The sequence below is a fragment of the Danio rerio genome, chromosome 6, assembly GCF_049306965.1.
Source record: "Danio rerio strain Tuebingen ecotype United States chromosome 6, GRCz12tu, whole genome shotgun sequence".
NCBI classification, from domain to species: Eukaryota; Metazoa; Chordata; class Actinopteri; order Cypriniformes; family Danionidae; genus Danio; species Danio rerio.
This window is the reverse complement of record NC_133181.1, coordinates 45150625-45294803: the sequence shown is the minus strand read 5'-3', so window position 1 is coordinate 45294803 and position 144179 is coordinate 45150625. Positions and strand designations below refer to the sequence as shown.

At 36.4% G+C, this 144179-nt stretch overlaps 3 protein-coding genes and 6 long non-coding RNA genes across 25 annotated transcripts; 2 read left to right on the top strand and 7 right to left on the bottom strand.

Annotated features, from left to right (window-relative positions):
* Nucleotides 1–53548: 53548 nt before the first annotated feature.
* On the bottom strand, nt 53549–77659 carry rbm6 (RNA binding motif protein 6). Of its 4 annotated transcripts, none has more exons than XM_005166119.5 (23): nt 77282–77659; nt 76543–76647; nt 69996–71553; nt 69582–69671; nt 69406–69475; nt 68255–68328; nt 64446–64517; nt 64050–64341; nt 63809–63966; nt 63630–63730; nt 62966–63029; nt 62623–62698; nt 62473–62537; nt 62246–62369; nt 61572–61669; nt 61152–61448; nt 60908–61051; nt 58199–58267; nt 57767–58003; nt 54547–54621; nt 54314–54390; nt 54176–54227; nt 53549–54088 (listed from the first exon to the last, which is right to left on the bottom strand). In XM_005166119.5, exons 1-23 carry the CDS (start codon nt 77635–77637, stop codon nt 53996–53998), a joined length of 4347 nt encoding a protein of 1448 aa, XP_005166176.2. In that variant the 5' UTR covers nt 77638–77659; the 3' UTR covers nt 53549–53995. The 4 variants fall into 4 exon arrangements, with proteins under 4 accessions (XP_005166176.2, XP_068078142.1, XP_073810529.1 ...); XM_068222041.1 differs by having other exon boundaries at nt 76819–77316; XM_073954428.1 differs by lacking the exon at nt 68255–68328 and having other exon boundaries at nt 76819–77316.
* Nucleotides 77660–78901: 1242 nt separating this feature from the next.
* LOC110438685 (uncharacterized) lies at nt 78902–87522 on the bottom strand. Of its 2 annotated transcripts, none has more exons than XR_012408163.1 (5): nt 87101–87522; nt 86564–86619; nt 85947–86059; nt 85592–85822; nt 78902–79104 (listed from the first exon to the last, which is right to left on the bottom strand). It is a non-coding gene; the product is annotated as an uncharacterized lncRNA (long non-coding RNA). The 2 variants fall into 2 exon arrangements; XR_012408162.1 differs by having other exon boundaries at nt 85592–85717.
* Nucleotides 87523–88307: 785 nt separating this feature from the next.
* LOC137496005 (uncharacterized) lies at nt 88308–89179 on the bottom strand. The gene is made up of 2 exons (XR_011016064.1): nt 89142–89179; nt 88308–88471 (listed from the first exon to the last, which is right to left on the bottom strand). It is a non-coding gene; the product is annotated as an uncharacterized lncRNA (long non-coding RNA).
* Nucleotides 89180–90860: 1681 nt separating this feature from the next.
* On the bottom strand, nt 90861–98078 carry LOC103911265 (uncharacterized). Of its 3 annotated transcripts, none has more exons than XR_012408159.1 (6): nt 97719–98078; nt 94489–94593; nt 93815–93865; nt 93559–93609; nt 93242–93471; nt 90861–91413 (listed from the first exon to the last, which is right to left on the bottom strand). XR_012408159.1 is itself a non-coding variant. In XM_073954449.1 (6 exons), the coding sequence occupies exons 1-6, from the start codon at nt 97737–97739 to the stop codon at nt 91403–91405; spliced, it is 498 nt and encodes a 165-aa protein (XP_073810550.1). In that variant the 5' UTR covers nt 97740–98078; the 3' UTR covers nt 90861–91402. The 3 variants fall into 3 exon arrangements, 1 of the variants encoding a protein (XP_073810550.1); XR_012408160.1 differs by having other exon boundaries at nt 93273–93471; XM_073954449.1 differs by having other exon boundaries at nt 93559–93638.
* A 673-nt stretch (nt 98079–98751) lies between these two features.
* Nucleotides 98752–99623, bottom strand: LOC137496004 (uncharacterized). Its single transcript, XR_011016063.1, has 2 exons — nt 99586–99623; nt 98752–98915 (listed from the first exon to the last, which is right to left on the bottom strand). It is a non-coding gene; the product is annotated as an uncharacterized lncRNA (long non-coding RNA).
* A 1756-nt stretch (nt 99624–101379) lies between these two features.
* LOC110438684 (uncharacterized) lies at nt 101380–108454 on the bottom strand. Of its 2 annotated transcripts, none has more exons than XM_073954447.1 (6): nt 108167–108454; nt 105016–105120; nt 104248–104392; nt 104076–104136; nt 103759–103988; nt 101380–101932 (listed from the first exon to the last, which is right to left on the bottom strand). In XM_073954447.1, the coding sequence occupies exons 1-6, from the start codon at nt 108227–108229 to the stop codon at nt 101922–101924; spliced, it is 615 nt and encodes a 204-aa protein (XP_073810548.1). In that variant the 5' UTR covers nt 108230–108454; the 3' UTR covers nt 101380–101921. The 2 variants fall into 2 exon arrangements, with proteins under 2 accessions (XP_073810548.1, XP_073810549.1); XM_073954448.1 differs by having other exon boundaries at nt 104335–104392.
* Nucleotides 108455–110188: 1734 nt separating this feature from the next.
* Nucleotides 110189–116609, top strand: LOC103911264 (uncharacterized). Of its 10 annotated transcripts, none has more exons than XR_012408142.1 (11): nt 110189–110272; nt 110678–110768; nt 111433–111482; nt 111880–112177; nt 112414–112544; nt 112677–112717; nt 112847–112938; nt 113035–113165; nt 114421–114492; nt 114990–115077; nt 116419–116609. It is a non-coding gene; the product is annotated as an uncharacterized lncRNA (long non-coding RNA). The 10 variants fall into 10 exon arrangements; XR_012408143.1 differs by having other exon boundaries at nt 112674–112717; XR_011016059.2 differs by having other exon boundaries at nt 112071–112177; nt 112677–112938.
* Nucleotides 116610–132555: 15946 nt separating this feature from the next.
* Nucleotides 132556–135975, top strand: LOC141386337 (uncharacterized). Its single transcript, XR_012408136.1, has 2 exons — nt 132556–132687; nt 132943–135975. It is a non-coding gene; the product is annotated as an uncharacterized lncRNA (long non-coding RNA).
* A 4966-nt stretch (nt 135976–140941) lies between these two features.
* Nucleotides 140942–141813, bottom strand: LOC137496002 (uncharacterized). Its single transcript, XR_011016058.1, has 2 exons — nt 141776–141813; nt 140942–141105 (listed from the first exon to the last, which is right to left on the bottom strand). It is a non-coding gene; the product is annotated as an uncharacterized lncRNA (long non-coding RNA).
* Between the last annotated feature and the right edge of the window lie 2366 nt (nt 141814–144179).

Sequence of the window (144179 nt, the reverse complement as noted above, 5' to 3'; positions counted from 1 at the left end):
CTACCTCAAGAGGATGTTTACATCCATTTGTCATTCAACACTGCAACAACAAGCTTATTCAGTGGTTGCTAATCAAGGGAAAGCATTCCCACTCTAAAAGGTTAATGATGTTATTTACTATCATAGGTTCCTCGGATAATTCTGACCCAGGAGTATACAGTAGATGTTTGGAGGATGCTATAGTTAACATTAATGCTGCCATAGAGCTTGAGACATATAGTAATTAAACTGATCATTTAGGCCACATTATCTCTCATACATGCATGTTTTCCCGTCACGTGGACCAGAACCACATGGAGGGAACTTTCTCACACACTTGAATGGAGTCATCTCTTGATTAGCGACCAATGAATTGAGATGATTGTTCTGTATATACTTCATTTATTCACTAAAATCCATCTCTGTCTAGCATATCCATGACAGATTCTTTCAGTAAATGCTGCAACCCATGTGCCTCCCTTGTTCCCAATTCATCCATCCGTTCATTGACAAAACTTTTTCCGGTTGGCAACAAGTCATTTCTCTTCATTTCCCTACTAAACAGAACATCACTCCTAGGCTACTGACTGACAAATGAGGACAAAACCTGGAACTGTTCCACCTGCTGTCTGCTCCAGGCCCCCGTGAGCCCTTAAACTCCATGGTGGCATTTCGGGGTGGACCTAAGACAGACTCCTGAGGGGTGCCTTTGATTCACAGAAATGCCTCTTTTTGTTTCTGGAGAGAAAAGAGCAGGAAAACCTCTGCAATTTCTCACCGAGTCTGAGGAAGAGGAAGAAAAAGAGGAGGGAAGATCAGCTCGGTTGGTGTTAAGCCTCTCTTTTTGTTTGTCTAGGGGTGGGTGTTGTTTTGAGGAGGTGATTTTAACCCTCCAAACACTCCCTCCTCCTGAAGGACTCCCTGGAAACCAAAGACCTTCTGTCCTGTATCATCTCCATTCATTTAGCATCCAGTCAAGTGGTTGAATTATTTATAAAGGCGCCAATGCCTTTTAATGGCTGCTTGGAAGTAGTTTGTTGACACTTCATGGCTAAGGGAGGGAAAAACAGACAATAACTCACTGTTCTGTCATTAGTGGACAAAGAAGGTGAGGGTTGAGAAGATATACAATGCCACACTTAGAGATAGTTCACCAAAAATATAAATTCAGTCTTTATTTACTTATCTTGTAGTTTGATTACCATTCTTTCTTTCACTTGACCTACAAAAAGATCAATTTAATAAAATGCCGTGCTCATGTTTGTCCATTTCATGACAGAGAATACCAGCATTTTACATTTCTGCTTTTATCGATTTCTCCAAGCTCAAATCTGCCCCACTCTTGTCAGCCTAACACATACTGTCAAGTTCAGGATTTTCATTTATAACACATTACATTTTGGCATGTCCTCTACTAAATCTGATCGTAAACCTCCAGAAAATAAGAAATAAATAACACATTCTTTGAAACTTGTATCTTTAAAAGAAAAGAAAAGCTTGGTCTCCATTTACTATATGAACGTAAACATTATTTTTTTTGTACTTTTTAGGTACTAAAAAGAAAGAAAACACATTTGTGATTAAAACAACATGACAGTGAATAAATGATAATTTTTTCGTCTCTTTTAAAGGAATGCAAAAACTGTCATTATTTTACTTGCAATCTATTCACTTAATAAAGTGAGATGGGGGAGGGGGGGTCAATATACTATAAGAGCAATAATACAAAAAGATACACTTACCGGACATTTTATTAGGTACACCTATCCAACTGCTTGTTAATGCAAATCTCTAATCAGCCAATCACATTGCAGCAACTCTGGCCAAAATGCACTTAGGCATGTAGACATGGTTGAGACATTAGAGCATCAGAAGGGGAAAGAAAGATGATTTAAGTGACTTTAAACGTGGCATGGTTGTTGGTGCCAGACGGGCTGGTCTGAGTATTTCAGAAACTGATGATCTACATGGATTTTCATGAACAGCCATCTATAGAGTTTACAGCGAATGGTCAGAATAAGACAAAATATCCTGTGAGCTGCAGTTCTGTGGGTGCAAATGCCTTGTTGATGCCAGAGGTCTAAGAAAAATGGCCAGACGGTTCGAGCTGAAAGGCAACAGTAACTCAAATAACCACTTGTTACAACCAAGGTATGCAGAAGAGCATCTCTGAACGCAAAACACGTCCAACCTTAAGGCGGATGGACTACAGCAGCAGAAAACCACACCGGGTGCCACTCCTGTCAGCTAAGAACAGGAAACTGAGGCTACAATTCACACAAGTTAACCAAAATTGGACAATAGGAGATTGGAAAAACGTTGCCTAGTCTGATGAGTCTTTATTTCTGCTGCGGCATTCATATGGTAGGGTCAGAATTTAGCGTCAACAACATGAAAGCATGAATCCATCCTATCTTTTATCAACGGTTCAGGCTGGTGGCGGTGGTGTAATGAAGTGGGAGATATTTTATCGGTACACTGGGGCCATTTGTACCAATTGAGCATTGTGTCAACGCCACAGCCTGCCTGCATGTCCATTCCTTTATGACCACAGTGTACCCATCTACTGATGGCTACTTCCAGCAGGATAACACACCATTTTATAAAGTAAAAATCGTCTCAGAATGGTTTCTTGAACATGACAATGAGCTCACTGTACTCAAATGGCCTCCACAGTCACCAGAACTCAATCCAATAGAGCACTTTTGGGATGTGGTGGAGTGGGAGATTCACATCATGGATGTGCAGCCGACAAATCTGCAGCAACTGCATGATGCTATCATGTCAATATGGTCCAAAATCTACGAATCTTTCCAGTACCTTGTTAAATCTATGCCATGAAGGATTAAGACAGTTCTGACGGCAATTAGGGGTCCAACCCAGTATTGGAACAGGTATAACTGAAATACAATTACAATATTTAAACATCAAGTTATTAATTAACTTACAAGAAACAAAGACCTGTTAAAGTACTCCCTTGGATACATACAGTATTCCCAGTTGGGAATCAGTGGAGTACTTGCAGAAACGAACAACTTTGTAACCTGCAGGCCAACAACAACTAAAAACCAGCCTCACAGCTGCCCTCTACCATTTTGAGCAAACAATGCAAAAACACATGACTTCCTGAAGCTCCAGGGTTTTTAACAGGAGAACAAAGTATCCAAACACAGAAGAGCCACCACAGCTGGAGATCCAGCAAACACATCGGGGAGGAAGAAAAAGGCCAAAAGAGAGAAACCACTTGAATGACGCCCCATGGGGAACACATTCTTGTTTCTACCTCAAAATTTTCTTTAACATGACAGAGCAGAGGTGATGCTGGATACTTTGGGAAGGTCATAATATTTTGCAACACTGATAGGCAGATTCGCAAGGGAATGGGAAGAGAAGTAAAAGAGAAGCCAGATGTTTTCTCTGTCACAATCACTTTAGCATTCTTTTTCGAATATAAGAGAATGAGTCCCAGCCTTGTTTTGGATAAGATTATCTTGTGTTTTGTGCAGATGTGTTGTAAATAATTTGCAAATGCATGTCTATCACATGCTTTGGCCAAAATCTCTTGATTTTGTTTGCAGAATATGGACTGAGCTTAGACAATCATCCACTCAATATACCGAAATTTGGCTTGCAAACAATGCTTTCAGGACTTGCAGATGTACAACAGCTAGACAAAAAATACATATATTTACAAAATATAAATCTGTGACTATTTATTCTTTGTAAAGTAGACGATATAAAAAAAATACAATTTAAAAGTCTTGAGTTTTTTTATGCTTTTGAGAGAAAATTATTCAGTTCAGGTTATTTGAACATCAGTTTTTACCTTAAAAATATTTTATTTTTGGTATCATACAGTATAATGTTTAAGAAATCATTCTAATATGCTGATTTCTTATTTGGCTGTGTTGAAATTTCTTTCGGATTTACTAAATCTAAACTTGGAATGATAGTGCACGTATCAGATTGCTGACTTTAGACACTTCCAGTCGTTATTGTTACATTCAGACACCTTAAACCCTCCAAGACTGGGTCTTAAAGCATACTGTAATGTGAGATATTTTCAAGTTCGTGACTTAGTAAATCTAAATAAGCTGTGGAATCTGTGAGCACACTGGTAGCCACAAGCCAAAGGAACATGATCTGGACTGAATCACGGAGAGTTTGACAGACAACAGACACCTTTTTTCAATACAATGGGCATTGTGCACCTCTCGATGGCTGCAAGCTGTTACGACTGACTTTTGCGAACCCCCTCGGTGTGTATTTGTGTGCTAGCCAGCATTTACCTCACACAGCAACATGCATTACTCCTGGCATGGCCTTCAGAGAATCACTGCAACCCACAGAACCATCTGGATTCTTCTACAAAAAAACTAGAGGATAAAGAAGGTACAGCTTGTGTCTGGGTCAGACTTTTAATACCTTTATTTCCTTCATATTCCACCTCTATGACAACCTGGCATGAGACAAACGATTCAATTCATGATTTCTTCCAGATCCGATACATCATTCTTAAAAAGCACAATGGCTACACCAGCAAAACTGATTCTGCGTACACGTACACACACACACACACACACACGAAACTAAATTATATTTTAAATATAAAATCTATAAAAATAAAATCTTTAAAAGGCTTCCAAATACTAAAAGTAAAAGATTATTCATTAAAACCAACCAACCAAACAGACTAAAACAGCAGCTAACATCTAAAAAACAAACAAACAAACAAACAAACGAGTCACTGTGTTGTAAACAAACTAAATTTTATGTTGTTGCAGTTGTCTAATTTATCTTTTGGACAATTTTTTCTATTTGAATTGTGTTGCAGTCAAGCTCATTTTTCTGGTGAATAAATGGTTAAAACACTGTTTTGCCTTTATGACTGATTATTTGAATAGCTGTTCAAAATGTATAATTTTATGAATTGTATGTAACTTTTCACAATATTTATGTACAATTGCATAATAAATATTATAAGCTCAAGAAATACAGAAAATCTACCGTAAAATTACAGCAGAAAAATATATTTTATGTATGTGATATATTGATGTTTGCATTTTTGTATTTGAAATAATGGGGACTCCGTAGTATGGATGTATGTTGAGATGGTTCTGGCAGTTTTGGCGAAAACAGAAAAGTTGCTTAATACGGGCGCTCCGACTCAAGTGTATCTTTTGCAGTCAGATATACCACTGTAAAAGTTGGCGACGAGGATAAATTGATGCTCGGATGATGGCACTCATTGGAAATACAGGTGAATTTGCTCCGAAAGCAGAATCTTGGTCAGCCTACATTGAACGGCTGGAACAGTTCTTAGTGGCGAATGAGATAAGCCAGGACAAGCAGGTTGCAACACTCTTGAGCGTTATGGGGGCAACAACCTATGGTTTACTGAGGAACTTGGTACAACCAAAAAAGCCAAAGGATAAGTCGGACAAAGAAATTGTCGACACTTTGAAGAGTCATTTTGAACCGAAGCCGTTACTGATTGCCGAAAGATTCCGTTTTAATCATTGCAATCAAAGAGCTGATGAAACAGTTACGGAATATGCAGCCGAGCTGAAACAGTGTGCTGTGAGTTGTGAGTTCGGGGCAACGCTGGACAAAGCATTGCACGATCGATTCGTGAGTGGGATCCGCAACAAAGCCTGCCAGCGACGGCTGTTGTCAGAATATAATCTGACTTTTGCACGAGCGTTCAAAACCGCATTGAGCATGGAGACAGCTGAGAAAGACACCCAGCAGTTAAGAGGTCATGACTCGCACTCAAGTGTTGTACATAAGGTGGAAGTGCGTCTTTTCAGTCAATGAGTGAAGAACTGCTATAGAAGTCATGGGAAAAATCTTAGCTCTCAGGTATGTCATTTTAAAAATGCAAACATCAATATATCACAATGAATTATGACAAATTTCTGTAATTCAACATCTATTATTATTATTATTTTTTAGTTAGGGTTCCAGAAAAAAAATTTAACGAAATTACAAAAATTCTGTAATTTTTCTATTACAGTAAATTTCTGTAATTTAATTCTGTAATAATTTAATTATTTTACGGTCAATTTCTGTAATAACTTGAAATAACAACATTTTTTACAGTGTATATAAGTTTAAAAGTAACTAATTACTTGAATAATTTTGTCATCGCATAATTTTTTACTCTTACTTGAGTAGCTTTTAATATTGTTCCTCAAGTAGAAATTTCCTCAAGTACTCGTACTTTTACTCAGTTATACATTTTGGAAACTCTCTCTGGAAATGGTTTGCATAATAACTCCCACCTCTGAAAATGGTTTGCATAATATTTGACAAAAAATTAAAAAAGGTTTATTAAAGAAGCACCATATAAAGAATGACTATATGCCCATCAGTGAAACCTTTCACATTGTTTTTTCACTTTTTTGCATGGCCACAAGGTAAAAATTGTAGTTATTTATGTTTATTCATTGTAACTGTTGGAGCAATACATTGTCATTTCAATAAGTAAGAAGATGGCAAATAATTTCCATTTTAATTCCGGACTAATCTTCATTCATGGGAAAATATTAAGCCAAGCCTGGAGAATGAATTCCTGGAAAGCAGAGTCAAAATACTGCACAGTGCTGTCAGTTTAATTTAGCTCTATGAATATGTTTTTTTGCTAAATTATTTATGAATGTTTCTGATACTAGTGTTAAGATATTAGTTTTTTTAACCATCAAACCTCTGAGCTAATATTATTCGAGTTGCATATGAATACGCAATGTGCGGTGGCTAGATGTAAGGTCAGGATTGAGATTGACAGAAAGACTATCGCCTCTAGACTGGGGGTGGTGATGGAGACGTGGCTAATATTTGAACAGTTTGATTAAGATTCTGCTCTATTTCATTCTGATATCTCTCCCCCTACCAAACTCACTACAGCAGATAATTGACTCTTTAATAGGAAAGAAAATCAGCCAGGAAAGGTGACTGCATTTAAGGGTGGATATACCAAATAAGAAAGGGACCACCAATCATTCATTAAAACAAAACAATTCTCCTCTGCATTGGTGTGCACTGCTCTGCATATAAAACACAGAATGAAATAATTTTAATTGATTCTCATGGACATTTTTTTTACTAAAGTGTCTGATCTTGCCAAACAGAACAGCCCTTTTAGACTTTCTGACTCAACCAACACAGACTCATTGGAAATATGTGCTTCAGCCTACATTTTCGTGAAGCCTCAAAAACTTACTTAAACACAAGTTTGGCTGCAGGTTCTAGGTAAAATGCACACTAGAAGGCAGTATGACACCAACAACTTTCATTCTTTATTACACAAATGATATTTACAGCATCAAATAATCAAAACAAAGGATTATTTTCATGCAGTTCTTTGCACAACCTTTCACAAATACCACACAACTACTTAAAAATGATTTGTAACTGAATATATGTGTTATTATTCACATTCACACATTTATCTCAACTTTCCTGCCGTCAGTTAGCATGGTGGCTTGTTTTGTACGATAATTTAAATGCAGAATGTTTTCTTTGAGTTTGATGACTACAAAACAGGTAAAAGCGATATAAATTCATGGTAAAACTGTTTGGTCGTAATGCTTTTTTTTCTTATGTTTGCATTGAAACACTTTAGGTTTAGGTCAGTCAATTGCAAGGTGACCTGTCAGACAATCCCCACCTTCTCATAAACGTATACAAAAAGGATGTGTAAAAAACAAAATGCAGCCTAGATAACCTGTTTCAGATTCACAATAATGTACCGTGCTTCAAATAAATTTGTCATCAGAAAATTGCAACAGAATATAACATTAAGCAAAATATAGCATTTACATTTGCAAAAATGTAGCCTAAGGCACGCATTTCCAATTTCCAATTTAAATCCCTACAGGCAAATATCTTTTTTCTGGTTCTTTATGTCAGTGTTTCTTAACCACGTTCCTGGAGGACCACCAACACTGCATGTTTTGGATGTTTCTCTTGTCTGTTACACCAATTTAAGTTTTTTCAGTCTCTGCTAATGAGCTGATGATCTGAATCGACTGGTTAAGGAGACATGCGCTGGGTTCCAATTCACATACTTACACTACGCTCTAAAATTATGTACTTTTTTCGTAAAGGAAAAGTATATTCTTTTGAGTGTGCAACAGAAAAGCAGTGGCGGATTTAGGTATTGGCATAATGGCCGATCGCCCAAGGTGGCATCTTGCTGGGGTTTCACGATGAGACAGTGTAAAAAAAAAAAAACATCCCTTAGTAGGCATAAAAGCATAGAGATCCGATTGACTTTTTGCAAGTGTATTAATTTAGAGAGGCAATTCCATAATGAAGACGTTAGGGGGCATTCACATTTGACACTTTGCACGCACAAGTTTGTTATTTTTCTTTGTGCAACCGAAACAACGCTGGTGAAAGCAAACAGACGCATACACGCAGAATACTATTCCCTCACGTCTCACGCTCACGGCTCCTGTGTGAATCCCAGTTGTTTGCATGCATGCCGATAAAATACATGCTCAAAAACAGAGTAACAGCCTTTTATGTAGAGGTGTCGTCACGCAGCGAGTTATGCAAGTGTAATATGATGATGATGTTACTTTCATTAAGTATGGCTATGAAGCAGAAAGGAGGAATAAAGAGTCAGGGAGGTAAGACTTCATAAAACTATTTATCGGCCATGAGTCGGGTCAAAGATAACAGATAATTCTATAAAACATATTTATTTTTGTATTCTATAGAATTGTCAAAATTAATAACAGATTTCTTAAGTGATCTTAGCATATCACTCCAATTAGTTTCATTGTTTTCCAGTAACATTTACGATTGATTTCTGTTATTTATTTGGAATAACAATTGTATAATAATAATAATAATAATAATTAATATAAATGGGCAGCCTGGTGGCGCAGTGGGTAGCGCTGTGGCCTCACAGCAAGAAGTTTGCTGGTTCGAGCCTCGGCTGTGTCATTTGGCATTACTGTTTGGAGTTTGCATGTTTTCCCCGTGTTAGCGTGAGTTTCCTCCAGGTGCTCCGGTTTCCCCCACAGTCCAAAGACATGTAGCATAGGTGAATTGAATGAACTAAATTGGCCGTGATGTATGTGTGTGAATGCGAGTGTATGAGTGTTTCCTAGTGATGGGTTGCCGCTGGAAGGGCATCTGCTGTGTAAAAAATGTGCTGGATAAGTTGGTGGTTCATTCTGCTGTGGTGACCCCTGATTAATGGAGGGATTAAGCCGAAAACAAAATGAATGAATAAATATAAATAAATTTATATATTGTAGCGAGCCCACAAATGCCACGTCGCCCTGGTCGCAGATCCACCCCAGCTGGATCATCATTTACACTGGATCGCTCACAGCTGGACCTAATCAGAAGGAGAGACATAAAAGCCAAGCCCACGCCAGAGGAAGATGAGCTTCATTCACCCGATGACTCCCTGCGTTGATGCTTGTCTCTCTGTCTCTCCACAGCAGACTCCAGCTCGTGACGATCCCACATCCCGACTACTCACTGTCCTTCACCTACTTCCCGGAGCACCAGAGCACCTCACCACGAAGAAGAGCACCGTTTTCACAACCTTCACTTTGTAAATAAAGCACCCTCCGGGGACTTGTCTGTAAACTTATCCAACTGTGTCGCTGTTTTCCCTCTGCCTCGCTACAATATGTATTTTTTTTAAAAATGGGGTGGTTTGCCCAGAGGTGGCCATTTAAACTAGAACCACCACTGCAGAAAAGTATGCAAGCTTTGGGACATGCTACTTCCTCATACCCTGACTATCATCCACATTTCTTTCCTATTTAATTTCCTACCTAATGGAAAACCAGCAGCAGGATAATCTGCCATTCAGGACTCTTTCATGCAGAGAAATCTCCTCCGGTCTTTGGATAATTATGCATTCTGACATTGATGTCCAAACATATCCTGATAAAGGTTAAAATTGTTGTTGCAGATAAAATATATCAGAGAGAATGCAACTTAAAAATAAAGTGGGCTAGATATTAATTATAGTCATTCAAACAGCTTTACCAAAGCATCTCTACTTGATGGTTGCTCTCGCCATGTTTGTAGTTTATTTAAAGCTAGTGGTCCTCCAGGAACGTGGTTGAGAAACACTGCTTTATGTCATCCCGCTATATTAATGGTTAAAACTAAATGTCAACAAAGGTAAAAAGTTGAAGAAAGAGATCAGAGATGTTTATCTAATTTACTTTAGGTCAGCCTCTTTAACCATGATATAATTGACAGCAATTAATTGCTCTGTCTCTTGCAACCCACAAACTAATACAGTATCTAAAAATGGCAAACAATGCATTGCTTTAATGAAGACCTCAGTCAGATGATTCCCTCAGCATCAGACCTCATTTCAGCGAACAGTCTTCATAGAGCGTGTGCTTCACACAGCAGGAAAACCAGCAATGACTTTTCTGTTTCTGCCTCAGGCTACAAATTGCACAGACATAACAAGAGTCCCATCGTGACAGCCTTTCACACAAAGACATCTGTATTCCACATGCACTTTCAACATGGCCTTTTTTCGTCTTTCTATTTTGGGAGGTAATAATGACCAGGACAAACCTTAAAAGAAGAAAGATGTCAGGGATAGTCCTGTTAGCATGCTTAGACAGGTGTAATCAGTTTTGTTATGAGTTCAAACTGCATCTACAATCATTCTTGTGATTTATATGATTAATCTTTGGCCCTTAATGTTTTTATTTTAAACAGATTCATTACTGTAAATGGATTAAACCATACATTATTCAATAAAATACATTAATGATCAGCAGATCAAAAATTACATTACATATTTAAGGTTTAGAATGCAAATCCGATTAGAACCCCTTGTTTGTTAAACAATTAATTCTCCCAAATAAAATACATAAATCATATAAGCATTAGGATATTATTCAAGTCAAAGTCAAAGTTAGCTATATGGTCAGTTCAACCACATGTACAAGACAGTGTAATGTGAAGTTGAGGTGCGAGGGAGGTGCTAATTCAAAGCAGGTCTATTAGGGCCTCGTTTACACTAATGCGTTTTAGTTTGAAAAAGCATAAGTTTTACTACGGTTATGCCATCCGTCCACACTACGCCGGAGTTTTTGGGTGCTAAAAACAGAACGTTTTAGAAACGCTGGAGAGGCCATTTTCATTCTGAAACGCTGCTGCTCCGTCTCAGTGTGGATGGGGAAAAACGGAGACATCTCAAAACGGAGGCGTGGCTGCTGAGATTTGCTACCTGATTGGGGATTTTTTTGTTTCATTGCGTATCCTTCCCTTATTCGTCAAGCCCCTATCACATGACTATAACACATAGCTTTAACACTACCGGAAGACAGCAGACCAGCCTTCACTGTAAACAACAACATGGACAGAAAGGGGAGAGTTGTTTGCACTGTTGTCTGTTTTAGGCGCCATTGTGCAGTTAATCATTTGTTACGTTTAGTAACAACTCGACCTCGTCGTCTGTCCACATAAATACCTCTCTTGCTTTCATTGCCATCGCGTTTATTGTTCAACCGGCGTTTGTTGACTAACAATAACCAAATGCAGAGCGAGACACATGCTTCCTTATACCAGAACGTGCATGCCCAGAGAGTGCTTATAGTCACGTGATATACGTTTTTGGTGGCGTAGTGTGGAGGGAGATATGTTCAGAAACGCTAGGTGAAACTCTAGTGTGGACGCGGATCGTTTTTGATCTAAAACGCCGTTTTGTAACGCACTACTGTAAACAGGGCCTAAGAATGGTCAGGCAAGCAACGGTCACAATTAGGAGCTAATTAGATGCATGCAGGCAAATCCAGAGTCGTAGTCAAATACACAGGCTATTGGTCAGTACAGACAGGCAGCAGGCAACAAACAGCAAACAAGGTGAGGGTCAAAACATGGCAACGCAAGGCAAGACAAAACACACTGTAATGTTCACAAAGACAGTATAATAAGACTGTGCTGTTAATATAGTCCTGTAATCAGTCCATGAGCAGCTACCAGCTGTGAGTGTGTGTAATTTACTGAAGAAGGAACAGGTGCATGTAAGCAGTGCATGACTGGAACATGTAGTCCATATACCAGTGGATTTGTAGTCCTTCAGCGATCTGCATGTTTACCAGTGATCTACACGAATTAGATCACTGGTGATTGTGACACAGACACTCGAAATTGCATGACTCTCAGACCCTAGGTGCCTAACATTTAACATTATCACAAAAAACATAACTTTAAAAATAAATAACAATAAAAACAATCACACATATTGTCAAAATAACCAGCGATCGTTCTCCAGAGATCGCTGGTTCTCACACAATAACCATGGACTACACTTCCGCCTTTTCCTGGACTACATATTCATACATGCACTCCGGTCACACTCACACATGCTTCCTCATCTAGACTGATTGCTCGCACCACCTGAGGATTGTCAGAGACTGATTACACACCCTACTTAAGCCACACACTCTCCCATCCAGTTTGCCGAGTCTTGTTTGCTATCAGTGACATTACAACGCGTTTACCTTGTCTTGTTTCCTCGTGTTTCTATGTAGCTTTGTATTCCCGTTCTTCCTGCCTGCCACCTGCCTTTTGACCTATTGCCTGTATATTAACTACGATTCTGGACTGCCTGCACATACCCGTTTACACCTGTGTTGACCATTGCTTGCCTGACAAAGAATAAACCTGCATTTGGATCTTACCCCAGTTGTTTGTGTCATCTCCCCGTGGTTACACATATAATATAATCTAATCTAAAATATAAATACTGAAATTAATACGATTATTAGACGGTTATTACAATTATTAGAAATGTATTAATACAATTACTAAAATAAACATAAAAACTGAATAAATATATATTTACACATTTACATAAGGGAACAAAGAGTCAATAATGGGCTTAAAAGGGTCTGCAAAAATCCCATCCCATCCGCCATCCCATCTGAGATGTGGATGAAAATGAAGAGTGAGAATGATGTGGATGGTTTCGAGTGTCAACTCAAATGTAATGTAACCCTTTGTTTGTTTGTCAAAAGCGAACTGAAATGAAATGTTTTGATTAAATTGTGTAAATGAATCCAACTTTGTTTAAATATGCATACTGTCACCCAACAATGCAGAGAATTTGGTGAGCAAATAAAGTTAAAGGCAGATTCTGCTTGACTAGTGTATTTAGCATTGGATTCCACAGTGTGTGATTGTTTGGATTTTTAATGCAATAAATTATCATTACTGTCAAAACTATACTGCATTAGATAATACAATTTAAAGTAATGTTTTCTATTTATTTTGAAATATTATTAAATACATTTTTAAATTACTCATGGCAACTTCATACAAAACAATTTAAACACTAGTTTCAGTCAGTACCCTCAACAGACCAATTATGGTTAAACGAATTACATTAATTACTACCATGTCCTTTGCTGCCTCCAACGTGTAACTCATTTCTCACAAACAACACCTATTCTGATGAATAAAAGTGTGCTAATATAAGCTTCTGGATCTAGATGGCCTAACAAGAAGCAGCAGTTCAAGAGGCCACAGTACTAATCAGATCAGTGTCAACATTCATTTTAGGACAAATTCATATTTAAAATCAATTTAGCATTACAAACCCTTGTGAACATTCCCAGTCATTTGTTTTTCAAAGGAAACTAGGCTCCACACCGAGAGCAGGTTTTCTGTGTGTTTGTCTGTGTGTGTTTGTTACAGCCTTCTGTCAAGTCTCGGAGTCTTGTACTGCCCAGTAGTTGACCTTGGGTGGTGACGGAGTGGGTGGAATACATTAAAAGCCCTATCGCATCTGTCAATGAGAACACTAATGAGCCGCCAACAGACGGACGGACAGACAGAGCGTCTGTGCACACACACACACACAGCACGCATACACACACCTGTGAGTAATGAGGCATTAATGCAAAACGCAATCACTTCCAACTGTCTGTCAGGGGGGGAAAAAAGAAGAAACTGTCTGGCGGGGATGTCAGCAAGCTCTACTGTTCTTGCACAAGAGGAGGATGAGGATATTTTAGTTCATCCAATTCACCTATATCACATTTCTTTTTGACTGAATGAGGAGACCGGAGGACCTGGAGCACCCAGCTAGGAGCTAACCACTGAGCCACCCTAAGCCCAACTTCAAATGGCCTCCACAGATTTTCAGATATCAAACAGAGCACCTTGGACATGGAAAAACTGGAGATTTACACTATGCATGAGAAAATTCAACTAATCTGCAGCAAACGGGTGATGCTTTTAGATGATATCATCCAAAACCTTTAATTTCATGCATGTTGTTGGATCTATGCCACAAAGAATTAAATCAGTTCAAAATTAAAAACGTTCCATGGCCTTAAATTTAATTGGTTGCATCTGCCAAACCATCGAAAAAACCTGAATTTGACAGCACTTGGCCCTCTTAAAATTTTCTATTCAGTATTTGTGTACATTTATTAAAAAAGTGTGCTTCTTCCCCTAACATCAAATGTAGCTATAGTCACTGGCAGACTCCATCTTTAAAGTTGTTTAAGAACAATATATACACGTCTCAAATAAAACTTGCTTTATGGCTATAAACGTAAACAAAATGTATCCTTTTATTTGGCCAAAATGAAGCAGCAAATGTATAATTCCCTTTGAAGTAGCTGTCACACTCATGCACATACTGAATAAACAAAGAGCAGAACAGAAACAGAGGTGCATGAGTGTGTGAATATTTAACGTCTCACCTCGTGATGGTCTGGATTAATGTTGTTCTTGGCGCGATTCCATATACTGTATGAAGAAACCCTATACTGTGTACTTTACATTTTCCTATGCTGTCAAATGTCTACATAGAAGCTTAAAAGAATGTGTTCTGTTCAAGATGCTTTCAATAAAAGCAGAGATATATTTGGTATGGTATCACTTGAGACATTTTGAGTCCCACAGTGTAAAAGGACACTATTCTGATACTTTATAATATTTACATACTGAAGTCGGCTATCAAACAAGTATCCCGATGACAGTACAGACCCTGCCTGTAACCTACATCACTCTTCTGAAACAAAGGGAATGAATTCAAGCGCATTCCAGCATCATGAAGGATGATAACGGTAATTAGTACCCTCAACGGCATTCATGTGAAACAATGACAGTTGACACATAAATTGCTGTAAAGTGCAGAGCAATTTGTGGCGCCCATGTCAGAACACACTTATTCATGCAGATTACAGCTGATACGATTCATATTCAGAAGGGGCATTAATAATTTTTTTTTTTGATGTGTGAAAAATATAACATTACAACAAAAAGCATACATAATGTGTTTGTGTTTGTTTGTGTCTCTGTGTATATAGCATTACACAATATTTTTGTAAGCATTATTTATCCTTATAATATTATTATTAGTATTGAATATAAATTATTTAATTTAAAAAAAGTTAATTTGTTTTTTATTTTATAAACTACTGGAATAAAAAAAATTGTCTTATTAAAATGTGATGAAGACTATTATCATTTAGAGCATTTATTTGCCAAAAATAATAAAAGGACAATATAAAAAAAGTTGTGTTGTCAGACCATGCTGAAAACATGTCTGTCTGTCTGTCTGTCTGTCTATCTATCTATCAGAAAATAAGAATTGAACACATCACTATTTTTCTTAGAAATCATATTTTTAAAGGTGCTGCTGTATTGAAATTTTGACTGGATGTTGATAAGAACCAAATTATCCTTATATGCAAAAAAAAACCTAAATCTAATTAGTTTACAAATTTAGCTATATATAATAAAATAAAATGACACAAAAAAGAGTATTGAACACATGTAGAAAGGAAGGTGTAGAAAAGCAGTAAGAGCCCAGACAGCAGCTGAAACATGTCAGAAATTCTTCAGCAACCCTCTGCCCTTCGTCAGTGTAAAAATGATTATCAGATGCTTCAGTCCAACATTTACATTATCAAGATGATAAAGATGAAACCAGAGTGAACATTTCAGCAAGACAATGATCTTAAACACAGCAACGGAAGCTCTCAAATGTATTTAGAGAAAGAAAATCAAGCTGTAGAATGGACTAGCCAATCACCTGACTTGAATGTGATAACATGGCTGTCCCCAAACAAAACCTTCACAAATGCATTGACAAAACATTAAAATATAATTGTGATGAAAAAATAAAAACTAAATTCAACCTCCACACTAAACTTTAATGTCATTCGCCCTTAACAGAACCCCACAGTTGGAAAAATTATTTATCATTAAAACAATTAAAAGAAAAACATATTCTTTCTATATATCGCCTCGGTGATCATGACCGAGAAATAGAAAAGGGCAGACATAAAAAAATCTTGGACTCTTAAAGAACAGATAATGTGTAAACAGTGTGACAAATCAAAGAGGATGAGACACACTTGCTCATGTTCAACCTCAAATACACAACTAGAGAAATATGTTTACCCCAATTTAAAACATTGATTAATTCTTGTTTTATTATTATTATTATTATTAAAATGACTTTACCATGCACTCGGAGAGGATGAGTTGATGTCTAAACTACAGTTGAAGTCAGATTTATTGACCCCCCTGTTTATTTTTCCCCAATTTCTGTTCAGCGAAGAGAAGATTTTTTTCAACACATTTCTAAACATAATAGTTTTATTGACTCATCTCTAATAATTGATTTATTTTATCTTTGCCATGATGACAGTAAATAATATTTAGATTCTAGATATTTTTATACAGATCAAGACACTTCTATACAGTTTAAAGTTACATTTAAAGGCTTAACTAGGTTAATTAGGTTAACTAGGCAGGTTTAGGCATGTTATTGTAGACTGATGGTTTGTTCTGTAGATTATTAAAAAGTTTAGCTTAAAGAGGCTAATAATTTTGACCCCAAAATGGTTTTCACAAATTTAAAAACTACTTTTATTTTTGTTACACATATTTTGTACGCATACACACATATATATATGTACACCCTACACACCCTGAGAAATGGTTAATGTAAATTCATGCATCTTATTTAAAAATATATATACTTTTATTATTATTATTATTATAATTATTATTATTATTACTATATTATTATTGTAACTGTTATAATTATTAAATTATATATTTTTACTTTCTTATTTGTCATTTCTTATTTGCTGTATTTTTATTAATATAATGATGCTAATATATTACATATCTTATACATAATGTGATATCAAAATAAGTAAAAACTGTGGCAATAGTGTATAAAGCAAGATTTATTCTGGAAATTAAATTAATGTATGTATTATATAACATTTATGTTGCGAAAGATTAGGCAGGCAGGCAGGCAGGCAGGCAGGCAGGCAGGCAGGCAGGCAGGCAGGCAGGCAGATAGATAGATAGATAGATAGATAGATAGATAGATAGATAGATAGATAGATAGATAGATAGATAGATAGATAGATAGATAGATAGATAGATAGATAGATAGATAGATAGATAGATAGATAGATAGATAGATAGATAGATAGATAGATAGATAGATAGATAGATAGATAGATAGATAGATAGATAGATAGATGAAATGCATACAAACGGTTTTTAAAGAAAGACAAGGGGGGATATAATATGAGAAAAGAACAAAATTTTAGGAGGTTGAAAATAAGGACAACTTTACAAAAATGTTGTATTTCTGTCTGTGGTGTGAAATGTTGGAACAGCCTAGAACATACTCTCAAACAGTGTCAGGATATTAATCAATGTAAAAAGTTGCATAAATATATATTATTAAAGGAATATAATCATGAATAGAGGTGATTGAAAAAGAATAACATGAGAAAGGTATGATGAAATTTCAATTATTGCCTGATGCAATACAATGTATTATGTTGAATGTCTACGTTATAAAATGTAAATGTACAAAGAAATCAAACATATAATATGTCAAAGACGGCAAAAAAAAAATATGTCTCATCTAAAGCTCACATGTCTCATGTATAAAGAAGAGATAAGTAAAAGAAGAAATAAGTTTATGTAATAGACGAATGATGTGTGGTAATGTGGGAAAATATTAACTTGTGCTTCATCCCGCTCCATTTCATCAATGTTAAAATGTATTTTTTGAATATATGAATATTTTTTTATATTGAATATTTTTAAATATTTTTATTAATGATTTTTCTGTTCAAAATAAATTAAATCAAACCATATTTAAAATACTTTGGCAATACTATACTATGATGTCATGCCATGAGACCCACAATACCATCAAGGTTTTTACACTCTGTTGATGTCTGTGAAAAACTCACACCTGAGCAATTCATGTGACTTCATTCTCCACATGAGAGGTGTCTTTAAGCTGCATCACCAAAAAAGCCTTTTATATAAAGTATTAAAAGTAGTTCGGTCCTTTTCCTTGAGTCATTTCATTGTTATTACACAGAACTCATTTTTGTTTGTATTGTTTGGGTTTTTACCCAAATGTGGTTCAACTCCACATCAACAGCTCCTTTAAAAATATTATTCTCAGGAAGAAAACATGTTCAGCACTTATTTTCCCCACAGTACATATGTCCATTATAATACTGATGATACTAAAACTATTATTAATAATCACAACAACACTACTACTAATAGAAATGCCTATTAGAACAATGAATTATTCAATATTTTTCAATTAGCTTTATTAAACTAGTAATCCATTCATATTTTAAATCTTACAATGCAATGTTGGATATGACAAAACAGCACCTGCTGCAAGCATGGATTACATGATGAAGATGTCTGCGATGTCTAGAAATTATGTAGATGCCTGTATGCACCGGCACACAGCTTTGTGCTGCTCCTGCTAATGCCAGATCAGATTTCTGTGGAGAGATTTATACCAGGGCAGCTGGACAGTCTCGCAACCTGTGCTCAGAAAAACAGTAGGTGAGAAACGCTTGTGTAACAAAATCCCAACAACCAAATCAATCCATCAAGCTCAGAGAACTGCGGATAATTATCCATGAACAAGTGGGTCGACATTAGGGAAGGTTTATCCGATCCGCCAACAATCCACACACAGCAAACCTGATACAGGATACTTCCATCCCCATCATCACGAACTGAGCTTCTGTTTTCTGCAAATAGCTGACCGCTTATTTAGTTTTCGTTGTCATAGCACTAGCAACTAGTTCCCAAATGTCAAGGAAAAAGTCAGTGTATAGTAGGAAGAAGGGTGGCATACAAGCAAGCAATTATTTCTTTATCCTATAATTAAAGGTCGGCAAGACATTTCCGTAAACAAGATGTTATTAGTAACTGATATTTCAGACACAATTTGGCTAGCTCTTTTGTTTATATTAGCTCTGCCACTGCATGTAATTGTATAAAACTGTTCAATAAACAAGTTATCAACTTACAATTTAGACACATCCATAACAATATCTGTCTATTTTTGTTGCAAAAATAGTTCTATTTAAAAGTCACCAGGAAATGTTCTATAATAATGTGTTGTTGCTGAATTGAGCAAATGTGTTTAATGGGTTTTCAGTTTAGCTTTAAATTGGTATATTGAACCAAAAATCATGCAAGTTATCTGGGAAAGAATTCCAAAGAGCAGAACTACTGAAGGCTTCGTGACCCATGGTGGTTAAACGAGTAGTGAGTGTGTGGGGGAGACCCAGTAAAGAAGACTGAAGCATACGAGGAAAAGGTGTAAGGTTGAATGAGATCTGAGAGATAACACAGGCAGATTGTGGAGAGTTTTAAATGTGATAAAGAGAATCTTAAATTTAATGGGAAGCCAATGAAGCTGTTGGAAAATTGGGGTAATATGTTGTGTGATTAGAGTCCATGTTATAACACAAGAAGCAGAATTCTGAATCAACTGTTCTGAGTTAAAGTGTTAAAACCTGGACATTTCAAAGGGTCCTTCAAAACATTTTTGTACAAAAACTAAAATCTGCAAGTAATGGACACTTTGTCTCCCTGATTTATTGTGTGCATTTACAGTAATTTGTAACACAGTTTTGTAACATATTTTGGTCTCCTAAATCCTTCAACCCCTCTCACACCACCATGCAGGGATGAGAGTACAGGGATGAGCCCTTCATAATGAAATATTTTATTAGTTCCTGAATGAATCAGTGATTTTGAACACATTATTTGAGGAAATGATTCAAATGAATAATTCAGGTGACTTGACTATTCTGAATTTCAATTCAGAGGCTGCATTTTTTTGAAGAATGTGAACTTTGGAAGTGTTTCCATTAGGGATGTAACGATTCACCTGACTCACGATTCACGATATTAATGTCACGATTCACAATTTAGTCATGATTTTTCAACAAAAATGAATGAGACAAATATAAGGTAAACAAGAGCCTTTTCATTTTTTTCTCAAATGCTACACTTTTTTATTTTTTTTACAAAATAAAATCTTTTCTGCAATAACAAAGTGGAATTTTAAAACAAAATCCAATTAAAAAAGTGAACAATACAAAGACTAATATAAACTAAAACAGCTAAATTACAAATTCAAAAACAAGTAAAAAATAAACAATACAAATTAAAGAAGGCTCTTTAAAAAAAAAAAAACTGAAACAAACTTTTCAAAATAAACTAAAACTGTGACTGCTGGGATTTGATGTTTTTTTTTTTTAAGAAATAGCAACATTCATTCAAATAAAATCGAAAATGAAAACTGAAATAAAAAAGGTGTCAATTAAATTTACATTTTAATTTGAATTGTGGTATTATTATAGTGTAACAAGCTTTGTAAAAATTGTGTTTGCATTTTAGTTTTCAGTTTGGCTTTTCATTTTAATATTGACAGTCTTGATGCAGAAATGCAGTGAAAATGAAATGTTAAAAATCTGCAACTTCCTTTTAATTATTAATTTGGCAGGGACGATGTGTCGTCACAGTGAAATTGAAAATTAAATCATTTCATTTCATTTTCAATTTTGGCAGATATTTTGTGAACAGTGTTTTATCATGAAATTATTAATCTGGTTTTCATATTAATTGACAATGTTTTGTTTGATTTATTTAAAATCGACAGAAATTACCGATGATATAAACCATCACATATTTGAATCAATTCAGTCACTGTTAATAGTTACATCCCTAGTTTCCACAGAAGACTATAAAAGGTTAATAAATGGGATAGTTTAACCTAGAAGACTGATGTTAATATGCAGAATATATTTTACTGGAATTTTCATAAAGTGCTATTAAACTAATCTGTCTGAAAAAATAACAGGGTTCATAACTTTTCTAAATATGGTCAATGTATGTACAAATTAAGGAGTATAAAATAAATATAATTGGCATCTTATTGAATTACAGGCAGAACAGCAGTATAAGCAGTAATAAGGCTTTTTTTTCTAGAGGTAAAAAAACACTTGTCAGTAGCACGCAATGAATATTGAGATATTTTGAGTGAGAAAGGATTCATCAGTTGAGTCCTTTATTAGCTGTGAAATGAAGGATCCATTCGACACAGTCTTTATCATGCTGTTCCATACAGTAAATGGGCATTTGAGTTAAGATGCAGCTAAAGCCAACTGTTAAAGCCACCTGGCAGCATAATGACTTGAACATTCCTACAGGCCTATTACAAATCATTGATATGTGACATTCACATTATAAAAATAATGCTGTGGTCGATTTAACATGTCGATCCACTGTACTGCTGCAGTCAGAAAGTGACATATAGCTCAAGACAGTGTGTGGGACTGATCTGATGGAAAGGTCGATGCAAGTAGTTTGTGGGGCTGACATGCAATACGGTGTGAATTTTAACCCTAAAGCCACTTTTAATACCACAGCATCAATTACATGTCGGACCAGAGGCACCATACTTGACACTGAGAACAGATCTCCAGTGTGAAAGTCAAACGTGTGGCAGTCAGTCAGGCTGGCCTCCAGAGGCCACTTACTCTCACTGTTTGACGACAATGCCCAGTTCAGGTTTCCAGCACTCACTGGGAGGTCAGAGCCTGAGCAGGAAAAGTGGGGTCATTACCCTCTTTTGACCCCAACGACACCTCCCTTCCCTGATCCATCACGCTGATGACACACACACTCCCATTCCCACAGTCCAGAACACACACACACACACACCACACAGATGAACGGAGAGCGATTGACCTCGTCTGATTTATTGTCTCCTGTATATTCGCACAGGTCCAGGTGTGGTCAGCACAACTTGGTGATTCAATCAGATAAACCGCACAATCAGAAGCATTCAAACAGTGTGAAAGCTTCATTGAGAGATTGTGAATGCTGGGTTGTTTGTAACAGAAGCCACCTGAAGAACAGGCTTGTCACTAGTAAGTATAATGCACTAATGAAGATAAATACATAAAGAAGGCAAATGAGATGTGCACAAAATTGCTGAAACATTAAACATTTATCATACTAAACTCAAATTATTTAATTACAAGTCAGCAGATTCTGAAACTGACACAAATGGAGAGGTAAGAGTTCAGGGGCTGGTTGCACCAGCAGTGCATATATTAAAACGTAGCCTAGTTGTGACTTAAACGGACATCACAGTAAGTTACAACTTACACACCACAAAATATCTTTGTGTTGAACCACTAAATTAAATGTTATGCTGTTTCAAAAAAACATATACGGCAGTCTCCCCCCATGTATAATAGTAGAAAAGAGATGACCGCGAGATTAGTTTAAATCAAGGAGCTTGCGATGATAATGAAGAATGATCTCCCTCTCACAGCCTTATTTTCCTCCCAAAATCCCAAATTTTTGAGAAAGAAGAGTTTAAATTTGTTTCAATGAGTTTTTGAGTTCCTCTTATCCATCAATTTAAATGAGAATTTCTTCATGAGCGAGTTATTTTCTCTGCTCTTTTCTCTTTCATGTGTAAGATATGTAAAAAAAAATAAATAAATTAAGTTTAACATTTTGATAACTTTAAGAGCATTTTGTGCATTTTGTGTGTTATAGTAACTGACTGTAATGTACTATAAAAATGTAATTTGTCAATTCATTTTCATAGGACAGTTCAACACTGAAAAGCATGCTGGGTTGTTTTAACCCAACTCAGTGTATAATATGTATGATAAAAACCAACTGCTGGGTTATTTTTTTAAGTAAAATTTATAGCATCAAATTTAACTTAGTGTATGGGTTTGTCCATATTTTGCCCAATTTGGGTTTAAATAACCCAACATTGTACTGTGGCAAGCCAGATTCAATCTGCCCAGTTGGTGGAATGAACTCCTTAACTGCATCAGAACGGCAGAGTCACTTGCTGTTTTCAAGAAACGACTAAAAACTCAACTATTTAGTCTCCACTTCACTTCCTAATTTCTCACATTACTAATGATTTCCTTCTTAGACTTTACACACCTGAAACTTGCCAACAGCACTTATTCATTGTTGCTCTTATAGTTGTGTAACTTGCTTCCTTGTCCTCATTTGTAAGTCGCTTTGGATAAAAGCATCTGCTAAATGACTAAATGTAAATGTAAACATTTCTTAGAGTGAACCTAGTTAAATACTGTGTATTGGTTGGTCAAACCAACAGAGTAAAAATATTCAACATGTATCTTAACTATTTATATTATAGGGTCTTACGATTTATCTTGTTGTATGCAACTAGGCCTGTTATTCTTAAGAATATTTATAGTCATTTTACCAAATTAATAATTAGGCATTGGAATCAGAATGTGAGATCATATATCCTAGACAAATAAATAAAAATAAATGTTAACAAAAAGGTAAAAAAATAAAAACAACAGAGGCCTGATCTATTTTCAGTTGTCAGACACTCACATGAAAACATACCATAGTGTTTTCTTAACTATACCTACACCTCTAATAGAGATAGAGATTGTGAACAACCAGCACAAATGTTGCTAGAATAGTTTTTTATGTATTGAGATATATATTCCATCACCAAAATGATTGAGGATATGTCCATGTGTTTTGTGATATGTCAATATATTGAATATTATGACGGGCCTATTTGCAACATGCTAAGAACAAAAGACAAAAAGTCAACAAAAGTCTTCAATATATTTATATATATTTAATTTGCTGTCTTTATGTTGGTTATTCATTAAAACAAGATGAATGTTAAAAATTTATTGTATTAAGAACCAGATTTATTAACAGCTTGCACCAGTGCAAACTGTCTGTTTGGCATTAAAACAGTACTGTCGGGTTTCACTAAACACACGCAGTGAAGAATAGAGCTTAATGGTGTCTTCAATGTTACTTATGGTGTCTTAAATGTAACTTAACAGAGATCACTGACATTCATTAGGCGAAGTATTAATTAATATAATATAATTTAGCAATAATTTTTTTTAACAAGTGTTTTTTATTAGTTTTACATTTTTCAACAATTCCCAAGCAACACAACAACAATAAAAATAAACAAACAATTGAATAAATAAATACATAAAACAAATACACAAAATAAGCATGCTAATACAAAGAAAATAATGTTAAAAATAATAATAAAATTAAAAAAATGAAAAAAGTTAGGGCATGTAAACATATAAAATGTTTCAATGAAAATACAAAGATGCAGTTAATAGGGGTAGTGAGCATATTAAGCATTACGCTGCTGCTTGGAATCCCCATTATATTGGTTCAGGTGATAAAGAATGCCATATATTGTAAAACTTATTAAGATTATCAATAACTCCATAATGAGCTCTTTCCATGTGAAATATTTGAGTGAGATAAGTTAACCATGTCTTAAATTGAGGATAGGAATCTGATTTCCAGAGTTTTAGAATGACACTCTTAGCAATAATCTATAAATTTATGGTGCTTTGCATGGACACATAACCCAGCAGAGAATGAGGGTACAGAAATATAGCAATCTCTGGGTCAGGTGTAAAGGTAAAACCACATATCAGAAAACCATTTAAATATGTCGCACAAGAAATCAAGGTTTTGGACAAATCTAAAAGAGGTGGGTCAGGGAGCCTTCAGCAGATTTACAATTGGTCACATGTAAGATAGTAGGAAAAATTCTGTGTAATTTAAATTTCGAATAGTGCAGTCTGTGCATTACTTTTTAACAAGATTTTTGAGCATTTGCATTTGAGCAGCAACAAAGCTATCAGTTTACTCACCTTTTAAAGAATTATTCTTTTATCAGTGTCATTATTTGTGTCTTTTCTGGATGCTGCAACCATAATAGCAAAGATAACAATAGTACCCTGGAAAACGTTCAAAATTAATTTCTCTCTCCATGTTTTTTAAATACCTATCCTTTGTGACAGTTATGGGTAAGCACATAACACATTTATTAGAGCGTGCTTTCAGTGCATGACACTCTCAGCAAGAAATCAGCATAGAAACAAGCGAAATGCTTTGTGCACATGCTCAGCACGACATCTGTAAGTCACTTTAAACAGAACAAACTGATCTCCAACATCAATTATATGACTCTCCAATAAATTACAAATAATTTAGACTCGCTTCTATTTGGGCTGTTTGACCTTTCGGGTACAAACAGTCATCAAACATAATTAGGAGAGAGGAAATGAGATATTTACTGTTCGTCAAGGTTGCCTGTCATTACACAAAACTAACAGGTCATAATGTGAGAAGTGTCATTCACTTGGTTGTTTACCTAATGAGATGAGATGAGAGCGAGACTCATGGATGAATTATGAACACGGCTGCAGGAAGATTACACTGTCGTATGTTCCAATGTAGATTTCACCTATCTATCCATCCTGAATTTGAAAAGACAAATGCATTTATCATTGGTTCATTATTGCTTATATTGTTGCTATAGCAACAGTACACCGGAAATACACAGAAAAACAATTCACCATTCCTTTCATTCTTTGCAAATAAGCCTTTTGTGTACAAAAGAAAGGGAGCATTAGTTTCCAGTTGTAAAAAAAAAAAAAAAAAAGTTCTCTATTCTTCCTCAAAGCCCAGGGGCTGTTATTTCTGCAGTCATCATGCGCAATTCCTTTCAGGTGAAATAATTCGCTCCAATTAAAAGTCTTATGTCTGTCTTGTGGTTTACAATATGTCCTTTCAGTAAGGCTTTCTCCAAAGTTGGCAGAGATTACAAAAAGTATGTTCCAAGCTTAAAGAAAGTCTTAGCAAGGGCGTTGTTTCGCGTGGCTTTAATTGCTGTTATCAAGCCCCATTTACAATGATTAATAGTGTGATTCTTATAAAAAACTGTCAGGTTTTTTTTGCATAGTAACAGCCGAGATAAACTGTAGATGGATGACGTGAAAGATAAGGTACATGAAAAGAATATGATAACCAAAAACCCTGGTTTATTAGAGTTGAAAATAGATCAAAAGTCTTGTATAAACTACAAAGGAACCAGCTACCTGTTTCTTTCCAGCAAACAAAATGATTACACATGTTAGATGGAGTTTCTTTCTTCTCCAACTTCTTTTCAGCTGAGCGTATGTTCTTTAACCACATTTCTGCGCTACTTGGCATTTCCATCGAACATTTTTTAAATGTAATAGGATATCCCATAATTTGTATCAAAAAGGTTGATGGAAACAGCTAGTGCCACATTCATCCGTTTTTCGAGAAAATTAAAAACACCTTTAGCGCCACTAGCTGAATATTTTACTTTTAAACTAGATTCAGCAGTTCCAGCGTGAACTATTTCTCTCTATATAATATTAAGCCTGTATGCTGATCTGCAGAGGAATATTACTTTGTTAAAACGTTACAAGCTCAGATTTGGCTGACCAATTAGAAGAAAATGGGCATTTCAGCACCACCTACATGTAGATAATACATTTTAAAGTCGTTTAACCGTGTTCCGACCCTAAGCCAAAAAAAACCCAAAATTGAGCCAAAATCTGATTTTGTGGGGCTTTTCGTGAGCAAATGATCAAATATAAAATATTTATAGATTTTATTTAAAAGTTGGTTATAAATGTGACTTGTGCATTACGGATGCAAAAAAAATTAAATAAAAAATGAAATCATTCGAAAATGATGAGAAAGACATTGAGTATTTTTACAGTACTGTAAAATCGAAGACTACACAAACAACATAGAAAGGGTTTCGTTACCATTTTTTTTCCATGACAAGGTTGATGGTATTGCAAAACCCAAAATATATATATAAAAAAGCAACATATACAGTGCTCTGCATACCCGAGTACAACACATTTTGAAAAAAAAAAAAATTTCATTTCTCAGTGAATATAATCAATGTATTTTGGTGCATATAAACAAAACAGATTTATTAAACAGATATATGCATTAAAATAATAGTTTGGTCACTAAACATATTTCGAAATTAAAAGATAACACAAATTCAAGCAAAATATTGCAAAAAAAATTACAGCCTATTAATAAGCCTATAATATAAAGTATTTCTTCTTCTCTTAAATTTTTCCTCTTTTTTTAAATTTGCTTTTAATTTGTCCTCTTTTTTTTAAATTTGCATTTATTAACTTTCTATAAAATATAAATTTGGGTGTACTAGTTTTTGGACTGTTATTGTCCATTATTGGGTTAGATAATCTCCCAATTTGGCTTTAGTACTGACAAATCTAATGTATATGCACAATTTAAAAATTGCATAGCTTCTTATTAAACATATACAATTTAAAAGAGATTTGTGAGGGGTGTGCTTATATAGGCTGAGCACTGTACTTTAAATTTTTTTTTCCAAAAATGTCATCAGAGGCATGTATTTTCATGAATCCAGGTTGAAAGAAATGTGTGTGTTTTCCAAAAAGACACCCCATAGTCTCTTCTCTCATGGCCAAGAGATCTCATTGACCTCTTACGAACTCTGGGACATTGACCTAATGCATGAGTGGCAACCGTTGCATTCCTTTCAATGGCAGCAAAGAGAAACTCCTCCAAATTTAGCAGGACATCTCAGCATTATACCACATTTTTCTTCCAAATTGGAGAGCATATGGAGCGTATATGCTTTGCTTTTGGCCAAGGTGGACCCACAATACATCTCAAAGCGCAACCTGACACCAAACTTACATAAACAATGGACTGACTGCATGTTAAATGCATTTGAGAGCAGAGTCCATTAAGAAAAAGTACAAACAGATCATGCAGGGATAAGAGAGTTACCAGAACCGTAAAGTAAAGGAATCAAGCGCTATTAAGATCTAAGATGACCAAAATAACAAATTATCTCCTACCCAGAAAAGCGTCCTTGTGTGTCTAGATCGCTTACACGGGAAACTCCATCCTAGAATAGTCTGAATGTTTAGCCCTCAGGCTGTGCAGTATTTTATAAATATAAAAGCAAGTGTGGCTATGAAGTCTAATGACGGTAAACACGGTGGTCTCTATAGGGGTCTTTCAATGCTGTCATCTGAAATGGAGGGTAATGGTTACTGTACACCGCTCTAATGGCATGCATAAGGGTCTGCATTCTTATGCTAAAATTGCAAGCTGGCCTTTCCACCCCACGAGAGAAGCTGAGATGCTATAATAGGCTTTTAACGGCCTCTCACTATGACAACAATTAAGAACATAAGAAATGTGAGATGAGAGAACATGCGTGTACTTTGAGACAGTAAATAGGCTTTAACTTTAGATCTCGCAGCAGTATGTGGCGATCGGCAATTATTAATTTATTTATACATTGCATGACACCTTGCATAGCCTGTCAACCACCACTTTCATGTTTCAGAATTTATAGCACTATCATATGCTTGGTGGAGGATTTTGGGGGAGGATATTGAACACGTCACAATTTTTCTCAGAAAACATGTTTCTAAAAGTGCTGTTGACTTGAAATTTTCACTGGATGTTAGTAACAACCAAAGAAATGCATATATGCAAAGAAAACGAAACAAGACTAATTTGTTTACAAATAAAGTGATGTGTGATAAAATGAAATGACATGGCAGTGACGGTTACCCGGGTAAACCACCCCATACAGATGCCCTTCCAGCCACAACCCAGTAGTGGCCAATATACCACCTAATATTATTATTAATATACAATTATTATTCTAAATAAATAGCAGATATCAATCCTAAATGTAACTGGAAAACAATGTAAAGAAAGACACAACTAAATTGATATGCAAAGATCACTAAAGAAATCTTTTGCATGAATATTTAAGACAATTCTGTAGGATACAAAAAAAATATATATATGGAATTATCTGTTGTCTTTGACCCAACTCATGACCAAGAAAGTCTTACCTCCCTGGCTCATTATCCCTCCTTTCTGCTTCATAGCCATGCTTAGTCAAAATAAGATCATCATCATATAAACTTTAGTTTTGTCGACTTGTGAAACTCGATGCGTGCTGATACGTCGGAATAATAGTTACACCAGTTTCACCACATAGACACACAGATTTTTTTGGCGTGACTGTAACCACTGGGATTCACATCGGGAGCAGAGCAGCGCGTAAGGCAGAGCAGCGCGTAAGGTGAGCGGGAATAATTTTCTGCGTTTATGCGTCAGTTTGATTTCCCCAGCGTTGTTTCGGTTGCACATAGAGAGTAACAAGCTTGCGCATGCAAAAGACGCTATGTGAATGGCCTCTAACATCTTTATTCTTGGATTAACACTCTAAATCAATATATTTGTATAAAGTAAAAGGTATCTCAAAGATTTTACTGGGGCTTGTTTTTTTCTCCCCGTGCCCATGTCTAAATCTGCCGCTGACGCAAGAAAAAAGTATTGAACACATGAAGAAAGGGAAGTGCAGAAAGGCAGTGAAAGCCCAGACAGGAGCTAAAATCTTTGTAGTTCTTCAGCCACTTTTTGACGTTCGTCACTATAAACTATTATCAGCTGCTTCAATACAACATCTACATTATCAGGATGATGAAGATGAAACCAGAGTGGACATTTCAGCAAGACAATGACCCAAAACACAGCCAAGGAAACTCTCAAATGGTTTCAGAGAAAGAAAAATCAAACTGTGAAATGGCCCAGCCAATAATTTAAATCCAGTAGAAAAAACAAAATAAAGCTCAGATTTGATGGACAAGACCCACAGAACCATCAAGATTTTTACACTATGTTGATGTCTTTGTGGAAAAAAAAAAACTCACACCTGAGCAATTCAAGTGACTTCATTCTCCATATGACATGCATCTACAAGCTGCTGTCACCAAAAAAATATTTTCTATAAAGTATTAAATACATTTCAATAGTTCAGAACTTTCTCTTTGTTTCATTTCATTGTTTTGTTTTATTTTTATGTTTGTATTATTTAGGTTTTTATGATAAATTGGCTCAATTTCATGTCTACAGCTGCTTAACAAATGGAAAAAAAAAGTGTTAAATAATCATTTCCCCCCATGTACTGCAATTCCAATGCTATCTCATGCCAACTTGTAACTTTTCAATTTAGTGGCTTGTACATTTGAATTGTACGATCTCACCTGTACATTTTTTACAATTTGCTCATCTCCCAATGATGGTTGGGTTTAGGGGTGAGATTTGGTGCAACGTCTCCTTTTAAAAGCTATACATTTTCATACAACTGAATTCATCCAAATTAGCCACTGAACTGACAAACTGTAAAATAGTCACATTTTCTTGTGTGATCAGGCTAAGTAAACCATTTATGATATATTGAATGTTTTTAAACTAGTGATTTAATTTAAGCAATCTGACACACTTTTTTGCCTTAAAGAGACTGCGGGAGGCTGTGCTGAACTCTTTTAATGTCAGTGCACATAAAGAAAGCTGACATTTGAACTTTTAATCCCAGTCAATATTGCAAACTTTTGGCCAGGGCTGTAATTCATTGCACCTTCAGAGCTGTTTGAGAAATACTAACATATTTGTACAAAGATGAAAGTAAAACTTGAAAATACAGAAGGTTGAAGAAGTTTTATTGATGCTAACGTGTAATAAAAATAACGCTCTGAGCATTTGATCTCTTTATGAATACAACTTTGGGGAAAATCTGTTTAACAGTTATTTAATCATTTATTAATTGGGTTGAAATTAATTTGTCATTTTCATTTATTTTAAAATGTAAAGAGAGTAAAGAGTAAAGAGAGGACTGACATTATGTAAATATCCTAATACAAATACTGAATTTTAAAACACCTCTATCTTATTGATATTACACTTATTTATTACCATATGATTATATTTGATGGTTATTTATACATTTTAGGAATTTTAAGATAGAGAAAACATCAGTGCAATATTTATTTTAATACCTTATATTGGCTTTTTATGTCATAAGCTTAATTGATATATTATTTAATGATATGTAAGAGGTTTAAAATGCTTAGTCAGTATGTTTATAATGTACCTAAATGTCCATAAGTCCACTTTTAAAGTCAATAAAATAATATTGTACAATAAAGCAAAACTGTTTTCTCTCAAATCCACAAGAGCCCTCATATTCATGCCCAAGAATTGTTTTAAAGGTAAACCTATTAATGCCGATCGTTTGCTTTTCATTTCTAGAAAAGGGAAGGTTTTCCTGGAACAAAGTATTATGTGGACTGAGAAAGGAAAATAATGTTCAAGCTTGAGGCGTTCTGTTAGAAAGGTTAGAATAACTATCATGTTCACACCAGCAGAAAAATATTCAATGCGTTAAAGAAATAAAACACAACGCTTACAATACTGAAGCTAAAACCATTTTCCTACATGCATGGAGTAATAATATACATTTTGTTTAATGTTAAAAATGTCAAATCCTAGGAAAACTTAACACTAAACTTCACAAAAGCACTTTTGCCAGTACAACAGATTCCATTTCTGATAAAATACCCACATGGCCCCCTATTTAACACTACTTTAATAAACAGCATGTGTGATAATGTTAATCCAGAAAATCCTTTAGATTTGCACTTTCTTTTTAAAATAAAGAAATGAATGAAAATCCTGGCTATGGGGTAACACTTACGCATACAAGTCTGTGTTTAAAATACTCAGTGCTTTAAAAGTAGAGCCACAAGAAAATCCACTCATACTGGTGTTTGCAGCTGAAACTACACAATTCTTCCTTTTTATTTAAATTTTTTTTGAGGAGGGTCAACTTCATTGTTTAATGTTCAATCCACTTAAATTGGTAAATACTAATAAGTTAAATTACTTCTTCATGTTGTCCCACCACAAATCGATTGTGTCGGATCAAACCCAGCATTTTATACTAACATAAAAATACACTATAAAAAATCCTGGGTTGCACAGAATTGATTTGTGTTAGGACAACATGAAGGGATTGAGTTATCTTATTAGTTTTTACAAATTGAAGTGGATTGAACATTAAACAATTAGATTGTACAAATAAAATCCTCAAGAACCGTGTTATTTCGGCTCATTTTAATTAAGCAGTTTGAACAAACAACAAGTGTCATTTTTTGAGTGTATTCAAATATATTAAATCATTTGCAATTACACAGAAGAAATCATTCAATGAGTCAAAGACAAAATGGAATTCCATAAAATTAAATAATATAATATAAAAATATAAATTAGCCTAATTGTCATTTAAACCTTTATACTTTACAATCTATCCTGCAAACCACAAGGTTTTACCCCCTGATGTCAGCAACAAGCAAAAAAAGTGTAAAAAAAAAAAATGGTAAGAAAGTTAAAATATTTCTAAGTAAAATAAATATAGCATGATTACATACAGTTGAAGTCAGAATTATTAAACCCCTGTTTGTTTGTTTTTTTTTTCCAGTTTCTGTTATTCAGAGAGAAGATTTTATTCAACGTTACTAAACATAATAGTTTTAATAATTCATTTCTAAAAACTGATTTATTTTATCTTTGCCATGATGACAGTAAATGAGATATTTTTCAAGACTTCTATACAGCTTAAAGTGACGTTTTAAGACTTAACTAGGTTAATTAGGTTAACAAGGCAGGTTAGGGTAATTAGGCAAGTTATTGTATATTGATATACAATATTGATATAGCTTTAAGGGGCTAATAATTTTGACCTTAAAATGGTTCATAAAAGAATAAAGACTGCTTGTATTCTAGCCAAAATAAAACAAATAAGACTTGATCCTGAATATTTAGACATACTGTGAAAATTTCCTTGTACTGTTAAAAATAATTTGGGAAATATTTAAAAAAGAAAAAAAATTCAAAGGGGGTTAATATTTCTGACTTCAGCTGTATATTAGTAGTATTAATAAGTACAAGTAACAAATGCATTACTATATGTTAAGCCAAATTTCGATGGTTTGCTAAATGACATGTCAGTTGTTATTCTGAATTATGTTTTAAACCTGTTAATAGTGATTATTCAATATATATTTACATAATAATTATTATCATTATCCTAAATCAATGCAATATGCAGCTTTACAATCTAAAAAAAATAATACAAGAAAGAAAAACAATGCAGCTAAATTATTATGGTTTATTATGTTGAAGGACATGACGAGGTTTCAGTGATTATTCTGACTTATGTGGTACACCTATTAATGGTGATTGTTTATTCATTCATTTTCTTTTCGGCTTAGTCCCTTTATTTATCAGAGGGTCACTACAGTGGAATGAACCGCCAACTTATTAAGCATAGGTTTTTACGCAGTGGATGCCTTTCTAGCCACAATACAGGACTGGGAAACACCCATACACACTCTTTTACAGACACACCACTTTTCAAATGTCTACTTTACTCATATTTTGAGTTATATTTACAACAAATACTTTAACTCTACTTGCACTACATTTTTAGGCAAGTAATGGTACTTTTACTTGAATATGATTTTTAGTACTCTTTCCACCGCTGCATGCGGTACAGGTGAATTGGGTAAGCTAAATTGACTATAGTGTATGTGTGAGAGTGAGTGTGTGTATGGGTATTTCCCAGTGATAGTTCGCAGCTGGAAGGGCATCCGCTTCGTAAAAACATATGCTGGATAAGTTGGTGGTTCATTCCACTGTGGCAACCCCAGATTAATAAAGGGGCTAAGCAGAAAAGAAAAAGAATGAATGAATGAATGAATGTTAAGCCAAATTATAATGCTGAGGGACAAGACATGAGATTTCAGTGATTATTCTGAATTATGTTGTAAACCTATTAATGGTGATTGTTCAAGATTTATTTAAATAATTATTATTATTATACCAAATTAAAGCATCTGCAAATATGCAACTCTACAATCTAAAAATGTCAGGTTGTTTTAACCCAAATAAAATGTAGACAAACCTAACAATTGGGATAAAAATCTGAGTTTAAAAAAAACTTATGTAAAAGTCTACATTATATTACATTTTTTCTGCTTTTTAAACCTCAAAAAATAGTCCCTGTTAACATTCCTTGATTTTTTGCTTCGGGAAAAAATTGGACAACTGAAAATTAATTTTCGTTGTAATCAACATCATGCCACACTTTAAATCTGAGACAGCATTAAGTTAAACATTGTTTAATTCCTTTAACCTCCCTGATCCTCACAGAACCAGATATCCATAGTACTTCTGTATGTTAAGGCAATGTAGCACATTTCCTTTCAAACTGACCACAAGGGACTGAATGTTTAAGCAGTCTATGTTCAAGCACGCTGTGGTCTGATTTCTGATATGTAAAGTTTAGGCAATGGTCTGAAGCTAATTACAGGACGTTGCTTTAGTGTAGGGGGTGAGTGTTGTAAAGCCTTTTCAACACTACCTTGATTTGCTGCACATTTAGGGGCCCGGTGTGGTTAGGTATTACCTTTAAACGCAACAGTGGGGGCCCCCCAAAGTCCCAGCCATCATTCAGTCTCACATACACACATTCACGTGCGCGCATACACACATTGATGGGCCTTTGCCATTAGTCAGTCGTCACACCGCCGAATTACAAAACGATTGAGCAGCTGTTTGGGGCTGTGGAAGAAATGCTACCATCTGGGCTTAACCTCCAGGGCATTACCACCTCTTTCCTCCCACAGAGTCCAGAACATATACAAACCAGTACCTATTATGGGAAGACTTCCATCTAACAGCTTTTCTTGATGTTTTAACATTTCCTGAAAAACTTTGAGCGACGCAAAACTCTGTGATGCCAAGATTTTAAGGTGTTCTGATTGTTTTGTTAACATGTTGCTATGCTGTTGCTAGGAGCTGGCTGAATTGTACATCAGTGCCAACATGGACTAAGCCAAGAACAAATCTAAGCAACATTGCAGTAGATCCAACCCAGAGCACATTACATGAAAGTTCATTTGCAGAGAGGAAAAATAGGCTTTGTGCATGGCGTAATGTGTTTAATGCACACTCATTCATTCATTCATACACTTTTCTTTGACTTTATCCCTTATTTATCAGGGGTTGCCACAGCAGAATGAAACGCCAATTATCCCAGGATATTTTTTTACGCAGCGGATACCCTTCTAGCCAAAACCCAGTACTGCGAAACACCCATACACACTCGCATTCATACACACTCATACACTATGGCCAGTTAAGTTCATTCAATCGACCTATAGCACATGTCTTTGGACTGTGGTAGAAACCACCCAGAGGAAACATGAGCAGAACTCCACACAGAAATGCCAACTGACACAGCAGGGTCTCAAACCAGCAACCTTCTTGCTGTCAGGCAGCAGTGCTAACCTCCGAGTTACCATGCCGCCCTTTAATGCACATGTAAAAATATAAAATCAATTTCTGCATCATTTTACGAGTAAAAAAAAGAAGTGTATTGTCAGATGTGTAACATGAGTTTTCTTTTAAACCAAGCAGCTTGCTTTTGGTCATTTCTGACAATTTAATCAACCAACAAATTCTGCTTTGGGAAATCTCCCAACAGTTTAAATTATCAAAGGGTCATCCTGTTACACATCCTATTTTTGTGAAACGTACTATTTTAGTGTCCGCATCAAATTAAATTTACAAAATAAGTTTTATATGCATAAATGCATTGTTAGATATATTGTACATATCATGTAGAATATTGTTAGATTTCTTACAAGAAGCTGTGATAAACACATTATATTGGCTTTATTATCATAGATGCTTTGTCGTTCAGTGTAATAGACTGTGGCGAGGGGGCGTGGCCGAGAGCCGTGGGAACGGGGTGAGGCCACCGCGTGAGTGGATACACGTGCGGTGCGCACCTGCCTCGGATCCCACGGAAGGAGCTCTGGACCATAAAAGGAGGACCGATGGCAGAGGAAGCCGAGAGAGGACCGGGCCCGGGCATGTTATTTTACTTTTGCTTTCAGTTTGACGGCAGTCTCCGCGAGGAGCTGCCGTCCGTTTGTTTTGATTTTAAATGGCAGTCTCCGTGAGGAGCTGCCGTCATTATTATCAATAAATCATTTTAAAGCTCCGTCGGTTCTCCGCCTCCTTCTTCCCGGCGGCCAAAGAGCCGTAAACTTCATTACAGTGGTGCCGAAGCCCGGGAGAAGGAGGGACGCGTTGTCCAGATGCCCTCGCCGCTGAGAGAGGGGGCGAGTGTTCGGGAGTTAACCCGAGTGGGGGAGAAACCCGTTCGTCTGCCCAGAGTGCCGGGGCGGCCTGAGGCTGGCGAGGAAAGGATCTGCCTGCTGCCGTCTCCCAGCATGGGGAGGAGCAGGGGACGCGGGGCTCACCACCGGAAGGGAAAGAGCTGAAGGGAGCCATCCCACAGAACCCGGGGGAGTCGCCGCGATCCGCCATGATGCCAGAGCCTGCATCCGTCCACCGAAGCGGGAGCGGAGCAGGAGACCAGAAATGCCGCCAGCCAGCCAGGAGAACCGCCGCCGGACGCCAGAAGACGGACGGGTGGATAGATTCCTCCACAGGGCTCCCAGCACGTCGTCGCATCTCTCAGCTGGTGGAGGACCGAGTGGCAGCGTGTCTGGAGAACCGAACCCCAATTTTTTTTTTTTTTCCTCTCTCCCCTTTCTCGGTCTACTCTGTCTTTCCTCCTTTTTTTTCCATCTCCTTTTCTCTCGGCCCGTCTCAGGTCTCGCGGGTGCTGTGGCGCCAAACCCCCCCCCCCGGAGTATGCACAGCCACGGGGTGCCCCCGGCCTGTGATGGGAGATGAGGGTATGTGGCGAGGGGGCGTGGCCGAGAGCCGTGGGAACGGGGTGAGGCCACCGCGTGAGTGGATACACGTGCGGTGCGCACCTGCCTCGGATCCCACGGAAGGAGCTCTGGACCATAAAAGGAGGACCGATGGCAGAGGAAGCCGAGAGAGGACCGGGCCCGGGCATGTTATTTTACTTTTGCTTTCAGTTTGACGGCAGTCTCCGCGAGGAGCTGCCGTCCGTTTGTTTTGATTTTAAATGGCAGTCTCCGTGAGGAGCTGCCGTCATTATTATCAATAAATCATTTTAAAGCTCCGTCGGTTCTCCGCCTCCTTCTTCCCGGCGGCCAAAGAGCCGTAAACTTCATTACATAGACATTCTCTGTTACACCACAGACTAATTCATTACCTTAAATTACAGTATCACTCATTTAAGCATTTTGTCGCAAATAGCTGAGCATGTTTAGAATCACAAAATATGTTAAAGATACATTTTAAAACCTAATATTTTTGTTAAGACTTTTTTATTCTAATACATTTTAATCTGTACGTAATTAATTTATTTATACATTTTTGATACCCATGAACTAAATGGAGTTTTAGGCACCACTAAAAATTAGACAAATCTGAAACAGAAATAAAGCACACATACTAAAAGTAAGAAGTAAGTAATGTGGAAAAATGTTTTGAGATTTAATAGAGATTTAATTTTTGAGAGTTAATAGTGAACTTTTCTTTATTAAGATCAAAAGAGAACATTGAGAGGATTCACCACTCAAAACACCCATCTTGATGATCTCATTTGTGTTGGGAAATAGAAAATATTCATAAATCTAGCAGCAAGCAGTCATTTTTGAGTCCAGGTAAATCAGAAGTGAAGTGTCAGGCCTTGCAGGAAGGTTCAGGACAGTATAATGAAATGCCTATTATTTTTTAAAGTTCAACGTCTGCTTCTAATGCCAAAACTGCATTGATACAAACTAATAATCTCTCAATGTGTAAGCTTTCCCTTCTTGGAAAACTAACACCATAAAAGAGCTAAAGATAAAAAGTAGTTGGCTGGTCTCTGAAAACTTCAAACTGGGTCAGCACAACATTTCGAAATCTTCAAATAAAGCAAATGTCTGTATCATGATAAACATACTATAATCGTTTGCAATAAAATGAGCAATTTTATACAAACGAGAGGTTGTGAGCCTGCCACTATAGGACACTCACTAAAATAGCAGTGTACTCAAGCTGTTTATGGTCCCAAAAGGGCTCATCTGATGCAAAGATGCCCAAATAGGGCCCGAGGGCCAAAGTTGGCCCATGGTAACCTTTGATTTAGTCTGCCAACCAATCAGAGGAAAGATGGGGAGAATCCCTCAAACAGAGTTCATTGTTTCCAATTTTACATAACCTTTTGTTTGTTTGTTTAATTGTTGAGCTTCACAAAAAGCAAAACTTAAATGTTTAAATAAAAGGTAAATTAATCAGATTTTTAAAGTGTCATGAAACTCTAAAACATATTTTTAGATGTTGACTATATATATATATATATATATATATATATATATATATATATATTTTTTTTTTTTTTTTTTTTTTTTTTTTTTTTTTTTTGATACAATTAAAGAATCTTTTTCTATGTTTTTAATATTATTAAATTAGGAATTTACCATGGCAACTTTAATGCAATACAGTTTGGTATATTTAGCCGGCCCATCACCCTCAATCAAGTTTAAATTTTGACCCTTCATAAAAAAATGTTGGGCACCTTTGCCATTGAGGGTTAAAATGTTTTACAACTTGACAAAAGATCACTTTTAGAAGGAAACATGTGGGTTTCATCAGATTGTAAACATTTGTCTAATAAATACAGATTTTCCTTAACTTTTACCGAGATTTGTCCAGTGCTTTGCTAATGGCTCGACATTGCAAATATACAAAAGAAAATGAATCGACACCATAAGAGCATTATTTGATGCCCAAATATTGAGCCAAATGGACCAGAACATAAATTAAACATCCAACGAAGTACCCTTTCATTTCGCCAATATGTCTCTGTAGGCCAGCAGGACAGACATCTCTACCCGTGGTAAATGACAGAATGACAGATTACCATGAGCAAACAGATAGAGGGGGGAGAACAAAACAGCAAAAAATCCATACATCTCTCATAATGTTTTCGCAGAGCCCTTTCACCCATACTCATCCCTGTATGACACAATGACAGACTGCAGACCTTCATTCTCTCCTTTCCTCCCCTTCATTTTTGCCTCTCGCTCCTCCCTGTAAAAACTAGAGGGATGGTGCCATTAATCTCCTGTCAGAGAAGATTACACTTGATTCCAAAAGGCTAAACAAGGTTAAAGACATGCTTCACTTGCTGAAAGGCTGATGTTAACAGCCGGAGCGCACAAAGAAAGTTACTTAGGTTTGTTAGCATTTATGAGTCTTGAACTGTGGGACGACACTGAGACAAATGTGAATACCGACACTGGCTGTCTTTATGACAAAGGACTTGAGAATGGATGTGGAAATAAAGGTGGCATGCGGTTAGAAAAAGGACAGACGTGTCAATGGTAAAAATGATTTGCTCATCGCGGTATCATTTAGCAAACAAATTACTGAACCATAACCGTCTCGTTTGCACCTTGTCTGACAGTGACGAATGGAGTCGGTGAGAATCATTAATAAACTCACAAACGAGATTCACAAACATCTGAGGTAAAAAATGTATTAGGATATTCCAAATAAGCAGTTCTACATTACACTGTGCTGTATTTATGCCTAAATGAAGTTGATGGTTGCGGTAAATGGACCGCGAGAACAAAGCTAGGGCAATAACTGCAAATATTCCGATTTATGAGGGAGTCAGAAACTATTAAAAGTCTTCTTGATGGCTGCAATAAAGCCAGCTGATGACAACTGGAAAAAGACAATAAATATGCTTGTAAGTTATGCAGCAGAGGCAAAAAAACGTTTGCCAATTGGCCAAATATCTTGATTCATTTCTTCATCAAAAACAGAGAAGATGATTAAGTCCTCGGTATTTGAAGGTCTTCCAACTGTTGAAGCAAATGGTTTTGTGAAAGGATTTAAATTACAAGCTTCTTTCAGATCAAAGGTCAGGAAAAAAAGAGAGAGAGAGAGATGTGAAATGTTGCAGATACTGGTCTACGTTGCTCTCACTTAGGCAAGGCAAGGCAAGGCAAGTTTATTTATATAGCACATTTCATACACAATGGCAATTCAAAGTGCTTTACATAAACAATAATAAAAGAAACAAGTAAAATAAAAATAAAAACAAATAATAAAAATGCGTAAAAACAAAACAAAACATAAAAACAGGTAAAATGTGATATAAAAGAATGAAGAGAAAAACATGATAGTGCAATCTGTCGGACGCAGCACAGTGCTCATTCAGTAAAGGCACAGCTAAATAGGTGTGTTTTCAGTCTTGATTTGAATGTGCCTAATGTTGGAGCACATCTGATCATTTCTGGAAGCTGATTCCAGCAGCGAGGGGCATAGTGGCTAAAAGCTGATTCACCCTGCTTTGACTGAACTCTTGGAACTTCTAGTTTATATGATCCCAATGATCTGAGTGATCTGTTAGGTTTGTATTCAGTGAGCATATCTGTGATGTATTGAGCTCCTTGGCCATTTAGTGATTTATAGACCAGTAATAATACTTTAAAATCTATTCTGAATGTAACCGGCAGCCAGTGTAAAGACCTGAGGACAGGTGTGATGTGCTCTGATTTTCTGGTTCTGGTTAGAATTCTGGCTGCAGCGTTCTGGATGAGCTGTAACTGTCTGACTGTCTTTTTAGGAAGACCAGTGAGGAGTCCATTACAGTAATCCACCCTGCTGCTGATAAAAGCATGAACAAGTTTTTCTAAATCTTCACTAGAAACAAAGCATCTGATTCTTGCTATGTTTTTGAGATGATAGTATGCTGATTTACTGACTGCTTTGACATGACTGTTGAAACTCAGATCTGACTCAAGAGTCACACCAAGATTCTTGACCTTATTTTTTGTCGTTTGACCTTTAGTGCCAAGGTACGCATTTACCTTGAGAACCTCATCTTTGTTTCCAAACACAATCATTTCAGTTTTCTCTGAGTTACTGAAGGATAAGAGTATGTTTAACTGATCATATTTCAATTTCATGACATATTTTATGTATAGAACTTCATACAATTAAAGTCTAAAACCTGTTTGACTTCCTAATGTGCATACTTCCACGCAAGAAATTACACTTTTACAGCAAGAAAAATGCTTGTCAGTTTTTCCATGTGACCACCGTGTTGAACAATATATAGTTGCAGCATAGATATCGCAATGTATGTATATTGCAGGATTAGACTGTTTATTAAAGATTATAAAAATTATATATATATATATATATATATATATATATATATATATATATATATATATATATATATATATACATATACATATATATATACATATACATATACACATATACATATATATATATATATATATATATATATATATATATATATATATATATATATATATATATATATATATATATATATATATACATATATATATATATACATATACATATATATATATATATACATATACATATATATATATATATATATATATATATATATATATATATATATATACACATATACATATACATATACATATATATATATATATATATATATATATATATATATACATACATACATACATACATACATACATACATACATATACATATATATACATATACATATATATATATATATATATATATATATATATATATATATATATATATATATATATATTTAATATTTTATATATATAATTTTTATAAGTATACATACATATTTAATATTTTTTTATATAAATATTTATACAATGATGACCATGTTATTTTACGCTTGACTATTCCATTTTTGAATTTGATAACTGTTATACTCCCCAGAAAACCTTAAAGGGGTGGTTGGTCCACAGTGTATTTTTAAGGTTTGGATGCATTTATAAAATGCAAAGCAATGTGTGCTTATGCTTCATTTGTAGTAAATCACATTTTTTCTTCATATATATCTTACTTTGATTATTTACAGCGACTCAGCTAACATGAAAACGACTGTCGTATTTCCTAGTTCCTCTGAAAGTCTCACCCTCAATAGGCTCTGATTGGTCAGCTAACAAAGTGTTCTGTGCCTCTGCTGTGTAAACACTGTCAGTCAGAATAGCTGTTAATGTCTGTTTGAGACTTAATCAAACAGAAAATGAAAAGGATGAACCCCATGCCTGCTCTCTACAATAAAATCTGACAAGTGTCTGTAACAAGTAAAAATAGGGTGTGACATGCATTTTATGCATGTGTGTGAACAGTCTGTAGACGCATGTAACATGAGAACTGCATGTGTGCAGGACTGATGTCTATTTTTTTTCTGATGCTGAAATTAAGTTATTTTTCTGCAATATACAGCAAAGTTGTTAACAGGAAAATAAATTGCAAGATGTGGAATGCAACCTGTGTGAGCTTTGATTGATTTTTCTGCTCCAACATGAGTTAGGCGAACTATACTGTATTTTTTTTTACCAAACTCAACGTGTTACATGTCTTTCACATATATTCGGAATAAGCATGTGTAAGTAACGACCACATATCTTTTGTTAGTTTGTTATCTGAGGGTGCTTTCACACCCGCGAATCGATTCAGTTGTTCCGAAACAGAGATTACAGTTGTTACATTGTTGCTCTTTGCTCTTGGAGCGGTTTGCTTTCACACTGCAAAGTTTCTAATCGGACCAAAAGAACTAAAACAAGTCACGTGCGAGTAAACTCTCCTTACATTGGTCAGAGTGTCAGGGTTTATTTTGCAGCGTCCCGCTAAGCTGTCAGGAGAGGTGGTGGTTTGGTGGTGATTGACAGGGTGCGCGCGCGAAGTGTCTGAGGAGAGATGCGGTGGGGAGGGGTGAGAAGGGTGCGCGACGATGCCTATTTGAGGACCGGGAGGGAGACGCGAGATTACTGGGAGATCATCACTCGTTTGCGGGCATCCGGAGACTCGCAAAGCTTATAATACTCATAATTCTCTCTTAATATAGCCGTAAGCCTATTACATATCCATAACACACTGTGATATAACAACGCTTGGATCGGATCGCTTTCTCACTGCAATCGAACCGCTCCAGGGTTCGTTTCAATCGAGCCGAGACCACCTCAACCTCATTCGATTGCCCTGTTCACATATGCCAAACGAACCGCGCTAACTGGGCAAACGAGACACGTTCTGAAACAAAAGTGAAGGTGTGAAAGCACCCTGAGTTTTAGAACGCAGGAAAAGCATCCTCAAAGAGCAGGGGTGGGCAACCCTGTTCCTGGAGAGCCACCTTCCTGCAGATTTCAGTTGCTCCCCATATCAAACACACCTAAACCAATTAATTAGGACCTGAACACCACGTGATAATTACAGGCAGGTGTGTTTGATTTGGGTTGCAACTGAAATCTGCAAGAAGGTGGCTCTCTTGGAACAGGGTTGGCCACCCCTGGCATAGAGAGACACTGCTGCGCTGCTGAAGATTGTGTGTGATTACAGCCGTTTGATAGATAAATATGAATTTGTAGCTAACTTGTTAGAGGTGCCAAAGAGCATTTCCCGTTGTTTATGTCCTCGCTACAACAAACCGTTAACGATAAACACGGTGCATGTCATAGATCAATTTTAACAAAATAAAAACACAGTTTGTGGCTCACAATTTACAGCTTCTGCTTGTTGGAGCTGCCCCATTAAGGAGTTTTTAGCCGAATCCAGCACAAATAATACCTCTCTCTCTCTCTCTCTCTCTCTCTCTCTATCTATATATATATATATATATATATATATATATATATATATATATATATATATATATATATATATATATATATATATATATATATATATATATATATATATATATATATACATACATAGCTCATATATACATAGAAGCTCTTTAGCAGCATGAAATTTGCAGCATTTGGATGGCATTTCACCTTTCTCTGCTATAATGTCATAACGCCTCTGGCCATGCACCTATGCTGCCTATGGTGCGGGTAACCTGAAGGGTTTATGATCTCATTAACCAAGATTTATGTATTGTATAGTAGTCCCCAAACTTTGTTCGCTGTAGGCTTTGCTAAGCTAACTCTGTAAAAGCCAATGTCTTCCTTTGCATTGAACTTTGCGCGCATTATATTCAGAGATGTTGTTAATGTTCACACATTACACCTCAATTAAAGGTTAAAATATATGATAACGTAGTGGACCACCCCTTTAAAGCACTGTTTATTTAACTTTTATTTTTTCTCTATTGTATTAATACTATTTGCTTGTACTAAATTATATTTATTATATGTGGATGCACAGCATAAAAAAAAATTAAATAAAAAAGTTGATCAAGCAAGTCAATCTTAATGAATGAAAGCTTTCCAAAAAGAGGTTTTCAAATTGCCTGGTGAAATGATAATTCATATTGTAATACATAAATTGCAGCAAAATAAAACATCACCATGTAAGATTTTTCCAAAATAGTGTAGCCCTACTATCATGCATGCATGTTATATATTTTTTCAAGGTTACTGTTAGTAACCTTACAGGCCAATGACAACACAAAAGTGGAACAGAAGTCCTAATCCAAATGTAGAACATTAAATTAAAGTCCAGGAACTCCAATTCAATTGTATTTCAAATGTGCATTCTTGGACACTTATAACAAAGCGAGGTTTGTTTTTGGTAACTTTACACTATTTCTTCTGGTGGAAATTATTGCAAGTTAACATTTTCAACATTAAAGCTTCTGATGGTTTAATGGAGTTACATTGTGCTGATATAATTATGATTGCACACTGTGCTGGGATCGTTTTCAGCAAAATAAACCTGCGGTCGCCTGGAGATCACAAGCGAATGTAAACATTTGCTCAGTAGGCTACTTATTAAGTCGAGATTTTTTGTGGGGTTTTCTTTAAATCATTCAGTGCTTGAGCTGCTGGTTAGAAAAATGGCGGAAAAAATGGTCGAAAGAATCTGGTGCCCATAAGCTTAGACATGTTATGTCCTCTAAAATTGTATATCATATAGTATTCTCCTATAGCAAACTGCATGCTTGCGCAGTTTGTTACTCTGCTCGTTTCCTTTGGCCTAATCTCTTATTTATCAGGGGTTACCTTTGCGCCCAGCAAGATTGATTTTTGCATTTTGTTTGGAAAATGTTTGGAAATGTAAATCAATTCGACATCATCTGACATCATCGTCCAACTTAAGAATCAACCTATTATCAACGTCTTATGATGTTACAGCTTGACATTGTGTAAACTTTACCACTATAAATGTCTATTAGATGTTGGATTTTGGTTGCCATACCTGACGAATAAATGCCAGTGATTGATTTCAATATAAAGTCGACTAGACATCGAATTTGTCGACTTAAATCTAACCTACTATTAACATCTTAGGACGTTGTGCGACTGCTGAGTGGAATGAACCGCCAACTATTCTGGCATACATTTCACAAGGCAGATGCCCTTGCAGCTGCAACCCAGTACTGGGAAAGTTACACTGCTCAACTCTTAGTAAAATAAAATAAAAACTCTAATAACCCCTAATAACAATACTTATTAGTTTTATGACATTATAAAGCACATCTTTATTTATTTATTGTAAACATTATATATATATATATATATATACACACACACACACACACACACACACACACACACACACACACACACACACACACACACACACACACACACACACATACAYATATATATATATATATATATATATATATATATATATATATATATATATATATATATATATATATATATATATATATATATATATATATATATAAATAAAAACACACAAACACACACACACACACACACACACACACACACACACACATATATATATATATATATATATATATATATATATATATATATATATAAAATATTTTTTATTATCATATTAAACATTAACATGGAAGAATTTTTGTTCAGTGGTTAGCACTGTCGCCTCACAGCAAGAAGGTCACTGGTTCAAGTCCAGGCTGGCATTTCTGTGTGGACTTTGCATGTTTTTGGCATGGGTTTCCTCTGGTTGCTTTGGTTTCCCCCACAGTCCAAATACATGCACTATAAGTGAATTGAATAAACTAAATTGGCCATAGTGTATGTGTGTGTGTGTGTGTGTGTGTGTGTGTGTGTGTGTGTGTGTGTGTGTGTGTGTGTGTGTGTGTGTGTGTATGTGTGTATGTGAGTTTCCCAGTACTGGGTTGAAGTTGCAAGGGCATCCACTTTGTAAAACATATGCTGGATGGTATCCACACAAAGCTTGAAATCTTAACGTTTAAATGAGAAATGGCAAACATATTACAAAACCAGAAAACTTTTGTTTTTAAGTGTATGAAACAACCATGAGGTACAGTCCGTCCTGTCAAATGCACATCACATGACAGGAACTACTTAAAGGCCCACAAACTTGTACACAAAGACTTGCTGTTATTTCTGGAGATTTGCCATTCAGGCTAAGTTGTGAATTACTTCTGAAGGCCATCGGGATCTGACAGAGCATTATCCAGAGGATGATAAAGTTTAACACTCCCATAAATGAGGTTGGTGTCGTGATCTCATTATTTTATTGCGCATGCGGCATTAGCTTGGGCAACCTGAAAAAAATGCTGATTTTGTTTGATTCGTTTATGTTTAGAAACTAAACGTATGGGACAGTTCTCGTTTTATATTATTTGGGGATTCCAAATATGCAATGTAATTGGATAGTTGCAAATATGCAACCAAAACACGGAGAGGGTGGAACAGTGTAGCTCCTCCCCATTTTTAAAAACAGCCAATAGCATTTTGTTTTATCACCTCTCTGCCAGTGAGAGTGGTTGAGCTCAAGTGAAAAGCAGATGAGAATCATTTTAAAGGGGTTATATGATATGATATAATAAGAAACTGTAGTAAGAGATGACATGAATAAAATCATTGATCCATTCAGGCAGAAGTGACAAACTACAAGCTTTACATGTTTATATCAGTTTTAGACCTTCTAAACGTGAATTGTCACTGTTTTGGAGCACACTAGCTTATAGATATCCTAAAATAACAATACTGATACTAACATCTAAAAAAAATTTTTTATAGTAATAAAAAAAAATAAAAACTTTATTTTAATTTCATGAGACCTTTAAAGGATACTAGTTGACCCAAAACCAGAAATTCTGGAATCATTTAGTCACCCTTCACTTGTTCCAAACCTTTTTAAGTTGGTCTTCTGTTGAACACAAAAGATGATAATTCGAGGAATGAAAGGTTTCTGTGTTTTGAAAAATGTGTACTATGAATAAGTTTATTTTGTAAGGAAAATTTAAAATGTTAAACAGAAAATCAAGTCAAAAAGGTTTGCAACAACTTGAGAAGGAGTGAATATGGGTGAACTATCCTTTCAAGAAACCGTTCAATCGGCACAGCAACACAGAAATAAAAAGCACAATAATGTTGCACCAACATCCCAAAGCAACCATCCTGAACACAAATTTAATCATAATTCTAAACAGAGTGAATTATGGCTTTAATTAAAGTGCTAAAATGATTGCTTTCTCTTTTATTGTTAGTTCTCCGCTGCACTTGGACTGTGTGTGCATTTCATTTTTTTGAGGAGCATCTCAAGGCTGGTCAGAGACCCCATGCAGCCCCAGCTCAATGTGCAAGCAGCAGCTTTGGATGGAGATAATGAGACCCCCCGCATGCTTTCCACAGTCCATCCTGCCGCCTCTGAGGACCCGAGCTGCACGTGCAGGGAGTACAAAACCCCAGAACCCCACATTTATCCTCAGCGGCCCCTCTGTATCTCTACTCTAATGGTCTGGACTCATCTGAAGGCCAAAGGTAATTTGATGCGCTCTGCAGTAATGAGCATTGTGTAGCTGACATCTGGCCCACGAAGGTGCAAGAAGACAAGTGAGAACACAATGATGGATTACAAAAATACTGAGGACAGCAAGAGCAGAGATATCTGAGGAGAATCAGTTGTTGTACGAGCTGAAAATCTGGTAGGACTGGAAGTCCCTTAAGCCATCGCAGACCATCCGAAAATAAATAGAAAAGGTCAGACACTGAAGCCAATGGCAATGATATGAGTTGGTGTTCAATGCTGTTGAAAGATGGCTATCCAAACATTTGGAACATATCCGTTTGACAATCAGCAGGGTCCAAGTGTGAGACAAGGAAAAAAAAAAAAAAGGATTCCAGGTGGAAAATTAGAAACAAGTGTTTAGAAATGTTGTTTTGTCAGTCCCAAGCTGTTACGATGTATGTATTTATACATCTATGCAGTCCCTATTATACAGATTGCAGAACTTTACCTTTTAATATTGAACAAGAAACAATAATGAGCTAATAAATTACATTGAGATTATATCGGTTTCTACACCAAATAATGCTGAAAAAAGAGAATTTCACATTCAAACACTCCTTTATATTCACATCCACCTAGAGGATACTCATCTATAGTCCCCTAGATATTGTGCAGTGCCACTGATGTGTTCCAAGGCCTGTGAACAGATGATGCCAACCATCGAGGACCAAGCCATATCCTGAGCAGATGCTGTGGGGGTCATGGAAGAGTGGAGAGCATTAGAGTGATTCCTGAAAGACCCCAGTGACAGGAGAGTCTCCACATTGGTCCCGTGGGCCACCCTGAACATCCACCTGTGACCTACTCACACCTGCAGCTTCTTCACGATGGACATCCAGCTCTGCACAAGAAGTTTGGCCCAGAACTTAAATTTGTGCGGGAACAGGACGGATCCCGAACACCTTCCACCTGGTTCTTCACTTACAGTACATCCCCGACATGCCGCATCCACAACCCCGATCCATTACCCCGGGATCTTGCAATTTACAAATTAAGCACTAGTTTGGCTAGAGGAGAATTGGTTGTACCCTACTGAGCCTGGTATCTGTTGATGTTTTATTCCTTTTCCTCCTTACTAGGTTGGACGGTGGAGGGGTGCCGCAGACAAAGGATGAAAGTGAAGAGCAGGGGGTATTCGCGGACGAAAGTGAAGAGGGTTGCGGAGTCGCGGAAGTGAACAGTGGAAGGGGGAGCAGGCCTGTTAAGGAGAGCGATATGTAAAATCAGGTGCCGGATCAAATTTTAGAGGTCCCGGATCTGGAGTGTTCCGGCACAAATTAGTTTATTTCATGGTTTTGTGGTGGAGTTTATTCAAGCCTTTCTGAAACGATGAGTCACCCACAGATGTTGTTTGCAGTACACACACATATGCACGTTTACTGACACCATGCGGCCTTGGTGAATATATTGGTTAAGAATTAAAATGACTGTCTCTATTACAAATATGCTTGGTTTTAAAAGCATTTTAAACGTATAAAACTTACACAAAAATCAAAGAGTTGGAACAGACATTTTAATCTCAGTTTATTTGCAAAAAATGTTCTGTAGACATGTGTTTACAATTAATTATAGAAACATGGCGCCCGTCAATTTTTTATTTTTTTTTTAAACACACTCCACAAAATCACTGTGATTTAGATTCTATTTTAACGTCAAGAAATAATAAAAAAAAGACTTGTGTTTATATCACTCCAACATGACAGTGGACACTCTATACTCACACAAAGTCTTTATAAGTTTATCATTTTGCTAGTTTTAATGGAGTGTTGTAGCATTGGTTTACAAATAAAAAGTAAATATTATAATTTGTGCAGTAGTTTAATACTCTACTATAGTATAGTTATAAAACATATTTAGTATTATATTACTGTAAGTTAATACATTTGATGATGTATTGAACTTAATACATGATATTGGCACTTCATTTCATTAAATTGCTAATTTATTTAAAATATTTGTGTATTTTAATATCAGTAACCTGTATTAAATATACAGCAAATTGACTCAAGAAATAAGAAATGTAAAAATGAAATCTGATTTTGAATTAAGGGATTTTAATTAATAAATAAATAAAATCTATTGCTTTTTTAAATGTATCCCAATTAAAGCTGGGCATTAAAAAGCAATTGTAAATTATTAGCTGTCATTGATAATGTTAATAAAGAATTCTGCTGTTAAATCAATTTGAAAAAAAAAATTATTTTAAAATTTCTTTTAATGAAAAGGAGTGCAGAATTTCCAAGGTCGACCACTGAACGACCTGCATTTCAAAACCATGATAAAATGATCCGTTATTAGGTAATAATTTTCCTATTTAAGCTGTAAAAATTCCACACTGTGATTTAAAGGTCAATCTTACAAGTCTCGCCCTGGGACACAGTTTCTGGACTTCTTTAAACCATAGACACACAAACAGCCAGTGAAGTATGTATGGGAACAACTCAGAGAAGATCCAACATGACAAAAGTCCTCTCCTTTAAAAGAAGTTGGCCGAAGCGGACATTCGCATGCTCTCTTTTTAAAGAATGACTAATTAAAAAGCAATTACAGATGACAACAACCATGAGGAGGAAGGAAAGCAAGCCGACCTTTGACACGCTCTACATTATACCATGACTACAGGCAACATCCATTTACACATCAAAGCGGAGTCTGATAAAGAACAGAGGACTAAAATGTGCTCTGTGTAGCGCTAGGCCGAAAGCTCTGCTGTGTCTATATATTATCCTAACACAAGTATTATCTGCGACTGAAAATGGGCTATTTGGGGAGGTGTAAGAAAAAAAAACTTTCTATGGGGCGGTGCATTTTTTTTTTTTTTTTTTTTGTCTTGATGGTTTTACGCCTGATCAATCATCCAGGCATGATTGACCAAAACAAACAGTGTGAGAGTCCGCATTCCTCTCTTTCAGCAAGCTCAGACTCAATGGATGGAGATTATTTGTCCTCAAAGAAAAGGATCAAGCACTCACTGAATGTTAAGCTAAGGGACCTTTATTGCAGGTTTCCCTTATATATTACCTGCTGCTAAATTATACAAACTTTATGAACATTATACATAAATGTCTAATATGGTGCATGTTAAAAGGAAATTACTCAATTTACTCACCGTCATGTCATACCAAACAGCCATTTTATTGTCAAATGACAATTTCCAGTCAATCCCATTCAGTAAGAGGTTTAAACTAAATCTTTTGAAGACACCATGGCTGTTTATGACAGAAGAAATAAATTTTTTAGATTTTTTTCCCTTATAAACGTTAATGAGCGGAAATAAACAGAAGCTCAGCCTTACCTGCTTGGAGAAAATTCAAACATGCCACGTGACAGGAAAAAGAAAGAATTGGTTCTTGGGTGTCAAGCAAGCATATTTGACCTTCAGAAATCACGTTTTTACACTATAAAACAGGGGTGCCCAAACTCGGCCCTGGAAGGTTGATGTCTTGCAACATTTAGTTCCAGCCCCAATCAAACACACCTGGGTTAGTTAATCAAGCTCTTACTACGCTTTAGAAACACCCTTGCAGGTGTGTTGAGGCCAAATGTCTTAACCCTCACATTTTTCCCTGGATTCTCCCGTATTTTAGTTCTATATCGCTATCATCCCGTAAAGGTATTTTCCTGTATTTTCAGTCTTTCTCTGAACAGCCGAGCCTCCCTATACGCAACCCATACTCCGAACCACCAGGGGTCGCTACTTGCTCTAAAGCGCGAGTCATCTCTACTTTCGCTTTGTTTAGGGATGAAAACACTCGTAAATATTAAAAACGGCGCGATTCCCTTTCCTTTTGATTACAGGTGCCGTCGCCCATCATATACAATCCTCAAAACAGTCATATAATGGTGTATGACTGTCAGCTGACGCTGATAAACAGACAGACAGTTTCCCAAATGCATTCTGTACACGCGATTTGAAGCGGAGAGAAAGTCTGCCTTTGGGGTGCGTGTTTAAACAGACATGGACACATAATTATTAATAATAACATATAAAGATTTTGGTGTGTTTTTCTTTTTGCCAAACAACTAATTTCACCTTAAATGAGCATAAAAAGTTAGGAAAGCAGTCAAAGGAGTTCGGGCCTTCGGGGTCCCTTATTATGGTGGGCATATCCCTTATTTTAACATCCTAATGTTGACAGGTATGGTTGAGGCAAGTAGGAGCTAAACTCAGCAGGACACCGGCCCTCCACGACGGAGTTGGGACTTCCCTGCTATACATGTTGGTTTTATATTTGTGTGAATAAATTAAATCTGTCCTTTAAACTAAAACATTTTAAAAGACTTGCTTTAAAGTCAAAACTTATGGACATTTTACTTATGGGGATGATTTAACCCTTTTTGGAAAAAAAAATATTGGTAAAGTCTAGACCAGGGATGGGCAAACTTGATCCTCGAGGGCCGGTGTCCCTGCAGAGTTTTGTTCCAACACTAGTCAAACACACCTGAACAAGCTGATCAGTGTCTTCAAGATCACTAGAATTCTATAAGCAGGTGTGTTTGATTAGAGTTGGAGCTAAACTGGGCAGGACACCGGCCCTCCAGGACCGAGTTTGCCCACCCCTGGTCTAGACATGATACAGCTGTGGACACACACCAATAAAGTAGCGTTTTTTGTAACACTGTACAACCATAATTAATATTTTTACAGTACAGTGAAGGTTGGGTTTAGGGTTGGGGTAGGCATAAAATAAGATGCAACTTGTTGGGTAATTTAATAACAAAATATACTCGGTACAACTACTGTTCTTACATTACATGATGGTTGGGTTTAGATTTTGGGTAGGTATTAAAAATACAATTAGAAATTTAATTATATACTTAATTTTCGTTTATTTCTGGCCACAACCGTATCTGATCTAGAAATGCGACAATAACCGGTTTCAATGTTTACCACGATTCGGAAAATTCAAGGTATTAAAACAGAAAAGAAACTATGATGTACATTCATATTTCTTCGTACATTTCTTTTACATGTATTGTAAAGAAACTCTGTTTTTGAAACCAATGAAGACAGCAGAAGTCAATGATTGATTTAAATAATTTTGCCTGACATGTTAATGTTTCAAAATATTATAAATGTTTGCTTCAGTGAAACTGTGTTCAAAGGGGGGAAGAATTGTTTTTTACAAAGACATTTAAAAATACCTTTTTTTTTTTGGAGCAGCAATCACACTACTGTGAAATCGCGATTTTTTTTTTCCAAGGTTGTCATACCGTCAGAAACCTATACTGGCCCATGCCTAATCTGATCTAGCAACAACTGAAGTTGTGCACTTAAAATGACATAATCTTGCAGAGTTTACTGGCTCTAAAACCTTACAGCATTTTGTAACAAAGCACTAAAAAGTTAAGTGAAGACTGTAGATTGTTAACTCTCATATAGAGGGTGAAATTTAACCTCTGCCTGTGCATGGATTGTAGTGAAGTACTGTGCATTACCTGCATGACTTTAATGGTTTACCCGAGACACTTCGCTATAAAAAAAAACTCACAACAAAATGGAGAATAAAGCCAAGAGGCAAAGCTTAATGAAGTATCGACAAAATTCCTGACTGTGTGCAGATTCATTCTTTCAACATTACACAGCTCTGAGGTGCGGCTTAATGTGACATTGAAAAAGAAACGTTAACAGTTATGTACTGCCACCTGGAGGAGAATGTAGAAAACAGACCTATTTACAAGGAACAAGCTTTAAAAACTAAAATACACCGGTTTATAGTATTAAGATTAAAATAAAAATCTTTTGATGTGTGGTTACAGTCATGTTGAGACAATTTATTGACTCACTACAGTAATATTCAACCTGCTGAACCCAAAACATTTCAATTTACAAATGAACTTTACATACATTTACTAAATAAAAAAGTTTGGGGGGGGGGAGACATGATACGACGTTATCAAATGAGAAAATATTTAAAAAGCCCTGAAGAATAGAGCTACAAAGGATGATTAAACACGAAAGTAATGTTTGGCTGCTAGGAAAGAATAAATTCCTTTATACAGGCACACTTCACCATATCCATGAATGCGCGGTTAGTCACAATAAGCTTCTCCAGGAATTTTATATCAGTTCAGAGTAAAACCTGGAATGAGCTGCCAACAGACCACACCACACTGTTGTGCTGTGTGTGTATATGTGTGTGTGTGTATATATATATATTTATACACAAATTCTCTTTTTCTTCATTCTTGTCACTCAGTCCAACTCATTGAATCTTGCAAACATGGCCTTCCGAACTGCCTGCTTATATGTGGCATGATTCCAGACGACAGGTTCTTTTTTCTTCCGCTTTTGTAAGGGAAAAAAAGTAGAAAATGTGAAACTGACCATTAACGGCTGTAGCTCAAAACATTCAGTAGCTGAACAGACACTCACCTCTGTAGTCTCTAAACCCAAACCTGGTCTCTCGCTGCCTTTAAAACTGTCCCTGCAAGATGTCATAATTTAGATCTGAGGATTTGCATATTAATGAACATTGGAATTGAAAGTATTAAAGTTCAGAAAATCAAAAACCTTGAGCTGCCGGCCCAAGTATTTTGTGGCTTTCTTCTTTTTGCTTCAGGCGAGCTGCCTGGCGCTTTAGTTTTCATCTAAAAACAGAGTTCAAAATGAGTGCGAATCATTTCATCATGGGTATTGTCATGTAATCAAGACAAATATTGAACTCAAGCAATGATTGGTTTAATATTCTATAAAAAGAAAAGAAAAGCTAAGGATTTAGATAAGCATAAAATAATGAAAGATACCTCTTTTTCCTGGTTTTCTAGAGCCTCAAGTTCTCTCTTAGAACGTTTGATTTTCAGGTGAATCTCCATATTTTGCTAAACAAAACAAGACACAAAATGATTAAATATGCCATTACTGACAATACTGTATTCCTTTTTGAAATATATATATGTTAATACAATATACAACATTTTATTTATTTTATTTTAAATAAATGCTGACACATGGGTAAAACCTAGTGAAAAGTATAACCACTTAATTTAAATTGACACATTTCATCTTTCCCTTATATACATGTGAAATATGAATTTACACTGATTTGGGAGACCTCAGATTATTGCTAGTCTTCAAAAAAAAAAACACCGCACAGTGCATGTGTAGTGCATTCACACCACAGATAAGCACACTTTAAATAGCCTCATTGATGATTATGCACTTATCCAACCAATAAAAGAAATGTGGAATCTTGAACCCTTCAAGCACTCAACAGTTGCAGCTTTGCTCATATAATAAGGATCTATAAGACCTATGAAAGGTAGGATAGGATTATTTTGCATTATGCAAACAAAATTCACCAATGGAGATGATTTCACTGCTTTTTGATGTTGAAAGCTGTTGCATTCAGAACGGGTATCTGATATTTTGGTCCTTTATTTTATGGTCCGTTTCCACTGAGAGGTACAGTACGAGAATGGTTCAATACTCTTTTATAGACATTTCCACTGTCAAAAGAAACCAAAAAGCGAACTGTACCACATCACTTTTTGGGTAGCCTTTCCAAAGGGTACCTAGCATAACAAAATAGTAACAAAAGCAGCAGCCAGACATGCAGCTTAGCAATATTGGTTTACAGAGTTGCGTCACTAGCTTGTACACAAGCCAGAAGAATGAAAACACAGGAAGCGATACTTTTAAATATACAGCCGAGATGTTACAATGTAATAATATAGACATATAATAATAGGCCAGGGGTCGGCAACCCGCGGCTCTAGAGCCGCATGCGGCTCTTTAGCGCTGCCCTAGTGGCTCCCTGGAACTTTTTCAAAAAAATGTTTGAAAATGGAAAACGATGGGGGAGGTAAATATATATTTTGTTTTAATATGGTTTCTATAGGAGGACAAACAATCTTAACGTTTTCCAATGCTGTAAAAGTGTGTAGAATATTTAATTTCAACATTTCTGTCAACGAAGATTTGCGTCATAGCCTGCGACACACGTTTCTATCAGCAGGGCGGGATGCCAGGCAGGTAGCTGTTGTAAACAAACCGGCGGCTGTGTGATGCGCCATGGAGCGCAAGCTGTCTTTGCCAAAGATGTACAGCGGGGCACGCTTTCTCATTTTCCCTCTCTGAGAGAATTCAAAGAAGCCCATTCCGATCACTCACTCAACGGTGATTATTTACAAGGTGCGATCGTTGATTTGCAAACTGCATTCGGGAGCAGATTTTGCGAATTGCGAAAGGAAAAAAACGAGACTGTCTTTCCTTGACACACACCCCTGGAGATTGACCCTTCCTTGTTGAGCACATTCCCAGGAATGACTCGAGCTGATCTTGAAATGGAAATGGCAGGCTGCGTTTTATTGCACTGTTTGTTGCCCAGATAAGGGGCACGTTGTGCACGTTCATTTTGATGTTGTTTTTTTGAATCCTCAAAATAAATAAAAAAAACATTTAAAAAATCTGATTTCTTTATTGCATTTCTTTAATTTCATCAAAGCAAAACATAATGCAATAATATTGTAATGAAGTTAAACTTGAACATTAAACATAATTCATTAGTATTGTAATGAAGTTAAACTTGAACGTTAAACATAATTCATTAATATACTGTAATTAAGTTAAACTTGAGACGGCATCGTACAACAGAGTAGTCACGTGGCGCGTCATTCTCTACAGGATGCACTGCAGGGAAATTAACATTTAATCATGAAGGCTCAGTATGTATTTGTAGCTAACAAAGTCATTTTTATAGTAGGCTAATATAGCTAATATAAATACATACAGCATGTGTTGCCATCATTATAAGGCTTATATAAGGCTTTGAATTTTTTGCGGCTCCAGACATATTTGTTTTCGTTTTTTTTTGGTCCAATATGGCTCTTTCAACATTTTGGGTTGCCGACCCCTGTAATAGGCCATGGTCGACCTGAACTCAAACCTTGTTATCTTGATGAACAGCCACAAAACCAAAAAGAAGAGCAGAATCTAATCTGTGTACTGTTGTTGTTTACAAGGCCGTCTAAAGCGTGATCAGTTTTACTTTCTCTAGAGAGCTGTGGTTGCTCTCCAAAAGTCTATATTTGAAACAACGAACTTGAGCTGATGATAATAACGTGTGCGTGATTATTGAAGTGCTTCTGACATCCGATCCTTTCAGAAACGGACAAACATGAGAGTGAAGCACGGAAAAACAAAGAAGAAGCCCGACAACAGAAAAGAACAAATGACTGTTTCAGCAAACTAAAACATGAACAAACTGCCATGTTAAACTATTAACTTCTTTTGGACTATTATGAACTCGGAATGATGGAAATACTTTCAAACAAGATGTTAACATTACATGTGCTGGTGAAGAATAAAGATACAAATGAGAGGTTTGCACTGACTGTATGCTTTGTGTTGTTTTTGAACCCGAATAAGGACTAGATACATGTTGTGTGAAGTTTTTCTGTAATTGGTAACATATCGGAGACTAATGGTCTGGATGTGTTGATATATGTTGCATTTATTTATTTATTTTATACAATTGCAGACATCACAGTAGGCTATTTGGCTAATTTCATTATTGATCTGTAGTTATAATCAAATCATGTTCATAGAAAGGTTAATAATGAACATTTATACACAAGTATTAATGTATAAAGCATCTGTTTTGTGAGAAGTGCTTCTCATATGATATGTGAACGACCCATATAGCTTTACTGTAGACATATTCTTGGAGTGACAATGAAATCGACTGCAATTTTGTCGTACACCACGCCTACCAAAAGGGTACCATTGATGCCCTTTGGCATTGAAGACACAAGCCTGATAAGAGGTGACCCGTATCAAACTGTACCACTCAGTGGAAACAAGGCATCAGTAATATAGCAACTGCTAAATGTCCTGTTGGAAAAATTGTGAATTTCCAATACTAGTTTGGGACGACATTAAATTCAAACACTACATTGTTGTGTTAAAGTGCATAGTATGATAGTGCATAGTGTGTCACTAGGGACATAACTGTAGATTTGCTACCTTATGGAGGTCAGAGAGCTGCTGGTGGCGAATTAGAGCGTCTTTATTAGGGAATTGCCTTCTGCACAGAAGACAGGCCATCTTCTTCCAGTCTGTCAACCTGTCCTCCTTCTCGTCCGCCTGCGGCTGGCTCTTCGCAGGCCGTGAAGCTTCCTGCTTATCGTGTTTCTCTTCTTCCTCTTCGTCACTGCCTGCACCATAATCGGCCGCCAACATTCCCAGAGAACCCATGGGCCGCTGCCAACACACAGTGCAGAGAGGGAGTTCAGCTTTGATCTACACTGACACACACTGTAAATCTGCTGTAGTGTGGGTTATCAAATAACATGCATAAATCAGGGTCAAGGTGATGTGTGTGCCCTTTTAGCTTAGGGAAAACTGAGACTGATGTGATGTTAATGTGTTGTTCATAGTATGACTGTAGACTCTCACCTTTGATGATTTTTCATCTTTTTGTTTTGGAGGAGCAAGAGGCTTCTTGAATAGTTCATCTGCACCAGTCTATATGAACGAGGGAAATGGTGAGGAATAATCATGTTTAGAAGAAAGACTGAAGCTAAAGTCCAGAAGGCTGTTATTGGCCAATGGCTGTTAGCCTTGCAAAACACTATTTTCAACTAACCAAAAACATTATGCCTTTTGGTTATTCAGAAACATGACAACTGCATCATGTAAATACATAATAAAGCAGTTTTATCAGTTTAGTCGGTTTGAAATAGAACTTTACAAAGTTGACAACACAGTTGTTGTCATACAATCATACTCTTAGTTAGCTGTAAATTTTCCATCGTTTGGTGAATTTTAATGAGTGGTGTATTTTGTCTGGTCCTATTTTACAAACAACTTTAGTCAAGGATGCTACAAGGGCATTGGACAGAGTTCAAATGCAGCCCAGCTGAATAAATTATAGGCCATGTCAACCCTTAACACTAATAAAAATACCAATTTAGGGTTTCTGCAGGTTTCATCAAGTCAAATTTAAGCCCTTTTAAGATTCTGTTAAGACCATAAAGAATTAAATTTTAGACTTTGGCAGGGTTAACATTTTTTTCCAGGATTATCATGAGGAATTGTGTCATTTTTGTTTTTTCCCTGATTAGGGAATTTAATTAGGAGATTTTGCTGTTAAAATGACTTGTTTTTACAACTGAATTGCATCTATGCAATAAGAAACTTAAATATAAAAATATAAGGTTTTATGGAGTTGGATTTTTGGTGATTGGATGGTTGTCAGCCCAACTGAGTAGACTTACTTGGACAAAGCAAATTTAAGATTTAAAATGATTTAAGACCTACAATGCAGTACTGCAGTGAATTTTGACTTTAAGGCCTAAAATCTAGTTTTTGAAAATTTAATACATCAAGACCCAGCGGACACCCTGCAATTGTTACAGCATTTTGATTACATGCGACACGAACAATCATAACTGAAAATCTATAACTGGATCAATATAGCCTGTATTAATATGTGAGGATCTTTTCTACAATATATCGAGTAGGGGGAGGCTGCAGACTTGGATCCAGACAGATCTACGGCCCAAGCAGTTTTACGGCCCAGGCAGTTTTACGCCCCTGTTGTTCCTGTTGTGTCCAGTAGAAGGAGGCAGTACAGTATTATTTTAAGCCTCCAGAACTTTATCACAACCAACCAAACGCGACACCATGAAGAGGTATCTATGTTAAATACGTGTTTAAAACATTAGCAAACATGAAACTTAAACCTTTTTTTTAATTAGATTAAGGTCGATATGAGTATATGTCAACACAAACAAATTGGTGTAGTATAACAGCATGTGTTAGTTTGACTCAATTTTAGCTAACTATGTGCAGGCCAGCTACATGTTCTACATCAACAAAAGAGTAAAATAACATTAACCTACATAAAAAAGTGTGTTATGTAGGCTAATTTTCTTTTACCTTTTTTATCTCAGCAAGGGAGTAATTATTATATATTTAATAATTATTTAAAGATATATATTTTCTTATAGATTAGACAATACACTTGCATGGTCTGGGTTGTCAGCCAAATCTACACTTCAACTACACTACATTATTCCTCCAAATTTGACTTTCTTAAATGTTGAAATAAATCTAAACAGATCTGAAAATTTAATTGATTTTATTTTAAATTTTAAAATTGCATTGCTTTCAATTACAATCAATATAATACAATCCTGTTCTAGTTTAAACAATTAAACTATGATATATCCATAAATGCATATAGAAACTCACAATTATAAATGGTCTACTCATTTTTGTTCATATAGCCTAGCTATACAGTACATTTTATATATTACTAATGAAGTTTGCATTGCACATGCAATCATATTGTTTATCCCTTATTTTTTTCATCATATTTATTGTAACAATACCTCTGCATTCTTATCAAAGCACATCATTACTCCATATTACACTGTATTTTTTGGTTATCATTTTGGTATTTTCAAAATGCAAATTTATCTATAAACAATACAACAGATGCATATCTCTATATGAAAACGTATAGCTAGGCTACAATTAACCATTACACTATCCAACAACTTGTGTTTTTAAATTTTTGTTATTAAATGAATCTAAATTAATTTGCAATAGAGCTTTTGCAAATCTGGAATTATTTAGCGAGTGTATCAATTCTGCATATTTTATAGTGAGTTTATAACTCACTTTATGATACATTAATCTAGCGTTCATATTTAGCGTAATCTAATTAAAATTATATATACTTATTAACAGGACATTTAATAATCTGAGAGCGTTGACTTCAAATGTATTATGTGGTCATGTATCTTTCATCCCCCCCTACTGAATGCATTAGGAACAACAGGGGCGTAAGGCTGTGAGGCGTAAAACTGCCTTGGTCGTAAAACTGCCTGGATCCAAGTCTGCAGACGCCCCATATAGAATATATCAATAGACACATGTCATCTGTTCAAATCTTATAGAAATCACATTAGTATATAATTTTGCAAAAAAATTAAGTAAATTCACTTCTAACATTTTGTGCCTCCAAATTGGTCTGGTACTCGAGTACTTTAGGTTTATTTTTCAATTTCCCTAAAAAAAAAGCATAGTATGCCAACCACAAGTTTAATGATCAGGTGAGAGGGTTGAACAAAAACAAAGCGTAAAAGGTGATCTGACCTTCCTTTCAAAGATGGCGAAGGCTGCATCAGCTGCCTTTGAAGGTCTGTGGTCATCTCCAGACTTGAGGACAGGGGAAGGAGCTCGGACACTTTCTTTCTTACTGTTCTGGATTTTCGCCCATCTCTCCATGTCTTTCATTATCTGATGACCACATCCAAAATTACTACACAGATCTAATATATTACTCTCATAATTTTGAATTAATCACTGAACATGTGGTGCAATAAAGTACTGTTAAGACCTTAAAAGCTGCTAAACTCCTGGGCTTTTCCTCTTTTTCCTTCTCTCTCTTTTCTCCACGTTGCCCAGGCTCCTCTTCCACCCGCACCTCTGGCAAAGCCTCTGAAACCGCCTTGGCTTCCTCTTCTTTAATGGGTACAGCTATAACCTCAGCAACAGGAGTCACAGGAGCAGGAACTTCAGGGGCCGGAACTTCAGGAACATTCTGACCATCAGTGGAAGAGCTCTGGACTGGGATGTAGGTCTTTAAAGAACTATCCCAATACAGGTACTGCTGATTTTGAGCATCGTAGAAATACTGCACAAGCAAACATATACATTAAACCATTTCATATAGCATTTCATTTAATTGAGAATTAAAGAGCTATTTATATTTACATTTAACAGATGCTTTTATTCAAAAGGGAATATATAAACTTACCCTTGAGTTGGGATCATAGTAAAGCGTAGTCTGAGGGTCATAGTAAAAGCCAGATGTAGCATCGTAAAGGAAGGCTGACAAATCTGGAGCTTCAGATCCTACAGTTATAAGTATTATTATTAGACCAGTTGTCTATCATTCATTCATACATACTACGAAACACTGTCTTAACTGCTATTACTGATACCAGTGTCTATGATGGACTGAATTCAATTTAAAAATCAGCCTTGCACATGTTACAGTGTCAAGAGATTTTAAAAGCACTTGTTATTATAAAAATTAGGACAAACATGTAGCCCAGCGTTTCTCCTGTTTTCTTTGTGTATTGTTGCAAATATCAGTTTAATCAAGCACAACTCACTGGATCTGACAGCCCTGTTTGTCTAAGCTGATAAACAGCCTGTATGGCTAAATTTATATAAAAAAAAAAGATCACCACCCAGCCATATGTGTTGGGTCATAATACAATATAAATCACATTACAATAAGATGCATTACTAAAAATAGTATTATGTATTACCAAGTATCAGTTTATTGTTACACAAAAGATACAGATAAACAACGATAAACCAAAAAAAAAAAAAAAATACCAGTACTTGTTCAAACTAATGAACAGAAAATCTTTATAAACTATCAACAAATGTTGTTAATGCTTAAACAGAACAGTGGCTTACCGTAGTTATATCCGTCAATGGAGTCTGCAGCTCCAGATACAGCAGCGTCAGATAAAGCTGGAGCCTGTTGCTCAGCAGTCTGGACTGTTTGTGCAATGGCAGATTTATTTGAATACATCACACCCTGTGAACAGCCAGAGTCTCAGTTACCCTCAAATAAGTCAACTATTTCTCCCCTGACATAAATTGGAAACCCCATCTCCAAAACGCTAACATAAAAAAATTACCTGTGTTAGGCTTGAACTTGGCACTGCTACTGATGACAAGGTTGCATCTGCCCCTATTAGGTCACCTATAGGAAATCCCACAGAACACAGACCTGAATATCTTTATTCTACAATTGATTTCTATACCATCTCAATCTTAAGAATATTTACCTTGAATAGATGCAGCACCCACAGCTGTAAGAACAGGCTGGGGATAAAACTGCTGCGGCTGCTGGTACGGTTGTTGCTAGAGAAGAATTTTATTAATGTAAATGAAAAATTCATACAAGATTTTATTAGGAAAAGGAACATTAACAACAAAATATTTATACACTTAATATTTTTAAACACTGTTTTGTGTAAACATACACTAGATGAAAAAGAATTCCAACAGATGCGTTTTGGGAATCATTTGTGTCTCATTTAATGGGTTCTGTACTTTTAAAATGCTACAATCAAGATTCCTGTATCAAACTTTTGTTAACAAATCATGATATTCATTAAAATGGCCTACCTTTATCACATCTGGAGGCAGACCCAGAAGAGAAGTGTTTGCCTTCTCATTGTCCCTCCTATAACTGCAGAGAAAAGAAACGTCTCCTTAAAAAAAAACTTCAAAGCTCAAATAACAAATCACAATTCACATACAGATTTCTTTTTTTCTTTTTTTATGATGTATAAAACAGTTCCTCTAAGAATTGGCATGCATCTCAGAAAATATGAGACTCCCAAGATGTGTCTTTTATGGCAAGTTCAGACAGCATGATTTTTAACCCTGATTTTGACTCGACGACAGGTTGAGAAATCGCCGATAGATGCCTGAAATCACAGGCAAATCTGTTCTCATTCACGTGAGTAACAATCACACAGTGTGAACTATCAAAGATGCGATCTGAGAGAAATCACAATTAAGACTTTTTAAGACCTTGCGGAAACCCCGGAGAACGTGTCTAGTAATCATATGAAAGCTGATATGAGGGAAAATTTAATTTCTTCACTTAAACTATAGATGCATCTTACCTGTTGTGCTCTGTAGTATTAACTTTATGCATTTGATACAGTTTTTCTATTTTTTTTTATTTTTTATTTTCTTTAACTGTCAAGAATTTATGTGCATTTTGTATGGTACTATATGCTATGTTAAGAGGAAACCAATAAAAAAAAACGTAATTTCTTACTTTTGATTTTTCAAAGGCTTTGCAACCTCAGCATAAACTCTGACCCCATCAATCATGATTGGCCGAGGCTTTGTGAGCAGCTCCACCAACCGTGTCACATGCTGCACACAAAAATAGTGTTATCGGGACTTTGAGACATCATATTGTCTTTGTTATAATCATAATTCTGTACATCTCACCTCATGTGAATCCATATCAACAAAGCAGAAGCATTTGGATCCAGGTGATTTCCCTTTGACCAAACGTACATTGCGCTCATCCAGGTAAGCAAATGGATCAAGTGCTTTCAGAATGGTCTCCACGGTGGTGGTAGGGAGAATGTTCTTAATGATCATTGCTAAAACAAGACATGAAATTTAAGTATAATCCTCTACCATTTTCCTTAATTGAAAAATCTCAGTCGCAGCTGACATGACTTACTTTTGCTTTCTTTAAAAACTGGATCAGAGTACTGTAAGTTTTGGCGTGATGCTCTCTGATTGGTCCATTCTTCTGTGGGTTGTTGCTCCAGTTCCTGCTGTTGTTGCTGTTGGTCCACTTGCTGTTGCCATGCTTCAGGAGTCAAGTTTGAGCTTCTCTGCCACACACCTTGAGAAGCAGCATCCAGTAGAGGCTTGACAGCGGTTTCCTCCTGTTTGTTTGGTGGAGGGACTGGATTTGGTAACAAACCATCATCACTAGCTGGTGTAGCCTTAGTGGGTGGTTCATGGAGCTGCAATTCAAATTACAATGCAGTTATTACATGAAAGAATTTCAAACAATAATCAAATCATAGTAAAGGTAAGTAATCAAGCTCTATCAAACAAGGAGACTCACCTGCTCTTTCCCATTTTTGTCAGATTGGACATATTTAAGCAGAGCAGTCTTGTCACCAACCTTAACAGATCCCTAGAAAATAAAAAGAATGTTTTTTTAAATGTCAACTCACTGTCGTTTTACACATACAATCTACTTACAATAACCTATTTGCTCATCTCAGGCCGTAAACATAAAGAGGTCTGATCTGGGCTGTACTTATGCACTTTGGACTAGTTTGCTTTATTAGTTTGTATTTTTCAATTTGCCTTTATAGTGGAGACAGTCTGACCAATCTGAAAAGCGTAGTCAATACTGATGATTACATTTGTAGTTATCTGAATTTCAATGCTAATCTGAAAATATAAGTGAAAGGTATTAATGTCAAACACAGACTAGGACTTTTCACACTTAGGAAAGGTAACCCTGGGTTGTTCTAATTATCAGGTAAATTAAATCCTGGGTAATCTTGTTTTCTGTTACACAGAGCTGATACTTAACCTAGGATTAACAATTAAATCTGGATATTCATACACTGAGGTTTTGGACCATTATAAACCTAGACCTCTGATTAACATTCTATCTTGTTTATTTGACAATGTTTAACAGCTCGAGTTAGTATCCCCCTCTTATATATTTATGTCTGTGCTATCAGGTTTACAAACTATAAAAACTATATTTAAAAAAATATTAAAAAAAGAATCTGATTCACACCTTTTCTGTCACCCTTTGACATGCATCCACTCGCAAGCACTGTAATCTTTTGTTTACACGACACGCTGTTTTCATGATCCATAACTTTCCAAAACAGTGCTGCTAAACATCTAAATGCAACCACGTAACACTGCATAGTTTCACACTGTATGTTTATCACCAGAAGACAAAGCTGACAGCCGAAGGCAGTGATACCCTTGCACTAGAGTAGGGTACCTTTACCCAGAATAGATTCGGGGGTTTCAAACTGTGATAACCCAGAGTAAAGCAGCGTGAAAATCCCAACTAGAAGCAGATCCATTGCACAAATAACTGCACATTCATCTTTCTCAATAGGATGAATAAAGAAGTTCTGGCTTCTTGCAGGTGAATAAATTGTGCAGATAGCAGGGGAGCAGCTTGGCAAAGCTTAACCATGAGGACAAAATTCACTTTCAACAAAAGTGTTACGAAAGGGTGAAAACTGTACAAAACAGCAATCTTTTCTAGACTAGGATGTCACCATTTTCTCCTTTCCAATCACAAGCAATTATTTTGTGTTCACAAATGGGGTGACTGACCTACACAGAAGAGTACCATCGCTTGATCAAAGAAAATGACTGTTTATAAATAATTAAGGTAAAAATCCTTCAGCTTTTAGGTGAATGTAAATGAACCTAACAGTGTGACGTAATCATTGTTTTATAAGATCTTACCCACCATTGTGCTAGGATACAGTCTCAGATATTCATTGTAAAAATGCAATTTTAAATGCACCACTTATGGCTTGTTTCCACTGACTGGTAAAGTAAGGTATGGTTCGGGTTGGTACGGGTCACCTTTATCAGGCTTGCGATTCCACTACCAAGGGTACCCTTTTGTTGGGCGTGGTGTATAAAAGTTTCAGTCGACATCATTTTCACTTGAGAAAATGTCTACAGTAAAGCTGTACGGGTCGCTTACATATCATATGAGAAACACTTCTCACACAACAGATGCTTTATACACATACTTCTGTATAAATGTTTATTACTATCTTTTCTATGAACATAACTTGATTATAACTGCAGATCAATGACAGTGCGAAATAGCCTACTGTTACGTCTGTAATTATATAAAATAAATAAATAAATGCAACATATAAACACATACAGCCCCTTGCAGTCTCCGATGTTACCAATTACAGAAGTACATACAGCATACATTTGGTCCTTATTTAGGTTCAAAAACAACACACAACGTATAGCTCACAGTCAGAGCAGACCTTTCATCTGTCTTTAATCTTCAGCAGCATATTTAGCCTCTGTTAGAGTAAATCCATTATTCTGAGTTCATAATAGTCCAAAATGTGATGACAATAGTTAAACATGGCAGTTTGTTCACATTTGCTGAAAAAATTATTTGCTCCTTTTTTCCCGGCTTCTCCTTTGTTTTTTCACGCTTCACTCTCGCATGTGTCAGTTTATGACAGGATCGGGTTTTAAAAGCATGTCGATAATCAAGCGCACGTTATTAACATCAGCACAAGAAGTTTGTTATTTCAGATATAGACGCGCAGCGAGCGCAAGCAAGAAAGTGAAACCGCTCACAATTCAGACTGGCTCGTAAAAAACTAAGGAGCACAGGGTAAATCTGTTCTTCTTTTTGGCAACAAAGATTGTTTGAGCCTGGGTAGACCATGGCTCGTTATTATATGTATATATAATTTCGCTGTAATCTCTCGGCGCTGCATTTTAAACCTGGTGGTACCTTTATTTTCATTCTGGCTTGTTGCGTAAACGAATGACGCAATCTGTAAACCTATAGCATTCAGATGCCCGTCTAGCTCTGCCTTATGGTACCCTTTCTCGTGTTTGGTATCCTTTCTAAAGGGTGCTGAAAAAGTGATACGGTACGGTTCGCTTCTGTACGCCTTTTGATTGTGGAAAAGGCCATAAAAGCATACCAAACCAAACAGTACCACTCAGTGGAAACAGGCCATTACAAAAATGTTTGTTTCCTATTTAGTTTTTTCAAGTAGCTTCAAGTGAAACAACCCTGAGCAAGAAACTTTGGCAGATTGCACAAAACCAGGTGAAAAAACACAAACAACCAACAGGGCAATCAGGTTTCAGCACAACTGCCAATAGCACAATCCAAACCAAAGCAAAACTTAGGTTGTTCTTTCCTTACAATAACAGTCTGTTTCATTAGAAATGTACAAGTGCAAATAGTCTAGAGTTTCCAAACAACCCTCGTTTTGGATCTCTCTTTAAATCCAGATATAAGAGTAAGCAGGAATGGAAAAATTGGTTTGTTTTGATGTAAGAGATAAGACACCCAAAGTTAAGATGATGAAATCACAATCCAGTTAAAACGGACAAGACGATTAAAAAACTTTGGGCTAAAAGAAAAACCAAAGACTAATAGGCCAAGAAATCCGTAATGGCATAAGAATAAAGAATGATAGATGGGCTACCACAGCACAAATACAATATTGATGCACAACATCATCTTTACATACAACCACAGAGCAACTTGTTCTTCAGAAATATATAAAGGGGAAAACGGCAACCCTTTTCAGTCAACAAAACAAGAAAATCTACTAAAAGCTACGAAGATGAGACAGAAATCTTGAAAATCCAATGAAAAAGGAGGCCAAAGAAGAATGGTCAGTGTTGCTTCAGTACCACTGATGAATGTACCAGAGGAAGCAAGCAGAAAGTGTTTGGAAGACCATGGAATCAAGAAGGCCATATGATGAAAATGAAGTATTATACTGTTGTAAACAGTAGACTGAAACAACAATGGTGTGAAGTTGAAGAAAATTTTGCAAAAATGCAAATGCAATTCCAAACTTAGCATGCCAAGTAATTATTCAAAAAACTACACATTAAAAGGTAGTGAACGATCATTCAGCTTATATGCCTACGGCAGACATCAATAAAAACTCTTTAACACTATGCTCACTCGTTACATCTGAAAGTTGCTGTTGCAAACTAAGTGGCGTGTTTTCACTGGTCATGTTTAATAACGACTTTCTTGAAAGTCTCATGTACCATCTACCCCATTCCCACCCTGAACCCAGCCACCTCCCCCTCCCCAGCCCAAGCCTCCTTCTTGTTAGCAGTCGTTGTAGAAGGGCGAGGATGGGCCACCTGGTTGGACTCCATGAAGTGGACAGCATCCTCGAGGTTTAAAAACTCCACATAGGCCGTATCGAAGCTGTAACCTGGGAACAGCATTTGAAATACAGATGGATTTGCGTTAGTTAATGCAGGTAAATAAAAGTATTTCAAGAGTAAAAAGGCAGTTGTTTCACGAAACAAAGCGAAATTCAAACAGGATGTTAACGCTGCTTTCTTTTTCATTATGAATTTACTTTTATTGGTTACTCAAAGAATCAGAGTAGCCTCACCAAGATATACATTTATAAGGCCAAATAAATACATGAATGTAATACTGAGTGTAATACAGACCCAAAATGAAAACTGATTTGCTAGAAATTTTTAAGTCTAATCCTATATATAGCAATATATAGCAAAAACAGAAAAGATGGCCCATTTTTACATAAAACTGGCATCATTTCAAAGAGGAATAAGTATATGGACAATCTGAAAAAGTATTTTAAAAACGAAGTTTGAAAAATCATTAACAATAAGGATGTCATGTCTAAACATGTTAATATCACTGCAAGTGTTAGTAAAGATTCTGTAAAAATGTATTAGTAAAAAAAATCCTTTGAAATTCATCATAAAATCATCAAAATCACCATGACTTTTTTTGGGATGGAACAGAAATGGTCATTTCTAGCTGAAGAAAAGTGGAAATCAAGACATTTTATAAAAATGTAAACTTTTAAACTCCTTGTAAGTTTCCCAAGTTTCAAATTGCTTTGTGTGATAGTCTTTTGTGCTATTTAGAACCACTGAAACCTTTGATGAATCCAGAGAGGAGTATTTAGCAGCAACTTCACATTGTCACAAAGTAGTGCTGGTTGATAAATGCATGTTCATACAGAGAACAACGTTTAGAAATTCCAAACTCCCAACTAAGCGCGAACCATCTTAAAGATGGAAGCTGCTTTAAGAAAATTCAATCTCCCACACAAGAATATGGGAAAAAAGAACAAGAGATCCTGTAGCATGTTGGGAATACTGATGAGCATTTTCTTTAGAAAGCAAACGCATCTCAGATGCAGAAAGTACAATCGATGTAAAAAGAGATAGTGAGCGTAAGATTCGGAGAGCGAGTTGCGAAATGTTGTTGCGAATTGGTCAATAGATGTTTACGGCAAACAAAATCTCACCTGGCACCACATCTTTGATTTTCATGCCCTGCATTGGAACACCATCACGAACTGCAAAAGCTCCCAGAATCTATGAAAATAACCAAATAAGGAAATTGTCAAAAACCCTTGACTTTTACATAGTGTTGTTTTTAAAGTCTCTAAAAACAATAAAAACCTAATGAAATCTCACTCACCTGCTGCATTGTGGCATTTTTAGGAATTCCAGAGATGGCAATAGTGTTTGTGATTTTATCCTGGACACCTGCACTCCTGTAATCCTGGTCCTTTGTTTTAAAATTTATAATAGTTTAAATATCAAGATAATTCACAAAACAATCTGTAACATTAGCATGTGTGAATGCACAAGTCAATTAACATGTAAACTCTGAAAATAAATACATATTCTATGAACCAATATAAATTTAAATCCCATCTGAAAAAACCTAACCAAAAACATTGTCTGAAGATTAACAGGCAATAAACAAAAAAAATCTATTTACAAATTGTATTATTATATACTATTTTATAAATGCAAGTCAGAATTTATTAGCTAGAATAGAAGAATACATCACAGAAAAGTTTTTCTAAAATAAAAGTCAAAATCCAACCTGAGAACCAGAGTCATCCACTCTTTCAACTGGAACTAGTTTAGATTCCTTCACATCTTTTTCAAGTCCATGAAGATCCCCAAGACTGTAGTCATATTTGCGTCCAGAGCCTGTGCGGTAATCGATGTCCCTATAATCTTGATCAAGTTGCTCACCTCTGTTACTCTGCATTTCCTTTGGCCCAGACATTAAGCTTTCTCTCTGTGGTTCCTGATCTGAAGCCCTATCACCAGATCCCTTAAAGGGCACTCGATTGCTTTTGAAGTGATGCTCTTGATTTGGCGAGTTCTTGTCTTGGAAATATGGAGGTCTACCTCCTGCTGGTGCAGTTCGCTCAGGCTTCTCTTCTCGGTCAACTGGCCAGGACTTTTCACCTTCTCTACCTTGAACATTTAGGGTGGGATCCATTTGAATAGGAGGGGGTTTCTGAGTACCCAGTTCCCGACTTGGGAAATCACTGGGAGTATTTTTCTCCCAGTGTTGGTGTTTGGGCTCTCTTTCTGATCGATTGAAGCCTGTGCTCTCTTTCCCCAGATAAGCAGAAGGCCTCTCTCGGTCTCTCTCCTTAAACTGAGACCGTTCTCCAAGATCTACATCTTTTCCGTGGTTAGGGAAGAACTTCTCTTGCATGTCTCTTTGATAAGTGTCTCTTTGTGGCGTTCTGCCCATCATTGGTGGAACAGAGTCTCGGTCTCTAACACCATGCTTACGCCATTCATCTGAAAGAGAATCACTTTCTCTCCCCCGGAAGGTCACTGGACTGTCCATTGGCTCTGGAAATTCTCTGTCCCTGAGGGTCAATTCGTCAGCTCTGATCATGGGATCTGGGCTGCCACGACCCACTGGAATATCAGATCTTCCTCTTATATCCATGGGAAGGCCATCATTGTCATGAAACATAGGAGGCTGATCCCTAAAATTAGAGGAGGAACCCATACGGTTTCTCATATCCATATCAGACTCAAACATATCTCTTGGATTGAGTGGAGGGGTGACGCCTCGTCTGTTAAAATCCATCATTGGTCTGTCTCTGGGAGGCAAGTCCATACTATATCCATCAATGTCACCCATGCGTGACCTTTCCCTGTCTCTCATATCACCAAAATCTTCATTTCCACCCATAGCCACGATGGCAAGTCTCCTCCTGATGTCTACAGGGGGGAGGCCAGGCATATCCATTTGATATCTCTCCCTCTCCCTCATATTAATAAATCCATCTTCTGGACCCCTCAAATTACCACCTTGCATGTCTCGGCCGTCCAAATCCATTGGTAGCCTTGATGAACCCAAGAAACCTGGGGGATTCTGAAGGTTGCTTCTCTGATCCATTTCAAAGCGCCTTCGAAAATGCATGTCCATTTCATCGCCAGGCCTGTAAAATTCTCGAGAAGGCTCTCTACCTCTATCATAGAGTCCCATGTCTCGTCCTCTCATATCAGGTGGGCAGTCGAACCGCCTCATGTCCATAGGTGGTCTGTCCATATTCATGCCATCTCGACCTCTGAAGTCGGGCCTTGGACCATCTCTGCCTTCAAACATACCACCAAGAGGTTCCCCACTGCAAAAAATGAAATGCATTAGTGCAAATCAATTCCTTTTTTTATTGCAAGTTAGTTCTAGTGGGTCAAGCACACATTCAAGCTTTTATGTTGTACAATTTTTCATGCATTTGACCCTTTGCCGGCAGTTTGATTGATAAGCCACACATAGTCCAATATGCCAGTGGTTCCCAACCTGGGGTCCGCGCCCCCCTAAGGGGGGCGCCACAGTTCACAGGGGGGGCGCAGGAGAGGATAAGTATTGAGGTTGAAAAAGGCATAAAAATGGTCCACTATTATAAAGGGTTTTGCAATTAATTGAAAATCCGATTTAGATTTCGGTTTCAAACGATTATAAAAAAGCATTAATCGAGATAAATGATTATTGCATCATATTTCGCCACAGTTGTACACGTGTTGCTCTTAAAAGCGCGAAAGAGCTTATGTGTGTGTGCAGCACGATCACGCAGTCAGAAGCATGCAGCCGGTCAGCATTCACTCTCATTCGCACACTGAGACGAGCAGAGGAGCGCAGACATCTAAAGTCATCTTAACGTGAACGCTTTAATGGTCAAATAGGTGTCAAAACGCGGTGTTTAGTGATTATTTACATTAACCCTCATTTGGGTAATAAACAAACGAGTTGAGGATCAAAAGACGTGAAAGAGAAACCATTAAAGATACAGCTAGAAATATTCCTGCTGCCGCCTGTTTTTATCATTATTAAACAAACATAACGAGAAAACCCTCGCTGCTCTTGACTGAAGGACTGCTGTAGCTAAAGTGTTTTTCTTACAGTGAAGATGCTTAAAGCACAGTTTGTTTCATATTTTTATTCTATTGTATTTATTTCTCTTTCCTTTGCAGGGTGGAAAATACCTATGTATACAGTTGAAGTCAGAATTATTAGCCCTCTTGAATATTAGCAAACCTTGTCCTGCCCAATTTCTGTTTCATGAAAAGAATATTTTATTAACTTATTTCTGAACATAATAGTTTTGATATCTCATTTCTAATTACTGATTTCTTTTTGTCTTTGCTATAATGACAGCACATAATATTTTACTAGATATTTTTCAAAATACAAGCATTCAGATTAAAGTGCAGTTCAAAGGCTTAATTAGAGTAATAAGGCAAGTCATTATAACGGTAGTTTATTCTGCAGACAATCAAAAATATATATTGCTTAAGGGGGCTAATAATATTGACCTTAAATTGGTTTCAAAATATTTAAACCTGTCTTTATTCTAGCTAAAATAAAACAAATAGAAGAAAAAATATTATAGGAAATACTGTTAAAATTCCTTGCTCTGTTAAACATAATTTGGGAAATATTTATAAAAAAAAAAAAAATCTCAGGAGCGCTAATAATTTTGACTTTAACTGGCAATGGTTTTGAATAATCGTGATTACAATTATGACCAAAATAATCGTGATTATGATTTTTCCCAAAATCGAGCAGCCCAAAAAATAAAAAATAATCTAAACACATGCTTAAAATTCCAACATAATAGTGAAAATAATTAAAATAAATAACTTTAAATAATTATTTAAATTTTGCTCACTCACGCAATCTGCTTGTAAACGTGTCGTAAAGGCAAAATAAAAACAAAAATGGCAGACAAACGTAAATGCAGTGATTCTTCAGAGGCGAAGAAAAAGATTAGACAGTATGACAAAGCCTACCTAAATTTTGGTTTTATTGATATATATATATATATATATATATACACACAGTACACGTGTGTGCGTGCGTGCGTGCGTGTGTATTTATATGGTGGGGGGGCTCCAATGTTTGTATATGTTTATGGGGGGGGCCCCAAAGAAAAAGGTTGGGAACCACTGCAATATGCCATACCTCATCACATTCCACCATGTAATTCTACAGACGTCATTGTAGACTGTGATTGGCCTTGAAGGTCATCGGTTCACTGAATTCATCACGTGTAACCACAGATACAGGGACACTGGAGCGCTTTAAAGCCGCGATTCAGCAGCGGATCGCTCGTATGTCAGCTTATAGACAAACCAGCTGATTGACGTGACTTTGAAATTCTCCAGTGTCCCTGTATCTGTGGTTACACCCAGTAAACAGCAGTGAGTTCAGTGAACTGATGACCTTCACTGTCAATCACAGTCATTTCTGTTGAGCATGAACACAATGGCAAAACAGCTGTTTAAGAACGTGCTCCACAGTGCTTAAATGTTTACAGAAAATGGGCGTTTTTAAAATGTTAGTACCAACTGGTATCGAATTCCAGTATCATGACAACCCTAGCGGATGTTAAAACAACCTTAATCATAAGGTAAACAAAACAAAAGTCTCCACCTGTAGCTCCTTCACGCAATTCAACTCTTATAAACAATAGGTGCGTTTGACATGAACCTCAGCTGCAGCCGGTGATCAACGAGATTAGCCGAGCGCAGGCGGGGGCGGAGTTGAAAACGGAGCCGTCAAGACGGACAGCTGGACACTTCGGGACTCAAAGTTGCTGCAGTCATGATGACCGATCACATGGCGTCATCATATTTTTTTTTGTTATTTTTATTTATTACAACAAAACATTTACAAATAAAAATGAATACAGTCTCTACAAACTGTAGTTCCTTTTTAAACAATAAGGGAGAATTATGAATAAAATATATAACAAATGCATGAGAGAAATAAGAGGAAATGAGAGGTTAATATGAACATAAAAACGAACAGGTCTATTAAATACAAAGCAATAAGCATAAATTCTAGGAGTTAAACATCAATCTTTAGGCTAATACTTCTTGTTTGAATATGCTAAAAAAGGGTTTACATATGTACATTTATAGATATAAAAATTTACAATATAAAAAGCAAAACAAGGTGTTTTGATTAGGTCTTAATAAATGAGATTATTTTGGATAATGAATGAATTTTCAAAAAAGCATTTTAATCCAAAAAGATTGTGTTGAAAAGAACAAAAGGTAAAATAAGTGAGCTATGTAGAAGTTTCCCAGAAAGAGCAGGTAGCCTTTAAACTGCTAGACAGGAAATAAAATATATGTTTATATTATAATAATATAACCATTTAATAATTATTTAATAATATAGTTCTTTAACTTAATTTGTTAAGAGAGCTTTAGGGTGGCAGGATCAATGATGATGATTATTTTATTTCAAGTCTGTAAGACCTATGAGTTCATATTTAGGTTATTCACTAAAATATATCATTTAAATCGTTCATGGAGATGAATGCAGTAAATAGTCTGTATAAAAAAGTTAAAAATAAACCTGTGCAAACAAGCTAACCTTTATAACCAGATTATTTAACAAAAGAAGATTACTGCAGTAAAATATTTGTAGTCTTTTAATAAGCAAGATGTGTACAGGATAGAGAGGGTGTGAAAAGTGAATTGTTTGTTTTGAAACTTTTGAATCGGAATTTGTCCAATTATAAACCCGAAATACACGTGTTGGTTGTCATGTGGTGAACTCGGCCAATCGTGTAATATCGGTGTCGTCATCAAAGCTCCTGCAGTCTCTCTTCAGAAGCTGCACGGTCTGAGTTTGCCGTCTGATCTCGGAGCGCTGACGCGGTACTTTGATGCCACATGTGACAGTCATGTGGCGTCGGCGCAGCATCAATCTGGACAAGATTTCTAACCAGCATGCACCACTTTAAGACAGATTTCGATCGATCTGCGCAGCGCTGCATGAAGTCGAACGCACCAAATCACTCCATTGGGCTTGCTGCTCTCAGCACCGCCCACGCTCATCACCACCAACAAGCCAAACAATCACAGAGCTTGCGCTATGCGTTGATGCTACATGTTATTACATTTTTCAGAAGTGTGCATCAGATGGCATTTGACGCAGAAGCATAAATCAGCCTTTAGACTTGCAACACAGACAGCACAGCAGGTACTCAAATTGGCTGGGCAATAAACAGTTTCATCCTTTCCCGAAACCTAGAATAGCAAATTAAATATGTTTGTGTGGTAATCTCACCAACTGCTAATCAATGGTGCTGTCACTAGTGCTGAACAAGCGGCTAGAAATCAAAGACGAGACTGATAAACTAATCTTTTCTTTGTTTTACTTTGAGTTACTCGTATTTGTATTGCAGACTTTGTCTAATTTGGACTGATATCGATATGTCATTCTTATAGAAATTATTTACTTTTTCACTGGGTAGTGCAGAAATTAATAAGGGAGCACCACAGCTGATACGAAATACTTTCGTATGAGAAAAAGTAGTAAGGGGTGGGGTTGGGAAAGGGTCAATTGCAGACTATGCAGACACTTTTATTTGAAATTTGGAAAAAAATGTCATCAGTAATTGTATGGAATAAAACTAAACAGTATAAAATTACAGCTGAAAAACAAAAGTTACATGGAATGACTTGACAACGTTTTGGGGTCATGCTGTCTTTGGAGAATGTTTTACATTTTTTCTTATAACTTTACTTTCATGGATAAAATTAAATTTTACTGGAAATTTTGCTGAAATTAGGGTTAAATTCAGCACAGCCTTATAGGTATTAAACCAATCACCACCGAGAAGTACATGTATTCATAATGACAACTGAGTTCAAGGCGCCATAGTGGGTCAGTGGGTAGCACAATCGCCTCAGATCAAGAAGGTTGCTGGTTCAAGCCTCAGCATTTCTGTTTGGAGTTTGCATGTTCTCCCAGTGTTCGCGTGGGTTTACTCTGGGCGCTCCGGGTTTCCCCCACAGTCCAAAGACATGTGGTATAGATGAATTGAATAAGCTAAATTAGCCGTAGTGTATGTGTGTGTGTGTGAATGCAAGAGTGGTCGTGGCTGGAAGGGCATCCGCTGCATAAAACATATGCTGGATAAATTAATGGTTCATTCTGCTGTGGCCACCCCTGATAAAATCAGGGACTAAGCCAAAGGAAAATGAATGAACTACATTAAGACAGATTTCTTTTATATACTGCTTTACCTGGTTATATAGTAGTACATTTCGGATGCAGTTAATGTTGTATAAGTGTACATAATATATTATCTTACCGAAAGGGCATTCCTCCTCGTGGGCCGGGTCTTGAGCCGTTCCACATCGTGCTCTTCCTCTCCTTGAAACTCCCCCTTTTGCACGAGTTTCGAGAGCCGAAAGTCCTATCATTTCAGAAATTAAAAAAAAGTCCAAACTCATATTAGAAATCATATTAATGACACAATAACAAACACCGATTATTTGAAAATTATTGGTAAAATACAACTAGCTTTACGATCTCATTCGAACACATATTTCACTGGGGGAGGGAAATGACGACATGACATACTTACGCTCTAGAAGGCCAATTCAATCAAATATAACGGTTATATCTGCGTAACAAAACAATGAAGGTTTTAAAATATCGTTTCCTTCATGCTATAAGACTGGGGTTAATAACTTCACATCAAAAATCAAGTACGTCGTCAAAGCCTCATGCTAACGCTATACGTCCGACTAACGTAAATTTCTGACTAAAGGGGATAAAGTCAAACCAGATGACGAATATATATTTGTGTTTGACTGACACCCAGGTCAAACAGCAAATTTGACGACTCAAATGTTTAACACAAGAAGGCTATTGTTTTATTCATCTTACAAACCCATCATAAAGAAGGCTAACGTGCTAACATTAGCTTTCTATCAAGAGATTTATTTAGGGAATATAATGTTACAGCGTTTTCATCCGTCCTCATTTTAACAAAAGCTAAAACTAACATTTTTCTCTTTCATTGATGTAAAAAAAATCATTCTCACCAAGCTTGTAGTGGTCTTTCCGCAGGATTGTTTCTGAGTTTCCGACAAAAAGAGGCGGAAGATACATCCCCGTTTCCGGCGAATGAGGGCTTTTGGGAGTTGACGTTTAAGAATGGGGTAAAACGAAGTCCAGAATTTTGTTCAACTAAGAGCTCATTTGTACTATTTTGGTCCGTGTACGTTTTGTTCATTTGCTTTCCATTTTCAAACGGAATAAAGGAAATGGAGAAAACGGCCGTTTTTCCGTTTTTCCTTTTGCTCACGAGAAAACGAAAAAACGAGATTTTGGCTGGATTTTCGTTTTTTGGTTTAGGGTAGGAAAACGGATAAACGACTTTAAAATTCATTTTACACATGTAGGCGGTGCTGAAACGCCCTCTTTCCTCTAATTGGTCAACCAAATCTGCGCTCGTGACGTCACCCTCAAAATAAAAGCCTTACACGCAGGCTTTTAATTATTATTATTTAATTATATATTAACTAAGTTTACATATTCTATCATTTGAACCACACACAGTTAGCAGGCTTACATTCACTGCGTATGTATAAATTAAATAAAAACGTAAAGCAGTATTCTTAGACATTTGTCATTAAAATAAGGTCATAGTTCACTGCCAAGCTTTTTGCTGCTGTGCACCTGATGCAGAGCAAAGAAAGCCATTTCCGAGGAGCACCTGGTTTGCATGATTGTTTCAGAGCAAGGGCTTTATAATAATAATAATAATTATTATTATTATTATTATTATCAGTTACTAGTGTTTTTATTGTTTGGTGTGTTTTTTTTCTTTTTAATAGTGGTTAGCAGAACCAGAATAAGAACACTTTGGGCCCTGCTATAAAAACAAAGGGTACCATTTGTTTTCATTTATTTCTTCCTATTTTAATTATATATTGTAATTATTTTTTTGATAATTAATACTATTTTATTGCAACGCCAAAGTAGGCCTGTCTTATTATTATTTTTTTATTATTAAATTTGCTTTTTTTTATTGTAGGCTAGATGGCAGGCTTTAAATATTTTAAATAACATTTACTCATAACCTTACTAATTCGAGAGCCGAACCTAAAAAAGTTTAAGTGCAATAAGCCTGTACAATAAAGGGAGCCGCAATGCATATTTCTAGCGCATTCTTTCACTCAACAATTATTGCTGGAATAATGAAATAAATTTTAAATTAACTAATTAAACACATTATAGTTGATAAAAAAATTGTGTCTAGTAGTTCCGACAAACAGATGAGCTCCCCACCCAGCAATAGTTCGTCGAAAAGACGTTGAAAAGACGACATTGTCAGACGTCCAAACAACGTGGAAAACAGGTGGGAAAGTGAAAGACGAAACTACGTCTTTTTTACGTCGTCGAAAAGACGTAATTGTAAGACGTCCAAACAACGTGGAAAACAGGTGGGAAAGTGAAAGGTGAAAAGACGTCTTTTTCATGTCGTCGAAAAAACGTAATTGTAAGACGTCCAAACAACGTGGAAAACAGGTGGGAAAGTGAAAGGTGAAAAGACGTCTTTTTCATGTCGTCGAAAATACGTCAATTTTAAGTCGAAATTTGGTTGTGAGAAATACCTTTATAAACGTTTTAGAAAATTCACATGATTCAGAAATTCAACATTTTGTTTAAAAAATATTATTTATTAGCCTAATATTTGCAGACAAAAGTAATGACAAAACATGTATTGGTCAATTTAACATTAACAACAACAAAAGCATCAGATAGTTTTTCCGCTCTGCGTCTGCCACCGCCAGACCGTACAGGTGATCTCTCACGGCCCTGTAAATTCCGTGGCTGTTGTGTCGCAGTTTGGCTGCACCTGCTATAACAAAGAAAAACTCTGTTTTAGTTGATATAATGCACATCCTTATGTGTTATTTTAAGAAAATTAACGTGACATTCAAATAATAAATGCTATTTTGACTGCATGCTACACACGTTTTTGTTTAAGGACACATTTCAGTTAATTTAACCATACTTTTTATTGTATTATTATTTATTTTTATGAAATGGACAGAGATGGCAAAAATACACACATCCTACTCAAAAAAAAGTGATACTGATGCTTAAAACAACTCTGGTAAAAGTTGAAGTAGCCTACTAACTGCACTTTTGTAGTCAAATATGGCCTCAAACACGTAATAAAAAAAGTTTCTATTACTACCTGTTTTTCACGCTGGTAACTAGACTCACATCCAGGCCCGGCGCCAGGAATCAGAACTGAGGGGGCATTTTAAATCCATAGGGGGGCACTAAACCTGGTGGCTGATTTTGGTGTCTCTAGTTCCTTTCATTTAGGCTATTTATTCACATTTATTATTACTTCACTTTGTTACAGACCTAAGGCAGTATTATACGTTTTAATAGTAATATTAATATGCACAGTGTCGCTATTACTGATTTTATTAATGATGGTAATGCAACGATACCGCTTATTAATGCAGACGGATCATGGCTTCAGTGCCGAACGAGTGCTTTAAATCATATTTTATTCTCCTTATATTATTTCAATTTTATTTCAAATAGCAGGCATATGAATGTTTAAAGTTTTAGGTAAAGACTTCAAATTATGCCCACACATGCAAGCTGACCCACGATCAGACTATTCGTATATCCGGTAAATAAATATAGTAAAATCAGCTTAACCGAGTCATCCCGCTTTACGGAGCCTATTATCCAACCAACATCAGTGTTAGAGAAAAGCTAAATGTTACCCTAATGTCATTCAAAACAATTACTTCGTTACATTTTAAGGCATTAGTGTAGCCAGAAAAATACCTAAAACAGATGCCTAAATTCACAGTTATTACCGTGAAAATATGTTTGGCACGGAAACCAGTCAACTTAATAGGCTATAAAACTTTTTTCATCATTTTAAATGTAAAAATAAAGATTTATCTTAGGCTATCGTAAGTGTATTTTTTTCGTGATATTGTCTGCTTGTCATTTGTAAACCATCATAAACCATTAGGTTACTAGGCCTACCCGTCATTTTATTTATTAATTTATAATAAATTAACATTTTTAGTTATTTAAATTTTAATAACTTGTTTTCGGGTTATTTTTATTTTAGGGCCATGAGCTACAAGTCAAAACAAATTCGATATGCTGTAATATATTTAATGTTGTTTAATTTTGTATAAGCAAATAGCAGTATAGCCTTAATTACATATTTGTAAAAGATTGTGAGAGGTTTCTCGGTTGATCCGCGGTAGTTGCACTTAAGCAATATATATATTCCATTTATATCACTGCAAACTTGACTTCGCAGGCTGGACATCTTTAAATGCAAAAGGCATTTATTATACCTAGACTGCTGCTGCATAATGGGATGTTTCTCTATACAACTGTAAAAGTGCGCTTTTTAGCAATGTCAAAATGAAAGAAAACATTCAAAGTGCTATGCGTTTTGTCAATTTTAGCTTAACTGTAATTATATTAATAATAAAACTTTAATGAATAAATTTAAATATTATTTATAGTGTAGCCTACTGTGGGACTGTGCAGTGAACTATTTATTTTTATTTAAACATTTTATTAGGCTACATCTTCCCGAACAACTAATGTGAAAATGACTGGCAGTTGAGTCTCTGCTAAATTTCTTCTGCGTTTCTTCCTTTTAGAGCTCAAGAGAGTTGTGTTTAAAGATTTAGTTGACCGAAACATGTAATTAATTAAGCTGATCGTCTCATGTCACCCACTTTTCTCCCTTGTGAGTTGAGTGCGCCTCCATCGCCGTGTGCGCGTTTTATTTTCGGGCGCACCTGACCTGACGCGGGGACCAGATCTCTGGACTATAGGACTAGCTTTAATCTCACAATTTTCATAATTTAATTGCTATGTCATATATTTTAAAATATTTAAATGTGTGTTCTACAGGATGGAACGACGGAAGTGTTTGTAATTAATGACAGAAAGAATTTTAAGTTTTGAGTGAACAATCCTTTATAAAAACTGGGGGGCACAAATTATTATATATAGTATACATTTATTCTATTTAAAAAATTGCATGATCTTTTTTTTTACGAGGTATTTTCCTGATCTATGCATTATAATTTTATCTATAAATGGCCTGCAATCCGATCAATAAAAACATCTTATTACCTGGTGTAAACAGTCAATCAGCCATTACAAACCTGTTGTAATCATCTAAATAGCCATTTTGCCTTCATAAAAAATGGGTGTGAGAAAAAAAAAAAACTGTGGAAGGAAAATATATTTTTAAGTTTTTAGCGTTACCTTAGCAAAGTTCCCTCACAAAGATGTTTTCCACAAACACTAAATGTTTTCACAAGCACACTATATACTCTTGAAGGCCTATTTATTATTGATTTTTTTTTACATTAAACGCATAATAATTAAGTGCAAAAAGAACAGCCGAACTTCGGAAAAAGTGATCACTGCGGTGCCGCGATGGTTGCTTTGTTGATTGCAAAGCATGATTGATGATTGCCCCCTCAGAAAGAATCTGTGCGCCCCCTAGTTTTCACAAAGGATTGTTTACTCAAAACTGAAATTTCTTTTTATCATAAATTACTAACACTTTAGTCATTCCAACCTTCAAAACACACAATTAGATATTGTATAATATGAAATAGAATTAAATAGAATATGAAATAATTAAATTATGAAAATTGTGATAATAAAGCTAGGCCTATGGTGCAGAGATCTAGGGTGCGGTTCCCAAAACCATCAACTTAGGTCGCAAGTTCCGTCGTTACAAGCAGTTTGTTGATTTGCCATTTCCCAAATCCATCGCTCCAACAAACATTCGCAAACTGTGTCGCAAACTTGAGCGCTCGCAACTACAGCTCTGCAGCTAGTTGAAACATAGTTCTAGATGTGTTCTATTGCCACTTATCCCCCTATGCCCTATTCATTTAGAACAATATAACATTTAAACATTGAATGATTAAAAATAAAAAAGCATTAAGATCATCTCTCTTAGGTGTAATTTGCTTTTTACCTATTTTTACAGTTTAGTTTTAGCGATCTTCATATTTACAGTTGTGCTCCCTTTGCAGTGCACTTTAAAAACACTGATGTCATTTTGAACACAGCCTCAAGTGAAAGCTATAGGTGACCTATTATTTAAAAGCGGAATGTTACATCTCCAAAGCTTGTGAAAACAAAAAGCATGCGTGAATTCTTTTGATTTATAGTAGGTTATTTATTAAATATCTGTACTGCATATGACAAGGGCCTGCCGGTTAGAACTTTCTGCTCTGGTTTACAAGTGTCAAATTGTAAAAGTAGACTTTTCCAAAAATAAATAAACAATACCCTACTTATTATTATTAATATTAATAATAATAACAACAACAACAACAACAAGAATCTCCATCATCATCATTAATATTATTATTAAATTATGTTTTTTTTTCACTTCTAATACACAAAATTAAAAATAATAGTTATTATCATCATGATCATCATTAGTATTATTATTATTATTATTAAATTATTATTTTTAAATTTCCTAATATATAATAAATATTAAATTTCATTTTATAATAAATCGCCTAGTGATTATTTATTCATATGATTTATTTGCAGCATCTGGGGGCAACACAACTAATTTATACATGCACCTTTAACACACCTACTTAATGTTTAACTCTGGGTGGGTCGCCGGTAGATAAGATCAATAGCCATAAATCCGCAATGCATACTCTCATTTTAAAAATCACGCGACCATCATCTTACAATTTTAAATAATAAATAATCTTATTTATTATTAAAACGAGTGATTAAGCAATGCAGCGCCATTAATAAGCCTAGCCAACTACAGAGAAACAAAGCAACCATTGCGGCATCCGCAGTGATTACTTTTTCCGAAGTTCAGCTCTTCTTTTTTGCACTTGTTTATTATGCGTTTAATGTTAAAAAAATCAATAATGAATAGGCCGACAAGAGTGTATTCTGTGTGTGTGCGTATGTTATCACTGAACAGAAAGTTGCTTTGTCTGTCTGGCAATATTTCGGCTTTTAATCGAATGAAAAGTTTATTTAGATGAGCCAATATTTTTTTTAAAATGCAGTAAAGTAACTTTGACATGAGGCCACACATCGAATCTGGGGTCTGATCTCATCTAGTTCTCCCTCGCTGTCATCCAGACACTTGATACAGACGCCACACAGTCGCAAAACGGTACCAGCTGAGAGGTAGAACAGCTGAAGCCTTTGTGAAATCTGTCAAAATACAGCGCTGAAATTAACAGGCATATGTCTTTGAGCCAAAAAAGTCTTTAGGATATGTAAAAACGCAAGAGCCAGTGTAGAAGTTGTGTCGTCTAATAATTATATTTATTCTAATAAAATGAAAACCAAAATAAACAATTCATTGCATTTTTTTGTTTAATAAAAATATACAGAAACTAAAAAAATCAAAGAGTGGCTAGTTTTTATTAATGTGTTTTAATATTAATAAAAAATATGCTCAGCCTATTTAAGCTTAACTGTTACACCGCCAATAAATGTCTCACTGTCATTTAAAACATGCAATTCATAACACACCAGCAGGGCTGCGTTTCTCAAACAACTCACCACTGCACTATCATACGATGCATTGTTTGGGGAAAGAACTATGTAGTGACGAATGTTTCCCAAAATTCTCTGTCGCTTACCCATCTCTTGAACCACGTTAGTTATAGCGTAAAAGGCCCATATGTTTTAAACGGGATGGAGAAACTATTTTTTTAAAGAAGAACCCCATCATTTATTTGTGCAAATAATATTGTTTTACAAGCACGCATTTAAAATAAAATACTAAAAATATTAGTTCTGCCAAAAACATGCACTCGCTTTCCATATTAACTGACATATATATTAATGCCACATAGATCCAATGTTTCCTTTACTAATAATATTGAGAATGTGACATATACTAAATCAAATCACTTACAAAAGCTAACACGTATTCTATATTCTATATTCATATATTAATCATATGAATAAATGAATAATGAGGCTATTTATTATAAAATGTATTTTTTATTATATATTAGGAAATGAAGAAAAAAATCCTAATTTAATCATAATATTAATAATACCAATGATGATCATGATGATGTCTGAAAGATAACATAATTAGCGTGAAAAACAAATTATATAAACATATATATATATATATATACATATTAGCAATAAACTGTAGTATGGTTCAAAAACATATTTTTACTATAGTTTTTTCATGCGAGTAGCTTACAGTAGTTACGTCAATGGCAGAAAATATATTTCAGTTCAGTAGAAAACTCTGTCCTCTTTATAATATTTCTATTTATTTCTCCTTTGTATTATAGTATCAATTAAAAAATGCAGACTTTCCTTTGTCTCACATTCATATTTTTATTTCCTGCTCTCCATCTTAATTTTATGAGTCACCAGAATCTCTTGATTACACCCAAAGTTTTGCTGATAAAAATATATATATATTTTGCAAGCATTCACTTTAATAAGTCAATAACAGATTATTAATATCCAATTAAAGATCATTTCACCAAGCTCATACCACAGTTCTTAAAAACAGGATGCTTTTGATTTATACAACTAACAATCTCCCTAATAGAGCATGTGCTGGCTACTGACAATTTGTAAAGGTAAAAAATAATATAAGTACTGTTTAGTAACACTCTTTTTACTAATACGGTTTAAGTATAATTTAATAAGACTCTCAATTTATGAATAGTTAACTGGTAATCTGGAACCTTCAACCTTCATTAAAATATCAATTGTTAAAAAAAGTTATATTGCTGAATAAAAAGAGTTAATATATGGACAACTACTATACATTTGTCTTCGTTTGATACACAATTTTAAACATGTGGTTAAAAACTTATCTTAATTAATGGCTTAAAATTATCTTTTATATTTTTTTGGTAGGCTAGAGAAAAAGTTGGCAGGACAAGTAAAAGTCTTTTCCACTGGCCACACCAGGCCAGTAGAAAAAAATCTTAAGTGTTGAGCCCTGTTGACTAATTCTCATTCTCATTAAAATTCAAATGTGCATGGTTTTAAGACAATTACTTTGGATTACATATATATAAATATATATATTTATATATATATATATATATATATATATATATATATATATATATATATATATATATATATATTACAACCCGCAAAGTACCGCGTAAGTACAGTGAAATAACAGTGTACTTTTCTGTACATATAATTAACGTTTGCGTAGGTACACTATATGTACAGAAAAGCACACCGTTATTTCACTGTACTTACGCGGTACTTTGTGGGTTGTAAAAGAAAGCGTTACCGTCATGGGTGCTGTTGTTTTACTACAGTAATACCTTCTGGTACTGCGCTGCAGTGGCGCCTCACAGCAAGAAGGTCGTTGGTTCGAGCCTTGGCTGGATCAGTTGGCGTCTCTGTGTGGAGTTTGCGTGGGTTTCCTCCAGGTGCTCCGGTTTCCCCCACTGTCCAAAGATATGTGGTAAAAGTTAATTGGGTAGGCTAAAATTGTCCGTAGTGAATAAGTGTGGATGTTTCCCAGAGATGGATTGAGGCTGGAAGGGCATCCGCTGCATAAAAACATGCTGGATAAGTTGGCGGTTCATTCCGCTGTGGTGACCCCAGATTAATAAAGGCACTAAGCCAAAAAGAAAAAGAATAAATGACTGAATGAATAAATGAATGAATGAATACCTTCAGAGAACATAGTAGTCAGTGATCCACATAAGCAGAGTGGTGTGTAGTCAGAACTGGAACAGAAGTCTAAGCGCACACGATGATGTTTTCAATTGGAGATTCCAGCGAAACTGCCATTAAAAAGTTATAAGAAAAATAACATGTTAATCAGTATGACATCTCACCTGGTATCTACTATTACAAAGTACAATTCCATTCATATATATGTCCAATCCACAGTATCTGTACCATAAACTAGCCACAATTTTGACTCCTCACTCAGTATATTAAGTTGCATGGTATTTTGTGAGAAATTCAATGATCTTGTTTGGATTGCATTTCCTTGTGAAATTATAAAAAGCTTCATGATATAATTTTTTAAAAAATGAATGCGTTTACAAACATTTTTAAAGATACTTTTATGAGTAAACTGCAGTAACGTGAATCGAAAGAGAAGGATGTAGACAAAATTATTTTTAATAAACAGGGAAAAAAAAAATTACACCAGAACATAGCACAGCAATCAGAAAAAAAACAGACAAGCATGGTTTGTGAACAAAGGAAATCAGTAAAGAATGAAACCACAAAGAATTAACTTGACTTGACTAGCGATAGGGTAACGTTAGACAACTTACGAAATAGCAAGCTTCCCCATTCAATGCTGCTAGCTTCTCTTGCGAGGAGACCATCTCTAAATTTACAAACAGAGCAACAAAACTGTGAACCGACAGCGATTCACTTTGTTAGGATTACATGTTAAAAAATGTTAGCTCGATGATAAGCACCGGTAATGCTATTTGCGAAGTGCTTATAACGTTAAGTTAGCCTTTAACGTTATAGCCGGAGCAATACTTTTTATGCTCATTCCAAGTCGATTTGATAGATCATCTTATATTTTTACACAGTTTAGAAAGCAATGAAGACATAAAATTAAGTAATTTTGCTGAAATCGTCAAATAAATAACCAAAACAGCTATTTTTTTTAAATATATATTCATTAGCTGCTGTCAATGACCTCGTCACTACAGGGCGACATAAAAACGTATAAAGTGGTTAAGTGTTCATTAAAAATGTATTATAATGTAAAACGTTACACATCTAAAGTTCAATTCAACATAAATTATAAGTAAAACGACAAATAAAACATGTGAAACGTCGAATATCGTACTTACCTTTCATTACCGTTCCGCCCGTTGCTTGTGTCCGTTATTTAATTCAAATGATGAGCCCGCGCACGCACGTCACGCTGACTCGCGCAGAAGAGTTCCTGGCTGTGTTCTATTAACTCACCTTATATCTGTTATCAAGCATCTAAAAATACAGCTCCTGAGATGAAGAGCATCTGACAGGCAGGGCTAATGATGAAACTTCTGCTCAGACAATGATCTGAGGACAGCAGCGATGTTTACGAGCGAGCTAAATGCTGCATTGTGTAGCTATAGTACACAGATGGCACTGTTACTTCATATGTGCTTAAATATCTCTCTGAAATAACGCAAACACTCTCAAAGTGCGTAAAAGAGTATTAAGAGTTGAGCATGATACGACGTGAATACTAGTTAGCGTCCATAGATATATACGTTAAATGTCGCCTACCCTAATGTTGCTTTATGGACAGAATGCGTCAATAGATCCGCCATTTTAGTACAGGGTAACGCTCCTTTGAAATGAACACTTCTTTTAAATGAGCGCCATTTAGCGGTCACATAATCTAATGACTAAATATTATGACAACTTGTTCAACTTCTTTTATAAATATATAATTTGACATTAACTTTTTTTCTCAACACCACATTGGTAATTTTCAAAAGACAAATTTGTCTTGTTGGAAACTATTTTATATACTTAAATTTAACTTTTGCATGCTAAAAGTACTTGAGGAAGAGACGTTTTACTTGATTTGAGTCATTAAAAATCCGACTATATTATGAAAGAGGTAGCCTATATCTGCTGTATTCACCCTAAAGGTTGATATAAAACCAAAACAACACCCATTCCTATCTTAGGACTTTTTATTAAGCAATTTCTTTAATAACAGTAAGTTTATGCCATGTTATATATATATATATATATATATATATATATATATATATATATATATATATATATATATATATATATATATACACAAGGTCTTAAACAAAATTATAATAATAATAAATATAGTTATGTAACAACTATAACATTACTCTTATATCTTAGGACATCTTTGATTAATATTTTACTACCTACACTAAATGTTGACTATTGAAGGTACATTTATAACAACTATTTATTTGTAGACTACTGTATTATCAAACCATGTTGCATACAAATGCATTCAACAGACTTAAATGACTGTGTATTGCTGTAGAAGACAAATAAAACACGAGACAGCTGTTTAGGAAGAGTATAGTTTATTTTGCTTGACCTGCAAACTTATCTAAACAAGACTAACTCTCAGAAAACAGACCGAAAACATTATGATGCGCGCGCTCGTGGAGATGACCCGCGGTCGTCTTCAACTGTTGTCTTCAATAGTCCTTCTTTGCTCAACAACTCATCTGAAAAACAAAGCAAAACATTACAACATTCAGACAAAGAGCAGAGAGCATAGAATCACCAAGAGGCGATACTCTAGTGCAATTTGGGAAACAATAACGCGCTTTTTGAATACATTAAATAAAAACAAAGCCGCTGTTTGCCATTGCGACAGCAATGATATCCAATGCACGAGCGATCGCTTTCACTTCAAAATGGCCGAATCTGTTGCTCTTGGTCATCCTAGGCTCTTTGCATAAAGTTAAATCATAACAGTTATCATGGTTTCTATTTCAAACTATAGTAAACTAAAGTTTGAAACTATAGTTTAAAATAGAAGATGAGTGGGCCTCGCTACTCCCACCCACCATAACCCTCGCAGCGAGGTCCCACTACCGGCCCCCCGTGTTTCCCTGAGGGTCCTCGGGGGTTGTTTGTTCCCTGCCTAGGGCTCAAAGGCCGCCTCGCCCCAGGGAGTGCACGGAAAAGACCGGGCGCCAGGCCGTGCCAGTATTCACTGGATGTTGCTCGGCGGCACATTTCGAGCAACAAACACGTAATATTCTTCGCGATATTGCGTTTATGTACGCAAACCGCAAGGAACTACAGCACAGACGGGCCCGGGTGAAGCATCACGAAGCGGACTTCGTGAGTTTGGCGTAGCTCCACTCGTACCGTCGGTATTGAACTCACCTTGGTCAAGTACAAACAGCTACACCGGGCGAACTGACAACGCTGACTGAGAGCACACGAGCTTTATAGGAATGCATATGCAAATTTTTACAAGGTACGTCACTGTTGTCTCGTTGTCATGGCCAGCGCTGAGGAGGGCTCACCTGATTGGAGCACAGAGCCTCGGGAATTTGCGTCACGGCTAGTTGCCGTCTGCTGTTGACAAAAATATCTTAAATATAATAAATATATATTTTTACATTTTTGGTGCTCTGTAATATTCTGACATGCAGTAGAATATCGAGACAGATGAATATAATTGGATATATGCCGAGCTAGTGTTGTTCCCATACTTATAAACTTCCGGTGACCGGTTGTTGTGAGTTTTTTTCCATTTTATACGGTTCCTTTTACAGCATTGATGTTGTGATGCAATTAAAATACATTCAGTTGAATAAACTTTGGCATTCATTTAGTTTTTCAAGCGTAAAACGAGACAAAAGACCCTTTACTCGCACTCGCCCGTCAGAATCGGCAGACTAGCGCAGACGCTCCATTGAATACAATGAGGTAAAATAAATGCTCATATTATAAAGACATGGCGGGGGAAATGTAATTTAATGCAGTGCTTCTTGTACAATCTGAGACCCACTTTATATCGGATATCACTCAGCCAGTGGAGATCGCTGATTTTTAAAGAAAACAGACCTTAAACATGCTGATTTTCCCTTTGGCAGTTTGCTGGAAGCGCTTAACCCAGGTTACTGACAAGTTAAATGTCCTATTAGCATGCTTCAGCATATACCCTAAAATCCCAGAATATCTTTCGAAAAAGAGTACGGGTTTAACACCACCATCCTGGCCAAATTTACCCACTGGCCTCTGTCCATCATGGCTTTAATACTCTGTCTTCTCTCTCTGTGGTGTGCGGTCTGGTGGAAAACGGCTGCTGTCGCTTCATCCAGGTGGATGCTACAATGGTGGTAGATGAGGAGATTGCTACCCAATAAATACCAAACTAGCTAAATTTAATAATATTTCCTCTAAATGCTCATTTTGTACTCAATATGATGAAACACTAAAGCATTTATTTTGAGAGTGTACTTACTGTAAAGTGTTTTGGGTTGACTTTTCCAATTTCATTAAAAAATTCTAATTTCCAAACTTCTGTATTTCCCCAAAATTGTATTCTTTGGTTACTCTCTGAGTGTAGATCCTTCTCATTGTAAATTTATTATTGATTTATTGTTTTTTTATAGCAAAGTTTTACTTCCATAAATGCATAAATGCTAATTTTCAAAGAAATACCCTTACTTTTTTATTTTCATTTTATTTTTTATTAGATTGTGTCAAAGCAGCTTCACATAAATGGTCATAGTAACTGGAACAGTCATAAACAGTCATAATTACACTGCATATAAAACGCTTTCTTGGTGTAAATCATTTAAACTTGATTAATTTGCTGGAATTCTATTTATGTAACCCTCTTTGTCTCTTTGTTCATATTATATCTTTGTAATGTTCTTTCTTGCATTAAAAAAAAAAAAAAAGTAGATGAGGAGATTCCCCCTATGTGTAAAGCGCTTTGAGTGCCAAGAAAAGCGCTATATAAATGTAAGGAATTATTATTTTTATTATAAAGCACTGTTCTACCATCATGATATAGCCAGACTAAAATAAAAATCACATTATTACGATTAGCTTAAACTACAGCAAACACTCCACTCACTGACAAACAGCCCCTTTCATAAAGATTTATTCCACAGGTCTGTCATAATCAGGCAAATATACATTAACATACAGAATATCGGCCTCTTCTGATGCGCCACACGTTAAATAACGCAATAGTTCAAGACACTCGTTTGCTTTTTTTCTCTACTTAAAAGAACGATAACAATACATCATAACAAGAGCAACAAAAACAACAATAATTCATATCATAAAGATAAGCCAAGTTGTCTTTTCTAAAATTCAATATATAGCGACTCTTTTAAGGTGCACCACATGATCGGCAGGTGACTTGTTAAAGAAACTCAACAAATGTTGCACCATGACACACACACTGAAATAGACAGAGACTTTTTGCAAACGTTGTATATGTATATAAGTGTCTCTTTAAGGTCGTCTTCTGGCACTTTCTCCTGAGCGCGTCCGGCTCGGCTGTGTTTCTAAAGTTAAAGCAGTCTGTTTTTGTTGGTTTGGCACACATCAGGGTGGAAGCGGTGGTAGAGTAAGGCTTCTCTTCTTCTCTTCATATCCAGAAGACTCTGATATCTCATCTCTCACAGCACCTCTGCAGGAAAACAGCAGAAACACATGTGAGAAGATGATTTATTGAACTATTAAAAGCTTGCCAACAACATCTATGACTGTTATTATGAAGCTGAAAATAGAGACGCTTTGCAGAATGCCAAGGCTGCTTTTTTCAGTCATTCACACTGTCCTAAAGTCAACAAACTGCAGAAATCATCAGTTTCATGCATGGAAAATAGCTTAGAGACTCTCTTAATCATCCTTTATACATTATTTTCAAGATTTTATTTTGGGTTCAGTTTAGTTCAGTTCAGTATAATGTAAATGTCACTGCTGAAGGACGAAACACTGAAAAGCAACTCCACTGGTGCCCAGATTTGATCCATATATGATCTTACATACAGCTGAAACCAGAAGTTTACATACACTCTAAAAAAAGAAACACAACCATTTAAAAAAATGTCTGATGGTAAATGATACTAAACGTTTACTATTTTAGGTCCGTTAGGATAACCTAAATGATTTACATTTGCTAAATGCCAGAATAATGAGAGATTTGTATTTGAGAATTTTCTATTAATTTCTAGACCAGGGGTGTCAAACTCAATTCCTGGAGGGCCGAAGCCCTGCACAGTTTAGTTCCAACCCTGCTCCAACACACTTACCTGTAGGTTTCAAACAAGCCTGAAGGACGCTATTAGTTTGATCAGGTGTGTTTAATTAGGGTTGGAACTAAACTGTGCAGAGCTGCGGCCCTTTTGGAACTGAGTTTGACACCTGTGTTCTAGACAGTCAAAAGTTTACACACATTTCCTTGGTATTTTTTTTAAATCTTTGCTTTTAAACTGTTTAACTTTGGTCAAATGTTTTGGGTATTCTTCCACAAGCTCCTCACAATAGTTTGCAGGAATTTTAACCCATTCCTCCTGACAGAATTGGTGTAACTGAATCAGATGTGTCGACTGTCTTGCTCGCACAAGCTTTTTCAACTATGCCCACAAATGTTCTATAGGATTGAGATCAGGGCTTTGTGATGGCCACTTCAAAACATTCACTCTGTTGTCCTTAAAGCACATTTGAACTAATTTGGCAGTATGCTTAGGGTCATGGTCTGTTTGGAAGACCCATTTGTGGCCAAGTTTTCATTTCCTGGCTGATGTCTTGAGATGTTGCTTCAGTATTTCTACATGATGTTCTTTCTTCATGATGCCATCTATGCTGTGAAGTGGACCAGTCCCTCCTGCAGCAAAACAGCCCCACAACATGATGCTGCCGCCCCCATACTTCACAGTTAGGATAGTGTTCATAAGCGTGTAAGCTTTCCCCTTTGTCCTCCAAATGTAACACTGGTCATTATAGCCAAACAGTTCAATCTTAGCTCCATCAGAGCACAGGACATGTCTCCAAAAATTATTCTTTTTCCCAGTGTAATTCAGCAAATTGTAATCTGGCTTTTTTGTTGATTCTGGATTGTTGATTTTCCCATGTTGTCACACAAGGAAGCAGTGTGTGTTTGAGGTTTTCCTTAAATACTATTCTACAGTTGTGCCTCCAATTAACTCAAATGTTGTCAATTAGCCAATCAGAAACTTCCAAAAGCTTGACATCATCATCTGAGCTTTTTCAGAGGCAGAATAATCTTACTGTATGTAAACTTGACTTTCAAGAAAGGTTATAACAATTTCTCAAAAATATCTCTCTCATTATTTTGCTATTAAGCAGAACAGAAACAAATTTGATCATCCTAACTTACCTAAAAAAATAAGTTTAGTCTCATTAAAAAAAAAAAAAAATTATGTGCCTCTTTATAAAGTGTATGTAAACGTCTGGTTTCAACTGTACGTAATCGGAACAAAATCTGATTCTACCTGCCACATGTTGAGGTTTCATAGGCCTCGCCTTCATCATGAACGGTTCTCCTCCCTCGAAGGCCATGATTGGGTCGTCAGCCGGTTGACTCTGCCCACTGTTCCCACTGTGATTGGACAGCTTGATTATCTCCTCAAAGTCTGCAGCGTCTCCATTGGAGGACAGTCCATTCTCATGCTTAGTGGGCGGAGCTCCGTTAATGACCGGTGCTGCGTCCCAGGACACAGAGCTGAGGAAGACACACAAGCGGCAAAATAAGCAAAACATAATTCATGCAGCTTCATTTCAATTTCAATTCATGCAGCGTCTCGATTACCTCATTGGTGATTGGTTTGTCGCACCAGTATGAAGAGCTTCTGACGGATTTCTGCAAGACGAGAGGAAAACAACATTGTACTTTTTTATTTTAACCCTACTTACATGATATTAATAAAAGAGTGATTTTTATATATTCTCAGTACTATAAATATATTTTTACCGCTGTCATATTCAAAGAAATGAATAAACCAGGTTAATTTTCTTTCATTGTGTGTGTTTAAGATTAGACTTAATGAAACACACACACATCTCACCTGTGCTCCTGCGTCACTCTTACGAGTCCTCTTCATGATTTCTTCCAGACGCTAAAAATGTAAACACAAACGTTAAACCAACAGTACTGAACTAAAATCTCAAATATAATTGAAGACAAAATTTTGAGCCCTCCTGTGAAATTTAAATCGTTTAAAAATATTTCCCAAGTGCTATATTTAACCATTTTTAAAAATTCATTCATTCATTTTCCTTCAGTTTAGTCCCTTTATTTATCAGAGGTCACAACAACAGAATGAACCGCCAACTTATTCAGCATATGTTTTACACAGCGGATGCCCTTCCAGCTGCAAAGCAGTACTGGGAAACATCCATAGACACTCATTCACACACACTAAGAACATTCAAACTCCACACAGAAATGTCAAATGACCCAGCCGGGACTCGAACCAGTGACCTTCTTTCTTTGAGGCGACAGTGCTAACCACTGAGCCACCGTAATGCCAGATTAGAGGTCTGCGGGGCCCGACCAGATTTATTGCAACGTGGGATTAATTTCCGGATAAAGCATGGGAGCGGTCGGTAACTGGTGTAATTTGAACGGGAGCGGGCGGTCTAACAATATCACTCCCGAGCGAGCGAGCACGCCTATGTGTGTGTGTGAATGAGAAAGCGTGATGCTGTGTTTAGCTTGATTGGTGGACTTTTATTTTACCTTCTTTCTTTCCAAGCGTTCCAGCTCCTCCTTCTGGAAGTGTTTCTCTCGTTCGATCCTCTGTTTCTCTGCTTCATCTCGGGCTTTGGATTCAGCCTCTTCTCGCTGCCAAAGACACATAAAACCACATCATACATTCATTTAATACACATCTCTAAAATACCTAAAAGTCTAGTGCCATGTCACATATGGGACCCCACATTTGGCTGGTTAGTGTGGTCCAATAATGTCGTTTCACTATGTCCAGTCAGCTGCTTTAATCAGCTTTATCAGTGGTTATCAGTTGATAGATATGGGCCAGTAGGGGCCTTCCGCGCAGTAAATGTCACTCAGAAGGCTGTTATCGTCCATTCACATTGTTAATCAGCTATACTAATAGAGAAGAGTCCAGATCTGTTTTACATTACTGTGACGGTTAAGGTAGGGGTAGGCATTAATGAGTTATAATTAATGGGAAATTTAATAAATAATATTAATAATTCTAGTTAACTTCCGGCTGCAGCCGTATGCGATCTATAGCTGATTAACCATGTGGATGGATGATAACAGCCTTCAAATGATCTTCTTTTGCGTTCCAGCAGAAGAAAGTGAAGTCTGAGTAAAGGTTGACAGAACTTGTAGTTTTGGGTAGACTATCTATTGACAATGGCTTCCAATATGATCATCATAGCAAAAGCTTAGAGATTATAGACACACATTCTTCTCCGGCTGTTATTAAGACTGCTGGCAGCTGCTAACACAAAAATAATCATCTACTATAGGGCCCATGGCAAGTTTCTGGAGCAATGAGTGTCGCAGAGAAAACTAGTAAAGTCAATAGACACACACATACCCTCACTGGCCACTTTATTAGGTACACCTGTTCAACTGCTCGTTAACGGAGTGAACGTTATCAAGATTGGAAAAACGTTCGCTGGTCTAATAAGTCTTTATTTCTGCTGCGACATTCGGATGGCCGGGTCAGAATTTGGCGACAACAACACGAAGCAGGGATCCATCCTGCCTTGTATCAACGGTTCAGGCTGGTTGTGGTGGTCCATTCCTTTATAACAACAGTGTTAACAACAGCGATAACACACCATGTCATAAAGCGTGAATCATCTCAGACTTGTTTCTTGAACATGACAATGAGTTCACTGTACTCAAATGGCCTTCACAGTCATCAGATCTCAATCCAATAGAGCACCTTTGGGATGTGGTGAAACGGGAGATTCGCATCATGGATGTGCAGCCGACAAATCTGCAGCAGCTGTGTGATGCTATCATGTCAATATGGAGCAAAATCTCTGAGGAATATTTCCAGTACCTTGTTGAATCTATGCCATGAAGGATTAAGGCAGTTCTAAAGGCATTTAAATAAGGTGTACCTAATAAAGTGGCCGGTGAGTGTAAACAAGACGAAAAAATATTGTTTATTTTTTTTCCGGCTGTTAAAAAAAAACAAAAAAACAAAGTGACCCGAAAGCCAACATGGAAGAGATAAATGAACGAGAAAATTTGGCCAATTGAAACTTGATTCTGTCCTTCAATTGGCTTGAACTCTGGATCGCTGTAATGTAATCAGTGTCAATGAGACCGTCCGGAGTGAATGAAGGATCGCCACACAGCACGACTCTGCAATCCTGCCTGTCACACCAGCAAACTGTTTACATTTCCAAACTGATCTAGAGGGTAACTACATCAAGACATTCAATTCACATTCAGCAAATATTCGTTTTGATGTACAGTTGAAGTCTGAATTATTCACCCCTGACTTATTAGCCCCACTGTATGTTTTTCCCCAATTTCTGTTTAACGGAGAGCAGATTTTCTGAACACATTTCTGAACATAATAGTTTTAATAACTCATTTATAATAATGACACGCCATGAAGACAGTCCATATTATTTGACAAGACATTTCTCAATATTCAGCTTAAAGTGAGGTTTAAAGGGTTAACTAGGTTATTCAGGCAAGTTAGGGTAATTAGGCAAGTCATTGTATAACAGTGGTTTGTTCTGTAGACTATCCAAAAAATATTGCTTAAGAGGGCTAATAACATTGACCTTAAAATGGTTTGATAAAAATTAAAAACTGTTTTTCTTCTAGCCAAATATATATATATATATATATATATATATATATATATATATATATATATATATATATATATATATATATATATATATATATATATATATATATATATATATATATATGTGTGTGTGTGTGTGTGTGTGTGTGTGTGAAACCATTAAACAAAGCAATTCGTATTCAAGCGAAACGGCTGATGGAAACATGCTGCGAGAGAGACTTTTACAGTCTATGGAGAGAGAGCACATTTAAATACAGAGGTCCAAATTACAACACATACAGAGAGTTTAGATGCAAATAAATGCACCACACACACACTTTAGCTTATCAACAGCAACCGAAACAGCCCCACAACAAACACAGTCAATTCTCAGTTGTCTTTACACCTTGCACTGGCTTTTGGGAAATTGTTCAATGAGGCTTTATAGCCAGATTTATACTGACACAACATACTGTACTGCTGGATGGGAATTTAAAGGTCAAAGATTAAAGGCAAACATGAACTTTGCATCCAGAGCCTCATCAGCCAGTTCAGTTCAGACTTTGGGATCAAATAATAAAAATCTGCATTATTTATGGGCTTTTAATATTCTTGTAATATTTATTAAATGCAACACAGCAATATTTCTATGGCGATCTTTATCATTTTAAAACTGATTGCTTATTCAAGTTCAGCCTTTCATCTAATATTCAATGTTCACTTTTTATTTTAATTGTAGTTTACTGCAGGTATTAGTAATCTTGCTAGGTTTTCTTGCAATTTATGTTTAATATTGAAATTGAATTATGTTTATTTATTATATATTTAAATAAGTCAATCAATAAGTCAATCATGATTTCATAATATGGGTTTACGATTTACCTGAAATCTTATACAAAGGTACTATAGGCTATTTCAGTACTTATATTAATTTAAGTATATGTCTTAAACTTAAACATTTGTCACCTTTCTAAGACGACAAATCTGACGAGAAACACCTGAGGGAAAAACCTGAGGCAAGACTTGAAGCTCTAAAAGATAATATTCATCAAATAAAATGCAACCGGAGAGCAGTTTTTGTGGACTCTATCTGTCACTCATTAGTATCCTGTTCTCTCCTGTCATGCCAAAATTAATATAAGCCCGTCTGGCAGCGTCCACTCCAGCCATAACTCACCTTATATCTGTTATCAAGCATATAAAAATACAGCTCCTGAGATGAAGAGCATCTGACAGTCAGGGCTTATGATGAAACTTCTGCTCAGACAATGATCTGAGGACAGCAGCGATGTTTACGAGCGAGCTAAATGCTGCATTGTGTAACTATAGTACACAGACGGCACTGTTACTTCATATGTGCTTAAATATCTCTCTGAAATAACGCAAACACTCTCAAAGTGCGTAAAAGAATATTAAGAGTTGAGCATGATACGTGAATACTAGTTAGCGTCCATAGATATATACGTTAAATGTCGCCTACCCTAATGTTGTGTTTTGGACGGAATGCGTCAACAGATCCGCCATTTTAGTACAGGGTAACGCTCCTTTGAAATTAACGCTTCATTTAAACGAGCGCCATCTAGCGGTCACATAATCTAATGACTATTATGAAACTTATTTTATAAATACATATAACTTGACATTAACTTTTTTTCTTACCAACCCCACTGGTCTTTTTCACAAGACAAAATTTTATTGTTGGAAACTGTGTTTTATATATATATCTATATTTGACTTTTGCATGCTTGAGGAAGAGACGTTTTACTTGATTTGGGTCATCAAATAACTCATACTACCAATATTATGATATAGGTTGCCTATATCTGCTGTATTCACCCTAAAACCTACAGTAGGTTGACATAAAACCAATGACAACACCCATTCTTGTCTTAAGATATTTTAAGCATTTTTTTGAATAACAGTAAGTCCATGACATGTTACATATATAGTAAATCTGCTGGTTTTAAACATACAGCATAATAATAAATACAGGTATGTAACAACCATAACATTACTCTTATGTCTTAGGACAAATATGATTAACTTTTGATTACCTACACTAAATGTTGACTATTGAAGGTACATTTATAACAACTATTTATTTGTAGACTAAGTTACTGTATTATCAAACCATGTTGCATACAAATGCATTAAACAGACTTAAATGACTGTGTATTGCTGTAGAAGACAAATAAAACATGAGACAGGTGTTTAGGAAGAGTATAGTTTATTTTGCTTGACCTGCAAACTTATCTAAACAAGACTAACTCTCAGAAAACAGACCGAAAACATTATGATGCGCGCGCTCGTGGAGATGACCCGCGGTCGTCTTCAACTGTTGTCTTCAATAGTCCTTCTTTGCTCAACAACTCATCTGAAAAACAAAGCAAAACATTACAACATTCAGACAAAGAGCAGAGAGCATAGAATCACCAAGAGGCGATACTCTAGTGCAATTTGGGAAACAATAACGCGCTTTTTGAATACATTAAATAAAAACAAAGCCGCTGTTTGCCATTGCGACAGCAATGATATCCAATGCACGAGCGATCGCTTTCACTTCAAAATGGCCGAATCTGTTGCTCTTGGTCATCCTAGGCTCTTTGCATAAAGTTAAATCATAACAGTTATCATGGTTTCTATTTCAAACTATAGTAAACTAAAGTTTGAAACTATAGTTTAAAATAGAAGATGAGTGGGCCTCGCTACTCCCACCCACCATAACCCTCGCAGCGAGGTCCCACTACCGGCCCCCCGTGTTTCCCTGAGGGTCCTCGGGGGTTGTTTGTTCCCTGCCTAGGGCTCAAAGGCCGCCTCGCCCCAGGGAGTGCACGGAAAAGACCGGGCGCCAGGCCGTGCCAGTATTCACTGGATGTTGCTCGGCGGCACATTTCGAGCAACAAACACGTAATATTCTTCGCGATATTGCGTTTATGTACGCAAACCGCAAGGAACTACAGCACAGACGGGCCCGGGTGAAGCATCACGAAGCGGACTTCGTGAGTTTGGCGTAGCTCCACTCGTACCGTCGGTATTGAACTCACCTTGGTCAAGTACAAACAGCTACACCGGGCGAACTGACAACGCTGACTGAGAGCACACGAGCTTTATAGGAATGCATATGCAAATTTTTACAAGGTACGTCACTGTTGTCTCGTTGTCATGGCCAGCGCTGAGGAGGGCTCACCTGATTGGAGCACAGAGCCTCGGGAATTTGCGTCACGGCTAGTTGCCGTCTGCTGTTGACAAAAATATCTTAAATATAATAAATATATATTTTTACATTTTTGGTGCTCTGTAATATTCTGACATGCAGTAGAATATCGAGACAGATGAATATAATTGGATATATGCCGAGCTAGTGTTGTTCCCATACTTATAAACTTCCGGTGACCGGTTGTTGTGAGTTTTTTCCATTTTATACGGTTCCTTTTACAGCATTGATGTTGTGATGCAATTAAAATACATTCAGTTGAATAAACTTTGGCATTCATTTAGTTTTTCAAGCGTAAAACGAGACAAAAGACCCTTTACTCGCACTCGCCCGTCAGAATCGGCAGACTAGCGCAGACGCTCCATTGAATACAATGAGGTAAAATAAATGCTCATATTATAAAGACATGGCGGGGGAAATGTAATTTAATGCAGTGCTTCTTGTACAATCTGAGACCCACTTTATATCGGATATCACTCAGCCAGTGGAGATCGCTGATTTTTAAAGAAAACAGACCTTAAACATGCTGATTTTCCCTTTGGCAGTTTGCTGGAAGCGCTTAACCCAGGTTACTGACAAATTAAATGTCCTATTAGCATGCTTCAGCATATACCCTAAAATCCCAGAATATCTTTCGAAAAAGAGTACGGGTTTAACACCACCATCCTGGCCAAATTTACCCACTGGCCTCTGTCCATCATGGCTTTAATACTCTGTCTTCTCTCTCTGTGGTGTGCGGTCTGGTGGAAAACGGCTGCTGTCGCTTCATCCAGGTGGATGCTACAATGGTGGTAGATGAGGAGATTGCTACCCAATAAATACCAAACTAGCTAAATTTAATAATATTTCCTCTAAATGCTCATTTTGTACTCAATATGATGAAACACTAAAGCATTTATTTTGAGAGTGTACTTACTGTAAAGTGTTTTGGGTTGACTTTTCCAATTTCATTAAAAAATTCTAATTTCCAAACTTCTGTATTTCCCCAAAATTGTATTCTTTGGTTACTCTCTGAGTGTAGATCCTTCTCATTGTAAATTTATTATTGATTTATTGTTTTTTTATAGCAAAGTTTTACTTCCATAAATGTTAATTTTAAAAGAAATACCCTTACTTTTTTATTTTCAGAAAGGACTTTGAAATTTATGTGAACTCTTTAAAAGACTCTAACAATTACAATTCAATTCAATTCAATTCAGCTTTATTTGTATAGCGCTTTTACAATGTAGATTGTGTCAAAGCAGCTTCACATAAATGGTCATAGTAACTGGAACAGTCATAAACAGTCATAATTACACTGCATATAAAACGCTTTCTTGGTGTAAATCATTTAAACTTGATTAATTTGCTGGAATTCTATTTATGTAACCCTCTTTGTCTCTTTGTTCATATTATATCTTTGTAATGTTCTTTCTTGCATTAAAAAAAAAAAAAGTAGATGAGGAGATTCCCCCTATGTGTAAAGCGCTTTGAGTGCCAAGAAAAGCGCTATATAAATGTAAGGAATTATTATTTTTATTATAAAGCACTGTTCTACCATCATGATATAGCCAGACTAAAATAAAAATCACATTATTACGATTAGCTTAAACTACAGCAAACACTCCACTCACTGACAAACAGCCCCTTTCATAAAGATTTATTCCACAGGTCTGTCATAATCAGGCAAATATACATTAACATACAAAATATCGGCCTCTTCTGATGCGCCACACGTTAAATAACGCAATAGTTCAAGACACTCGTTTGCTTTTTTTCTCTACTTAAAAGAACGATAACAATACATCATAACAAGAGCAACAAAAACAACAATAATTCATATCATAAAGATAAGCCAAGTTGTCTTTTCTAAAATTCAATATATAGCGACTCTTTTAAGGTGCACCACATGATCGGCAGGTGACTTGTTAAAGAAACTCAACAAATGTTGCACCATGACACACACACTGAAATAGACAGAGACTTTTTGCAAACGTTGTATATGTATATAAGTGTCTCTTTAAGGTCGTCTTCTGGCACTTTCTCCTGAGCGCGTCCGGCTCGGCTGTGTTTCTAAAGTTAAAGCAGTCTGTTTTTGTTGGTTTGGCACACATCAGGGTGGAAGCGGTGGTAGAGTAAGGCTTCTCTTCTTCTCTTCATATCCAGAAGACTCTGATATCTCATCTCTCACAGCACCTCTGCAGGAAAACAGCAGAAACACATGTGAGAAGATGATTTATTGAACTATTAAAAGCTTGCCAACAACATCTATGACTGTTATTATGAAGCTGAAAATAGAGACGCTTTGCAGAATGCCAAGGCTGCTTTTTTCAGTCATTCACACTGTCCTAAAGTCAACAAACTGCAGAAATCATCAGTTTCATGCATGGAAAATAGCTTAGAGACTCTCTTAATCATCCTTTATACATTATTTTCAAGATTTTATTTTGGGTTCAGTTTAGTTCAGTTCAGTATAATGTAAATGTCACTGCTGAAAGACGAAACACTGAAAAGCAACTCCACTGGTGCCCAGATTTGATCCATATATGATCTTACATACAGCTGAAACCAGAAGTTTACATACACTCTAAAAAAAGAAACACAACCATTTAAAAAAATGTCTGATGGTAAATGATACTAAATGTTTACTATTTTAGGTCCGTTAGGATAACCTAAATGATTTACATTTGCTAAATGCCAGAATAATGAGAGATTTTTATTTGAGAATTTTCTATTAATTTCTAGACCAGGGGTGTCAAACTCAATTCCTGGAGGGCCGAAGCCCTGCACAGTTTAGTTCCAACCCTGCTCCAACACACTTACCTGTAGGTTTCAAACAAGCCTGAAGGACGCTATTAGTTTGATCAGGTGTGTTTAATTAGGGTTGGAACTAAACTGTGCAGAGCTGCGGCCCTTTTGGAACTGAGTTTGACACCTGTGTTCTAGACAGTCAAAAGTTTACACACATTTCCTTGGTATTTTTTAAATCTTTGCTTTTAAACTGTTTAACTTTGGTCAAATGTTTTGGGTATTCTTCCACAAGCTCCTCACAATGGTTTGCAGGAATTTTGGCCCATTCCTCCTGACAGAATTGGTGTAACTGAATCAGATGTGTCGACTGTCTTGCTCGCACAAGCTTTTTCAACTATGCCCACAAATGTTCTATAGGATTGAGATCAGGGCTTTGTGATGGCCACTTCAAAACATTCACTCTGTTGTCCTTAAAGCACATTTGAACTAATTTGGCAGTATGCTTAGGGTCATGGTCTGTTTGGAAGACCCATTTGTGGCCAAGTTTTCATTTCCTTGCTGATGTCTTGAGATGTTGCTTCAGTATTTCTACATGATGTTCTTTCTTCATGATGCCATCTATGCTGTGAAGTGGACCAGTCCCTCCTGCAGCAAAACAGCCCCACAGCATGATGCTGCCGCCCCCATACTTCACAGTTAGGATAGTGTTCATAAGCGTGTAAGCTTTCCCCTTTGTCCTCCAAATGTAACACTGGTCATTATAGCCAAACAGTTCAATCTTAGCTCCATCAGAGCACAGGACATGTCTCCAAAAATTATTCTTTTTCCCAGTGTAATTCAGCAAATTGTAATCTGGCTTTTTTGTTGATTCTGGATTGTTGATTTTCCCATGTTGTCACACAAGGAAGCAGTGTGTGTTTGAGGTTTTCCTTAAATACTATTCTACAGTTGTGCCTCCAATTAACTCAAATGTTGTCAATTAGCCAATCAGAAACTTCCAAAAGCTTGACATCATCATCTGAGCTTTTTCAGAGGCAGAATAATCTTACTGTATGTAAACTTGACTTTCAAGAAAGGTTATAACAATTTCTCAAAAATATCTCTCTCATTATTTTGCTATTAAGCAGAACAGAAACAAATTTGATCATCCTAACTTACCTAAAAAAATAAGTTTAGTCTCATTAAAAAAAAAAAAAAATTATGTGCCTCTTTATAAAGTGTATGTAAAGGTCTGGTTTCAACTGTACGTAATCGGAACAAAATCTGATTCTACCTGCCACATGTTGAGGTTTCATAGGCCTCGCCTTCATCATGAACGGTTCTCCTCCCTCGAAGGCCATGATTGGGTCGTCAGCCGGTTGACTCTGCCCACTGTTCCCACTGTGATTGGACAGCTTGATTATCTCCTCAAAGTCTGCAGCGTCTCCATTGGAGGACAGTCCATTCTGATGCTTAGTGGGCAGAGCTCCGTTAATGACCGGTGCTGCGTCCCAGGACACAGAGCTGAGGAAGACACACAAGCGGCAAAATAAGCAAAACATAATTCATGCAGCTTCATTTCAATTTCAATTCATGCAGCGTCTCGATTACCTCATTGGTGATTGGTTTGTCGCACCAGTATGAAGAGCTTCTGACAGATTTTTCTGTATTACTGCAAGACGAGAGGAAAACAACATTGTACTTTTTTATTTTAACCCTACTTACATGATATTAATAAAAGAGTGATTTTTATATATTCTCAGTACTATAAATAGATTTTTACCGCTGTCATATTCAAAGAAATGAATAAACCAGGTTAATTTTCTTTCATTGTGTGTGTTTAAGATTAGACTTAATGAAACACACACACATCTCACCTGTGCTCCTGCGTCACTCTTACGAGTCCTCTTCATGATTTCTTCCAGACGCTAAAAATGTAAACACAAACGTTAAACCAACAGTACTGAACTAAAATTTCAAATATAATTGAAGACAAAATTTTGAGCCCTCCTGTGAAATTTAAATCGTTTAAAAATATTTCCCAAGTGCTATATTTAACAATTTTTAAAAATTCATTCATTCATTTTCCTTCAGTTTAGTCCCTTTATTTATCAGAGGTCACAACAACAGAATGAACCGCCAACTTATTCAGCATATGTTTTACACAGCGGATGCCCTTCCAGCTGCAAAGCAGTACTGGGAAACATCCATAGACACTCATTCACACACACTAAGAACATTCAAACTCCACACAGAAATGCCAAATGACCCAGCCGGGACTCGAACCAGTGACCTTCTTTCTTTGAGGCGACAGTGCTAACCACTGAGCCACCGTAATGCCAGATTAGAGGTCTGCGGGGCCCGACCAGATTTATTGCAACGTGGGATTAATTTCCGGATAAAGCATGGGAGCGGTCGGTAACTGGTGTAATTTGAACGGGAGCGGGCGGTCTAACAATATGACTCCCGAGCGAGCGAGCACGCCTATGTGTGTGTGTGAATGAGAAAGCGTGATGCTGTGTTTAGCTTGATTGGTGGACTTTTATTTTACCTTCTTTCTTTCCAAGCGTTCCAGCTCCTCCTTCTGGAAGTGTTTCTCTCGTTCGATCCTCTGTTTCTCTGCTTCTTCTCGGGCTTTGGATTCAGCCTCTTTTCGCTGCCAAAGACACATAAAACCACATCATACATTCATTTATTACACATCTCTAAAATACCTAAAAGTCTAGTGCCATGTCACATATGGGACCCCACATTTGGCTGGTTAGTGTGGTCCAATAATGTCGTTTCACCATGTCCAGTCAGCTGCTTTAATCAGCTTTATCAGTGGTTATCAGTTGATAGATATGGGCCAGTAGGGGCCTTCCGCGCAGTAAATGTCACTCAGAAGGCTGTTATCGTCCATTCACATTGTTAATCAGCTATACTAATAGAGAAGAGTCCAGATCTGTTTTACATTACTGTGACGGTTAAGGTAGGGGTAGGCATTAATGAGTTATAATTAATGGGAAATTTAATAAATAATATTAATAATTCTAGTTAACTTCCGGCTGCAGCCATATGCGATCTATAGCTGATTAACCATGTGGATGGATGATAACAGCCTTCAAATGATCTTCTTTTGCGTTCCAGCAGAAGAAAGTGAAGTCTGAGTAAAGGTTGACAGAACTTGTAGTTTTGGGTGGACTATCTCTTGACAATGGCTTCCAATATGATCATCATAGTAAAAGCTTAGAGATTATAGACACACATTCTTCTCCGGCTGTTATTAAGACTGCTGGCAGCTGCTAACACAAAAATAATCATCTACTATAGGGCCCATGGCAAGTTTCTGGAGCAATGAGTGTCGCAGAGAAAACTAGTAAAGTCAATACACACACACATACCCTCACTGGCCACTTTATTAGGTACACCTGTTCAACTGCTCGTTAACGGAGTGAACGTTATCAAGATTGGAAAAACGTTCGCTGGTCTAATAAGTCTTTATTTCTGCTGCGACATTCAGATGGCCGGGTCAGAATTTGGCGACAACAACACGAAGCAGGGATCCATCCTGCCTTGTATCAACGGTTCAGGCTGGTTGTGGTGGTCCATTCCTTTATAACAACAGTGTTAACGACAGCGATAACACACCATGTCATAAAGCGTGAATCATCTCAGACTGGTTTCTTGAACATGACAATGAGTTCACTGTACTCAAATGGCCTTCACAGTCATCAGATCTCAATCCAATAGAGCACCTTTGGGATGTGGTGAAACGGGAGATTCGCATCATGGATGTGCAGCCGACAAATCTGCAGCAGCTGTGTGATGCTATCATGTCAATATGGAGCAAAATCTCTGAGGAATATTTCCAGTACCTTGTTGAATCTATGCCATGAAGGATTAAGGCAGTTCTAAAGGCATTTAAATAAGGTGTACCTAATAAAGTGGCCGGTGAGTGTAAACAAGACGAAAAAATATTGTTTATTTTTTTTCCGGCTGTTAAAAAAAAAACAAAAAAACAAAGTGACCCGAAAGCCAACATGGAAGAGTTAAATGAACGAGAAAATTTGGCCAATTGAAACTTAATTCTGTCCTTCAATTGGCTTGAACTCTGGATCGCTGTAATGTAATCAGTGTCAATGAGACTGTCCGGAGTGAATGAAGGATCGCCACACAGCACGACTCTGCAATCCTGCCTGTCACACCAGCAAACTGTTTACATTTCCAAACTGATCTAGAGGGTAACTACATCAAGACATTCAATTCACATTCAGCAAATATTCGTTTTGATGTACAGTTGAAGTCTGAATTATTCACCCCTGACTTATTAGCCCCACTGTATGTTTTTCCCCAATTTCTGTTTAACGGAGAGCAGATTTTCTGAACACATTTCTGAACATAATAGTTTTAATAACTCATTTATAATAATGACACGCCATGAAGACAGTCCATATTATTTGACAAGACATTTCTCAATATTCAGCTTAAAGTAAGATTTAAAGGGTTAACTAGGTTATTCAGGCAAGTTAGGGTAATTAGGCAAGTCATTGTATAACAGTGGTTTGTTCTGTAGACTATCCAAAAAATATTGCTTAAGAGGGCTAATAACATTGACCTTAAAATGGTTTGAAAAAAATTAAAAACTGTTTTTCTTCTAGCCAAATATACATATATATATATATGTGTGTGTGTGTGTGTGTGTGTGTGTGTGTGTGTGAAACCATTAAACAAAGCAATTCGTATTCAAGCGAAACGGCTGATGGAAACATGCTGCGAGAGAGACTTTTACAGTCTATGGAGAGAGAGCACATTTAAATACAGAGGTCCAAAATACAACACATACAGAGAGTTTAGATGCAAATAAATGCACCACACACACACATTAGCTTATCAACAGCATCCGAAACAGCCCCACAACAAACACAGTCAATTCTCAGTTGTCTTTACACCTTGCACTGGCTTTTGGGAAATTGTTCAATGAGGCTTTATAGCCAGATTTATACTGACACAACATACTGTACTGCTGGATGGGAATTTAAAGGTCAAAGATTAAAGGCAAACATGAACTTTGCATCCAGAGCCTCATCAGCCAGTTCAGTTCAGACTTTGGGATCAAATAATAAAAATCTGCATTATTTATGGGCTTTTAATATTCTTGTAATATTTATTAAATGCAACACAGCAATATTTCTATGGCGATCTTTATCATTTTAAAACTGATTGCTTATTCAAGTTAAGCCTTTCATCTAATATTCAATGTTCACTTTTTATTTTAATTGTAGTTTACTGCAGGTATTAGTAATCTTGCTAGGTTTTCTTGCAATTTATGTTTAATATTGAAATTGAATTATGTTTATTTATTATATATTTAAATAAGTCAATCAATAAGTCGATCATGATTTCATAATATGGGTTTACGATTTACCTGAAATCTTATACAAAGGTACTATAGGCTATTTCAGTACTTATATTAATTTAAGTATATGTCTTAAACTTAAACATTTGTCACCTTTCTAAGACGACAAATCTGACGAGAAACACCTGAGGGAAAAACCTGAGGCAAGACTTGAAGCTCTAAAAGATAATATTCATAAAATGAAATGCAACCGGAGAGCAGTTTTTGTGGACTCTATCTGTCACTCATTAGTATCCTGTTCTCTCCTGTCATGCCAAAATTAATATAAGCCCGTCTGGCAGCGTCCACTCCAGCCATAACTCACCTTATATCTGTTATCAAGCATATAAAAATACAGCTCCTGAGATGAAGAGCATCTGACAGTCATGGCTTATGATGAAACTTCTGCTCAGACAATGATCTGAGGACAGCAGCGATGTTTACGAGCGAGCTAAATGCTGCATTGTGTAACTAGTACACAGACGGCACTGTTACTTCATATGTGCTTAAATATCTCTCTGAAATAACGCAAACACTCTCAAAGTGCGTAAAAGAATATTAAGAGTTGAGCATGATACGTGAATACTAGTTAGCGTCCATAGATATATACGTTAAATGTCGCCTACCCTAATGTTGCTTTATGGACAGAATGCGTCAACAGATCCGCCATTTTAGTACAGGGTAACGCTCCTTTGAAATGAACACTTCTTTTAAACGAGCGCCATCTAGCGGTCACATAATCTAATGACTATTATGAAACTTATTTTATAAATACATATAACTTGACATTAACTTTTTTTCTTACCAACCCCACTGGTCTTTTTCACAAGACAAAATTTTATTGTTGGAAACTGTGTTTTATATATATCTATATTTGACTTTTGCATGCTTGAGGAAGAGACGTTTGATTTGGGTCATTAAATAACTCATACTACCAATATTATGATATAGGTTGCCTATATCTGCTGTATTCACCCTAAAACCTACAGTAGGTTGACATAAAACCAATGACAACACCCATTCTTGTCTTAAGATATTTTAAGCATTTTTTTGAATAACAGTAAGTTCATGACATGTTACATATATAGTAAATCTGCTGGTTTTAAACATACAGCATAATAATAAATACAGGTATGTAACAACCATAACATTACTCTTATGTCTTAGGACAAATATGATTAACTTTTGATTACCTACACTAAATGTTGACTATTGAAGGTACATTTATAACAACTATTTATTTGTAGACTAGTGTATTATCAAACCATGTTGCATACAAATGCATTCAACAGACTTAAATGACAGTGTATTGCTGTAGAAGACAAATAAAACAGGAGACAGGTGTTTAGGAAGAGTATAGTTTATTTTGTTTGACCTGCAAACTTATCTAAACAAGACTAACTCTCAGAAAACAGACCGAAAACATTATGATGAGCGCGCTCGTGGAGATGACCCGCGGTCGTCTTCAACTGTTGTCTTCAATAGTCCTTCTTTGCTCAACACCCAGACAGCACACATACGTTGGGCCGACGTCGGCCGAAGGTCAACACGTCGGCCCCTTTAATTCTAACATCGGTATATGGTCGGCCAAACATACGCATGATCGTTCGGTCGTGTGTTCTATTGTTCCAGCTCAACAAACGTCGGCTCTGCATCGGTTAACGACCAGAGGCCGACGAAGCACTTCATAAGCACTTTATCTCTCATGCCCATGAAGGAATCCGGCAACATATTTGGTTTACAAGTAAGTTTTTGCGTGCATAATAAATTAGACAAACGCGACATGCATCATGTCTACTGCGTCGGTCGGTCCAGCTTTAAATAGCCTACAATAATACAGTAAAACTGACCAAAATGCCTACAATACATGATTTCAATTAATTAAAATATAAAAAGTTTTGTTGTTATGCTTAAATAATGAAAACGTTTTTTTTCTGGTGTTAACTGCTGTTTGCTTTTTTTTATTGTGGCTTTTTCTAATACATTTTTCCCAGTGTAAAAATGTTCTGCATGTTCGGCTGTTTAATTAAAATAAACACCTTTTTACAGAGTGACATCTTTGTTTTATATATACTTGCATTTATATTTATTGGTTATTTATTTTTGACAGTGAATCTGATGCACAAATAAGTGTTTGTTTTGTAACAGTTTAGTAGGCTATTAAGCTCGTCTTAAAGATAATAGCGTATATAAAACTGCTAAATACATTTTTAATTCAATATATAAAATACAAGGTTATTATTTAAATAGTCTATGGAGTGATCATGTTTATAAATGTAATACTGCATGACTTTGATGTGCGCGCGCGCGTCTCATTCCAACACTGGAGCGGAGGGGATGTTGCTATGGGAAACGAAGCTACAACACGACACGACACCACCTGAAAGACACAACACGACTTCTCTCAAGCTGCCGTTTTGACAGTTTTTAGGTAAGTTTAGTCCCTAAAACAAAGCAAATACTACATAAAACTGTTCCTCACACTTTTATTATTGGCAATTGATGAATATTCAGTTGAATAGTATGTTATATAAGAGTGGTAAGTCTTCGTAAAAGTCCGTTAGCATATTAGCACTGGTAACGTTAGCGTCGGGGTAATATTACGTTAACTTACTTAATGTTAGCTCTTGTTAAACTTGTTTGTTAAAGTTTTGGCTTTTATTTATTCTTTATGTGTAGATGAAAGGTTTTGTCAATGTTTTATTGAATGCACTTAATATGTAGTCTAAAATACGCATTGTACTGTAAAGGAACGTGAATCAAAAGTTCAATCGTGTTTTGATATTTCATGGTATCTTAAACAAATGTTAAGTAAAAAAGTGTTCTGTGGTTTCAGGAGTGAGAGAATAACCCCCTGCTACAGAAAATATAACACAAGATTCCTAAATTTCTGAAGGTAGCTGATCACAGAGATGCAGAAAAGACAGGTAACTTTAAGCAGAGGATTAATTCATATGAATTTCCATTGCACATCATTATGCACATGTTACATGTCTATATATTATGCATCTGTTACTTGTCTTTATTGCAGTTATTTTAAGATAGTTTTGACATTGAAACATGTTAGTGGTATTAAATTTCACATCACATGATTCTTCAGAACTTAGTAAATATGCAGATTTGCTGCTAATGAAGTAATATTTGTGATTTTCATTTTGTTTAATTTTTTATGATTAATTGATTTATTAAATCTTAGAAAAAAGTTTACACTAAATTATTTGTCATCACATCTGTTTTTAGCATTGATAGCAATCCGAAATGTTTCTTGAGCAGCAAATCAGCACCATTTGATAATCACCATTATATTAGTTCAACCTCAAGCACTAAATCAACATCTTAAAAAAAGATTTCTGAAAGATCAAGTGACACTGAAGACTTGAGTAATGATGCTGAAAATTTAGCTTTACATCATAGCTATGAATTACATGTATATTTACACTGTTCACCCATCCCTTACACCTTAACTCATCCTTAAGTCAATTTAAGCCCTAAATGAATAATTTTTGATTTGTACAGGCATGATATGCAACTTGTATTCAGTCGTTTTGTTTTTTCTTTCTTTTGCTTTTGTTTTCCACATCAACTGAAAAGGAGGTCTAAGTTTAACCTAAGTGCCGTGTTGCTGATGAACATCTTTATATGTAAGTATATTTTTGACTGACTGCCAGACACTTGTCAAACAGTGATGAGCAAACGAGGGGCCGTTCTTTTAAAAAGATCAGGGAGATGCAAGTCTGGAGATTAATATACATTTTAATTCAAAATTGATTTATCTGGAAATATTTCATAATGTTTTGAGATATGTGCCCTATATGCATTTAGATGTCCGTGCATGTTTAAAATACTTTTAAATTTAACAATGGCTGCAAGTTATAAAAACATAAACAAACACAAAAATGTTAAAGTAAATTGAGAAAACATTTTCATCAGTTTGACAACAGGTAGATCAGCTCATGACAGACATGTTAACAGATCAGTTTAACTCTTATTAAATTCATTCATTCATTCATTCATTCATTCATTTTCTTTTCTGCTTAGTCCCTTTATTAATCTGGGGTAACCACAGCGGAATGAACTGTCAACTTATCCAGCATATGTTTTACGCAGTGGATGCCCTTCCAGCTGCAAGCCATCACTGGGAAACAACCATATACGCTTGTTCTCACTCATACACTACAGACAATTTAGCCTACCCAATTCACCTGTACCCCATGTCTTCGGACTTGTAGGCAAAACCGGAGCACCCAGAGAAAACCCACCAAACGCAGAGAGAATTTGCAAACTACACACAGAAATGCCTGCTGATCCAGCTGCGGCTCGAGTCAGCATCCTTGCTGTAAGGCGACAGCACTACCTATTGTGCCACCACGTCACGCTCTTATTAAATTATATTTATATATTGTTGTGTTTCAGTACATGCTATTTTGGGAAGACAAAATATATTCATAAGCTCTCAGAAAATTCAATAAGAGAATTCATTCATTCATTTTAAGAGAATTAACTGCACAATTACTTGAAATGTGTGGGATTACATTATTTGTTAACCCAAAGTGAGTTTCTCTTTCTTTGCAGTATTGGATGCCTGATTGCAGTTCAACTCCAAACTCAGTTGGACCAGCTGATCAGTGTCTTCAGTATTACCACAAGCTACTGGGCAGATGTGTGGACAGCTATGAGCCAAACTTGGGACGTTTGGTTTTTAGGTAATACCAGTGACAAAGTATTCAGTAAATTGCTTATAATAAAAGATGCTCACTGCTTACCCCCTTATAGTTAAGTTGTTTGCAGTTTCATTGTTGTAAAAATACCATACTTTTTCCTTTTTTTATAAGCAGGTTTGACCGTCTGGGCAGCAGAAACAAGACAACTAATCATAGTTGAGTTGAGATTAGTATTATTAACTTGACTAGTTTGGTTGCAGACTTGTTCAATACTTAACAATTTGTATAAGTTACAAGATCAATGGTCCTGCTATCAATGTTTTTGTAACTTAAATTCATTACAGTTTAGATACAATCAAATGTCCAAACCATCTCTGAGTGAATGACATCAAGGAAACAGGATCAAAAAGATCATTCATTATAGAACGTTTCATAGGTAACAGCACATCCTTTGTGAAAAATAATTTATTTTTGTGTCATCATCACAAGACAAAATACATTTCAACTGATTTCAATTGGTTATATTTTTCAGGTCCTCCTGATCATTCTGTTCTCCTGGTTGTGAGGATGTGCAGAGGCTGTATTTGTCAGTGTTAAAAGACTTGTGCAGCTGTATCCAGACATACAAGCAGCCGACAAAGAGTTCTGGAGCAGGACAGACAGGTAGTTCACAGTGGCTAGGCTAGAAGTTTATACTTGGGTGGCCAGAAAGTGGCCTCCGCTATTTTGGGGGGTCCATACAAATACACCAGTGTAAGCTATACTATTACACTGAAAAAATTAAATGAAAGAATTAATTAATCGGTTGAACACAAAATATTTTAAAGAAAGCTTAAGTATCAAGGTGGCAATATATAGCATCTGTTACATTGTAGTACATGAGCTGGCTAATACAGACTCGTAAATGTTTAGTTGTTAAGATTAGTTAAATACTAAATCCTATACTTGAGACCTGTTGCATATACAGCTTTAACTGAACTGAATTTAACTAGAACTACACCAGCATTCCAAGTGCTTTAGACTAGCTTTTTGCACTGGTGCGTCTAAAATGTTTGATGGCATTGCATTTAACAATGCAATTTTACATGTTAAAATCACAATCCATATAGGCAATATTGACTTGTAAATGATTAACTAAAATCGGGTCAACACACATTATGGGGATTGTGTGTAGAATTTTGAGGAAATTAATGAATTTAATCCATTTTGAAATAAGACTGAAACATTAAAAATGTGGAAAAAGTGAAGCGCTATCAATACTTTCCGGATGCATTGTATATGGTTTTTAGCGCGTTATCAAAGACTTAAAAAAATAGTCCAACATTATTTACAGCAGCAAAAGACCCTCCACATCAAAAGCTACTGGTCAGCTCACGATTCAGCAAACATCTGAAAAACAAATAGCTTATTATGCCTTCACAAGAAATCAGTGTTTTTGAGTCTAATGAAGATAGTACTATTTTATTAAATTATTATTTAGCCTGGCATGTTTACTGTTACAAAATATTTTAAATGTTTCTTAAAATAAAACATATTGTGTTCAATGGGGGAAAAGTAGATGTTTTTTACACAGAGATAAAAAAAACACATTTCAGAGCAGTAATCACAATACTGTGAAACTGTGATATTTTTATCCAAGATTATACCCTCAGAATCTTATACCTGCCCATTCCTAGCCAGTTACTTAAAGCATTCAGTCAGAGTTTATTTATTTAAATTTTTTTTCAGTTGGCCTATATTCTGTTTTTCTATGTTCTTGGAAATGCTGCTGTGCATGAAAATGTGACGATATATCCGGTTCTATAGTTAATTCTGAAATAAATCTTAAAATGAAACAATATTTAAAAATGCAATATTTAATGTGTCAGACACTAAATAAACATGTCAATTCATTTATATTAATCTGATTCCTTAACAGGGCAGCACGGTGGCGCAGAGGGTAGCACGTTTGCCTCACAGCAAGAAGGTCGCTGCTTCAAGCTTTGGCTGGGTCAGTTGGTGTTTCTGTGTAAAGTTTGCATGCTCTCCCTGTGTTGGCATGGGTTTCCTCCGGGTGCTCCGGTTTTCCCAAGTCCAAAGACATGGGTGAATTGGGTATGCTAAAATTGACCATAGTGTATAAGTGTGTGTGAATGAGTGTGTATTGGTTGCAGCTGGAAGGGCATCCGCTGCGTAAAACATTTGCTGGATAAGTTGGCCTTTCATTCCGCTGTGGCGACCCCAGATTAATAAAGGGACTTAGCCCAAAAGAAAATGAATGAATGAATCCATAACAGTTAATATTGGTATAATGAGAAGCAGTTGTCGTTTATGTAAATTAATCATTTGAGCGTGCTGCTTAGATTGGGGTATGTTGTGACATTAAATTGTCAATAGGTTTTTTTTTCTACATTTTAAATCTGCTTTAGCTTTCTTCTTTCCTATAAACCTGGAAATATAAAATACATATATTTTTGGTTTTTAACAAATTGCTTATTTTATTCTTAGATTGGTGTACGCTGATGGTCTGCTGAGAATTCTGCTGAGTTGAAGGGATCCTCCTGTCAGACAACCTCTCCAAAGTACAACAGGACTAGTAAGTAACATCTTAAACATACACTACTGTTTCATAGCTTTTAGGTTGGTATGGTAAATTCTCTTCTGATAGTGTCAGCTTTATTTATTTAATACAGTCAAGCAGTAATACTGTGAATTTAATACAATGTATATAATTAATAGTGTCACATGATCCTTCTGAAAAAATAGTATTCCAATGTACTGATTCTGTCCTCAAGCTGTTTTTTTTAAATATAAAACATTTTAAATAGTATTCTTGATGTATGAAAAGTTTATTTTTAAGAGCATAGTATTTATTTGAAAAACAAAAAAGTTTGCTCTTTGATGATTGCTAACAATCAGACATGTTTCTTTAAAACAAAAAGAATTTGTGCAAAAAAGTATTCTCACTGAGCGTTGTCCAACTGTGGTCCAACACGTCATTTAAGTTTTCAAATAAGCCTAAAAGACTCGATTAGCTGCATCAGGTGCATTTAATTAGAGAGTTGAATATATAATTTCTTTATATATCCTCCTCTATAGCCTACATATAATTGTTGTTGTAGCAGAAATAAAGCTATGATTAGGCCGACCCAGATTTTTCGCAGAACTCCGCAGATGTTTGTTCAGATGTTTGTTCATTATTTCTGTTTATTTACTTGAGTAAATGTGTGTAAATCTATATTTATTCAGTTTTTTAATTAATTTCAGTAATATTATTGACTAATGTGAAAATGTTCGTCTGATTTATGTACAATGAGGTTTGGACAGTAATATTTTCTGTCTTACTAGATATGTTATATGAAAAACTTGCTTTATTTACCAAATAAAGTGAATCTAATTGGATTTGCATTTTAAACATTAAAGAAAACTTAAAATATATTATTTTTATATTTCATATATTAAGGTTTTAGTTATGATACTCCCAAAATAATTCCGCAGAAATCCACAGACTTCCACCAAAATTTTCAGCAGAAATAGCAAAAAACATCCGCAGATTCCTCCTGGCCCTAGCTATGATATATTAAATGTGGTGTACAGTGTGACATTTTAGTTGACGAAACTTAGTTTAATTTGCATGTAATGTGGTATCTGAAGATTAGACATATATTTAGATACACATTTATACTAACACAATGATACTAAAAACAAAAAAAAAACATTCATTATGATTTCACAAGGAATTTAACTTTCAAATGGCTTTTCTGAAAATTAGTGCTCAGACACACTCTTTAAGTTTAAATTACATTACACATTTAAGCTAGGCACTTGCATAACGCATACTCCAGTTATATGTCATGAAACAAATAATATATATTTGTGGTAATATGAACTGCTGCAATGCTAATCTTTCTCCTTTTGGTTTCTTGCTTTATTTAAGGGTTCCCACTACAAGGACTAGATTTGGCTACTGCAGTCCCGGTTTGGGCCAGCCTCACTTGTGAACACTAAAGATGAAGACAACATACAAGAACAATTTAGAGGATGACGACACACTTTTTATTCCACCTATATATCCCCTTTTATGTGTAAGCAACATTCCACAAGATAAAACAAAACTAAATGACAGGTTATTTCTTAGGAACATTGTACACAATTTACAACCAGTTTTATATATATATATATATATATATATATATATATATATATATATATATATATATATATATATATATATATATATAAATAAATAAATAAAAAAAAAAAAAAAAAAAACATATATATATATATATATATATATATATATATATATATATATATATATATATATATATAGGTCAGAGCAAGAAAATGTTATGTTTTCTTCTGGGAAAAGTCTTATTTCTTTTATTTCGGCTAGAATAAAAACAGTTTTGAATTTTTTAAAAAACATTTTAAGGTCAATATTATTAGCCCCTTTAAGCAATTTTTTTCGACTGTCTATAGAACAAACCATCGTTATACAATAACTTGCCTAATTACCCTAACCAGCCTAGTTAAGCTAATTAACCTAGTTAAGCCTTTAAATGTCACTTTAAGCTGTATAGAAGTGTCTTGAAGAATATCTAGTCAAATATTATTTACTCAGTTATTAGAAATGAGTTATTAAAACTATTGTGATCAAAAATGTGTTAAAAAATATTTCCGTTAAACAGAAATTAAAAGATTATATATATATATATATATATATATATATATATATATATATATATATATATATATATATATATATATATATATATATAATGACAAAATCTGTTTTGTGTCGTGGATTAGAGTTTGCTTAAAAAAACTGGTTATCTCTGAGAAAGTATTGTTATTTTATATTATTGATGTGTTATTAGTTCAGAGGAGATTGCAAATTGTTGAATGCCATTTATAAAAAAAAATGTCTGACTACAGACTTTAATAAGATTTTATCAGACAATTATTTTTATTTGTATGATTTTATTTACTACTGTAAATATTGTTTGCTTGGTATTTATTTTGTGTTTGTGTACTCTTTTATTATTGTAACTCCCTGAAGAAAGTCTTTTGGATACTGAACACATGACTGGTATTATCTTGTATTTTAAAATTATAGCCTTGGAAACATGCATTTTCTTCAACACTATTTAAGAAATTATAAGCATTATAACATGTGCTTACACAAGTTATTTGTGTTTTTACTATAGTAAACTATAGTCACCCTTAGTGTACATGTTTTGAAGTACTTGTAAATATTCCTATGGACTTAATGTAAATGCTGCAATGGACTTTGTATTTAAAATCTTTATTGCACAGTAGTTCAGCCATGGTTATAGTACAACTTGTTGGTTTTATTTTAAACGTGGTAAAACATGGTTATGTGTATAAAAGTATGTTAATCTATTTGTATGTTTGTGAAAATATTAATAAATCTTCAACTGTTATTGAGAGTGATGTGTCGTGTTTATTATAAATAAGCAGCTGCTGCAGCTAGAGGTCCATAAGTATGAGCAAAACGCCTGAGAACAGCGCCTCCGCGGAGCGGCCGGTATTTCCGGTTGCGTCGTCCTAACGTCGGCCGGACAGCGTGTCCGATCATTTGCCGACGTCGCGGCGACATTTTGCCAATTAGCAAACGCTCCCTGAGCGACATCGCACCGATGGAATTTTGAAAATCGGCACGACGTCGGCCCAACGTATGTGTGCTGTCTGGGCAACTCATCTGAAAAACAAAGCAAAACATTACAACATTCAGACAAAGAGCAGAGAGCATAGAATCACCAAGAGGCGATACTCTAGTGCAATTTGGGAAACAAGAACGCGCTTTTTGAATACATTAAATAAAAACAAAGCCGCTGTTTGCCATTGCGACAGCAATGATATCCAATGCACGAGCGATCGCTTTCACTTCAAAATGGCCGAATCTGTTGCTCTTGAGCTGCGTCCCAAATCGCATACTTATGCACTATTTTACGCCATTTTGTAGTATAAATAGTGTAAGTAGTGTGTTCACATTGAAAACTCTCAAAATAATAAGTGCACTTTAATTACCCGGATGATGCACTCATTCAGCCGCTAAAACGAAGTGTGTAATGATGGACACTTGAGCTGCGTCCCAAATGGCACACTATACACTATGCACTCATGCACTATGTACTTATGCACTTACACACTCAACAGGATAGTATATGTATGTAGTGCTGTCCCAAATGGCACACTAATGTTTTTTTACTATGCGGAAATTCAAACCGTTTCCCTGATGACGTTTGACTGTTGCCAAATCAGTGAAATAAACGACTGAATTATCAAGTAATACCTGCCGTGAGTATAACCGCATTCACCATCCGGAGGCGCTATAATCACTCTCGTAGGAGAATTTTGCTTTCACTATCCAAAATAAATAAAGTTATTCAACATGTGCGTCCGATCGCTCCACCCCTTCCGCTACGTAAGCAAACCTGCGGTCGTTGAGTGCGTGAAGTGTCCATCATTACACACTTCATTTTAGCGGCTGAATGAGTGCATCATCCGGGTAATTAAAGTGCACTTATTATTTTGAGAGTTTTCAATGTGAACACACTACTTACACTATTTATACTACAAAATGGCGTAAAATAGTGCATAAGTATGCGATTTGGGACGCAGCTTTGCACTCAACGACCGCAGGTTTGCTTACGTAGCGGAAGGGGCGGAGCGATCGGACGCACATGTTGAATAACTTTATTTATTTTGGATAGTGAAAGCAAAATTCTCCTACGAGAGTAATTATAGCGCCTCCGGATGGTAAATGCGGCAATACTCACGGCAGGTATTACTTGATAATTCAGTCGTTTATTTCACTGATTTGGCAACAGTCAAACGTCATCAGGGAAACGGTTTGAATTTCCGCTTAGTAAAAAAACATTAGTGTGCCATTTGGGACAGCACTACATACATATACTATCCTGTTGAGTGTGTAAGTGCATAAGTACATAGTGCATGAGTGCATAGTGTATAGTGTGCCATTTGGGACGCAGCTTTGGTCATCCTAGGCTCTTTGCATAAAGTTGAATCATAACAGTTATCATGGTTTCTATTTCAAACTATAGTAAACTAAAGTTTGAAACTATAGTTTAAAATAGAAGATGAGTGGGCCTCGCTACTCCCACCCACCATAACCCTCGCAGCGAGGTCCCACTACCGGCCCCCCGTGTTTCCCTGAGGGTCCTCGGGGGTTGTTTGTTCCCTGCCTAGGGCTCAAAGGCCGCCTCGCCCCAGGGAGTGCACGGAAAAGACCGGGCGCCAGGCCGTGCCAGTATTCACTGGATGTTGCTCGGCGGCACATTTCGAGCAACAAACACGTAATATTCTTCGCGATATTGCGTTTATGTACGCAAACCGCAAGGAACTACAGCACAGACGGGCCCGGGTGAAGCATCACGAAGCGGACTTCGTGAGTTTGGCGTAGCTCCACTCGTACCGTCGGTATTGAACTCACCTTGGTCAAGTACAAACAGCTACACCGGGCGAACTGACAACGCTGACTGAGAGCACACGAGCTTTATAGGAATGCATATGCAAATTTTTACAAGGCACGTCACTGTTGTCTCGTTGTCATGGCGAGCGCTGAGGAGGGCTCACCTGATTGGAGCACAGAGACTCCGGAATTTGCGTCACGGCTAGTTGCCGTCTGCTGTTGACAAAAATATCTTAAATATAATAAATATATATTTTTACATTTTTGGTGCTCTGTAATATTCTGACATGCAGTAGAATATCGAGACAGATGAATATAATTGGAAATATGCCGAGCTAGTGTTGTTCCCATACTTATAAACTTCCGGTGACCGGTTGTTGTGAGTTTTTTTCCATTTTATACGGTTCCTTTTACAGCATTGATGTTGTGATGCAATTAAAATACATTCAGTTAAATAAACTTTGGCATTCATTTAGTTTTTCAAGCGTAAAACGAGACAAAAGACCCTTTACTCGCACTCGCCCGTCAGAATCGGCAGACTAGCGCAGACGCTCCATTGAATACAATGAGGTAAAATAAATGCTCATATTATAAAGACATGGCGGGGGAAATGTAATTTAATGCAGTGCTTCTTGTACAATCTGAGACCCACTTTATATCGGATATCACTCAGCCAGTGGAGATCGCTGATTTTTAAAGAAAACAGACCTTAAACATGCTGATTTTCCCTTTGGCAGTTAGCTGGAAGCGCTTAACCCAGGTTACTGACAAATTAAATGTCCTATTAGCATGCTTCAGCATATACCCTAAAATCCCAGAATATCTTTCGAAAAAGAGTACGGGTTTAACACCACCATCCTGGCCAAATTTACCCACTGGCCTCTGTCCATCATGGCTTTAATACTCTGTCTTCTCTCTCTGTGGTGTGCGGTCTGGTGGAAAACGGCTGCTGTCGCTTCATCCAGGTGGATGCTACAATGGTGGTAGATGAGGAGATTGCTACCCAATAAATACCAAACTAGCTAAATTTAATAATATTTCCTCTAAATGCTCATTTTGTACTCAATATGATGAAACACTAAAGCATTTATTTTGAGAGTGTACTTACTGTAAAGTGTTTTGGGTTGACTTTTCCAATTTCATTAAAAAATTCTTATTTCCAAACTTCTGTATTTCCCCAAAATTGTATTCTTTGGTTACTCTCTGAGAGTAGATCCTTCTCATTGTAAATTTATTATTGATTTATTGTTTTTTTATAGCAAAGTTTACTTCCATAAATGTTAATTTTCAAAGAAATACCCTTACTTTTTTATTTTCAGAAAGGACTTTGAAATTTATGTGAACTCTTTAAAAGACTCTAACAATTACAATTCAATTCAATTCAATTCAGCTTTATTTGTATAGCGCTTTTACAATGTAGATTGTGTCAAAGCAGCTTCACATAAATGGTCATAGTAACTGGAACAGTCATAAACAGTCATAATTACACTGCATGTAAAACACTTTCTTGGTGTAAATCATTTAAACTTGATTAATTTGCTGGAATTCTATTTATGTAACCCTCTTTGTCTCTTTGTTCATATTATATCTTTGTAATGTTCTTTCTTGCATTAAAAAAAAAAAAAAAAGTAGATGAGGAGATTCCCCCTATGTGTAAAGCGCTTTGAGTGCCAAGAAAAGCGCTATATAAATGTAAGGAATTATTATTTTTATCATAAAGCACTGTTCTACCATCATGATATAGCCAGACTAAAATAAAAATCACATTATTACGATTAGCTTAAACTACAGCAAACACTCCACTCACTGACAAACAGCCCCTTTCATAAAGATTTATTCCACAGGTCTGTCATAATCAGGCAAATATACATTAACATACAGAATATCGGCCTCTTCTGATGCGCCACACGTTAAATAACGCAATAGTTCAAGACACACGTTTGCTTTTTTTCTCTACTTAAAAGAACGATAACAATACATCATAACAAGAGCAACAAAAACAACAATAATTCATATCATAAAGATAAGCCAAGTTGTCTTTTCTAAAATTCAATATATAGCGACTCTTTTAAGGTGCACCACATGATCGGCAGGTGACTTGTTAAAGAAACTCAACAAATGTTGCACCATGACACACACACTGAAATAGACAGAGACTTTTTGCAAACGTTGTATATGTATATAAGTGTCTCTTTAAGGTCGTCTTCTGGCACTTTCTCCTGAGCGCGTCCGGCTCGGCTGTGTTTCTAAAGTTAAAGCAGTCTGTTTTTGTTGGTTTGGCACACATCAGGGTGGAAGCGGTGGTAGAGTAAGGCTTCTCTTCTTCTCTTCATATCCAGAAGACTCTGATATCTCATCTCTCACAGCACCTCTGCAGGAAAACAGCAGAAACACATGTGAGAAGATGATTTATTGAACTATTAAAAGCTTGCCAACAACATCTATGACTGTTATTATGAAGCTGAAAATAGAGACGCTTTGCAGAATGCCAAGGCTGCTTTTTTCAGTCATTCACACTGTCCTAAAGTCAACAAACTGCAGAAATCATCAGTTTCATGCATGGAAAATAGCTTAGAGACTCTCTTAATCATCCTTTATACATTATTTTCAAGATTTTATTTTGGGTTCAGTTTAGTTCAGTTCAGTATAATGCAAATGTCACTGCTGAAAGACGAAACACTGAAAAGCAACTCCACTGGTGCCCAGATTTGATCCATATATGATCTTACATACAGCTGAAACCAGAAGTTTACATACACTCTAAAAAAAGAAACACAACCATTTAAAAAAATGTCTGATGGTAAATGATACTAAACGTTTACTATTTTAGGTCCGTTAGGATAACCTAAATGATTTACATTTGCTAAATGCCAGAATAATGAGAGATTTTTATTTGAGAATTTTCTATTAATTTCTAGACCAGGGGTGTCAAACTCCATTCCTGGAGGGCCGAAGCCCTGCACAGTTTAGTTCCAACCCTGCTCCAACACACTTACCTGTAGGTTTCAAACAAGCCTGAAGGACTCAATTAGTTTGATCAGGTGTGTTTAATTAGGGTTGGAACTAAACTGTGCAGAGCTGCGGCCCTTTTGGAACTGAGTTTGACACCTGTGTTCTAGACAGTCAAAAGTTTACACACATTTCCTTGGTATTTTTTTTAAATCTTTGCTTTTAAACTGTTTAACTTTGGTCAAATGTTTTGGGTATTCTTCCACAAGCTCCTCACAATAGTTTGCAGGAATTTTGGCCCATTCCTCCTGACAGAATTGGTGTAACTGAATCAGATGTGTCGACTGTCTTGCTCGCACAAGCTTTTTCAACTATGCCCACAAATGTTCTATAGGATTGAGATCAGGGCTTTGTGATGGCCACTTCAAAACATTCACTCTGTTGTCCTTAATGCCCATTTTAACTAATTTGGCAGTATGCTTAGGGTCATGGTCTGTTTGGAAGACCCATTTGTGGCCAAGTTTTCATTTCCTGGCTGATGTCTTGAGATGTTGCTTCAGTATTTCTACATGATGTTCTTTCTTCATGATGCCATCTATGCTGTGAAGTGGACCAGTCCCTCCTGCAGCAAAACAGCCCCACAACATGATGCTGCCGCCCCCATACTTCACAGTTAGGATAGTGTTCATAAGCGTGTAAGCTTTCCCCTTTGTCCTCCAAATGTAACACTGGTCATTATAGCCAAACAGTTCAATCTTAGCTCCATCAGAGCACAGGACATGTCTCCAAAAATTATTCTTTTTCCCAGTGTAATTCAGCAAATTGTAATCTGGCTTTTTTGTTGATTCTGGCTTGTTGATTTTCCCATGTTGTCACACAAGGAAGCAGTGTGTGTTTGAGGTTTTCCTTAAATACTATTCTACAGTTGTGCCTCCAATTAACTAAAATGTTGTCAATTAGCCAATCAGAAACTTCCAAAAGCTTGACATCATCATCTGAGCTTTTTCAGAGGCAGAATAATCTTACTGTATGTAAACTTGACTTTCAAGAAAGGTTATAACAATTTCTCAAAAATATCTCTCTCATTATTTTGCTATTAAGCAGAACAGAAACAAATTTGATCATCCTAACTTACCTAAAAAAATAAGTTTAGTCTCATTAAAAAAAAAAAAAAATTATGTGCCTCTTTATAAAGTGTATGTAAAGGTCTGGTTTCAACTGTACGTAATCGGAACAAAATCTGATTCTACCTGCCACATGTTGAGGTTTCATAGGCCACGCCTTCATCATGAACGGTTCTCCTCCCTCGAAGGCCATGATTGGGTCGTCAGCCGGTTGACTCTGCCCACTGTTCCCACTGTGATTGGACAGCTTGATTATCTCCTCAAAGTCTGCAGCGTCTCCATTGGAGGACAGTCCATTCTGATGCTTAGTGGGCGGAGCTCCGTTAATGACCGGTGCTGCGTCCCAGGACACAGAGCTGAGGAAGACACACAAGCGGGAAAATAAGCAAAACATAATTCATGCAGCTTCATTTCAATTTCAATTCATGCAGCGTCTCGATTACCTCATTGGTGATTGGTTTGTCGCACAAGTATGAAGAGCTTCTGACGGATTTTTCTGTATTACTGCAAGACGAGAGGAAAACAACATTGTACTTTTTTATTTTAACCCTACTTACATGATATTAATAAAAGAGTGATTTTTATATATTCTCAGTACTATAAATAGATTTTTACCGCTGTCATATTCAAAGAAATGAATAAACCAGGTTAATTTTCTTTCATTGTGTGTGTTTAAGATTAGACTTAATGAAACACACACACACATCTCACCTGTGCTCCTGCGTCACTCTTACGAGTCCTCTTCATGATTTCTTCCAGACGCTAAAAATGCTAAAAACACAAACGTTAAACCAACAGTACTGAACTAAAATCTCAAATATAATTGAAGACAAAATTTTGAGCCCTCCTGTGAAATTTAAATCGTTTAAAAATATTTCCCAAGTGCTATATTTAACCATTTTTAAAAATTCATTCATTCATTTTCCTTCAGTTTAGTCCCTTTATTTATCAGAGGTCACAACAACAGAATGAACCGCCAACTTATTCAGCATATGTTTTACACAGCGGATGCCCTTCCAGCTGCAAAGCAGTACTGGGAAACATCCATAGACACTCATTCACACACACTAAGAACATTCAAACTCCACACAGAAATGCCAAATGACCCAGCCGGGACTCGAACCAGTGACCTTCTTTCTTTGAGGCGACAGTGCTAACCACTGAGCCACCGTAATGCCAGATTAGAGGTCTGCGGGGCCCGACCAGATTTATTGCAACGTGGGATTAATTTCCGGATAAAGCATGGGAGCGGTCGGTAACTGGTGTAATTTGAACGGGAGCGGGCGGTCTAACAATATCACTCCCGAGCGAGCGAGCACGCCTATGTGTGTGTGTGAATGAGAGAGCGTGATGCTGTGTTTAGCTTGATTGGTGGACTTTTATTTTACCTTCTTTCTTTCCAAGCGTTCCAGCTCCTCCTTCTGGAAGTGTTTCTCTCGTTAGATCCTCTGTTTCTCTGCTTCTTCTCGGGCTTTGGATTCAGCCTCTTCTCGCTGCCAAAGACACATAAAACCACATCATACATTCATTTATTACACATCTCTAAAATACCTAAAAGTCTAGTGCCATGTCACATATGGGACCCCACATTTGGCTGGTTAGTGTGGTCCAATAATGTCGTTTCACTATGTCCAGTCAGCTGCTTTAATCAGCTTTATCAGTGGTTATCAGTTGATAGATATGGGCCAGTAGGGGCCTTCCGCGCAGTAAATGTCACTCAGAAGGCTGTTATCGTCCATTCACATTGTTTATCAGCTATACTAATAGAGAAGAGTCCAGATCTGTTTTACATTACTGTGACGGTTAAGGTAGGGGTAGGCATTAATGAGTTATAATTAATGGGAAATTTAATAAATAATATTAATAATTCTAGTTAACTTCCGGCTGCAGCCGTATGCGATCTATAGCTGATTAACCATGTGGATGGATGATAACAGCCTTCAAATGATCTTCTTTTGCGTTCCAGCAGAAGAAAGTGAAGTCTGAGTAAAGGTTGACAGAACTTGTAGTTTTGGGTGGACTATCTCTTGACAATGGCTTCCAATATGATCATCATAGTAAAAGCTTAGAGATTATAGACACACATTCTTCTCCGGCTGTTATTAAGACTGCTGGCAGCTGCTAACACAAAAATAATCATCTACTATAGGGCCCATGGCAAGTTTCTGGAGCAATGAGTGTCGCAGAGAAAACTAGTAAAGTCAATACACACACACATACCCTCACTGGCCACTTTATTAGGTACACCTGTTCAACTGCTCGTTAACGGAGTGAACGTTATCAAGATTGGAAAAACGTTCGCTGGTCTAATAAGTCTTTATTTCTGCTGTGACATTCGGATGGCCGGGTCAGAATTTGGCGACAACAACACGAAGCAGGGATCCATCCTGCCTTGTATCAACAGTTCAGGCTGGTTGTGGTGGTCCATTCCTTTATAACAACAGTGTTAACAACAGCGATAACACACCATGTCATAAAGCGTGAATCATCTCAGACTTGTTTCTTGAACATGACAATGAGTTCACTGTACTCAAATGGCCTTCACAGTCATCAGATCTCAATCCAATAGAGCACCTTTGGGATGTGGTGAAACGGGAGATTCGCATCATGGATGTGCAGCCGACAAATCTGCAGCAGCTGTGTGATGCTATCATGTCAATATGGAGCAAAATCTCTGAGGAATATTTCCAGTACCTTGTTGAATCTATGCCATGAAGGATTAAGGCAGTTCTAAAGGCATTTAAATAAGGTGTACCTAATAAAGTGGCCGGTGAGTGTAAACAAGACGAAAAAATATTGTTTATTTTTTTTCCGGCTGTTAAAAAAAAACAAAAAAACAAAGTGACCCGAAAGCCAACATGGAAGAGATAAATGAACGAGAAAATTTGGCCAATTGAAACTTGATTCTGTCCTTCAATTGGCTTGAACTCTGGATCGCTGTAATGTAATCAGTGTCAATGAGACCGTCCGGAGTGAATGAAGGATCGCCGCACAGCACGACTCTGCAATCCTGCCTGTCACACCAGCAAACTGTTTACATTTCCAAACTGATCTAGAGGGTAACTACATCAAGACATTCAATTCACATTCAGCAAATATTCGTTTTGATGTACAGTTGAAGTCTGAATTATTCACCCCTGACTTATTAGCCCCACTGTATGTTTTTCCCCAATTTCTGTTTAACGGAGAGCAGATTTTCTGAACACATTTCTGAACATAATAGTTTTAATAACTCATTTATAATAATGACACGCCATGAAGACAGTCCATATTATTTGACAAGACATTTCTCAATATTCAGCTTAAAGTGAGATTTAAAGGGTTAACTAGGTTATTCAGGCAAGTTAGGGTAATTAGGCAAGTCATTGTATAACAATGGTTTGTTCTGTAGACTATCCAAAAAATATTGCTTAAGAGGTCTAATAACATTGACCTTAAAATGGTTTGAAAAAAATTAAAAACTGTTTTTCTTCTAGCCAAATATATATATATATATATATATATATATATATATATATATATATATATATATATATATGTGTGTGTGTGTGTGTGTGTGTGTGTGAAACCATTAAACAAAGCAATTCGTATTCAAGCGAAACGGCTGATGGAAACATGCTGCGAGAGAGACTTTTACAGTCTATGGAGAGAGAGCACATTTAAATACAGAGGTCCAAATTACAACACATACAGAGAGTTTAGATGCAAATAAATGCACCACACACACACATTAGCTTATCAACAGCAACCGAAACAGCCCCACAACAAACACAGTCAATTCTCAGTTGTCTTTACACCTTGCACTGGCTTTTGGGAAATTGTTCAATGAGGCTTTGTAGCCAGATTTATACTGACACAACATACTGTACTGCTGGATGGGAATTTAAAGGTCAAAGATTAAAGGCAAACATGAACTTTGCATCCAGAGCCTCATCAGCCAGTTCAGTTCAGACTTTGGGATCAAATAATAAAAATCTGCATTATTTATGGGCTTTTAATATTCTTGTAATATTTATTAAATGCAACACAGCAATATTTCTATGGCGATCTTTATCATTTTAAAACTGATTGCTTATTCAAGTTAAGCCTTTTATCTAATATTCAATGTTCACTTTTTATTTTAATTGTAGTTTACTGCAGGTATTAGTAATCTTGCTAGGTTTTCTTGCAATTTATGTTTAATATTGAAATTGAATTATGTTTATTTATTATATATTTAAATAAGTCAATCAATAAGTCGATCATGATTTCATAATATGGGTTTACGATTTACCTGAAATCTTATACAAAGGTACTATAGGCTATTTCAGTACTTATATTAATTTAAGTATATGTCTTAAACTTAAACATTTGTCACCTTTCTAAGACGACAAATCTGACGAGAAACACCTGAGGGAAAAACCTGAGGCAAGACTTGAAGCTCTAAAAGATAATATTCATAAAATGAAATGCAACCGGAGAGCAGTTTTTGTGGACTCTATCTGTCACTCATTAGTATCCTGTTCTCTCCTGTCATGCCAAAATTAATATAAGCCCGTCTGGCAGCGTCCACTCCAGCCATAACTCACCTTATATCTGTTATCAAGCATATAAAAATACAGCTCCTGAGATGAAGAGCATCTGACAGTCAGGGCTTATGATGAAACTTCTGTTCAGACAATGATCTGAGGACAGCAGCGATGTTTACGAGCGAGCTAAATGCTGCATTGTGTAACTTAACTATAGTACACAGACGGCACTGTTACTTCATATGTGCTTAAATATCACTCTGAAATAACGCAAACACTCTCAAAGTGCGTAAAAGAATATTAAGAGTTGAGCATGATACGTGAATACTAGTTAGCGTCCATAGATATATACGTCAAATGTCGCCTACCCTAACGTTGTGTTTTGGACGGAATGCGTCAACAGATCCGCCATTTTAGTACAGGGTAACGCTCCTTTGAAATTAACGCTTCTTTTAAACGAGCGCCATCTAGCGGTCACATAATCTAATGACTATTATGAACTTATTTTATAAATACATATAACTTGACATTAACTTTTTTCTTACCAACCCCACTGGTCTTTTTCACAAGACAAAATTTTATTGTTGGAAACTGTGTTTTATATATATCTATATTTGACTTTTGCATGCTTGAGGAAGAGACGTTTACTTGATTTGGGTTATTAAATAACTCATACTACCAATATTATGATATAGGTTGCCTATTTCTGCTGTATTCACCCTAAAACCTACAGTATAGGTTGACATAAAACCAATGACAACACCCATTCTTGTCTTAAGATATTTTAAGCAATTTTTTGAATAACAGTAAGTTCATGACATGTTACATAAATAGTAAATCTGCTGGTTTTAAACATACAGCATAATAATAAATACAGGTATGTAACAACCATAACATTACTCTTATGTCTTAGGACAAATATGATTATCTTTTGATTACCTACACTAAATGTTGACTATTGAAGGTACATTTATAACAACTATTTATTTGTAGACTAAGTTACTGTATTATCAAACCATGTTGCATACAAATGCATTCAACAGACTTAAATGACTGTGTATTGCTGTAGAAGACAAATAAAACACGAGACAGGTGTTTAGGAAGAGTATAGTTTATTTTGTTTGAGCTGCAAACTTATCTAAACAAGACAAACTCTCAGAAAACAGACCGAAAACATTATGATGCGCGCGCTCGTGGAGATGACCCTCGGTCGTCTTCAACTGTTGTCTTCAATAGTCCTTCTTTGCTCAACAACTCATCTGAAAAACAAAGCAAAACATTACAACATTCAGACAAAGAGCAGAGAGCATAGAATCACCAAGAGGCGATACTCTAGTGCAATTTGGGAAACAATAACGCGCTTTTTGAATACATTAAATAAAAACAAAGCCGCTGTTTGCCATTGCGACAGCAATGATATCCAATGCACGAGCGATCGCTTTCACTTCAAAATGGCCGAATCTGTTGCTCTTGGTCATCCTAGGCTCTTTGCATAAAGTTAAATCATAACAGTTATCATGGTTTCTATTTCAAACTATAGTAAACTAAAGTTTGAAACTATAGTTTAAAATAGAAGATGAGTGGGCCTCGCTACTCCCACCCACCATAACCCTCGCAGCGAGGTCCCACTACCGGCCCCCCGTGTTTCCCTGAGGGTCCTCGGGGGTTGTTTGTTCCCTGCCTAGGGCTCAAAGGCCGCCTCGCCCCAGGGAGTGCACGGAAAAGACCGGGCGCCAGGCCGTGCCAGTATTCACTGGATGTTGCTCGGCGGCACATTTCGAGCAACAAACACGTAATATTCTTCGCGATATTGCGTTTATGTACGCAAACCGCAAGGAACTACAGCACAGACGGGCCCGGGTGAAGCATCACGAAGCGGACTTCGTGAGTTTGGCGTAGCTCCACTCGTACCGTCGGTATTGAACTCACCTTGGTCAAGTACAAACAGCTACACCGGGCGAACTGACAACGCTGACTGAGAGCACACGAGCTTTATAGGAATGCATATGCAAATTTTTACAAGGCACGTCACTGTTGTCTCGTTGTCATGGCGAGCGCTGAGGAGGGCTCACCTGATTGAAGCACAGAGTCTGCTGTTGACAAAAATATCTTAAATATAATAAATATATATTTTTACATTTTTGGTGCTCTGTAATATTCTGACATGCAGTAGAATATCGAGACAGATGAATATAATTGGATATATGCCGAGCTAGTGTTGTTCCCATACTTATAAACTTCCGGTGACCGGTTGTTGTGAGTTTTTTTCCATTTTATACGGTTCCTTTTACAGCATTGATGTTGTGATGCAATTAAAATACATTCAGTTAAATAAACTTTGGCATTCATTTAGTTTTTCAAGCGTAAAACGAGACAAAAGACCCTTTACTCGCACTCGCCCGTCAGAATCGGCAGACTAGCGCAGACGCTCCATTGAATACAATGAGGTAAAATAAATGCTCATATTATAAAGACATGGCGGGGGAAATGTAATTTCATGCAGTGCTTCTTGTACAATCTGAGACCCACTTTATATCGGATATCACTCAGCAAGTGGAGATCGCTGATTTTTAAAGAAAACAGACCTTAAACATGCTGATTTTCCCTTTGGCAGTTTGATGGAAGCGCTTAACCCAGGTTACTGACAAATTAAATGTCCTATTAGCATGCTTCAGCATATACCCTAAAATCCCAGAATATCTTTCGAAAAAGAGTACGGGTTTAACACCACCATCCTGGCCAAATTTACCCACTGGCCTCTGTCCATCATGGCTTTAATACTCTGTCTTCTCTCTCTGTGGTGTGCGGTCTGGTGGAAAACGGCTGCTGTCGCTTCATCCAGGTGGATGCTACAATGGTGGTAGATGAGGAGATTGCTACCCAATAAATACCAAACTAGCTAAATTTAATAATATTTCCCCTAAATGCTCATTTTGTACTCAATATGATGAAACACTAAAGCATTTATTTTGAGAGTGTACTTACTGTAAAGTGTTTTGGGTTGACTTTTCCAATTTCATTAAAAAATTCTTATTTCCAAACTTCTGTATTTCCCCAAAATTGTATTCTTTGGTTACTCTCTGAGTGTAGATCCTTCTCATTGTAAATTTATTATTGATTTATTGTTTTTTTATAGCAAAGTTTTACTTCCATAAATGTTAATTTTCAAAGAAATACCCTTACTTTTTTATTTTCAGAAAGGACTTTGAAATTTATGTGAACTCTTTAAAAGACTCTAACAATTACAATTCAATTCAATTCACCTTTATTTGTATAGTGCTTTTACAATGTAGATTGTGTCAAAGCAGCTTCACATAAATGGTCATAGTAACTGGAACAGTCATAAACAGTCATAATTACACTGCATGTAAAACGCTTTCTTGGTGTAAATCATTTAAACTTGATTAATTTGCTGGAATTCTATTTATGTAACCCTCTTTGTCTCTTTGTTCATATTATATCTTTGTAATGTCCTTTCTTGCATTAAAAAAAAAAAAGTAGATGAGGAGATTCCCCCTATGTGTAAAGCGCTTTGAGTGCCAAGAAAAGCGCTATATAAATGTAAGGAATTATTATTTTTATTATAAAGCACTGTTCTACCATCATGATATAGCCAGACTAAAATAAAAATCACATTATTACGATTAGCTTAAACTACAGCAAACACTCCACTCACTGACAAACAGCCCCTTTCATAAAGATTTATTCCACAGGTCTGTCATAATCAGGCAAATATACATTAACATACAGAATATCGGCCTCTTCTGATGCGCCACACGTTAAATAACGCAATAGTTCAAGACACACGTTTGCTTTTTTTCTCTACTTGAACGATAACAATACATCATAACAAGAGCAACAACAACAACAATAATTCATATCATAAAGATAAGCCAAGTTGTCTTTTCTAAAATTCAATATATAGTGTGCAAAAGGCGAATAAAGAAAGTGAAAGCATGTTGTTGCGGATGGTGCCCGGAGGACTTTTATTATGAAAGTATAGATCGCCGCTGGCCGGAAAAAAAAGTGCTTTCACTCTAGCGATCGCTAGATCATCGCAGCCATTGCTCACGTGCAGTCCTCCATCTGTTAAGAGCCACAGACGGACACTGCAGCTCCCTTTCGTGACAGAAGATTGTTTATGGTGTTGTGTGCGTCCTATAAGAGTGAGTAGCAGTCCGGATGGCATGTAAATAGAATGAGAGAACATTCCAAACGTGATGCTTGTGTTAAATCATTACAGTGCTTAGCATAGCAGGCTAAAGCTCTCATGTCTAGTTATGAGTGAAGACATTTAATGTTTACTGTTATATAATATGTTTATGGTTCACTTTGTTCTTGTTTATGGGGAGCAGCCTATATTGTGAATGTGACTTATCGATGTAAGAGTTTAATTTAGTTTTATACTTTGTGTGTTTCAGAGAAACCACACCCCCTATAAACCCTACAAACATCCCTAAGTGCTCAGATCAAGGATCTAGTGTTTCAGTTCATACAAGCAAGCGCACGCCAAGTCATCTTCTCATTGGCCTAAATGTTGATGTACTAAGCCCTACGGACTTCAGTGGATGCTTTAAAGCTGCTCTGCCCATACTATCAATGTTTGCTGCTGGATTAGAGCTCACTCCCCATCCTGTTAATTCTTACTGATTGATAGCTGTACAGGCTGGCTCCCCCCCTTTGTGGACAATTTGCAGTTTGCAATAAACCCTGTTTAACTTGACCTCATCTCTCTGTCGTGTTCTAACCGACACCCCTGGTTCGCTACGCTCCCTTTAACTAGCCCTAACGGCAAGGTAGTCTTCACTACATATAGCGACTCTTTTAAGGTGCACCACATGATCGGCAGGTGACTTGTTAAAGAAACTCAACAAATGTTGCACCATGACATACACACTGAAATAGACAGAGACTTTTTGCAAACGTTGTATATGTATATAAGTGTCTCTTTAAGGTCGTCTTCTGGCACTTTCTCCTGAGCGCGTCCGGCTTGGCTGTGTTTCTAAAGTTAAAGCAGTCTTTGTTGTTAAAAGCAGTTTGTTTGTTGTTAAAGCAGTTTTTGTTGGTTTGGCACACATCAGGGTGGAAGCGGTGGTAGAGTAAGGCTTCTCTTCTTCTCTTCATATCCAGAAGACTCTGATATCTCATCTCTCACAGCACCTCTGCAGGAAAACAGCAGAAACACATGTGAGAAGATGATTTATTGAACTATTAAAAGCTTGCCAACAACATCTATGACTGTTATTATGAAGCTGAAAATAGAGACGCTTTGCAGAATGCCAAGGCTGCTTTTTTCAGTCATTCACACTGTCCTAAAGTCAACAAACTGCAGAAATCATCAGTTTCATGCATGGAAAATAGCTTAGAGACTCTCTTAATCATCCTTTATACATTATTTTCAAGATTTTATTTTGGGTTCAGTTTAGTTCAGTTCAGTATAATGTAAATGTCACTGCTGAAAGACGAAACACTGAAAAGCAACTCCACTGGTGCCCAGATTTGATCCATATATGATCTTACATACAGCTGAAACCAGAAGTTTACATACACTCTAAAAAAAGAAACACAACCATTTAAAAAAATGTCTGATGGTAAATGATACTAAACGTTTACTATTTTAGGTCCGTTAGGATAACCTAAATGATTTACATTTGCTAAATGCCAGAATAATGAGAGATTTTTATTTGAGAATTTTCTATTAATTTCTAGACCAGGGGTGTCAAACTCAATTCCTGGAGGGCCGAAGCCCTGCACAGTTTAGTTCCAACCCTGCTCCAACACACTTACCTGTAGGTTTCAAACAAGCCTGAAGGACTCAATTAGTTTGATCAGGTGTGTTTAATTAGGGTTGGAACTAAACTGTGCAGAGCTGCGGCCCTTTTGGAACTGAGTTTGACACCTGTGTTCTAGACAGTCAAAAGTTTACACACATTTCCTTGGTATTTTTTTAAATCTTTGCTTTTAAACTGTTTAACTTTGGTCAAATGTTTTGGGTATTCTTCCACAAGCTCCTCACAATAGTTTGCAGGAATTTTGGCCCATTCCTCCTGACAGAATTGGTGTAACTGAATCAGATGTGTCGACTGTCTTGCTTGCACAAGCTTTTTCAACTATGCCCACAAATGTTCTATAGGATTGAGATCAGGGCTTTGTGATGGCCACTTCAAAACATTCACTCTGTTGTCCTTACAGCACATTTGAACTAATTTGGCAGTATGCTTAGGGTCATGGTCTGTTTGGAAGACCCATTTGTGGCCAAGTTTTCATTTCCTGGCTGATGTCTTGAGATGTTGCTTCAGTATTTCTACATGATGTTCTTTCTTCATGATGCCATCTATGCTGTGAAGTGGACCAGTCCCTCCTGCAGCAAAACAGCCCCACAACATGATGCTGCCGCCCCCATACTTCACAGTTAGGATAGTGTTCATAAGCGTGTAAGCTTTCCCCTTTGTCCTCCAAATGTAACACTGGTCATTATAGCCAAACAGTTCAATCTTAGCTCCATCAGAGCACAGGACATGTCTCCAAAAATTATTCTTTTTCCCAGTGTAATTCAGCAAATTGTAATCTGGCTTTTTTGTTGATTCTGGCTTGTTGATTGTCCCATGTTGTCACACAAGGAAGCAGTGTGTGTTTGAGGTTTTCCTTAAATACTATTCTACAGTTGTGCCTCCAATTAACTCAAATGTTGTCAATTAGCCAATCAGAAACTTCCAAAAGCTTGACATCATCATCTGAGCTTTTTCAGAGGCAGAATAATCTTACTGTATGTAAACTTGACTTTTAAGAAAGGTTATAACAATTTCTCAAAAATATCTCTCTCATTATTTTGCTATTAAGCAGAACAGAAACAAATTTGATCATCCTAACTTACCTAAAAAAATAAGTTTAGTCTCATTAAAAAAAAAAAAAAATTATGTGCCTCTTTATAAAGTGTATGTAAACGTCTGGTTTCAACTGTACGTAATCGGAACAAAATCTGACTCTACCTGCCACATGTTGAGGTTTCATAGGCCTCGCCTTCATCATGAACGGTTCTCCTCCCTCGAAGGCCATGATTGGGTCGTCAGCCGGTTGACTCTGCCCACTGTTCCCACTGTGATTGGACAGCTTGATTATCTCCTCAAAGTCTGCAGCGTCTCCATTGGAGGACAGTCCATTCTGATGCTTAGTGGGCGGAGCTCCGTTAATGACCGGTGCTGCGTCCCAGGACACAGAGCTGAGGAAGACACACAAGCGGGAAAATAAGCAAAACATAATTCATGCAGCTTCATTTCAATTTCAATTCATGCAGCGTCTCGATTACCTCATTGGTGATTGGTTTGTCGCACCAGTATGAAGAGCTTCTGACGGATTTTTCTGTATTACTGCAAGACGAGAGGAAAACAACATTGTACTTTTTTATTTTAACCCTACTTACATGATATTAATAAAAGAGTGATTTTTATATATTCTCAGTACTATAAATAGATTTTCACCGCTGTCATATTCAAAGAAATGAATAAACCAGGTTAATTTTCTTTCATTGTGTGTGTTTAAGATTAGACTTAATGAAACACACACACATCTCTCCTGTGCTCCTGCGTCACTCTTACGAGTCCTCTTCATGATTTCTTCCAGACGCTAAAAATGCTAAAAACACAAACGTTAAACCAACAGTACTGAACTAAAATCTCAAATATAATTGAAGACAAAATTTTGAGCCCTCCTGTGAAATTTAAATCGTTTAAAAATATTTCCCAAGTGCTATATTTAACCATTTTTAAAAATTCATTCATTCATTTTCCTTCAGTTTAGTCCCTTTATTTATCAGAGGTCACAACAACAGAATGAACCGCCAACTTATTCAGCATATGTTTTACACAGCGGATGCCCTTCCAGCTGCAAAGCAGTACTGGGAAACATCCATAGACACTCATTCACACACACTAAGAACATTCAAACTCCACACAGAAATGCCAAATGACCCAGCCGGGACTCGAACCAGTGACCTTCTTTCTTTGAGGCGACAGTGCTAACCACTGAGCCACCGTAATGCCAGATTAGAGGTCTGCGGGGCCCGACCAGATTTATTGCAACGTGGGATTAATTTCCGGATAAAGCATGGGAGCGGTCGGTAACTGGTGTAATTTGAACGGGAGCGGGCGGTCTAACAAAATCACTCCCGAGCGAGCGAGCACGCCTATGTGTGTGTGTGAATGAGAGAGCGTGATGCTGTGTTTAGCTTGATTGGTGGACTTTTATTTTACCTTCTTTCTTTCCAAGCGTTCCAGCTCCTCCTTCTGGAAGTGTTTCTCTCGTTCGATCCTCTGTTTCTCTGCTTCTTCTCGGGCTTTGGATTCAGCCTCTTCTCGCTGCCAAAGACACATAAAACCACATCATACATTCATTTATTACACATCTCTAAAATACCTAAAGGTCTAGTGCCATGTCACATATGGGACCCCACATTTGGCTGGTTAGTGTGGTCCAATAATGTCGTTTCACCATGTCCAGTCAGCTGCTTTAATCAGCTTTATCAGTGGTTATCAGTTGATAGATATGGGCCAGTAGGGGCCTTCCGCGCAGTAAATGTCACTCAGAAGGCTGTTATCGTCCATTCACATTGTTAATCAGCTATACTAATAGAGAAGAGTCCAGATCTGTTTTACATTACTGTGACAGTTAAGGTAGGGGTAGGCATTAATGAGTTATAATTAATGGGAAATTTAATAAATAATATTAATAATTCTAGTTAACTTCCGGCTGCAGCCGTATGCGATCTATAGCTGATTAACCATGTGGATGGATGATAACAGCCTTCAAATGATCTTCTTTTGCGTTCCAGCAGAAGAAAGTGAAGTCTGAGTAAAGGTTGACAGAACTTGTAGTTTTGGGTGGACTATCTCTTGACAATGGCTTCCAATATGATCATCATAGTAAAAGCTTAGAGATTATAGACACACACTCTTCTCCGGCTGTTATTAAGACTGCTGGCAGCTGCTAACACAAAAATAATCATCTACTATAGGGCCCATGGCAAGTTTCTGGAGCAATGAGTGTCGCAGAGAAAACTAGTAAAGTCAATAGACACACACATACCCTCACTGGCCACTTTATTAGGTACACCTGTTCAACTGCTCGTTAACGGAGTGAACGTTATCAAGATTGGAAAAACGTTCGCTGGTCTAATAAGTCTTTATTTCTGCTGCGACATTCAGATGGCCGGGTCAGAATTTGGCGACAACAACACGAAGCAGGGATCCATCCTGCCTTGTATCAACGGTTCAGGCTGGTTGTGGTGGTCCATTCCTTTATAACAACAGTGTTAACAACAGCGATAACACACCATGTCATAAAGCGTGAATCATCTCAGACTTGTTTCTTGAACATGACAATGAGTTCACTGTACTCAAATGGCCTTCACAGTCATCAGATCTCAATCCAATAGAGCACCTTTGGGATGTGGGGAAACGGGAGATTCGCATCATGGATGTGCAGCCGACAAATCTGCAGCAGCTGTGTGATGCTATCATGTCAATATGGAGCAAAATCTCTGAGGAATATTTCCAGTACCTTGTTGAATCTATGCCATGAAGGATTAAGGCAGTTCTAAAGGCATTTAAATAAGGTGTACCTAATAAAGTGGCCGGTGAGTGTAAACAAGATGAAAAAATACTGTTTATTTTTTTCCGGCTGTTAAAAAAAAAACAAAAAAACAAAGTGACCCGAAAGCCAACATGGAAAAGTTAAATGAACGAGAAAATTTGGCCAATTGAAACTTGATTCTGTCCTTCAATTGGCTTGAACTCTGGATCGCTGTAATGTAATCAGTGTCAATGAGACCGTCCGGAGTGAATGAAGGATCGCCGCACAGCACGACTCTGCAATCCTGCCTGTCACACCAGCAAACTGTTTACATTTCCAAACTGATCTAGAGGGTAACTACATCAAGACATTCAATTCACATTCAGCAAATATTCGTTTTGATGTACAGTTGAAGTCTGAATTATTCACCCCTGACTTATTAGCCCCACTGTATGTTTTTCCCCAATTTCTGTTTAACGGAGAGCAGATTTTCTGAACACATTTCTGAACATAATAGTTTTAATAACTCATTTATAATAATGACACGCCATGAAGACAGTCCATATTATTTGACAAGACATTTCTCAATATTCAGCTTAAAGTGAGATTTAAAGGGTTAGCTAGGTTATTCAGGCAAGTTAGGGTAATTAGGCAAGTCATTGTATAACAGTGGTTTGTTCTGTAGACTATCCAAAAAATATTGCTTAAGAGGGCTAATAACATTGACCTTAAAATGGTTTGAAAAAAATTAAAAACTGTTTTTCTTCTAGCCAAATATATATATATGTGTGTATAATATATGTGTGTATATATATGTGTGTGTGAAACCATTAAACAAAGCAATTCGTATTCAAGCGAAACGACTGATGGAAACATGCTGCGAGAGAGACTTTTACAGTCTATGGAGAGAGAGCACATTTAAATACAGAGGTCCAAAATACAACACATACAGAGAGTTTAGATGCAAATAAATGCACCACACACACACACACATTAGCTTATCAACAGCAACCGAAACAGCCCCACAACAAACACAGTCAATTCTCAGTTGTCTTTACACCTTGCACTGGCTTTTGGGAAATTGTTCAATGAGGCTTTATAGCCAGATTTATACTGACACAACATACTGTACTGCTGGATGGGAATTTAAAGGTCAAAGATTAAAGGCAAACATGAACTTTGCATCCAGAGCCTCATCAGCCAGTTCAGTTCAGACTTTGGGATCAAATAATAAAAATCTGCATTATTTATGGGCTTTTAATATTCTTGTAATATTTATTAAATGCAACACAGCAATATTTCTATGGCAATCTTTATCATTTTAAAACTGATTGCTTATTCAAGTTAAGCCTTTCATCTAATATTCAATGTTCACTTTTTATTTTAATTGTAGTTTACTGCAGGTATTAGTAATCTTGCTAGGTTTTCTTGCAATTTATGTTTAATATTGAAATTGAATTATGTTTATTTATTATATATTTAAATAAGTCAATCAATAAGTCGATCATGATTTCATAATGGGTTTACGATTTACCTGAAATCTTATACAAAGGTACTATAGGTTATTTCAGTACTTATATTAATTTAAGTATATGTCTTAAACTTAAACATTTGTCACATTTCTAAGACGACAAATCTGACGAGAAACACCTGAGGGAAAAACCTGAGGCAAGACTTGAAGCTCTAAAAGATAATATTCATCAAATGAAATGCAACCGGAGAGCAGTTTTTGTGGACTCTATCTGTCACTCATTAGTATCCTGTTCTCTCCTGTCATGCCAAAATTAATATAAGCCCGTCTGGCAGCGTCCACTCCAGCCATAACTCACCTTATATCTGTTATCAAGCATATAAAAATACAGCTCCTGAGATGAAGAGCATCTGACAGTCATGGCTTATGATGAAACTTCTGCTCAGACAATGATCTGAGGACAGCAGCGATATTTACGAGCGAGCTAAATGCTGCATTGTGTAGCTATAGTACACAGACGGCACTGTTACTTCATATGTGCTTAAATATCTCTCTGAAATAACGCAAACACTCTCAAAGTGCGTAAAAGAATATTAAGAGTTGAGCATGATACGTGAATACTAGTTAGCGTCCATAGATATATACGTCAAATGTCGCCTACCCTAATGTTGTGTTTTGGACGGAATGCGTCAACAGATCCGCCATTTTAGTACAGGGTAACGCTCCTTTAAAATTAACGCTTCTTTTAAACGAGCGCCATCTAGCGGTCACATAATCTAATGACTATTATGAACTTATTTTATAAATACATATAACCTGACATTAACTTTTTTTCTTACCAACCCCACTGGTCTTTTTCACAAGACAAAATTTTATTGTTGGAAACTGTGTTTTATATATATCTATATTTGACTTTTGCATGCTTGAGGAAGAGACGTTTTACTTGATTTGGGTCATTAAATAACTCATACTACCAATATTATGATATAGGTTGCCTATATCTGCTGTATTCACCCTAAAACCTACAGTAGGTTGACATAAAACCAATGACAACACCCATTCTTGTCTTAAGATATTTTAAGCAATTTTTTGAATAACAGTAAGTTCATGACATGTTACATAAATAGTAAATCTGCTGGTTTTAAACATACAGCATAATAATAAATACAGGTATGCAACAACCATAACATTACTCTTATGTCTTAGGACAAATATGATTAACTTTTGATTACCTACACTAAATGTTGACTATTGAAGGTACATTTATAACAACTATTTATTTGTAGACTACTGTATTATCAAACCATGTTGCATACAAATGCATCAACAGACTTAAATGACAGTGTATTGCTGTAGAAGACAAATAAACAACGAGACAGGTGTTTAGGAAGAGTATAGTTTATTTTGTTTGACCTGCAAACTTATCTAAACAAGACAAACTCTCAGAAAACAGACCGAAAACATTATGATGCGCGCGCTCGTGGAGATGACCCGCGGTCGTCTTCAACTGTTGTCTTCAATAGTCCTTCTTTGCTCAACAACTCATCTGAAAAACAAAGCAAAACATTACAACATTTAGACAAAGAGCAGAGAGCATAGAATCACCAAGAGGCGATACTCTAGTGCAATTTGGGAAACAATAACGCGCTTTTTGAATACATTAAATAAAAACAAAGCCGCTGTTTGCCATTGCGACAGCAATGATATCCAATGCACGAGCGATCGCTTTCACTTCAAAATGGCCGAATCTGTTGCTCTTGGTCATCCTAGGCTCTTTGCATAAAGTTAAATCATAACAGTTATCATGGTTTCTATTTCAAACTATAGTAAACTAAAGTTTGAAACTATAGTTTAAAATAGAAGATGAGTGGGCCTCGCTACTCCCACCCACCATAACCCTCGCAGCGAGGTCCCACTACCGGCCCCCCGTGTTTCCCTGAGGGTCCTCGGGGGTTGTTTGTTCCCTGCCTAGGGCTCAAAGGCCGCCTCGCCCCAGGGAGTGCACGGAAAAGACCGGGCGCCAGGCCGTGCCAGTATTCACTGGATGTTGCTCGGCGGCACATTTCGAGCAACAAACACGTAATATTCTTCGCGATATTGCGTTTATGTACGCAAACCGCAAGGAACTACAGCACAGACGGGCCCGGGTGAAGCATCACGAAGCGGACTTCGTGAGTTTGGCGTAGCTCCACTCGTACCGTCGGTATTGAACTCACCTTGGTCAAGTACAAACAGCTACACCGGGCGAACTGACAACGCTGACTGAGAGCACACGAGCTTTATAGGAATGCATATGCAAATTTTTACAAGGCACGTTACTGTTGTCTCGTTGTCATGGCGAGCGCTGAGGAGGGCTCACGTGATTGGAGCACAGAGCCTCGGGAATTTGCGTCACGGCTAGTTGCCGTCTGCTGTTGACAAAAATATCTTAAATATAATAAATATATATTTTTACATTTTTGGTGCTCTGTAATATTCTGACATGCAGTAGAATATCGAGACAGATGAATATAATTGGATATATGCCGAGCTAGTGTTGTTCCCATACTTATAAACTTCCGGTGACCGGTTGTTGTGAGTTTTTTTCCATTTTATACGGTTCCTTTTACAGCATTGATGTTGTGATGCAATTAAAATACATTCAGTTAAATAAACTTTGGCATTCATTTAGTTTTTCAAGCGTAAAACGAGACAAAAGACCCTTTACTCGCACTCGCCCGTCAGAATCAGCAGACTAGCGCAGACGCTCCATTGAATACAATGAGGTAAAATAAATGCTCATATTATAAAGACATGGCGGGGGAAATGTAATTTAATGCAGTGCTTCTTGTACAATCTGAGACCCACTTTATATCGGATATCACTCAGCCAGTGGAGATCGCTGATTTTTAAAGAAAACAGACCTTAAACATGCTGATTTTCCCTTTGGCAGTTTGCTGGAAGCGCTTAACCCAGGTTACTGACAAATTAAATGTCCTATTAGCATGCTTCAGCATATACCCTAAAATCCCAGAATATCTTTCGAAAAAGAGTACGGGTTTAACACCACCATCCTGGCCAAATTTACCCACTGGCCTCTGTCCATCATGGCTTTAATACTCGGTCTTCTCTCTCTGTGGTGTGCGGTCTGGTGGAAAACGGCTGCTGTCGCTTCATCCAGGTGGATGCTACAATGGTGGTAGATGAGGAGATTGCTACCCAATAAATACCAAACTAGCTAAATTTAATAATATTTCCCCTAAATGCTCATTTTGTACTCAATATGATGAAACACTAAAGCATTTATTTTGAGAGTGTACTTGCTGTAAAATGTTTTGGGTTGACTTTTTTTAATTTCATTAAAAAATTCTTATTTCCAAACTTCTGTATTTCCCCAAAATTGTATTCTTGGTTACTCTCTGAGTGTAGATCCTTCTCATTGTAAATTTATTATTGATTTATTGTTTTTTATTTATTGTTATCTAGATAATAAATTATTTATTGTTTTTAGTTTTTTTATAGCAAAGTATTTTTCACGAGTCCAACATCGAGCTGTGCAATAAATCATACAATCTGACGCAAGTGAAGTCTTTTTTCGCCACTGTGTTGTTTTAAATAGAGAAAACATTTTACAAATAACTTTTATTCTAAATGGTTTAAAAAATTATTTTTAATTGAAATGGAAGATTCTGACTGAGGAAGGTTGAATGTGCTTTCCAGTTTGTAACTTGTCTTATAAATGACAATTTTAATGTAAAACTAACAGATTCCTATTTTTTTCTAATGATATATGATGTAATTAATTTGTATTATAAATATATATTTTCATATTTCTTAATTCTAAATCTTAAGTGTGATTGCGTTGACCATCAGACAAGCAATTCAGTCAAAAATAGTGCTTGAAATGTCACTAAAATGCAGTATTTAAATCTCATAATTAAATTTAAAAAATAGGCGAATAACTGCTAAGGTTCACTTTTGGAGAAAAAAAAGAACACCCTTTCAACAGGCTGGCTATGGCCTGGTGTGTATGGATGTTTTCCAGTACTTGGTTGCAGCCGGAAGGGCATCCACTGTGTAAAATATATGCCTAATGAGTTGGTGGTTCATTCCCTATGACTCCTGCTCCTGATTAATAAAGAGACTAGCCATTGACTGTAACCCGAAGAACAATGAACGAAAAATAGTTTACACCAGCAGAGGTCACTCAAACTTCATTAAATAAAGAATAAGTAAATATCATTATTAATTATACTCTACTACATGTTGGATAATATCTGTAAGTTACATATGAATAAATAGTACTATCTATTTATTAGTTCTAGTTTCTAATAAATAAGTATAAATATTAAGGGAAAAGATGGAAGCTTAAAAACAAGCACCTTAGTAACATGTAAATAGACAGAATACATACATTAAAATAAACACAACAGCTTGTCATACTGAACTATTCATTTCATAAAGTATTTTTACTGCTACTCAGTAAAAATCAGGTGACACGCATTTTATATGCTAAATGTATTATTAGATACTAGAAATAAAAACCAGGCGACACCGTGGCTCAGTATCAGTCTGTGTTTCTGTGTGGAGTTTGCGTCTTCTCCCCTAGGTTTCCTTTAGGTGCCACACTCCAGTTTCCCC

What these genes read in the sequence shown, in the direction of transcription:
- rbm6 (XM_005166119.5), bottom strand. Translation starts at nt 77,637, where the DNA reads ATGTGTAAAATGAATTTTAAAGTCGTTTATCCGTTTTCCTACCCTAAA. An exon ending in CATTGACGGATATAACTACG is followed by an intron (nt 61,670 to 62,245) that starts GTAAGCCACTGT and finishes TTATAACTGTAG; the next exon opens with GATCTGAAGCTCCAGATTTG. An exon ending in AGCTCTCTGACCTCCATAAG is followed by an intron (nt 54,622 to 57,766) that starts GTAGCAAATCTA and finishes TGTTTTGTTTAG; the next exon opens with CAAAATATGGAGATTCACCT.
- LOC103911265 (XM_073954449.1), bottom strand. Translation starts at nt 97,739, where the DNA reads ATGCTTGATAACAGATATAAG. An exon ending in AGAGTGACGCAGGAGCACAG is followed by an intron (nt 93,639 to 93,814) that starts GTGAGATGTGTG and finishes AAAATAAAAAAG; the next exon opens with TACAATGTTGTTTTCCTCTC. An exon ending in ACAAACCAATCACCAATGAG is followed by an intron (nt 93,472 to 93,558) that starts GTAATCGAGACG and finishes TGTCTTCCTCAG; the next exon opens with CTCTGTGTCCTGGGACGCAG.
- LOC110438684 (XM_073954447.1), bottom strand. Translation starts at nt 108,229, where the DNA reads ATGACTGTCAGATGCTCTTCATCTCAGGAGCTGTATTTTTATATGCTT. An exon ending in AACGCTTGGAAAGAAAGAAG is followed by an intron (nt 104,393 to 105,015) that starts GTAAAATAAAAG and finishes TTACATTTTTAG; the next exon opens with CGTCTGGAAGAAATCATGAA. An exon ending in TTTCTTTGAATATGACAGCG is followed by an intron (nt 104,137 to 104,247) that starts GTAAAAATCTAT and finishes CTCGTCTTGCAG; the next exon opens with TAATACAGAAAAATCTGTCA.